The 139,984-nt window shown below is 52.7% G+C and overlaps 8 protein-coding genes and 1 non-coding gene across 13 annotated transcripts in view; 4 read left to right on the top strand and 5 right to left on the bottom strand.

Moving 5' to 3' along the window:
* LOC144938268 (neurobeachin-like protein 1) overlaps window positions 1-38,327 on the bottom strand; it is a 55,276-nt gene extending 16,949 nt beyond the window's left edge. For 2 of the 3 annotated variants that reach the window (XM_078866127.1, XM_078866129.1), the window contains exons 1-27: window positions 37,889-38,327; window positions 25,943-26,031; window positions 23,519-23,680; window positions 21,599-21,680; window positions 20,765-20,892; window positions 20,296-20,378; window positions 16,340-16,425; window positions 15,791-16,085; window positions 15,156-15,262; window positions 12,634-12,717; window positions 11,235-11,333; window positions 10,354-10,599; window positions 9,173-9,804; window positions 8,870-9,002; window positions 8,562-8,684; window positions 7,645-8,080; window positions 7,185-7,276; window positions 6,603-6,695; window positions 6,298-6,451; window positions 5,288-5,421; window positions 4,980-5,136; window positions 4,490-4,592; window positions 3,597-3,747; window positions 2,523-2,693; window positions 1,890-2,049; window positions 984-1,072; window positions 60-340 (exon numbers count right to left, since the gene is read on the bottom strand). In XM_078866127.1, the coding sequence (XP_078722253.1) occupies window positions 60-340; window positions 984-1,072; window positions 1,890-2,049; window positions 2,523-2,693; window positions 3,597-3,747; window positions 4,490-4,592; window positions 4,980-5,136; window positions 5,288-5,421; window positions 6,298-6,451; window positions 6,603-6,695; window positions 7,185-7,276; window positions 7,645-8,080; window positions 8,562-8,684; window positions 8,870-9,002; window positions 9,173-9,804; window positions 10,354-10,599; window positions 11,235-11,333; window positions 12,634-12,717; window positions 15,156-15,262; window positions 15,791-16,085; window positions 16,340-16,425; window positions 20,296-20,378; window positions 20,765-20,892; window positions 21,599-21,680; window positions 23,519-23,680; window positions 25,943-26,031; window positions 37,889-37,939 (4,421 nt within the window). In that variant the 5' untranslated portion in view covers window positions 37,940-38,327. The remainder of the gene's footprint in view (window positions 1-59; window positions 341-983; window positions 1,073-1,889; window positions 2,050-2,522; window positions 2,694-3,596; window positions 3,748-4,489; window positions 4,593-4,979; window positions 5,137-5,287; window positions 5,422-6,297; window positions 6,452-6,602; window positions 6,696-7,184; window positions 7,277-7,644; window positions 8,081-8,561; window positions 8,685-8,869; window positions 9,003-9,172; window positions 9,805-10,353; window positions 10,600-11,234; window positions 11,334-12,633; window positions 12,718-15,155; window positions 15,263-15,790; window positions 16,086-16,339; window positions 16,426-20,295; window positions 20,379-20,764; window positions 20,893-21,598; window positions 21,681-23,518; window positions 23,681-25,942; window positions 26,032-37,888) is intronic. The other variant, XM_078866128.1, reaches the window with a different exon arrangement.
* A 1,779-nt stretch (window positions 38,328-40,106) lies between these two features.
* On the top strand, window positions 40,107-45,623 carry CCDC12 (coiled-coil domain containing 12). Its single transcript, XM_078866126.1, has 7 exons — window positions 40,107-40,472; window positions 43,565-43,629; window positions 43,986-44,065; window positions 44,151-44,212; window positions 44,435-44,469; window positions 44,587-44,663; window positions 45,363-45,623. Exons 1-7 carry the CDS (start codon window positions 40,365-40,367, stop codon window positions 45,440-45,442), a joined length of 507 nt encoding a protein of 168 aa, XP_078722252.1. The 5' UTR covers window positions 40,107-40,364; the 3' UTR covers window positions 45,443-45,623.
* A 568-nt stretch (window positions 45,624-46,191) lies between these two features.
* On the bottom strand, window positions 46,192-54,001 carry CNTD1 (cyclin N-terminal domain containing 1). The gene is given in 7 exon segments (XM_078866124.1): window positions 46,192-46,400; window positions 46,403-46,512; window positions 47,806-47,959; window positions 49,612-49,777; window positions 51,143-51,320; window positions 52,486-52,561; window positions 53,845-54,001. Coding segments are annotated over 7 exon segments (1,050 nt in total).
* Window positions 54,002-55,325: 1,324 nt separating this feature from the next.
* On the top strand, window positions 55,326-86,691 carry DLEC1 (DLEC1 cilia and flagella associated protein). Its single transcript, XM_078866123.1, has 38 exons — window positions 55,326-55,409; window positions 56,011-56,105; window positions 57,852-57,992; window positions 58,609-58,741; window positions 59,190-59,300; window positions 59,856-60,058; window positions 60,547-60,734; window positions 61,333-61,417; window positions 61,538-61,625; window positions 62,253-62,426; window positions 62,842-62,978; window positions 64,145-64,237; window positions 65,028-65,118; window positions 65,598-65,760; window positions 66,411-66,615; window positions 67,304-67,374; window positions 68,368-68,530; window positions 69,194-69,287; window positions 70,497-70,627; window positions 71,086-71,354; window positions 72,188-72,341; window positions 73,566-73,676; window positions 74,521-74,675; window positions 75,118-75,303; window positions 76,795-76,874; window positions 77,727-77,878; window positions 78,307-78,419; window positions 78,709-78,779; window positions 79,293-79,516; window positions 80,174-80,293; window positions 80,895-81,017; window positions 81,217-81,311; window positions 81,654-81,738; window positions 82,143-82,358; window positions 83,154-83,267; window positions 84,235-84,394; window positions 84,785-84,887; window positions 85,858-86,691. Exons 2-38 carry the CDS (start codon window positions 56,019-56,021, stop codon window positions 85,979-85,981), a joined length of 5,013 nt encoding a protein of 1,670 aa, XP_078722249.1. The 5' UTR covers window positions 55,326-55,409; window positions 56,011-56,018; the 3' UTR covers window positions 85,982-86,691.
* Window positions 72,856-72,928, bottom strand: TRNAG-CCC (transfer RNA glycine (anticodon CCC)). Its single transcript has one exon. It is a non-coding gene; the product is annotated as a tRNA-Gly (tRNA).
* Window positions 86,692-88,186: 1,495 nt separating the features above from the next.
* SMARCAL1 (SNF2 related chromatin remodeling annealing helicase 1) lies at window positions 88,187-101,806 on the top strand. Its single transcript, XM_078866119.1, has 18 exons — window positions 88,187-88,564; window positions 90,504-91,216; window positions 91,584-91,797; window positions 91,916-91,966; window positions 92,455-92,763; window positions 93,259-93,309; window positions 93,821-94,004; window positions 94,584-94,734; window positions 95,159-95,320; window positions 95,731-95,796; window positions 96,177-96,317; window positions 96,889-97,110; window positions 97,634-97,704; window positions 98,510-98,612; window positions 98,960-99,142; window positions 99,291-99,391; window positions 99,700-99,793; window positions 100,408-101,806. The coding sequence occupies exons 2-18, from the start codon at window positions 90,545-90,547 to the stop codon at window positions 100,600-100,602; spliced, it is 2,970 nt and encodes a 989-aa protein (XP_078722245.1). The 5' UTR covers window positions 88,187-88,564; window positions 90,504-90,544; the 3' UTR covers window positions 100,603-101,806.
* A 631-nt stretch (window positions 101,807-102,437) lies between these two features.
* Window positions 102,438-110,803, bottom strand: ZNF622 (zinc finger protein 622). Of its 3 annotated transcripts, none has more exons than XM_078866122.1 (8): window positions 110,716-110,803; window positions 106,712-107,069; window positions 105,695-105,995; window positions 104,990-105,307; window positions 104,283-104,445; window positions 103,623-103,765; window positions 102,931-103,074; window positions 102,438-102,783 (listed from the first exon to the last, which is right to left on the bottom strand). In XM_078866122.1, exons 2-8 carry the CDS (start codon window positions 107,033-107,035, stop codon window positions 102,653-102,655), a joined length of 1,524 nt encoding a protein of 507 aa, XP_078722248.1. In that variant the 5' UTR covers window positions 107,036-107,069; window positions 110,716-110,803; the 3' UTR covers window positions 102,438-102,652. The 3 variants fall into 3 exon arrangements, with proteins under 3 accessions (XP_078722248.1, XP_078722247.1, XP_078722246.1); XM_078866121.1 differs by lacking the exon at window positions 110,716-110,803 and adding an exon at window positions 109,001-109,553 and having other exon boundaries at window positions 106,712-107,063; XM_078866120.1 differs by lacking the exon at window positions 110,716-110,803 and adding an exon at window positions 109,001-109,552.
* Window positions 110,804-110,974: 171 nt separating this feature from the next.
* RPL37A (ribosomal protein L37a) lies at window positions 110,975-114,060 on the top strand. Its single transcript, XM_078866118.1, has 4 exons — window positions 110,975-111,063; window positions 112,892-113,020; window positions 113,652-113,734; window positions 113,924-114,060. The coding sequence occupies exons 1-4, from the start codon at window positions 111,061-111,063 to the stop codon at window positions 113,985-113,987; spliced, it is 279 nt and encodes a 92-aa protein (XP_078722244.1). The 5' UTR covers window positions 110,975-111,060; the 3' UTR covers window positions 113,988-114,060.
* A 317-nt stretch (window positions 114,061-114,377) lies between these two features.
* Window positions 114,378-135,301, bottom strand: LOC144938113 (unconventional myosin-X-like). Its single transcript, XM_078865810.1, has 23 exons — window positions 135,196-135,301; window positions 131,758-131,938; window positions 131,216-131,513; window positions 130,095-130,219; window positions 128,892-129,681; window positions 128,194-128,311; window positions 127,587-127,854; window positions 127,234-127,329; window positions 126,472-126,565; window positions 126,018-126,073; window positions 125,475-125,617; window positions 124,547-124,882; window positions 124,290-124,447; window positions 123,631-123,754; window positions 122,816-123,131; window positions 122,417-122,627; window positions 121,498-121,637; window positions 120,966-121,128; window positions 119,872-120,103; window positions 118,925-119,106; window positions 118,161-118,565; window positions 117,564-117,755; window positions 114,378-116,794 (listed from the first exon to the last, which is right to left on the bottom strand). Exons 2-23 carry the CDS (start codon window positions 131,856-131,858, stop codon window positions 116,681-116,683), a joined length of 4,662 nt encoding a protein of 1,553 aa, XP_078721936.1. The 5' UTR covers window positions 131,859-131,938; window positions 135,196-135,301; the 3' UTR covers window positions 114,378-116,680.
* Between the last annotated feature and the right edge of the window lie 4,683 nt (window positions 135,302-139,984).

The following is a 139,984-nucleotide window of genomic DNA, read 5'->3' as shown; positions in this document are numbered from 1 at the left end:
CTCGCTCAACTACCCCTCCGTGTTCAATCATCATTTCCTGCCGTCTCCGAGCCTCTGACCTCTGTATGAACCACGTGCTGGACAGCGTGTCCTGTCGGCACAGCTTGGCCTTGTGGTGCCCTCGGGGCACCTTGTCCCCGTCCGCCCGGGTCGCGACCTCTCCCTCGGGGATTACAGCGACCCCCAGCGGCGGGGTGGCATCCGTGGGGCTGGCGGTGTCCCCGGCCTGGGCGTTGGGGTTGGACTCCCAGGCCAGGAGCCGGACGAGCGTGTCTTGCCAGCCCGTGCAGCGCGCAATCTGCTGGATGGCGTCGTGCGAGTTGTACACGAGGTCAAACACCTGCAGGGAGGAGCGGCGGTCGGGCGGGAGAGAGAATAAACATTCCGAGTCTCTGAAAATGCTCGGAAGGAAACCAATGACACGGGAAATAAAACACTCAAAAGTCTTTAGAGGTGGCCGGGTGACCGAGCGGTGCGAACGTAAGTCACACCCCGTTGATGTCACCAACACGGAAGGTGTCAAGGCGTCACAGGTTGCCGGGTGGCTCAGTGGTGAAAGGGCTGAGCTGGCACCGCTAAGTGGGTGGGTTCGAGTACGGGTTTTAGCCGCGTGCGATTCAAACGGGTTCTCAGGTGTGGTGAGTTAATGATCTCAGCCGGGCCACCAATGGTGGCACAAAATATCACATTACAATTGGTCCTGAACATCACTTAGCGAAAATTCCAGCTCTGAGAATTTGTGCACCATGATGCCAATTGCGCAATCGTGATAAATAGTTGTTAAAATAACAATAAATTAACTAAAACCCCGAGAGTTTTTGAGCACGACTGCTCTGCTTATTACATGGGCACACACAGAGTGGGTCACACGGCAAGCAGCAGGCGTTTGGTTCGAGCTGTGGATCGAGCCGTGGATCGAGAATCAGAGCAAAACCTTGGCTCTCCGGTCACCAGACCCCTTGCCAAGCCCAGCGCCGACTCACCTTCTTGCACACGGCATGCCTGACAGACAGGTCGGCCTTGCGGGAGAAGTGAACCACGGCCATGATGTCCTGGTAGTTGGGCGACGTGTCTGGGGTACAAGAAAGCACGTCACTCCTCGTCGGGCAAAAATTCAGCGGACACACGGGGGTCTAAACGACGCATCGATGTCATTCGCCACTCGATGTCGATTCTCAAAGCTCACGATGCCCTCTGCTGCCCACAACGTAGGCCCACAGCCTAAAGCAACCTGCTGTGCATGGTGATAATCCCGTCTGAGCACTACCCAAGCTCTGCTTAGCTTCTGAATAATTCAACTATTCTGATGAGATCGGACGCACGATGTGATTTCTCAAGGGCAAACTGCGGGTAAGGGGTTCATGCGAGTCTCAACGTTCACCCAAGAAGAGCGTTGCCCGCTGGAGAGGGGAGACACACCGACATTCGGCAATGTGACAAACATCCCAACACACGTGTTTTGAGACCGAGGCTTCTGTGAATAAATAAACAATTATTATGAACGATAATGATCTGTTTTGATGGAGGCCCTTTACACCGGGGCATCTCAGAGCCATTTCCATGTGACAAGTGACTTACTTTACATCTAAAACCTTTGAACGGGCACCCCTAGTTACAGCTGTCCCTGCGAACGGGATTAGTCGGTCAGTAGGGGGCAATTATTGCTTGGTGTGTGTAGTCCCAGTTCAGTAATTTGCAGACAATTTTTTTAATTTGGCAAAATTCAGACCTTGACGCCGGAACACAATGGCCAGCTCATTTCAAACAACGTCCAATGCTAAGCGGATGGCGCTTATTTTATCGTGAATCGGCAATGAGAAGGCTCGCATGCTCACTCTTGCACGCACACACGTACGCTCGCACACACGTACACACGCACGCAGACTCACCGGCGGTGACGATGATGAGCAGCATCCCTCGCACGACGGTGAGCGTGACGGGCACGTCGGCCTGCAGTGCCACCAGCCCCGCGAACAGCCCGTCCCGCAGACGCAACCGCTGCTTGCTCTTCTCCCCGATGCGCTCGCTGCGTAGCAGGCGCAGGAACAGCTGCAGAAACAAGGGTGCCACTCGCTCGTTAGCGGGCGCGAGCTTCAGAAGCAGAACTCCATTCTGTGCCCCCACACACACAAATACACCGGCCTATCGGCTTTCTGGAAAAATTCGAATAAAACAGCATTTGTATAAGCAAACAAACCCTGGATCGTGTTCTCTGGTGTGGGAAGGTGATGGTCTCAGCCCGGTCACCATCACTTTAAATTTGGTTTTGCAAGTAATTTCTGCTAAATTTACCACCTGCAGAGCAGGTGTTAAAGTGTTATTCTCCGCTGTTTGGCACCAGCGGTCACTTGAAGGGCACTCAGATGTAGCTCTGCGATATCCACAGGAGATTCGGACGGACGCTTCGTCTCGTGACGTGGTGCCGATTGTGCAATCGAGACAAAACTGGGGAGACAATCCAACAACAACAAGAGAGAGGGGCTGGTGGGAAGACGGCAAGGCGTGGCGTGGCGCAGACTCACGCGGAAGAGCTTCTCGCGCAGCACGTCCGAGTGCTTGCGCTGCAGTAGCAGCAGCGAGTAGAGGCCCTCACACTGCCCGGCCTCCGTGAGCAGCAGCACCAGCTGCTCGTAGCTGGGCGACGGGCCCTTGGAGCGCAGCAGTGCCAGCAGCATGTCCAGGCACGCGTTGATCTGCGGCGGCGCGCAAGTGAACATCACCGGGGTTCACTGGGCTGGCAGTGTACAGGGTGCATCAGGTGTTAGGTCTACGAGTCAAAATTTAGAGTGACCTCCTACTCAACTAAGCATCGAGGCGTTGCTCATCTCCGATTCAAAGCCCTGTGCGGGGGGTGGAAATTCCTCATTCCTATGGCGTGGGCGAATCTATCCATAGGACAACCACTGCTGTGCTTCCACACAAAGTGGTGCTCACTTCATGGATCCTGGAGGGATGATGGAGTGAGAGAGCCCCCAACCAGGATGTAACCTCGCAACTTATTGTGTGCCACTCACTTTACTGCTAAGTCAAGCGGCCGGTTATTCGTGTGTTTTTGTGTCTGTATAATACAACAAAAACAACTGCCGTTTATTTTATGCACATCGCGTAACAAACGTCTCAGAGCGCAGCATATTGCGCAGCCGAGGAGAGCCCCTGACGGTGCTCTAATGGCTAGCACCCTGGACTGGCAATGCAGGGGACGCCGGTTCAATCGATAGAACAATGGGGACACTTTATTAGATCCCACGCCGCCTGTGTCCACCCAGCAGTCTAAATGTTGGTCGATCAGCAGGTCGCACGAGGTGGGGTCAAGTGGGGGTATTCTAACTTATTTTAAGACGTCTTCACCAGTGTGGAAAACTCGGCCACATGACCTCTAGAGGGACTTTCCCGAGCTCCCTGGAGTGAAGACCCCTGTGCCAGCATTGGCTGAGCAGGATATTGCAGGGCTGCGCCTTTACCACTTACATACATACAGATTTGAAACCGTCGTATTTATCCCCGAGTGAGAGTGTCAACAAGGAAACAAACGATAAAATAGCGATGCCACAGCTGCACTGATAGATGATGAGAGTTGCCCGTGCCACCCGACCCACCTGCTCCTCTTCGCCAACAGAGGCCAGGAAGTTGATGATGCTCTGCACCTCGTCGCTCGACACCTCCTTGGTGATGTAGTACTTGATGAGGCCGAAGATGGCGGCTCGGATCACCCTGAGGTCGTCAGCGCACAGCTCCGACGAGCGGCTCCTGGGGAAAGGGGGGCGGGGGGTCAGAATCCACTCCACGTGCTCAACTACGGCCAGCAACCTCGAACCTTTAACCCAATCGTTTTCAACCTATTTGCTACGGCGGCCCTCAAACGGAATGGCGGCCCCCACGGCAATTCGCCCCCGTGCCCCCCGTCTCCAAACCCCAGCTCCTGGGCCCCCCATCCCCCAGGTTGTTACGGTCACAATACTCAGAGAGATTGCCTGTTCACGCCTCTCGTCAACGTGGTGTTGGTGAGCGATGCGTTCCACGTTATGTTTTTGTGTGTTTTGTCGTCGCGGACGAGGCGCCAATGCTGCCCGCATGCAGTCAACATTCCTCTGGGATCCACGCCGCAGGCTGCCTGGGGTTGAGAACCGCAGCTCGACTGAGCGAGGCGGTAAACTATTGATTTAAACTGAACTATTTTTATTTTACCAGCTAAGGCCCACTGAGCTATGTAGCTCCTTTTCAGAAGCGACCTGGCCACAGATTATAGCCCAAGTGGCTTATCACGTGGAACTGTATAGCCGCAACCAAATACTCTGAACGCGTGACGTTGATTCTAAATGTGGAGGAAAAAACCAGAGGATCCGGAGAAAAGTCCACGCGACCACGGGGAGAGAGACAAGCAAACTCCAAATATACAGGCGCCAGGGTCAGGATTGAACCCACAACCTTCTGTACATCAGGCGAGGTAGTTAACATCCTGCCATCATGGTCGCGCCAGGCACGCTCTCACCCGTAGTACGTGCGCACAACATCCAGCAGGAACTGCACGCCGTAGCGCCGTCGGAACTGCTTGTGGTTGTCCTTGATGATCGTCGACAGGTACTGGATGTGTCCTGCACACACCGAGCACACACACACACACAGAGGCGTCCCACTCAGCGAGCGCCAAATAAGCACGGCTGCTCGGTGCGCCAGGTGGTGGTGGTGGACAGCGGCGTGGCTGCCTTTGTCTCTCTCCCCGGTGGTGCCGACGTTGACCAACCCGCCCGTAAAGGCCGGTGCGAGATGGTATTTTGATCACGATAGAATACCATACGTAGAACCCCAATCCCAAAACAGTGGTGGCTTAACCCGACGGACAGTTTGGGTGATGTTGGCATCAACACCTTTGGCCATGATGACAACTTCACCTTGCTTCTGACCTCTGGGTTCAAATTGTATGGGGCCAAAGTCTTCCACGGTGGAAGTGGCGTGTGTCGATCGGTGAGCGACGCGCTCACCTATGCGCACGGGGAAGTCGGCCTGGCTCCACAGGCGGAAGTCGAAGAGCAGCGCTTGGTATGCCTGGTGCAGCAGCAGCGCGTTGCTATCGATGACCGCCTCCACCAGCAGCTGGCACGCGGTCAGCACGCTCGCGTCCATGTGACGCTTCCCGCTCTGCGGGGGAGCGGGTAGGTGGGGGGGAAAGAGGGAACGGGGGCGCGGGAGGAATCGGGGTTTAATTGCAGGTGCCTTCAAACCACGCCCGGCGGAGCTCCCCTCCCTACGGCTGAGGCGGCTTGCGCCACCACGCGCGTGCCCTCGGTACCTGCAAGATGAGAGCGCCGACCGTGGCCATGCCCTGGCTCTGCGCCAGCGACTCCTGATTGGCCGGGTGGTTCCGCACGAAGTTGCGCAGCAGCAGCAGGAAGCAGGCCACGTGGCTTCCCTCCAGTCGCGCCTCTGCAAGCGAGCGACGCGGCGGTTAGCGCGAGCGACGCGGCGGTTAGCGCGCGAGCGACGACGCGAGACGCTGAGCTCCTGCGTGGAGTGGAGCCGCGTTGACCGCTCACAGCCCTGTGATGCTCCACCAGGCCGTGCTCTGTCTTCGGGAGTTGTACACCGTCAGCGTCGTGGCGGAACAATTTAGATTCACCCTCATACTGACCTCTTAGCGGTCCTGAGCCTGTGATGGCAATTACACGTTCTTATGGTGGAGGCCAGCATTTTCCAAGAAACAATCACGACTGACTTAAAATTGACGAGGTGCTCATTATCATGACCCTCGTCATTATCAGCCATGATCTATCAACTGCTGGATGAAGGCCTCCCCAAATAATCACTAACTCTCTCACAGTCTCACAATGCAACGATCCATCTACTTACTCGACATGAGCAGATTTAACTGCTCCATATAATCGGGGGATGGTCTCTCGGGCATTTTCCCGACTTTGGCTGACACCGCATCATCAGTCTTGGCCATCAGCCACCTGTCCGAGCGACGTGCCCTGCCCAAGCCCACTTAACTTTTCCCAACATTTAAAGTGATGTCACTAACTTGCTTAAGTTCTCTAATCCATGTGTTCTTCTTCCCGGGGATCATTACGGCTGCAATTTAACTTCAAGACATTCCAATTGTTATGAGGCAATAATGCAAACGTGACAGTAACTTTCATAAGAGCAGCATAGAAATGCAACGTGCTCACAGATGGCTCAGGACTCGAAAGAGAAGATAATCTTCTCGCCGCGACTTTACCACCGGCGGGCCGACTGCGCCGCCACAGGACTGCCAGGCCAAGCTCTGCAGCCAACGTCAACGCTGCCAATACCAAAACTAACGAGTTTCTGTGGTCGTCGCGGGCTGACCGGAGGTGCGCGCGGGAGACGAGAAGGCGCCGCCGTCGTCCTGCTGCGCCGCGGGACACTCGGTGGACACGAGCTGCTCCAGCAGGGGCACGAGCACGGCCATGCCGCCCATGCAGTGGATCACGTCCTGCGCAAAACCAAAACGCACAGACGTCCGACGCTCTCCGTGTGCGCTTTGACGAGGGTTCCCGAGTGACGGCGGCGATCGGGCACTTCTCCGGGAGCTCTGGCAAGTGAAGGGCGACTAATGGGCGGGTAACGAACAAGTCGTCCATTACCTTGATGTCCCAGTTGACGACCGTCTGCCCGGTGAGTCGTCCGTCAAACAGGTGGCTGGGGGCGAGGTCCAGGCACAGCAGCTTTTGACACGCCTAGACGCACGAGCGCACACACACACACACACATGGTTAAACATCCCCGGTATAGCCTACAACAGTCCAATTAGTCAGCCCCTATTAAGGATGGCACAGCGTACGAGTAGATGGTGTGAGCAGCCCCATGCCTAGCCGCCTTTGTCTCCCCAGTGTACTCATTGGAGGCTGAGTCGGTCTAGGGGAGGCCCAGGACCGGTTCAAATAATCGTCACTGGTGTTGGCCGTGAGCGGCAATCGAATCGGGTCGCTGGGTTCATGGCGAAGCGCGCTAACTGCTACAACACCGCTCCCCACACACACAATCACACACATACAATCACACACACACAATCACACACACACAATCACACACACACAATCACACACACACACAATCACACACACACAATCACACACACACAATCACACACACACACAATCACACACACACAATCACACACACACAATCACACACACACACAATCACACACACACTCACACACGCACCTTGGGGGTGTAGTAGAGCAACATTTTGGCTGGGAGGTCGGTCAGCTCGGGGGCACACTCCGGAGGCTTGAATGGGAACAGGTTGTTTGGGCCTACAAACACACAAACAAAAGAATCCCCCATATAGCTGACCAGACTGGAGGGGTAAGTGTACACGCGCACACACAAGCACACAGAGACACAACAACAAGGACAGAGATCCCCCGTATAATCTTCACAGGCTGCTGGGACAAGTGCTGTTAGCGAGTAGCACCTATAAGGCTTGCAGCAGTATCAACCATGTCTACCGATCCACATCTGTAATAACTGCAACACCCACAAAAATGGCAATCATTGCAAACTCTGCAACGTTGCAAACACTGAAACGTTGCAAACACTGCAACATTGCAAACACTGCAATTGCTGCAATCACTAAATTCACTGCAAACTCAGCAATTGCTGCAAACTCGGCAAAACCCACCGGCCTGGTGCAGCGCCTTGACCTGCGGCGGCTGCAGGGCGTCGTGGAAGACGCTCACGGAGCCCAGCTGGCCCCGCAGCGACGTGGGCGAGCCCCACTCGCTGTCCTGCGTGCCGGCCGGGATGGTGCGCAGGCACGGCGCCGTGCCGGGCGCCAGCCTGGGCACGCCGGACGACGAGGACAGGCGCGGCAGGCCGGCTCCCGGGAAGGCCGAGGGCCGGGTGGGGCTGCCGTCCAGCACCGAGGAGCTGGACGCGGAGATGGGCGACGGGATGGCCGTCACGCCGTGCGATGATGGGGAGGTCGGGAAGGAGGAGGTGGAGGAAGTGGAGTGAGGCGGCGAGCCCGGGAAGAAGGACGTGGGCTCGGGGATCTGAGACGGCGTGGGCGTGATCGTGCGGTTGCCCGCCGAGCCGATGCAGCACGACGTGAACGCCTGGAAAAACAACGATGACAGCGTCATCATCATCGTCGTCGGACATTGCCAAATTCACTGCTGGATGAAACCTGGCGGGGTGGGTAGATTCCAAATTTCACAAACATCACAATGATTCTGGCACACAATGGCCTACTCTTGCGGTCGCGGTGTGCGCTCAAGCGCCACTGCTTTCCCTGCCCCGTCCAGCTAACGCTGGTGCAGAGAAGTGTGGCATTCAACTTGAGAGCAGTGAGATCTGGGCTAGATGAGGCTGCGTTGTTCTCCAGGTGTTTGGAGCGAGGCCCGGGTGCGGAGTCACCGGCACAGCCCGGCTCCTTGCGCAACGAAGCACCCTGTTACCAATGTCAACCGGCAAGCGGACGGGAAAACCCAAACACTCATGGCCTTCACACAGGCACTGAAGGAAAGAGAAAACTCACACAGAAAGAAGAACAGCCGCGTCTCTCGCTCCCGCCTCTCGCCATCGCTCCCGCCTCACCTCGCCCATTGGGGGGAACTTGAGAGGCGCCGTATCGCGCAGCTGCCCATTCACGTAGATGTTGACGATGCACTGGGAGAAGAGGGCGCGCCGGGCGGTGGTGTGCACCACGGCCACGCAGTGCTGCCGGCGCAGCGGGCGGACAGGGACGCACAGCGCACGGTCACTCACGGCACAAACACAAAGACCCCCCGTACAGCCTTGACAGACTGCTGGGGAAAGTGCTGTTAGCGAGCACCTGTGATACATCGCACACATATGTGGTGGAGTGGAGGCATGAAGGCAGGGAGGGAGGGAGGGAGGCGCACCCAGGCCGAGTCGTGGAAGCAGGTGTCGGGCAGGCTGACGGTGACGTACTCCTTCTTGGTGCACACGGCCACCACCAGCACGCCGGCGCCAGTCACGAATGCCTCGAAGCCCGTGCCGCTCGACGTGAAGAAGCTGCCATGGGGTGAGAGACATGGGGGGGTTGGGGGGGACACCGGGGAAGACGTGGCCTCTCTGCCACCAGGATTGGCGCGAGTAAGCGATCCCAGGGCTGCACACACGCACGACCACGCTGTGTCCGCGTGTCCGCGCCGTAGCGACCGACAGGTGCCGCGCCGTCCTACCTGTACAGCTGCTTCCGCTTGCCGCCAGCGAGGTGCGCCAGCCTCTGCTCGGTGGCGTCGAGGCAGAACCAGGCGTGGAAGCTAAACCCGCTGCCGGGCCAGCGCTGCACGGCGGGCACGGTGATGCCGGCCATGGCGTGCGTCAGGTCGAAGTAGTGCATGGCGCGCTCCACGCCGTCGCGCCGCGCCATGGCCGACAGCGCACGCGTCACCGTCCCGGTGAGCGGGTGCACCGCCGCCACTTCCGCGTTGAAACCGTCCGTGGAACTCCACCTCCTCTTCGCGCTCCCGTCGTCCGCTCGGCCGCCGTCGTTGTCGAGGTAATCGCCGCCGCCGACTGTGAGCACGGTGCCAAGGGCGGTGGCGGTGCCGACGTGCAGCCTCGTGCTCACGCCCACCGGCACCAGAGCCGGCGCCGGCAGAGCGTCGCTGGACGCCGCCGAGGAGGAGGTGGCGGCGTCGGGGGTGGGGACGTCCGACGAGAAGGCGGACTCCGTGGGGGAGGAGGCGTGGACGCGGAGAAGCCTGAAGAGGCAGAAGAGCTCCTTGGCTCGGATGGACTGGGAGCCCAGCGCCTCGAGGAGTCCGACGAGGCTCACGGCGCAGTCCATGTGCCGGACGGGGTCCACCATCTGCAGGGCAGCACCGCGGAGTTCACGCGCAGCATGCCCAGCGCGGGAACAGGCGTCAAGGTCTCTGACCCCGTTGATGAGGTCCTCTGCCCAATGGCAGGGCCTCTTGCTCGCAATCTTTATTCGCGCTCGCTTACCCAGCAAGGCTCTTTTTCCAGGAGGGTCCTGCCAAGTTGTCCTAGCAGGGGGCGATGTTGTTGCTGTGTGTTTTCCCGATCGAGTGATTTTGCAACTAATTTGTTCGCATTGCGCTACGAGGCCAATACCAGCTGCAAAGAGATGAGAGTAATTTGGAGAACCCGGAGGAAACCCACGCAGAACAGGGGGAGAGAGAACATACAAACTCCACGCAGAAAGGCACCCGAGTCGGGAATCGAACCCAGGGTTTTTTGCTGCGGGCCAAAACTGTCACCACTGCGCCGCCACCCTGCCACCCCACGAGCACCTCCAGTGTCTGTGCGACACAGAACCGACGCAGGGAACTGAATGCGTTTAGGGGTGCGCAACGGCGGCACGCACGCAGGCATGGGAGGGAGGCAGCAGCGGCACCTGCAGGGAGTCCAGGATGCAGGACATCATGCCGGCGTTGACGCAGACGGTGCGGCTTGGACGGTCGGCGCAGCACAGCTGGTGCAGCGCGGCGGCCAAGTAGGAGCGGGCGGACAGCGATTCCAGCGTGGGCAGCCAGCGCACCAGCATCAGCAGCGCCTGCACGTTGGCCACGCCGCCGCCGCCGCCGCCCCCGTACATGCGAGAGGCGCCGCTCAGCGCCTGCCTGTGGTCTCCCTCCACCGCCTGCGACCGAATACGCGCGCACAGAGGCAGAGATCCCCCGTGTCGCCTTAAGCAGACTGTTTGGGGAAAAGTGCCTTTAGAGAGTGCCGAAGAAGGCCGGCACGGCGCACGAGGGGGTGGGTGTGGCCAGCGCCACGCCCGGCCGCGTTTGTTTCCCAAGTGCTGATGTTTACACACCACACCAGGTACTCTTATCAGAATCAGAATCCTTATTTAAACTGGAGAATCTAAGGAGCTATGAAGCTCTTTTCACAGTAGGGGTGGGTCAGCAAGTTACATATAAGGCCGAGTCGACCCAAGGGAGGGCATTGCACCAGTTCAGATAATCGTCACCGATTTTACCTGTGGCCGGGAATTGAACCCAGGTGGCCATGTTCACAGGGCGGTGCGCTAACCACTTCACCACCGAGTCAGTTCTGAATCGCTGCAGTCTTGCTGGTCCCTCGGGCAAAGACAAGGGTCCTCTTCCAGGATTGTTCCGGACTCGCTCCACGGTTCCTCCGAACGGCGAGCCGAGGGGACCAGGCGCGTCCACGCCAGGTCATCCGTCCGCCGGACGAGAAATATATCTCGTCGCCATCACGAGAGTCACGTCAGATTCCCAAAAAGGAATGGCGCAGGAGGTGACCCCTCACCATGTCCAGCAGCTCGTACAGCAGCGCAAGCGACGGCTGTCCCAGGGACTGCAGCAGGTCGAACAGGTGGTTGTAGCCGATCCGCTCCTTGAACACCTCCTGTGGAGGCAGCGGCAACAACGATGATGCGGGTGTGGTGGTGGCGTGGGAACGATGACACGGGGTTTTGAAAAGTATCCCAAAACCCAGTCGATATAAGGTTGAGGAATTTTCATTTATTATTCGCTGGAATGCCACAGCCAGCCTCAAAACGATTAATGCACGTATTGGAAATACAAAAACGCAAACTCACAATCGAACACCGAGCCCTCCCACGGTGACTGTTACCCATGGTGGCAGGGCGTGCCGGAAAGTGCTGCCCACTACTTATGGACCAGAGGTCACTTGAATGGTTCCGAGAGGTAACTCCGCGAGATCCGCTTCGGCTGACCGTTCACTAACAAGAAGGGTCGCGCCGCTCTGCGAGAATTACGAATAATATTTTGACACAACACCGACAGTGTAGTCGTGACAAAACGACAACATCGTTCTACAAGCATCAACAATAACAACCGACTGTCATGCCAGCAGTGCGATGGAAGCAACAGAACGTAGAGTTTCACAGAAAGTTCGCCCAGCCACGCGGCAGCGGGCAGGCAGCCCAACAGATAATCGTTTGCGAGACAGCTGAACAGTATCACGTTACATTTACACGAGAAAAAAATGGTAACGGAGATACTGAGCAAACAGTCTCATAAGACGCCATCGACGCTAACGGATGCAGGCTCGGCCACACTCCACACACCCACCAAGACACAACTCTGCAATGGGCGATCTCACACAGGTTTGGGAATGCAGCAACAATAATTGCTGTCGTGTCCTCCTACACTGCTGCGACTACGCTCCTCACACCCTTGTGGACAGTGCTGGCCCTAAAGTCCATTGAAGGTTACACGGGGGACCTTTGTCTTTGTGGTGCTTGCTCACGGCACTTTCCACAAAAAGTGGTGTCAAGATCGCCCTCTGTGGGGGAGGCTCATGAAGGACGCTCCTGGGCGGTTGGAGGCAGTCGTGCTCCAGCAACGAAAGAGGGTGGAGGAGCGATGTTCACGTCATCTAAGCGAGTTAAACTATAACACCTGGGGGCCTAACCTGTAAACTCTTGCTCGTGATCCTTTGACACATCGCACAACAGTCTCAAAGTACATGAAGCCTGGCACAAACGGCACGACGGCACCGCCGCCAAGAAGTGGCAGTTGTTGTGGTTGTCGTACGAGAGAGTCTATGGGTGTGTCTCTCATTGTACAGCTAGCCTAGCACGTTCGCACTTCTGAGTGAAGTTCACAGCAGCTATCGTTGCTGTGTGTGCCCGCCCCCCCGCCCTACCGTGTGTGTTTCCAGCAACGTATGGGTGGCTCACCTTGGCAGCGGGCGAGGTGTGCATCACGCACGTCAGCACGCGGATGGTGAGTACCGTCAGGGCGTCCGTACGCTTGCCTGGGCCCTGCGCAGGCATCAGCAGGTGGCGCACGAAGGCACACAAATACACGCACACACACGGGAACACATGCAACACACGCACGCAGACACGCACGCACACACACGCGCGCTTAACAGACACACACATGCACACACACACACACGTGCAGCAGCGTACACTACAATCAGAAACGTGTCATGCGCAGAACAACGATGTCAACAAGCTGCATCTAATTTGTTTGAAAAGAAAGATTAGACCACCCAGGCTGAGGTTCTGTACACACCACGGATTAACACGGCAGCTCAGGAATTCACCGTTAAACTATGGCACAAGTCGTAACAATTGTCACTGTGTTAGTGGCTCTAAATAGTTCTTGTACTTTCTGACAATCGTGCACTAAACGTGCTGCGGTGTTTGAGCATAGCTGAAAACACGTCGCTCGCCGGGCGACATCGCGGCATCGCTTGGCAATGAACGCTTAAAAAGAGGCGTGGACAAGGTTTGGTTGGTAGAGGCTCAAAAATGTAAAATCGTCACGGGTCCACCCAAGCGTGCCTTTGGGGCCCGATGGCCAGAGACGCCGGCCGTGGTGTGTACGAGCCCTCGACGTCGCCTCCTCCGCACGCGTTCAATTTCAATCGATTGGATGAAAAAACCACACAGAGCAGACTCGATGCATCGCAAAACTCGTAGCTGGGAAATTTGCTCAGTAACCAACGGAACTGAGATTAACAGACCGGCGCGTGGTTTCTGAAAATGTTTGTCGACTGCAAAAGAAAATAACCCCGCAACACCGTTGTTAAACGTACAGCCTCATGCAAATCAAACTGAATCTGATACAAATACCGGCCAGTCTGCATGATTTCAGCCAAAGACTGGCGGTGGTTTAATCTTCGTGACCAGCCACCAGATTCTAATGGCCACTGTGGCTGAAACCAAGAAAAACAAAGCCAAAGGAGTAAGCATTTCACGTAACATGTTTAAAAGTCTGTTAATATGTGTGGTGATCGTAACAACCAGTTGTATAACACGTCACGTGCAGGAAGAACGTAACCGTATGGGGTCGAGGGTTAGGCTACGTCTGACCTCTTGACCCGGGACAGTGGGCTGACCCACAGACTTTCTCGGTGAGTTTCATGGTTCCAGTTGGTGTCATGGAGACTCGATTACAACCATTTCACCCTTCACCTGATTCACAGCTCGAGCCCACGCAGACTTTCCAGAGCATATCAGATTTGCGTGCATCGATTTACACACGTCAAGATTTATTCAAATCGGTCATGTCGACAACACAAAAACGCATGCAAAAAACAAAAATACAAACGCTACCGCTAGAGAGACAGACAAAAAGAGCCCTTCCACCAGGATGGGTCGCGATGGAGGGGGAAGAGGGGGGGAGGCTTTTGGGAAAGGAGGGGGGGGGTTTCCCAGGGTAGGGGGGGGGCGAAGCGTGATCAAGCGAGAGGAGGCACCGGCACACCCAGAGAAGCACAGGGGGCAGCAGGCTCTGGACAGAGTTCAGAGGTCACCCCGACGCTCGCAGGGAGGCGAGTACCTGCTCCAACTGCAATTTGCTGTTGGCAAGCTCTTTCTCGCTCTTGCCTGGCGCTTTGGCTCTAGCGCTCAACAAGAGCTGTCGGGGCAGACGACACGGGGCAACACACGGACGTGAGCTCGTGAGGACAGAGGGACGGTAGTTGGGGGAGCAAGGGGTGGGGGTGTGGGGGCCAGGGGGTGCGCAGGGGGACACAGGGTCAGCCCAAACCCCGCCACGTCGCATCCTCCACGACGGATGGAATATCGGCGCGAGCCCTGCATAAAACGCAACCAAGGAAGCGATGGGGACATCCCGTCGTCTGCGATGCACGAGTCCGATTCACGGGGGTGCGTTTGAGACGTACATCTAACGCGCGTGCACTTCCACTGTGGTCTTTACACACTGAAGAGTGTGCGGCGGTGTTTATTACCGGGATCTCTACATATCCGAGCGTGGCATCCGCACGTGCCAATGGAGGTCTCGGGCCTTGGCTCTCTCCAGCGCTGCCGAGCTCACAAGCTAAACGATATCACCCTGCTTTTGTGGCCTTGCCGTGCGGTACCCACACGTCAAGCTTGACCACACTGTCCCGCTTTGCCGAGTCACGATGCGTCATGCTGCGTCATGCCGTGCGACGACGCCGTGCGATGACGCCGTGCGACGACGCCGTGCGACGACGCCGTGCGATGACGCCGTAGTACGCGCGGAGCCTCGCTGCGCACGATGCACACGCCACGTTAGACGTGTGCGCCGTGAGGAACCCTGCTGTAACGTACCTGTGTCGTGCTAGACCATGTCACGCTGTGTTGTGCCATGCCACTCCGTGCCTAGTTGTGCTGTGTCACGCAATACGGGGCCTGGCCGCGTGCCCCGTGCCGGGCCTTGCCGTGGCGCGCCGCGTCACGCGCCGCTACGTGCCGCACACCTTGCTGTTGTGGAGTAGCCGTGTGAGGTGCTCGAAGCAGTTGCTGTTGAGGAAGCTGGCCTGCAGCACAGGCCGGTCCGAGCAGGCTAACATTTCCGGGATGGATCCTGCGCAATAACACAATGTCAAGAGCCATTGTCGTCGACAATATTATTGTCATCGTCATCATCAGCCATGGCCAATCCACTGCTGGATGAAAGCCTCTCCAAGTCACCACCATCCTTCATCGTCCTGCGATGCAATGATCCACCCGGCTCCTGCACATGCGCCGATCTCATCGCTCCGTCTCCTCTGTGCAACATGACCACCTCAAGAGACGATTTAAATCGCCGAGTTGAACATTTTAAAGTTGAGAGTTGGGGTCATGATGGGGGGTGCTCGTATATGCACCGAGGCATTGGTTGCTCATGACCTGTTTACAGCCCTGAGCCAGTGGTACAAATTCCACATTTATATGGTGGCGGCGAGTCTCGCCATAGGATAACCACTGGTTACCTCTTCACAGAATATTGTTTATTTGAAGGGACAATGGGCTGAGTCAAGCCCCTACCCCCCACTCTCCCGCTCAGCCACCCGGCCGGGATAACCGCAGACGACGCAGGCAGTCAAGACCCGTCACGGAGCACGGCACTCACTCAGCATGTGCATCTGCAGCTCCACCAACCCATCGTTCCACGCGAGGGACCCGGGCGTCGTGACGCCCTCGGCGTTCAGCACCTTGAAGTACCCATCCAGCACGGAGGCCACCTCCACCTGCCGCTGGTCCGGGCTGCCCGTGTGCAGCGCCTGCACCATTTCCGTCAGGCACTTGAGGGTGAGGCCGAGACGCCCTCGGGCCACGGACCCCGAGGACCCCGCCATGGCTGGATCAACCAGGAGCCGCATGAGGACCTCCAGGGTGGCCGGGGAGATCGCCTGCAGTGCGTTGCGCTGAGAGAACAATCGATCGCGTCGGTGGTCGTTACAAGGAAGAAAAATAGTGAACACGCATGGATTTTGTAATGCTCTCCAACACGCGTTTGTCTGCAGAATATCTAACCAGCAATAATCACATTGACTTCCAAGCCACGCAAGCGAGACGATGTCACACGCGCGGGTGGTTTGAAAGTGTTGACAAAGATGATCGCAAATCTCAGTGCAGTCAGGCGGAGTAATCTCGAGGGCGGCAACGGTGGGAATCTCACCTGGTTGCCCGCGATGACGGCCCCGAAGAGGTGCAGCAGTTGGTCCGTCAGCTTGCCAGGCAGGTGCGTGTACTCCTGGAAACATTCTGACACCCGCAGACGACGCACGGTGATGCACGCGGCGCTCGTGGGGGCCAAAGCGGCCCAACCCCGCCAAGCACGGTGGGACTCTCGTCTCAGCTGGGCATGCAACGAGTGCGTGAATCAATGCACGACAGCGTACATGAAGTGGCAGCAGCAGCAGCGCTTGCTGCTGTTGGATCTGATGGGAGGGTAGAGAGTATTGGTGAGGTGTTGTGGCGCGATCGGCTTTGGCCAATGGTGCTCTCTGCGGGAGTGAGACAATATTGTGCGGGTAATAAGTTTAATTTATTTTTATATGTATCATTCGATGCATGTATTGTGTGATTAAGGACTTTAAAATCGATTAATTATTTGACCGAGGGCTTCTGCGAGTCTCGTTCTCACAACCCCAAACCTTCTATTTAAATGGCAAATTTATGTACTGTGGTCCGATTCAACACAGTACATAAAATCCGTGATCTGGTACCGTCTGTAAAAGATGTGGTTCCAGACATACAGTACCCTGGTGTCTACAAACTAAGTTGGCTATCATGAGAGATTCGTTCATGAGGCGATCCACATATACAAACACAGAGACAATTTTAACCGAGAAGATGGATTCTGGCTTAGCAATCATTGGAAGGACGTAATAAACCATTTCGATACACATTAGGGTGGGTAGAATAATACAAAGTGTTATATTAAAATGTATAAGGCATAGGGTGGTTTATAGCAATACAGTATATAATTTAATGTTGGGTTTATCTATGGCAGTATATAGTACGGTATATGCTCGTGTGATGTAAGAGAATAAAGTTTATATGGAAGCATATTATATAATTTTTACGACGTAGAATTGTAATGTATTACTTGCTGTTAGTAACTCAGCTTATTGTAGAGTATAGTAAGTATACTGATGGTGCTATGCAGTTTATACTTTAGTTTTTTATGTAGTTTATACTTTAGTTTTCTACGTGGTTGTTTAGTAACTGCAGCTACATATCATTAACATTCCTTTCCTTTGTTAATGCTACTCCCTGCACCCCCCCTTGGTGCTGCTGATCCTGCATAATGCATGGGCATAATATGACTTTGAAACCCCCCCGCCCACCTCCTACGCATTTCCCATGAATATGCAAAATTCCTCTTCATATGCACATTCTTTTTGTTAAGGCGCTCTTCCACCTCCAACCCAGTTTATATATAAGCTCCTAGCTTGGTAGTGTCTCATTCTTCACCTGAAGACGGCTGCTTGCGTTGTAGCCGAAACGTCGTGAGAATTATTTCATTTTATTATGTTTTATTTTTATTATTTTATTACTTCCCTTCTACGTGACTTCACCGAAAGAACCAAGAAGACACATGCATGCTGACAAAGACAATGGAAGCATGGAGAGCCGCACGCTTGGAATAATGCTGAGAGACAGGTGAGCACATGGCTTAAGGAACATGTCCAAGTAAGAGACATTACATTGCCTGAAGAAAGTGATCGGGCATGGGCAGGACACGTCGCAAGGGGAGATGATGGCCGGTGGTCGAGACTAACATAGCAGTGGCATCCCAAGGAGGGAACACGCTTGAGAAGACATCTACTGCAGCAATGAAGCGATGAAATGAGCTTGTGTGGAGGTGCTAGACGGATCATAACGTTACCGGACCGTGAGAGATTGTGACGGCTTGGAGGCCCCTTCATCCAACAGTGGACAGGTCATGGCCTATGATGATGATTAATGTTCGGTAAAACACAAAAACTAGCCCTGTGGTGTGGCATTAGGAGAAGGCACCTTACATCTGGCTCATTCTCCTCCCTCTGAACCTGACAGAGTGGATACAGCAATGCAGGCACAATGCCCTCCATTCATTCTGCTCAAAACCGTGAAAGTCAATGTCTCGGTTAATGTGATAATTTCACTGAGAAATAAACACTGAAGAGGAAACGTCTGCTCTTGGCTGGGCTACAGTGCCGGGAAAAGATTGCGTTGCAGACCACCTCAAAAACCACTTCCTGTGGAGTCCGAGTGCTGGAACAACAGCGTCAGCAGCGGTCGCGATGCATCTACAAACGTGCCCTGCGCACCAAACACGACCACTCTAAAACCCCATCGCACCACAATTCCTTACAAACATTCTGTGGATTTTGCTTTCTGTAAACAGGAGCGAGCGCACGCATTTTTGCTTCAGCCTGCGAGGAACAGAGAGGAAGGGTTCTCATCCCTTCCGGCTCCCCGGCTCACAGCGCGACCTCAACACCGCAATGCTGCGTCACGGTGCTGGGGGCCTGCAGACCACGGACCGCCGCCCCCCACACCCTCCCACGCCGCCCCTGTCTGTGCGGCCGAGCTCGTAAACCGCCCGCCGCAGAAACAACGCGGATGAACGCGGGGCGAACTCACCCCTCCTGGACAGCGCCGGCCGTGAGAGACCTGCGCCCTGCTTGTTTACAGGCTCGGCACAGGGAAGGCTGTAACGACGACTCGTCTGCGGTGGAGGCATCGACCTAAATAGGCGCCGTCTGCGTCAACGAGCTCTTAAAACCGATCCCAGCTACAGAAACAATGCGGGCCAGCCCCTCCGCCTGTGCCCATGGGCCCTGGGGGAATTGTGCATTTTGCTTGTTTACAGGCTTCGGCTTAGGGGCGTTGTAACATCTCGTCAGCCGAGCCCTCTAACTAAACAGCTGGCAGCTCCTGCAGAATTAAGTTCAGTTGCCCAAGAAGCTCCCAGCACAGAGCTATGAGTCTCCCGCTGGAGCGATCCGGCTGTTCTCTCAGAAGAGTTCAGCCCCCCCCCCCACCGAGTTCCCCCCGGGCACATCAGCGGTTTCGTCGGTTGTGGCCATACCGCGCTTGGGTTGGCATGCGCTGACGCACGCACGCACGCGAGAGATGGGCGACTCACACGCGTGGGCACGACGCGACACTAAACCCACGCACGGTTCTATTTCGGTGAGAAACACTTGTCAGTTCATCGCTGGTGTGGAGTGAACTCGTGGATGCCTATGTAATTGTTCACAACAGGGCTGAAACGCAGCACGTACGACCACGTGAACGTGTCGAGGATTTAAAGAGACAGCGTTGGATCATCGCACGTGTGGGGTGGCTTTGCTGCTCTGAGGCATGACACAGAGGACAAGCGGAGGAAAGGCAAGTACCACCAAGATCATTCCTGGCATTTATGCCCTTTTAAAAAAGCATATATTTAGCATTATTTTAACACGTTTGTTTAAATTAGAATCCACTCAGAGCTGCAAGTCACAGGGACGGGTGGCGGGGGGGCGATACCGCTCTTGTCTCCGGCACCGCAACGGCTATTTGCAATCCTTTGCAACACGACACATTTGCATGTTGCGACATTTACCAATAACCTTCCGTCATTTCGCGTAACCCCTAATTGCGCAGGACGGACCAGGGCAGCAACTGTGCCAAGCCTCTCCCTGGATCCGAGTCACTCATGAATGCGACACGAGGTTGATTTTCACACGGAAGGCTGCTTATTCAATGTTGTCATTTGTGTATCCAGAAAAGCAACATTGAGTCTCCTGAATCTTATTCAGTAGCTTCAGGAAGGTTTGGTAATTTACAGAATGAAAAGCTTGCTTTTTGTACAAATAAAGCGATGATGATGAAGATGATGGCAAGAATTGATAATAATAATATTATTATAATAATGGGGGAAGAATTGATAACTTACAAAGTCAGAAAATTACGTGCTCATGTAATAGCACAATGGAAAGAAAGTATATTCTTTGGTTCTTTCGGTAAAGTCACGTAGCTATACAATTGACTCTCACTACGACCGAGCAATGCCAATCATGTCCCGCAATATCATCTGATTGTAGCGAGAGGCCGAGTCATCTGCACGTGCCCCTCGAGCTTGCGCGCGCGCTGACTCACGGTAGAAGAATGGCACGAACTCGTTGATTAACGGCGCCGCCTTGAACCTCTGCCTGCTCCGCTCCATCGCGGAGACCGCGTCGCTGAGAACGCGCAAAGACAACAAGACAAAGGAAGAAGATCGCCCCGTGTAGCCTATAACAGACTGTTGGGCCAAGTGCTGTTATAGCGAGCACCTACAAAGTCCAACACGGCACACGAGGTGGTGGATGGCCAAAACAATGCCCGGCAGCCTTTGTCTCCCCAGTGGTGATGTTCACTCACAGCACCAGGTACTCATCTAAGGCTCAGTAGGTCTAGGAGAAGCCCAGAATCGGTTCAAATATTAGTCACCAGTATTGGCCGTTAGCGGGAGTCGAACTCGGTCCGCCGGGCGCATAGTGCGGTATGCAAAGTGTGACAATCCCAGATACGCACACAGACACGAGCGAACAAAACAAGACGGGCGCACGGAGCGATGGGGCCTCACCCAGCGACGCGTCGAGCCCAGTTCTGGTAGGGGTCGTAGAGGCGCTGGCAGAAGTGCAGCGAGTGGAGAGCAAACGTCTCGAGGGACAGCTCCCCGCTCACCTCCCGCTGCTTCGTCTGCTCCTTCGACTGAGGGACCACACACAGAGACAGAAATCACCCGCATCATCATCGTTATAATTGTTCTTACTTTGGTTTACTCAGCAAAGCCTCCATGAGTCTCGAGTGCCTTTTGTCAGGGGGGTCCTGCCAAGTTCACAGTAGGGGTCGACGTTTCTATCCGTAATTCCAATAGAGGTACTGATTTTACTCACTAGAGTGAGAAGATGGGCCAAATTCAGGTCTCCCTCTAAAGAGAGACTTTTTTAAAAAGTCAGCCCACTGCTGGATAAGGGCCTTCACAAGCCACGGGAATCATGGGATTAATTTGACCATACTTCACCACGATCCGATAATCCGTAGGGTAATTGATTACTTTATAACCTCACACAAAGACAAAGATCCCCCGTATAGCCTTAACAGACTGTTGGGGCAAGTGCTGTTAGCGAGTAGCTATAAAGGCCGGCACGGCACGGCACGCGAGGGGGTTGGTGGCCAACACCACGCCCGGCCGCCTTTTTCTCCCCAATGGCGGTGTTTACACATCGCACCAGGTATTCATTTGAGGCAGAGTCGACCTAGGGGAGGCCCAGGACCGGTTCAAATAATGACCGTGAGCAGGAATCGAACCCGGGCCGCTCGGTTCGTAGCGCAGAGCGCTAACCGCTACACCACCGCTCCCCATTTCTAACCTCACACAACACGTGCGCACGCACGCACGCACGCACCCCCTTACCTGCTGGATGCACATGGTTGCCAGGGTGATGACATGGCTGGTGTAGGAACAGGCTCCAATATCTTCTACATTCTGAACATTCCTGTGGGTGGGTAGAAGAGAGATTAAAAAAACGCACAACTCAACACGTGTAAGTTTGTGTGTTTGTATTTCTATAGGACTCAGACTTGAATTTTTACGAAAAAAGTTCAAACACATTGTGAAGACAAACGGTGGCATTGTTCATCATGGAGACATCAGAATGATGTCTGTCAAATATCTCACGAAACAAAACTTTTGCCAAGATGCCAATCTATTTTTTTAATTACACTTGTTTACCCAGGATAGCCTCACCGAGTCCCATGACTCTTTTTTCAAGAGGGTCCTGCCAAGTTTTCGTAGTAAGGGGCGATGACTGCCATGTAGATTACTATTGAGTAATTTTTTCAAATTTGGCAAATTTTGACTGTGACGCCGGCGTGCGATGGCCTACTTTTGCGAACGACATCAGGGGATCTTTGACGTCCATCGTGGAGCAGACGACGCATAGAGTTATTTTGATTATTCCCGCAGTGAGAACCAGGGAGGTCACTGGATTGAGAGCGACACTCTAAATACTGCCCACTGACCCATCTTTATTTGGCACTAAATAAAACAGTAATCGTCAGTCATTATCTATCCACTGCTTGGTGAAGACTCCCCCAAATTGTCACCATCTCTCACAGTTCTGCGATTTAACTCGCCAATGGCGGAGCCAGGATTTTCAGGTCGGGGGGGGCAACTCCTCCAGCAATAAAAAATGATAGAGGAGTTGTTAGTTTGTAAAGACTTGTTTTTTATTCGACGCTTGTGCGGCGATGGCGCAGCCATCGATCGAGGGTTGAATTCGAACCGCGTTGTGTGATCGGCATCGCGCTCGCTGAAGGTGAATGCCTTCAGGGAAGTCGTGTACTGAAAACGCAACTGCGCACAATTCTGTGAGTCACTTATAACTGCTTTGCCGTTACTTATTGGCAATTATGGACTCAGACTATTGTCCAATCATCTCATATAGTCCCTGGAACATAATAATATGCTACACAGTGGCTCCGCCAGTGTAACTAGCCATCTGGCTCCGGCACACGAGCGGATTTCACTGCTCCGTCTCCACAGTGCACGTCTTCCTGGTCGCGCTCCCTCCATTGGCAGGCCTTCCATCGTTAGTCCCGACCACCGACCCTCAAGCGAATTATTTATATATATGTATACATCTATTTATTTTCCGATCGAGAAAAGCCTCGCCGAGTCACCAGGCTTTTTTCCCAAGAGGCCCTGTATTGGAATGCTTCTTTAATGAGCGTTCGTTTTGCACAGTTCGGGAACCGAAGCGTGGTCAACGAGCTGTATGCAGCACAGCTCAGACCGCCGCACCACAACGCCCCTCATTACCCATTCACAGAACGGCGCAGGAATGAGGAATCTCTGGGCTTTATCTCAAATGGAAATGTCAAACACCCACACCTGTCTTTCTCGTCCGGCCGCCTCCGAGGTTTCTCTTTATCAACGCGATCGGCAACCGTGCACCGCGTCCACGTCGCCCCAACACTCCCATCCCTCCTCCCCCGCTGCCTCCTCCAAATCCTCTCCTAGATCGAGCAGCAAGATTTCATTTACCGTGGTCAGGTCCACCTTTGACATGCCACTGCCTGCCTCAATCACTCTACTGCCCTCCACACACTCCCCTGCTTCTTCCCTCTCTTGTAACTCCACTCCCCTCCACACACTGTTGTATCTCTCTGCGGCTATGCTACTCTATTGCCCCCCCTCTCTATAAAATAAATATGCCCACTGTTTCTGTACAGCATATCAACATGGGGGTCTCATTTAGAGGCCGTACGCCAATCCGTTTGGCGCTGTGCGATTGCGTGGCCGGCTGTGCCGTGCCACGTGAGTCACAGAGACCTGCACAGGGCGATGAGGGCCTTGATGATGAGCAGCGCCAGTGACAGGTGCTCGTCATCCAGGCACACGGACAGCTTGTGCACGCACTGCACCAGCTGCTGGCTCGACACCTGCAGGAAGCTGGCAGGCAGCACCGAGAGGTCGGGGGGCCGTGGGTCCCCCCTGCACAGCGACCGACAAACAAGGACAAAGAGCACCCGTATCGCCTTTAGCAGACCGACTCGCACGGTTGGCTACGGACGGTGTTCAAGAAGTTAAAATTATATTTACGTAAATGCTGTTAGCGAGCGCCTGTTAAGGTTAGAGCGGCACACGATGGGGTGGGTGACCAGCACCACGCCCAGCTGCCTTTGTCTCCCCAGTGCTGATGTTTATACACTGCCCTAGGTGCTCATTACAAGGCTGAACTGACCTCGGGGAAGGCCCCAGGACTGGTGCAGCTATCACTTGCCACTGATGTTAGTCGCGGCTGGGAATCGAACTCATGTAACCTGATTAGGAGCACAGAGTGCTAACCAGTACCTAACCACACATTCACACATAATTGCGTGTATCTGTGTAGACAACAGAGCCAGCACTGTTTGATAGCGCGTAATACAAATCCTGGCATGGAAAGAAATGCCGCATGACATTTATGAGCGAAATGCTAATGTAATTGCTTCCGAATCACACTTTACATCTCATTGTATTACATATCTTACTTGTAATCGTAAGCTAAATCTTACATTGCACTTATGTTATTAAAGTTCAGTTGTAATTCTTAACATTCAGACTCTTATTTGTTTGATCTTATTTGTTTGCATTGTATCGCTGTGTTCCACTTTAATAAACATTGCTTTTGTGCACCAGGTCTTCCTTGAAAGACCTTTAATTCCGAGTTCTTTGAGTTTTAATCGGCTCTCAGCTGCTTGTAAACCAAAGATGTCCATCTCCCTCTGTCTGTGGAAGTGTGGCCAGCAGCACACGTGGCCCAGCGTATGTTGTCTCACACATTACAAATCGGGAAATCATTTTAGTCCGAGTCGACCCAAGAGAGACCCCCGCCAGGCGCAGGTACCGAAGCGCAATAGTAGTGTGTCTACAGTACGGTTGAACCTGGAATATAAATTAATATTTTTGGTTTCAAGTCATGCATTCAATATCAGCCAAACAAATTTGTGATGACGCTGCTGCGTTTTCAGTGGTGCTCAAGCACAAATAACAACAACAACAACATTCAATACTTTTGTCAAGAACAGGACCCTAAACAGGAAAAATATACGGGGTACCTAAAAGTCAGGTCACATAGGGTTATAGTTCATTAATTTAAACAGATGTTCAAACTGACTTCCACTACCATTGATTCATGCATGAATTCTCTTTTGAATTGAATTTAAGACGTTTTTAAAATATTACAGCTGTGGAATCTTTGAACATTCAACAATTACGTGTTGTTCTAGGTCCTTGCTCGAGTTTTGTAAACAACCGATTTGAGGTGACCCCACGGGACGACGAGAAATAGACGTGGATAGTGATAGTAGATAAAATATGAACTTAAAGAATTAACAATTAAAATGTTTTAATTCCAGTATTAAAATTAATTAAATAACCACATGTCCTGACTTTGGGCCACCCTGTATAGGCACTGGGCCTTACGCTACAAAGACGAGAAATTGCATGACATCGTGTGCATTTTCCTCTTTTGGGAAATCTTATTGACGAACGTGTTAAGGGTTTTTTGCATCCATTATTAGAAGCAGTGACAGCATCTTGAGAATAAAGTCACGCTGACCCAAGTTGCATTTATTTTGCGACCGTGTCAGTGTGCACCACTTACACAGCGGATTATGTCATGAGTTGATAACATTTAGCGATAAGTTTAGGCCTTCGTGTACTTTTAACAATCCATTGTTCAACATGCATGCCCTCCCAACGCACACACATGATTATTTATGTACGCTCTCTCACGTATAACCTCACCGACTTCAATTGCAACAACTGTGGGGCTTAACTCAAAGTGTAGGCTTCTGGAGGGCAATAGGATGATCCAACTTTGGGTTAGGCCACGTGATAGCTTTACGTCAAAACTGTGGGGCTTACAAACTATGACGTAGCCTAGCTGCTCTCACCCTCAGGGGGTACGTGCTAACCAACACAAACCACACGCGAACATATATTGCGGCTCAATTGTTTTTAACCATTGCCATAACGACATGGAACTTAGTGACCCAAGAACCAATCATCCAAATGTAATAATTAAGTGTGTTTTGCTTACCCTAGCACAAAACAATGCAGCCCACTTTTAAAATATCCACCGTTTTTTATTGAATGGGCCTCACTCCCTCCCTCCACCACCCACTCTCCTACCTCCTCGGCTGCCCCTCTACACTCCCCACCAAACCCCCACTGACTCCCGCCCCCCACGCCCCCCATCCACTGACGTACCTCATGAGAATCACATCCTGGTCGAGCGTCGAGGCCTCGTGTGTCACCACGAAGATCTCCAGCCACTGGCGGAGGAAGGCGGGGTCCTTCTGTGGGAGCGGAGAGAGACCGAGCAGTGCCGTTTGTTGCTGGCCGCTTGGTGCTGCGAGTTTCTGGGCCTGTGCTCAGCGATCGTGGATTTATAAGCCATCAGCACCACTAACCACCTCCCTCCCACGGAGATTTCAACCCTTCGTCAATCCACCGCTGGATGAAGGCCTCCCCACGCAGCGTCGGTTCGCTCCATCATACTTCACCTCGCTGGTCAATGCAGGTCTGCTATGAAGGGCCTTTGTCTGAAATGTCACCGCTATTATATGTTGCCTCTGTAGGGCAATGTTATTGATGAACGTGTCACGTGTACGTTGTTTGTGCTTGTGCACCGCTGCCAATCCAGTATCACAAATTAGTTTTGTGCGGTGGTGACCAGGTGCAGCTCTGATATCACTCGCCTCTGATGTGAGCCATGGTCAGACATCAAACTCCTGACGCTCGGTTCAGAGAGCGCAGTGTGCTAGCTACTATGCCATCGTCCCATCCCCACATGCCCCCTTGTAATTAAATCGGTACGCAACTCAGCAGACGGGAATTTTTAGCATTCCTAATAGGAGGGATGACATTCCTTTACCCTGTCCTTTTTATTAGCATCGCCAAGTTAAAAACAAATCTTTACTCATAGAAGACTTCATGATTCCCAAAGGCCTTTCGTCAAGAGGGTCCTTGGTGCAGTTTATGGACCATTCCATGCAGAGTCTTTGCGTGTCTTTTCTGCACTACATTTAGGGTATTTAATTAAATGCTCACCTCTTTGAAGTAGAACTAATGAACAACATAGTGCTGTAAAGACAATTCTGACTTAATTTGTACCTTTCTTGTATTTCATCATAAGCCATTATCTATCCACCGCTGGATGATTGTTTCCCCACAGTCACCATCCCTCGCAGCATTGCAATGCCACGATATTAATAATAAATATTACACCGTCACTATTATTACTTCTATCACTTTGATCAAGTCACCCGGAATGTGCCCAATCTGGTCGGATCTCAGTGGTTAAGCAGAGCTGGGCCTGAGAAGCGATTGGATGGGCGACCACCACACGTGCAACAGCCAAGGGGCAGCGAGGCAAGCGCAGCAACAGCCATTGTTGTACTGTACTTCTACTCTCCCGCGGCGGTGCCACCTTTCCTTGACAAATCCAGATTAGCCGGTGCGGGGTGACCCAGGTCACGCTTGTAAATGAGACTCATCCCGGTCTCTTGAGTTCTCATCTGGTTCAACAAACCCAACGTGAAACTTGAACTCCCACGACCGCCAGCGAGTGAGGAGGCCCTCACCCAGCAGTGGCAGAGCCTGACGAGCACACACCGCATCCCTCGGCGCACCTGTCCCGCCAGCGGAACGTAAACAGCAACAACAAACACCCCCCAACGGCTGGAAAATCCCACCACCACATTGAATGTTACTATGGTCGTGTGGTCACCTAGTTTTTTTACGCCGTCCAAACATTTAAAATTGAGCTGAGTAATGAATACGTGGGGGTGGAGCGGTGGCGCTGCGGTCAGCGCACTATGCTACGAAGCCACGGCGGACGTCAGGGTGGCGAGTGATATCCGAACCGGCCCTCAGGAACCCTTCCTCATCAACCTCCATTGAAGTATTGCTAAACAACCCCCCCGTGATCATCTCGCAGAGCGCGCTCACCAACTGCGCCACCACTCCAACAAGCCAAAGATTCCCCCCCCCCCCCCCCCCCTGTATAGCCCAAACAGACTGTTGTTAGCGAGTACCTATGAACGGCAACACGCACACACATGTACACATGCAAATGCGCACGCACACACGGGCATGGAGTGTGATGCAAGGGAATGGAGCCGAAGCGGGCAGGGCGGTGTCACGATGGTAATCCTGTTTCTCAACGCCCCCCCCCCCCCCGGGTCCCAGGGCTGGGTGGCGGTGCTGCCCAGCTCACCGTCGAAACCACCGCGACACAAAGCGACGTCAACCAGTTGGGGCCCTTTCACAAACAATAAGAGTTCACGTTAGTGGAGGAGCGAGTCGACAACTCAAATTGCGCCATTAATGCTAACGACCTACGCAGGGCTATTTTTTTATACCTCTCTGGCAGTTGAAAGAACGCATTGGAATTTTTATCGTTTGTGTTAAATATATATTTGTGATAGGTAATTTTGCATTTTAATTACAATGCACCAGAGGTGTTTTTGTGCTTGGGAGTGTGCCCGATCTCGCGGGCTGAGCAGGGTGGAACTTGGACAACGTCGCTGCGGGGCTCCATGGTCAGCATCAGAGGACAGTGCAGAAAAAAACATCCACTGTTGTACTGTACTACGATTCAGAATATCTCCCCCCCCACCCGCCTTCACCAACCGGCACTCGCCAGCATGGCGAAGTATGGTCAAACAACCCCCACGACCCGCACGTGCAGCATACTCGAGTACCTACTTTGTCACTATTCTGTTGTTGCGTATGGCAGCGATATGTTCAGGAGTTCTGCTAGCCACGACGAAAGGGCATCAGGAGAGAGTTCGTGTGGCTTTGCTATTCCTCCTCCGCTGAAGGAGTGCAGACTACAGCGGTGATCACCAATGTCAACTTGTGCAATGCGATGTCTTAATCACCACGTGTGGCGTAGGGTGGGTGGGGGTGGCACTCGTCCAGCGGTGGAGTGACAAAAAAACCATAGCAGCACGCACGTACGCAGCACGCACGTACACATCGCGTCCTCGCAACTTAGACACCGCGGCGGATTTAAAGGGCCTTGCACGGCAATGCTCAGCGACACGGCCAATCGGCCAGCTGCCCCCTCGGCGAGCTTGGCCGCGGGAAGGCGTGCGACTCGAGTGGCTCGTTGCCTGGCAATCTCGTCGAGTGGTGGTGCCTGCTGCGACGAGCAGGGGAAGGTGGGCATCGTGAATGTGTGGGTGGGTCGGGGGAGGAGGGCGGCAGCCTGAGTTTGATTGGGGGGGGTAACGAAGTAGGTAAGTAGGTGGGTCGGTGGGGGGCTGGGCACGTGAGCGAGCCACCTGACCTCTCGCCCCCCCCCTCCCCCCTTTGGAGAGACAAGCGGACGACGCGGGGTCATTAAACATTAACTGGCGGAGGAACGCGTCCACGTGTGTCAGCCGGCTCCCTTCCCCGCACTTAGGTGGCTCTCTCACTCCTCGTGCACGCACACGCTGGGTGGACACAATGCTGCTGCTTCACAGAGGGCTAAGCCGCCTTTACCCTTGCCAATTGAGACTAATCCCTGCACTCCATGGAGAAGGAGGAGGCATTTGCAGCAAACTGCCCCAGAGTATTATAGCGACGGCTAAGGGTCAGCAGTACGGGCTTAACTATTGCACTGTAATGGACAACTATTACCGACTTGCAATTGTAGCCCGGGAAGAGCGGTGGCACAGTGGTTGGCACACTGTGCTATGAACCCTGGGGACCCCCAGATTCATCACCAACCTGTATTGATCAACAAGGTGAAGTATGGTCAAACAACCCCCGTGACTGACACGTGGGAGGGCCGCCATCCAGCAGCTAAGCAGAGGTTCCTCAAGACGTCGCCGTGTCACTGTCGTGCGACGAGCATCTCACGCAGCGACTGTCCCAGCAATCACGTGGCAACTGCCGCAAAACTTTGGCCTTTTTGCGCGCAAGGAAAACAACGCAAACATTCCCCGGTGCGCGCACCTTGACGCACAATGAACTACCGCAGCAATGCCGCCCCTCTCCTAACGATGCCAGCCGTTTGAGAGCAGAGTGGAAGAACCGAGGAAGGACGCCACCGGCGTCGCGTCGTCAGCGTTCACCCGACTGGCACCGCGGCATTCACCCGGCGACGGTCGCCGCCCGCTCGTCGCGCGTGCCCCACGTGCGTCGCGAGCGACGCCACGGTGGGCAAAGTCCGGCCGGGCAGCAGCTGCTGCTGCTGCGGTGTGCGCGCAGCAGCCAGCAGCCAGCAGCAGTTCGAGTGACTGCGGCAAGGAAGGGAGAGGAGCATTGTAAGGCGCCACACTCGGCACCTGCCTGTCTGGTATTGACAAGAGAGCAGCAGGATATTACATACCCTAAAGCTGATGTGCACGCTTGCCCCTACGGTGTTCATATTCCCTAGCACTGACGGGCACGGGTTTGCAATGCCGAGCCAATGCCATCTAAGGTTGCTTAGCGGTAGAGCGAGCAGCTTTCAATTTGAAACGTGCGTTCAAATCCTGGTTGGGGGTTGACTCAGCCCATTAACCCTACAGGGTCGATAAAATACACACCGCTTTGTGGGGAAGCCAACAGTATTTGGCCTATTATTTGGGTCTTTCGGTAAAGAAAATAACAAATAATAAAAGACGACGACGTTTCGATCACAACATCGCTTGGGTCAGATCGGTAAACAGGAGATGGCCACCGATGCCTCAATGCTCACTCGAGCAGGAAGTCACTAACTTTGAGCGTTGATTAGGATGTCCCTCCCGACAGCTCGACATTGTATGTGTACAGCCCTTTGTCATGTATGTTGAACTGCTGTCGCACTGAACATAGCCAACCGTGCTCATCGGAAGAACAAACTAAACAAAAAACAAGCAGTTCTACAGCAATGACGTTCATCTATGTTTGTTGTTAATTTGCTGGGAAACACCTCTGATTTTAGAGACGTTTTAAGGAGAGTCCTGCATTGGGATAGATGTCCTCTTCCTTTTAAAGGGGTGTTATGGCTTCGTCAGACAACTACACGGAGAAACCCCACCAAGCACTCAAAGTTCTGCACAGATAGGTTCATGAACCCACTTTCTGAAATGCCAGCCCCTGGCTACTTCGCAGTCCAGCTGGTTTGCAGGAGGGGTCGGTGGGGGGTTGGAAATCCACGTCACCTTCCCAACCCTCTGACCACTGACTTGGGTCAATCTTAATTCTGTAGCACACACACACTCTCCCAGGGCTCAATAACGCCGCTGATGTTTGCTTTACCTGGAGGCAGACAAGACACGCCTTAGTTGACTTAGTAGTTCAAAATAGCCCTTTCATTAACCACGTGGTCATACAGAGCATGCCCTCCCTGACACACCATTGCGATGTTTACGCTCGGCCCTTGTGTGTAAATACCTGCGGGGAGAAACACTTAAAACAAAAGAAGGGGCAGGGCACTCTCGCACAAAACGGTGCCACTTTGCTCGGCCCAATGCTTCCCAGAACGTTTGATGCTCTCGGATGCAAACGCACTCAAAACATGTTGTTGCATTGGCTCTCATTTTGCCTTAATCGATTTAGCTATGACCGGGCTGCTCTGGAATGGCATTTAATGGATTACGAAGGCTGTAGTACAGTGCCCGGAATTTTTGTTTTCACCTAACCAAGGCAGTCTGAAAATGGACTTTGGTAGCATGTGAGCCACAGGGCCGCAGAGACAGCTGCTTACTTAACGCGTGACAATGCTCAGTAAGCCGAGTCACCTTTTAACTCGCGGCGAAAATCCGAATGGGGACCCTCGGTCCTTTTACGACGCCGGGGTAAAACAAGTTTCGTGTATTTACACCAAAGCGGCACGCGGCACGGTCACACGGGAGCTGCCCATTTATAGTGCACACGAGCACTGCCATCGGCACCCAGGACGGCGCAAAGTACGAAATGTGCGCGTTCACAGCACGGCAGCAAACAGAGCAAGGAGAGCCCAGCGAGGGGCCACGACTTCCTTCCCCACCACCACCACCACGTCCTGGGCTGGGACGCCCACGAGAAGGCCCCGCGCGGCCCCTGCGAGCACCTCAAGAGGGTGAGGGGGTGGGTGTTAGAGAGTGTGGATACGCCCGATAAGGAGGCAGCTTCGCCACAGCCTCGTATCGCGCTCCGCACACCCGCTCGACCGGTTCCGGCAGCCAGCGAGCGCCAGGGACACTGGCTTGTCTATGGGCGCAAACGCGGCACGATCGAAATGCCCGCTGTGAAAAAGCCGAGCGGCGGTCTCTGACCGCGCGCGGGTCGCCTGCCGGTCCACCGCTGGGGCCTGCGGGATTATTGTAAGAATTACAAGCGCCCGTGCAGCTGCGCGCACTTAGGAAGACGTTTTCAGAGAAGGACGTTTCATACACACGCACACGCTCAGCACGAGGACTGTTTGGAAAAATAGTTTGCATTATAAACAATCCTGGTTCCACAGTGTCCCCGTGGGAATGTTAATAACATTACAAGGGCACCAACATCTACCCCGAACATCTCGGCCCCTTCATTGTGCCCTTTCAGGCTATATCCTCTCAATGTAAATGGAATATGCCCTAAGGTCACGCAGACCACATCCTTCATGGAAAGTACCGAATGCAAGTGCACAAACAAGGTAAAGGGAGTTGATCGTCCGTGATAAAGGCTGACTGTAAGCATCACGCATGGTAAGGGCAGGAGAGAGGGCAGCATCGCGGAATGGGAGGACGCGGGTCAAGTGCCATCGACTCCATCGCCGGGCGTGTTCATTTGTGGCCCATTGCGCGGAGATTGTCGTTAGGCAAAACAACTGGACGTCTGACGGGGAGGCTGTGGGACACACCAGGTGGTTTGCACTGGATCTTCGCGCAGATGCGAGACGTGTGGAAGACATCCGCCAAACATTTACCAAAGACAGCCCGTGCCCCGCATCAACCCACCAACACACGGGAAGGCACCTACTGCCCACGTGAGTTGTCGATATACAGGCCCTTATCAAACTACCAGCGGATAAAGGCCTCCCCCCCCCCCCATGCCGTGACTGCCACCGAGGATCGTTTGAGCATACTTTCCCACGATGGTCAGTATGACTTGGTGAAGTTTGGCCGACGGCCATAGATATAAATTTCTACCCATGTGAGCCGTGGTCAGGCATCATACTCGGGATCACTGCCGTAACTTTGGCGCAGTGCGCTAACCGCTGCGGCACCACTCCCCCGTGCACCATGCGTAGAATTGTTAAAAACAATGCAAGGTAACGATTCCGACTCGAAGGGGAAAAAGCCAAATGTCGGAGCCAGGCAGCCTTCCTCAGGAATGTCCATTCCTTCCTGAGGAAGAGCCATTGGCCCAAACTCACACCACTATGAGCTGAAATTTATTGTCGGAGTGCATAAGCACACAACACAATCATTCGTAGAAAGAGGCAAGTGCTTCACAATCAATTCTCCTCGTGCCTTTGTACAATCATGCCACCGATTTGATATTCGCCCTCATAGATCTTAAGACAAAGTTCCCCTATAAAGACACAAAGGCTGATTGGGCAAGTACTGTCAATACGACTACGCCCGGCCACTTTTGTCTCCCAAGTGGCGATGTGTACACATCGCACCAGGCACTCATTTAAGGCTGAGTCAACCTAGGAGGGGCCCGGGAGGGGTTTAAATATTCGTCATTGATGTTGGTCATGAGCGGTAATCGAAAGTTACACACATCGCACTAAACTGGTGTGGCCGTGCGTTCGTGGGAATGGTGCGCATGGCAGTTGACAGCTCCCAAGCAGGGCAGGGCTTCACACAGTCCATCTTTCAACAACACCCAGAGTCATCCTGCCCAAGCGCAAACTCGTCATCCCACTGGCGAGCGTTTGGTCGACGTGAAGAGAAGGCCTGTGGGCCAGCCTCCAGACATGGAACCACTCACTGAAACGCAGCCCTTTTGTCGTGCGGGTCGTGGCAATTTTGCGACCACACTTCACAATACTGGCTCGGGCTGGCTGGTGAAGGCAGAGAACATAGACGTTGGGAGTATTGTGCAGTATAACAATGGATTTTCATATTCTATGATTCTTTCGGTAAAGTCACGTAGATAGAAAAAGTATAACAATAAAATAATAAAAATAAAGTCAATAAAAAATTAGAATATAGGCCAAGGTCGGTAAAGAAAAATAGATTTGTATTTGCCGACCTTGGCCTATGACATCCTGTTTAGAGCCTGTTGGTCGACCGAGTAAGCAATATCCACGCTGTAGCCTGCTAGCACTCTTTCTCTTGGACACTCTCACACATATTGTCTCATACTCACTCTTAGACACACTCACACTCTCGCTCTCTCACACAGACACTCTTACACACTCTCTTACAAACACTTTCTCTCACACATACCTTCCGACAATTTTCTCTCACACACACTCTTACATGCACACTCTCACGCGCATACACACAGACTAATACACACTCTCAGAATCTGACACATCACATTCACTCCTCACCCACGCGCACACCCCGTGGTGCTGTATACAGCAGTCTGCACGCTTCAGGGTCAAACTTGCCCAGGTGGGGGTCGCCCTAAACCGGGCCTGGACGGCCAGGCCGAGCCGCCTCCGGCACCCGGTGTTGACAAAACACGGCCGGCTGAGCCACACTCACAGCGGAGCAAGGACGCCCATCCAACAGAGCCACCTAGCCCACACGACGCACACGTGATGAGTAAGACATGGGGCATTGCACAACTAACAACGGTGACGTCAGAGGCATTGCAAGACTTGCAACAGGTGCCTAAGTAAAGAAGCGTCGAAACAATGACTGCATTTACATGGTTTGCCGATAGCCAAATCATCCGGATTGCATCCCACCTCGTTAGATCTCAAGCTAAGCAGGTTTGAGCCTGGAAGGTGACTTGGCCAGGTTGCCATAGGCTGCTCCGGGGCTGTGATAACGGCCCTCATACAGCAGTGGATTGACAAAAGTGCTTGGCATGTGCATATTTTATCTAGACAATAGAATACTCTACTTCTGGATTTGAAGCTTTCGTGACTGCAAGGATTCATACTCTTAGGTTTTTTCGGTAAAGTCACGTAGGTAAAAAAAAAATAATACAAATAATAGAAATAATAATAGAAATAAAATATTCACAAAAAATATTTTTTATTGTGGATAAAATATTTCTATTATTATTTCTATTCTTTTTATTTTTTACCTACGTGACTTTACCAAAAAAACCTAAGAGTAAGAATACTCTACTGTTGAACCGTAGTTTTCAAATTATCCATAATCTCCACACTTCTCAATTATTCACATTTATATTCTTTGTGTCTTTCGGTAAAGTCGTGTCGATAGGTTAAAAAAAATAACAAAAAACTACGACGTTTTGATCGCAACACAAGCGGTCGTACCTTTACCGAAAGACCCAAAGAATATGAATTCCTGCAGTCACGAAAGCTTTAAGTCAAGATTTTATTCACATTTACCTAATTTTAATGGAGAAATATTAGTGAACTTGAAAAAGGCTTGGTGTATACTAAAGAGCGGCTACCCCTGGCTCAGAGCAAGCAGCGAGCAGGTTGCGGCCAGTACAAGTCTGGAAATGTTTGCTGCCAGTAAGTAAATATTGACGAACAATTGTCGAACAATACACAACATTGGCGCCGTGTCTCTGTGCTCACCTGGGCACCTACACAGGGCTCCACCTGTTGTTCGGCTTCGACACCCGAGTCACTTGCATAGCCAAGGGCCCCGGACCTTTCAGCCCAATGTCGGTTCACGCAGCAGGAGTTCACTGCTAACGTACCGACGACCCCATAGGGTAAACTGCTGAATGGGGGTCTCAGCACACGCCGTGCGGGCCGTGCGGGGTTACGTGAGCATACTTTACCAAGCTGGTCATTATGGATTGGTAGAGGCAAGGAGCATAGACGTGGTGACATAGTACAGTACGATGTTTTTGCGGCACTGCCTGTTGCTCCAACAACCACCACCACCAAGTAGCCCGATGACAACCTGTTTGTGCATGGCGGTCACCCTTTCCCCGACAACTATCCAGGCTCAACTTTGCTTGGCTTCCGAAATACGACAGGCTGTTAATACCGGCCTCGTGGAGAGCGCGTTACGGTAAGACCTGAGTCGCCTGGACCTGTACCCCAAACGTCACCTGCAGTTGGGACCCAGGGCCGTCATGTGTGGAAGCAACTCGAGAGCCCAAGCGGTCATCTGAAAAGTGGAAACTCCAGGGGGTGGGGGGGGTCACCTACAATTGAGACTTCAGTTGACCAATTGAGGTAGTAAAACAAAATGAATGCAAGGTTTATCCGAAGGCCAGACCCCAGAAGTCATGTCCAGCCAACAACTCCGTGAGGTCACTTTGGACAATACTTGTGAACCCGGCAAAATGCATCTATCATTTAGATTTGTATAAAATTAACCCAGGGGTTATCATCCCCCAGGGGCCACCTGGAGACAAGACGAATGGGGCGAGTTAGGGTGAAGAAGAAATGGAGATTACGTGGAGGTCGAGACCCAAAGGTTCCTTCTAGGGCTCTCCCACCTTGGTGAGAAGGCAGCAGCTCCTGTTCTGAGAAATCTGTCAGTCTTCACGGGACATTAAAGTCCCGATTGTTGCAAATCCCGTAATTACAATAATTACTCAGCACTCTAGACAATGCCTTCACAAATAGCCGAGACCCACAGTGGCCACATACAGACCAGGCAGCACGGGAGTCGGCTGCTTGTCAGGAGCTCTGTCACACTGGAGTCGAGTCTCCCCCCAGGGGTCAAATATTGGAGTCGGTCGCGACCACAAGGCCGAGCCTCGAACAGGTAGCAAACAGGAGTCGCTCACCTGCCGCTCACCTGCGGCTCACCTGTGCCGGGCAAGGTGATGGGGCGAGGGGTGACGGGAAAGGTAAATGGATAGACGTGGTGACGGGCTAGAGGATGTTAAGTTTGTCCTCCCTCGTGAAGCCGAACCGAACGTCAACCAACGCGAGCGGCGTCCAGGATGTTTCTCTTTCGCAGCGAGGCACGGAACCCGGAAAAGCGAACTAACTTCTCGCTGCTTCTCCACCCACGAATCTATCCTCGCTCCTCCTGCTACTTTCTCTCTCGCGTCTCTACCAGATTCTCCTCCTGCTGCTGCTTCAGCCTGTTGCATCTCTCCCTCTGTCAACTGTTGTTCCCCCCGGGCTTGTTACTGCTTCAAGCGACTCGTGGCAGCTTCGGCCACTTCCATCGCCTCGGCCGCGCCGCTTCCCTGTGGCCGCCGCGCCGCTTCCCTGTGGCCGCCGCGCGTCCTTCAGGCCGCCGCCGCAACTCCGCGCGCCTCCTCCTCCTCCTGCTACTGCTCCTGCTGTTACTGCTGCTGTCACCGCTGTCACTGCTCCTGCTGCTGTCACTGCTGCTGCTGTTACTACTGCTGCTGCTGTTACTACTACTGCTGCTGTCACTGCCACTGCTGGTGCCGCTGCTGCTACTGCTGCCACTGCTGCTGTTGCTGCCGCTGCTGCCGCTGCTGCCACTACTGCTGTTGCTGCTGTTGCTGCCACTGATGCCGCTGCTGCCACTGCTGCTGCTGTTACTGCTGTCTGCTCCTGCTCCTGCTGCTGCTGCCACTGCTGCTGCTGCCAGTGCGGTGTCTGCACCAGCGATGCTCCTTGGCGGCTTCTCGTGCCGGCGGCTTCTGCCGCTTGTTAACGAATCGGGCGAACCGCGAGGACGACTCCACAACTCACGCAGCCAGCCGGGCGGGCGGGCGGGGAGACGGCGCCGCGGGAGGGTGTGAAGGGGTGAGGAGGTGAAGAAGAGGTGGAGGTGAAGAGGTGGAGGGGTTGAGGCTGAGGTGAGGAGGTGGAGGTGAGGAGGTGGAGGTAAAGAGGTGAAGGGGTGGAGGCGAGGAGGAGGTGAAGAGGTGGTGAAGAGGTGAGGAGGTGAGAAGGTGGAGGTGAGGAGGTGAGAAGGTGGAGGTGATGAGGTGATGAGGTGGAGGTGAGGAGGTGGAGAGTTGTGTTTGTAAACTCCGTGAAGTGGCGGTGAGGTGGTGAAGAGGTGGAGGTGTGGAAGTGCAGTGTGAACAAGTGGTGAACAAGTGGAGGAAGTGGAGGTGAAGACGATGTAAAGTTGTGTTGGAGACTCTGTGAAGTGGCGGTGAAGAAGAAGGAGCAGTAGGAGTAGGAGGCCTGTGTTGACGCGTCCTCTTCCTGGCTGCTGGCTGCACGCTCACCTTGGTGAAGTACAGCATCCACAGCTCGTAGAGTCGCTCCTGTGAGGCCATCACGGCCGCCGCCGCCGCCGCCACTCGCCGCGCCGCTCACGGCCGCGATGGCATCGACTTCATCATCGACTTCATCATCATCGTCGTCTTCGTCGCCACCACGGCTCGGGCGGGGGCCACGGCGGCGAAGACAGCCGAGGAAGTTGACGATGATGACCGCGGCTTCTGCTCGTGTGTCGGCGGGTACAGCCCAAGCTCAGCACCGCCTCCTCCCGCCTCCTGCCTCCTCCCGCCTCCTGCCTCCTCCTGCTGCCGCCGCTTCTGGCGCCACCAACTCCCGCACTCTGCCCCCCCCACCGCCCGCGCCGGGGACGATTCATATTCCCTAGCGCAGACCCGCATATCCAACTCAAGGGGATTACATTCCCTACCATGCATCCGCATATCCGACTTGGGCGTTCTACATACCGTAGTTCGGACAAGCATACCCGTCCCAACGGGTTTATATAGCATAGTTCGGATAAGCATATCCGTCTTGAGGGTTTACATAGCTTCGTTCGAATAAGTAAACCCAATGAGCTTTTAACCCCAAGTGCTGATTTTACTGGTAGGAACCTCCTGGTTACACCAGCCCACAGGGGATTATTGTGTCCGTCGTGCAGGGAGGGGCTGGGTGGGGAGGGTGGGGAGGGGCTGGGTCGGGAGGGTGGGGAGGGGTGGGGCTGGGTGGGTGGGGGTGGGGCTGGGTGGGGAGGGGAGGGGCTGGTCACCCCGTGGTGCCCTTATAAAACTCAACGTTGAACCTACTCACGCCGGCTTGTGCCCGCCCTCACAGTCGGGCATATTTGCGGAATACACCACGCCGCCGTTGACCCTGGCCATTGACCGAGCAACCCAACGTTCCTACCAGCTCCCTCCGCAGGAATGTGTTAATATCTGAATCATGTTGCGTATATTTACTAATACTAGCAAGGATATCTGCCTTAATGGCTTTACATTATGTAATACTAATACGCATAATGCCCCAATAGTTGTATTGTATTTCAGTGAATTTTCATGGCATTATTCATGTAAGAATATCCGATTAAGTTGGTTCTCATAACATGATTTTGATTCGCATATCCGTACACATTCTCTCACAACGTTATGTTATCGAGTTCTGATAGGCAACCCCTTACCAATGGCTTTAAATTCTCACGTTGGTCTCTGGAACTTTTGTTTCTTACCTCTGATATGTACGACTCTTCCGAGAAAGTTTTTATACATCGACGAATAATAATGACGGATCTTAACAAATTTATTATTTCAGCCATTGATCTTATCAAGTGTACGATTTATTTTATCTTCGACCTTGGGTTCTTGTCAAATGTATGATTTCTAAACTACCAGCACCGGGAGTACATTGGTATCAATATTTAACAGCATCTGACTCTGGTACTTGTCGAGTGTATGATATCCAAGACCGTCCGATCTGGGTACTTGTCGAGTGTATGATATGTAAAAACGTCCGACCTGCATACTAATCTTGTGTAGGATATTGAAAAGCGCCCGACCTGGGTACTTGTCGAGTGTATGATTTGTAAAGAGCACCCGACCCGGGGCGTGACTGGTACCGACGTCACCGCCCCACGCGCGTGGCCGAGTGACGTCATCGTCTGCCGTGCTCAATCCACTGCTCGATAGCGACACGCCAAGCTGCCGCCGCAACCTCCTCTAACTACCCTGCGTACTTATATCCTCGGTGGGCGTGTAATGTCCATGTTGCAATGAGGATGTTTAATTGAGAAATCCGGAGTGCCAAGACTTATCTTTTTATCTGAAGGGCCCTACGCGGGGTGTTTTGGAACTTAATAGCCCCTTTTGCCTATCCACTGCTGGATGAATGCCACTGCACACAATATCGGACATTTGGTTATTACCATAAAGAACTTAGCCTCGCTGTGTCAGTTGTATTAGTGAAGGCATTTGTATAGAAATCGAACACGGGTCGCTGGATTAGTATCGCAGTGCGCGAACCGCTGTGCCACCGCCCCACTGAAGTGAACAACCCCAGTAATAGATAACAAGAACAAGCTGCCGTAAAACTATACTGCAGTAGCTCGTGTGTTAACTATTTTCATCGCCACCGTGTTTGGCGCTCGTTACGGCCGCAAGTCGAGCGCGCTTCTGGCAACTTTTTCCGCGTAGGCCGCGTTGCTAGGCGACGCCAGCTGATAGCGCGCGCTCCCCATTGGTGGAGCGCGCGGTCACGTGGTCACGTGGCTCCATCCACGGCCTCCTCTCAGCCGAAGCGGCGCGGCGGCGGTCCCAACATCCTCGTTACAATTCTCTCTTTTCGCGCGTTTATAACCAAGCGATAGAAACTCGCACGCGTGAGTGTCATCTAAAGTCGGTTGTTCGCGTCGTAAAGAGCGGGGGGCTGTTGTGGGGGCGAGCTCTGAACGCGGGAACAGGTCACGCCGCTGGGTCGCCACGTGTGGCAGGGATGGCGGCGGCAGCAGCTGGTGGTGGTGGCGGTGGCGGCAAGAATCTCCAGGAGAACGCGCTGCAGAGGAAGGAGCGGCTCAAGGCTCTGAGGAGCAAGCAGCTGCAGGTGCAACTTCCATCGCTCCCATCACCTCGTGGCCCCGCAGCAGTCGGCTGTAGAGGTCTCCAGCTGAGCGGTGGTCCATGTTTTCGGCAGGGCCTGCGCTGGGCGGGGGTCGGGTTGGGCCGTGTCCCTTTGGCCCTGCCAAGTTCGCTCTCTATAGTGGCGAATCACTGCTATTGCTATACTGGACAAATGGGATCTAACGTTAGCGTAATAATAAAATAACACCAAAGAAATATTAAATACTCACAAACACAACAGTCGGCAGTTGCAGAACATGCTTGCCAACAAGTAAAGCCGACGTGTTAAATTAAGGACACTCAATTGATTTTGATAACGTTGAAGTGTTGTGTAAAACTAATTATCACTGGCAGAAACTAATTCGAGAATCAGTTTAAATTTAGAGAAATACAAATAAATGTAACCGCTCTGAGAGCGACAGGCTTAGTGTGGCCTGGAATCGTATTAAGTAATACACCATACAAATGTATTCCTTATAAAGGAAACACTTATTAACTGTGAAAATAATCTTATATAATTACAATAAACGCCCCCTCTGATTTCTACACCTGATGGGTTCACAGTGATTTCGTCATCTTGCTCTATTTAAGACCGAAAGCTGGTGGATTGCTTCACTATTCTGGCAAATCGCCCGATGATACTGGATGTAATTACAAGCGAAACGTCGTACTACTCCAATTGTAAATGTTGTGGATTTACTCCAACACACTGCTGGGCTAAAGTAGTAACTAATTGGCGTGTTTACGTGACAAACCTTACTGGCTGTATCGGGTGGTGGAGGGTTACGACACATACGCGATCTAACCCAAAAATTTTTTTTATTATGAACACTGTTATTGATGGCCCCACACACACACACCAGCTATATTGCCCACCACCCTCCTCCATTGGCCCTGGTGCAGATGCACCACCTGCACATTCGATAGCTACGCCACTCGATTTTGTTTTAAGACTTTATAAGCTATTGGTCTGTGTTGTAAGTCTGGGTTTCTGTGCCATTCTTTAGCTATATACGCCAATCTATGTGTTGCTGAAACATTATTTGGATCATGTCCACCTAATGGAGTTAACTGTACTTGGGCAGTTCCGCTGTTTTATAATCCAGTCCCTCCAGAAAAACGCGGAGTTTTTTGGTGATTGTTGCGGGCAAAAATCGTTGATTATGCGGCACGTTTTCTTAAAAAATGCGATGGAATATGCGGGATATTTATGCAATTTTATGCGATTAAATTGCGGGAACTTGCAAAAATTGCGGGAACTTGCAAAAACTGCGGTTTGATGAAAAAGAGAAAAAAAAGTGATTCCCCCAACACCCTATTCACTAGGCTACTACTTTAATGTAAAGAGTCATTTCTTATTACTTCCTATGATAAGCAAGCATCAGAGGTGGGACAAAGTCATTGTTATGCAAGTCCAAGTCGAGTCGCAAGTCATCAAATTCATGACTCGAGTCTGACTCGAGTCCAAGTCACATGACTCGAGTCCACACCTCTGGCAAGCATACTACATCACAGAAAGTGCTGGGAATATTTAAGTTCTCATCTTGTTTTATTTCAGACCTTAACAAACAGATGGCTCAAACTTACAAAACATTGAGTCGAACAAGTTCTGTAGCTTTACAAAATGAATATGCTACAACTTCTGTAAAAATGAATAAATAAAATATTAAAAAATAAAATGTGTGCTTCCTGTTTTACAGAGGTAGCTATACAAAACAGACATCTTCTGTTAAAATAAGTGTTTTCAGTGCACAGTAACGTAAGCAATACAGTAACAGTACAGTCTTACAGTAATGTAAATTTACATACTACTAACAAAAAAGTGCAATCTTACAACTGTAAAGTTGCATAAACTCTTCATCATGGTTTCATTGGCATCGCGGGGTTTGCAGCTTTTCAATGATGTCGCGTAATGAGTGATGTCACTTCATAACGTTCCCATGGCAACAGGGGAAATGGCTGCGCTTGTGTGAAGTAAACGCAACATTTTTCAACTTTCTGCTAAGATATATGTGACTTTTTGCAACGAAAATGCGGGGATTATGAAATCATGCAAGCCCGCATATTTTGCGCGCGGAAATCTGCAATTTATGCGGCGAAAGTGCGGCGTATTTGAAAAAACGCGCCCCCCGCATAAATATGCGGACTTTGGCTGATTTTGCGTGGAATCTTGCGATCGCATAATCGCGTTTTTCTGGAGGGACTGATAATCGAACAATAAGAATAAGGTGGCCAGGTGGCTCAGATGGCAGAGCTCTGAGCTGGCACCACCGACAATCAGGGTTTAGTTCCAGGCAGCCTCCTGTGATTCATCCGGGTTCTCAAGTGTAATGAGTTAGTTGATTTTCTCAGCCCCTTTACCAATGATCGCACGTAATAAAACAACGTGCTGTTTTTGCACTTGTCTTTGAGAATTAAAAATGTATCTTTGACTGCCACGCGACGGTTACATATTACTCTTGAGCGGTAGGGCGGTTTGGGAAAGCGCTTCCCCCCGCACTGTGTGGACCAGAGGTCACTTTTGAAGGTAAAGCATCTCGGTTCCGTACTGTAATATCCGATTTCGTCGGCTTGTAAATGTGTACATGTTATGCCCACCGGTTGCAACGCATAACGATTAATAGCAGTATTCATGTTCAGAGCTGTAGTGTCATTCACAGCACTTTTAAAATGAACGAGATGTGTTGTTTAATGACATTGAGATGGATTAGACGATGGCTTGGCTTGACAGAGAGGTGGTGACCAAGTTATATAATTGACGCAAGTGGCCTGTTTTTATGGATTTATAACGAATAAACAAAGTTCTGATTTACTTAAATGTAACAATGATAGGCTGATAAATGGTGGTACTACTATACACACATACCCTTATATCCAGGTGAGATTCCTTGGAGAGAAAAAATATTTTTACAAAAGAGATCTGAGATGCAAATCAGTAGTGTCCAACAATAGTGGTACTACTATACACACATACCCTTATATCTAGGTGAGATTCCTTGGAGGAAAAAAATATTTTTACAATGATCTGGGATACAAATAAGTATGGTCCAACAATGCATGCATGTGTGTGTGAAGGCCAAAGGACAGGAGGAAGGAGAGCCCGGCGAGAAGAGGTTTGCCGAAGAGGAAACTAAACACAAGTAGGTGGCCGTGCAGTCATACTCAATAGGGATAGCACAGCAGGACATTGCATAAACATATATTGTACTTTACCATGCTTATACGTCTATGCTATCCGTTTTCACCAACTCGCACTGACTGTCATGAGGTGTAGTCAAGTAATCCTCATGACCCGCACAATGTGAGGAGGCCCTCATCCAGCAGTATATTGACAGAAGGGCTGTACATGTACCAACTGTGTATGTCCTGTGGAATGTATAATCACTGTGAATTCATGTGTCATAATATTAATGTGGATATACTTGCAAATATCCACATCATAAATATCACCTTTCAATCATTAATTTCTTTTCTTTTTTATTCATATTTATTTCAGAGAATTAAAACTTCGCAACTATACTCCAGAAGATACAGAGCTGAAAATGCGTCAGCAGCCTCAGGCCAAACCAGCATCAGGTAAGCAGTGTCTCGGATGTTTTGCAGCATATGTTTCTTCCTGTAAACACGATCCCTTTGTGAAACATTCACTGTTATTTTTCAGTTGATGAAAAAGTCCAAGATCAGCTGGAAGCTGGAAAGCCTCAACCAATCATCGAGGAAGTGGTATGGCAGATTAACCATCTTCTTGTTTACCACTCCTTATGTTTTAGACTTTGCCTTGCGTGTATCGCTTCCATGAACTTTCTATGTATTGTAAAATGAAATGTGTAATTTGTCTGGTTGCATGTGTGACTTATATTTGTAACCGCAAAACTAAATTGTAAATCTCTTTGTATAAGCTAAATAATTATAAACAAGTCTTAAGAAAAGTGTATTTTTTGGTAGGATTTGGCCAACCTTGCTCCCAGAAAACCGGACTGGTAAGTAAAGTACCTTTTACCTTCACTTTTTACATTGCAATCAAAGGTATATATTTTTTTTTATAATATAACGTGGCATATGTGACCTGGATCTAATTGGATATTTGTGCTGCTCAGGGACTTGAAGAGAGATGTTGCCAAGAAGATGGAGAAGCTCGAAAAGCGAACACAGAGGGCCATCGCTGAGCTCATCCGTAGGTCAACAGTGATGACATTGTCAACATTAATCATTTCATCCATAATACAGGTTTTTTTTGGGTTAGATCGCGTGTACAGCCTTTTCTCAGTCTACTGCTGGATGAGGGCCTCGCCCACACCTTGTTATTCATTGGTCTTAATCGATCATACCTTTCGATTTAAAGTTTTCGTGACTGTCGGGGAGACAGCGTCTGAATGGATTCAGACGCTGTCTCCCCGACAGACCTGGTCTTCACCTGAGGACGGCTGCTTGCGTTGTGGCCGAAACGTCGTGAGAATTATTTTATGTTTTATGTTTATTATTTTATTACTTCCCTTCTACGTGACTTTACCGAAAGAACCAAGAAGATGATCATACCTTGCCACTCTGTTCAGTGAAGCTTTTTGAAGGCAGGATGCATAGTTGCAGGGGGAATACTAGTACATTCCAATGTATTTTTCTGGACTGCCCTGGGCTACCAACAACATAGCCCCGCAGTGCCCTGTAACACCTGTGTGCATTGTGGTTGCCCATAAAAGCACTGTTTAGGCTCAACCACGCTTCTGAGATCCGATGAGGTTGAGCATGTTCAGACTGGTTTTTTCATCGGTGTGGCATTATACAAATTAGCTTTAACGCCTTACCTTCCTCAACAACGTTGTGCATGGAATATCCTGCATATTAATCAGTTTTTTGTCTTGTTCTCTACCACCAGGAGATCGATTGAGGGGACATGAGGAGGAGCTGGCCATGGGTGTTGAAACAGCCACAGGGAATAATTATGACTCAGACTGAGGTGATCAGTGTTAGTTTCCCTTCAAGTACACACAAACGGTGCTTGTCTGTGCAGTATCTTTGCGTGTTTTCACAAGGAATGTACAATAAGTGCTCGTGGGAATGTTAAAACGATAGAATTTTTCACATTTTCCTGTATATATTTTTATTGCTTTTAATAAATACACATGTGGCGGATATACCCAATGGCATTGTCGCATTTAGTGAAGGAATTTTAAACCTCTTAACATGAAAATATCAACAATGAAAAAACAATGGAAGACATTAATGATGAAAACCGGCCTGGTGGCTCAACAGTAGAGTAAGCTGCTCCCAATCATAAAAAGTGCAAGTTCATTACTGATTGAGGATTGACTCAGCTCATCATCCCTCCAGCGTCACTAAAATTAGTACCACTTTGTGGGAAAGTCAACAGTGGTTGTCCTCTGTAAATTCGGCCCTGTCATAGGAATGAGGAATTTCCAATTCTGGCTTGGAGCTCTAAACAGGAGATGAGCACTGCCTCTGCTTATTTGAGCAATAAATCACTGAGTAATGGAACAAATTGGTTCATATGCAGGTGCTAGATGTATTAATATATTTCAGACACATGAGAGGTGGTGGTGGCTTGGAGAGGTGTCCATCTTGCAGTGAATTTGACCATGGTCCGTGGTCATGATGAAGTCTTAAAAATAACAAATATTGCATTGAGAGTGACACACTCGCGCTTCAGACAATGTGAGCCAGTCGGCGAAGATCTGCATCCCCCGTTACAGGTCTTTGAATGCGCGGATTAATTTTGTGCCCCGTCCTCCATCTTCCACACGCACTGAACCAGCACCTTCGCAAAGTTGCTCACGTCCTGCTCCGGAATGCAGGTTGTTCTGCACGCCTGCTCCATCACCTGTTGTGTGCGGAAAAACATTATGAACATGTCTGGCGCTTTCTCCGTTCTGTATCACAACCACGGCATGTTTTTGAGTGGGTTTAATACCTTCTGGCAGATCGGGTAGCAGCAAAAGTATGCAGCAGCCGAGATCACGGAGACCGCCAGCAGCATGAAGTCTCCTTCCACTCTCCAGAAGTTTTCTCTGAATGGAAATGCCAGTTTAGTCTCATTAGGGGTGCCAGCAATGGTTGCCAGTTGTATAGAATAAATATTCGGCATATGGATTGCTTCTTGCACTACTAATATTACCACTAATGTTGATCTGACTTTATTATATTACTATTAATACAATTAACACCGCTGATACTATGGCTTAATACTGGTAGGAACCTCCTGGTTACACCAGCCCACAGGGTATTGTGTCCGTCGTGCAGGGAGGGGCTGGATGGGGAGGGGCTGGGTGGGAGATGGGAGGGGTGGGGCTGGGTGGGGAGGGGCTGGTCACCCCGTGGTGCCCTTATAAAACTCAACGTTTAACCTACTCACGCCGGCTTGTTCCCACCCTCAGTCGGGCATATTTGTGGAATACACCACGCCGCCGTTGACCCTGGCCATTGACCAAGCAACCCAACGTTCCTATCAGCTCCCTCCGCAGGAATGTGTTTACAACTGGGTTGGTGACCTGAATTTTTTTTTCAGCAATGGGCACACCATTGGTCGTAGTGCAGTACTTAAAAAAACACATCTGGCCCGGCCCTCAGCTCCCTGGGTTGCGCATGGGCAGTTGGGCAAACTACTGTGGAATTAAAAAGGGATTGAGACGCACTCAAGTAAGAGTTTGGCCTACATGTATTATACAGTAACACGTAGGTTCGTGTGTGTACAAGTTTTAACATGCGAGAAGTGATAGCGAGTTCATGTTGCATATCACCTTGTGAAGAATGTATTCTGTACGCGATGAACTAATTCTGCTCACGTAAACGCAGGTTATCGGTATCCTGCACGCTTACTTTTATCTACATACCCACGTGTGTATCACGGAGATGTGTGTGAATACATTAACATGCCAAATATTCTAAAACAATTACCACTGCTGGTACAAATTTAGTCGAGAACATGGTTTGAACCGCACATGGTAATTAAACTTTGATTATTCTATTAACATTTTTCATACCACTTTGCCTGGTCTCATCACACTTGGATGGGTGACCACCATGCACAAGAGGTGTTTGATTACTGTGGAGACTGTATTGTCAGCTGAGGACAGGAGCAAAATGCATTGTATTGCAGTGCTTCAAAGTCTGCTCCTTGCCTTCAACCAGCACTGACCCCCGCAATCACGCAGTGGAATCACAAGAGCTGTACATGTACAACTATTTGGTGTTTTTCTTATGTAGTCTTTTTAAACCAAGCTCTGGAAATACATTGTAAAAATATCAGATTAATCTGCTAATGGGGAAAGCCACAATGTGTACAAGACGAGTACAAACAAGACCTGTATGTCACATCACTTGGGTCCAACACATCCCCGGTAGAAGTGGCTCGGAGCAGGTAGTCGTACACGGCGGTTCGTATGAGGTAAACCATATCCAGCACCTTCAGGCTGATGCTGTGCAGAGTCTTCACAGGCAAGGTGGGGTCGTTGTGCCCTGCCAATGGCATCACTCAATGAGCTGTGATCTGGGCGATGTTTGCATTAAATCATGCTAAACCCGAGGCTTAGGTCCTCGGTTCGCTGACATCCTGAAACCCAACGCCTCCACTCTTCACGATCCTGTGCCATCAGCAGGAGCCCTTCCCAAATAACCCCAACATGCTATGTCCCCAGTCTCGATCAAGCTCCTCATTGGTCGTCTTCCCTTTCATCTCCAAATTTCTGATGTCAATAGAAGGCTCGTTTCGATATTCTTTGCGGTGGCATGCGGCAAATGTGTCCCAGCCATATTATATCGCGGTGTTTTCTGATGATGGATATTAACCATTGGTTTGTTGACGGAATACTTTAATATCAAGCATTTTTATGAAATGTGTAGGATGTCTCGGGCATCTGTGATGAGCTGATTCTAACTTTGCATTATTCGCTGTTATTGGCCAAGCCGCACTGGTGTTTTTATCAGAGGGATATTATTACTTGCGATATATTTTGACAGGTGCTCGCAGTTGGCATGCAAACGTGACTGATCCTACATTCTTACAGCAGGTATGCAAATACAGTACAGTTGTGTACCTGCGTTGTAGTGTAAAAAGCACCTTTTCCCTCTTGCCAGTGGCCTCAAAATGCTTCACTCTTGTTTTAGTTAATTATTATACGACTGCCCCACAACACTTTCCAAGGAATCTGTGCCTTTGAGTCGCTTTTTGTTGAGAAATAAAGATTCTGATATACGTCCACCAGTTCAATGTAAGCAATTCACAGGGTCACACCAATATATCATACATATGTACATGAACTTCATAACCAGGTGAAAGGCGATATACTAAAGTGTATTATGTAAGGCACGCCTTGGGTGTAATTCAAGCATATGTAGTACTGTACAAACATTTCAGTGCACAAATATTGTATGTAAAAAACGTAACTTCGAAAGGTTACTCAGGAAAATATGAATAAAATGAAAGAATTTCAATCACGTTAAGCTATGCATCATCGTCCACTTCTGAATGAAGGCCTCTCCAAGCTGTTACAATCTCTTTGTCCTGCAGTGTGACAATACATCTATATCCTGCACATGGTCTGGTTTCATCTCACCAGAGTGGATGTCCTCTCAGGCATGTTCTCTTCATTGGCTACTGCTGGTTTATGACTGAGTCTCAATCACCAGCCATCATCCCTTCTCGTGACGGCTCCTGTCTTAGCCGACTTATTTTTCTAAGCAGTCAATGTCATTAATTTGAGTGTATTCTCTAATCTATGTGTTTCTCTATGAAATCTTCAGATTTAAATTTTTTACGTCAAAATTCTACGTTTCTGCTGCATGTCATAGCAGATAATAATGCTTACCTGTCTATCTAAAACTGGCCAGTGGCTCAGCGATAAAATCATGGTTTGGGGTTTATTCAGCCCATTAAGCCTCCTGGGTGGATAACATTTCTACCACTGTGTGAGCAAGTCAACAATGATTGTCCTGTATAAGAGACTGGCTCCTGCCATAAGAACAAGGAAGCTCCACCAATGACGCGCTTGTAATCAGAATATGATCACTGTCTCACTGCTCATTTGGGTGGAAATCACTTAAAATGTATTAATGCATATAATTTACATTGCAAATGTTAAGTATACAGAGCTGCTCATACACATGCTTACCCAGGACCGCGATGATCATGTCCACGTGTGTGAGTGGTGAGGCAGGGTTGATGTAATAATTGAGCGTTTTCAACACGGCCATCTCAGAGGAAAGGATTTTATCCAAGTCAATGATGGACCCAGACATCGCCTGGATCAGCATTTGGGCAGACTTTAGCGTCACCATCTACACAAACACCCACACGAAACTTATTACAATTTTCCCAGTGTTATCCCAGTTGTGCGGTCAAAATGGTAAAATAACACACAGCGTCTACCGAAAGAGAACGCACACTGATGCCTATCTGAATGCAGATTCGCATCATCACCCAGCACAGAAATCCTCTCTAATCAAGACGCTCATACATCGGGCAAAAACAGTCAGATGGTGAAAGTCTAAGGAAAGAGATTAAACATGCCAAAGAAGCACTACGACTGAATGGCTACAATAATGCTCAAATTAACAGAGCATTAAATGTCAAACCAAGCCCCGAACAACAATACTGCTGAAATTGATCAGATTATCAAAACAATTAAAATACCATATATCTCGGCAGTTACTGATACATTAGCCAGTGTTTTGCAAAAGCTAAACAATAAAGTGAGATTTGGTACAGTACATAAAATTCAAAAACTAGTGTCCTGTACTAAAGATGAATTACCGAAGTTATCAACAGAAGGTGTATATCGGATCAATTGCTTACGCGGTAAATTCTATATTGGACAGACGGGACGTAACATTAGCGTAAGACTAAAAGAACACCAAAGGAACATTACATTATCTCAAACACAGCTGTCAGTAGTGGCAGAGCATGCTTGCCAACAAGGACATTCAATTGAATTTGATAACGTTGAAAAACTAATTATTACTGGTCAAGACTAATTAGAGAATCAATCGAAATTGAGAATACAAATAATTTCAACCGCTGTGATAGCTACAGACTCAGCGCAGCCTGGAAGCGTATTATTAAGTAATACACAATACATATTGCAATTCACATTTTTTGGTTCCTTCAGTAAAATCACGTAGATATAAATAATAATAAAAACCACGACATTTTGATCGCAACACAAGCGGTCCTCATCTGGAATCTAACCAAAAACCTGTATTATGAATAGGTTGAAGCCACCAAAGGCACATCCGATTAGCACAGTTCAACATACATACGGATGACCCGTTACATCTCAAAAGCTAAGTAGGCTAAGCTTGTACAATATTTGGATGTGAGAGAAGCATGCATTACAGGTGTTATAGGCTGCTGGAAAACGTGGCCAGCAGAGGTAATTGCAACATTAATTGTACTCCAATTATATGCTCCACATCTGTATGTTTAACTTATTTCGTATAGTACATCGCCAACCGTGCTAATCGGAGGTGCGGTGAGATCTATGCTTTACACATTCACCAATCTATACCGACTAGCATGGCATGAAGTATGATCAAATAAACCCCATGATCAGCACGGTGTGGGAATGCCCTCATCCAGCAATAGATTACCAAGGGCTGCACAAGTACACATAGCCATTGGAGGGCTCGGGGTCACTCTTGCACCTTGTAGTGAGCCATCTGCTTGCTGGCAATCTGCACACATGACACCATGCGCAGCAGCAGCAGCAACTCGCTCTTCAGGTCTGGAAGCCGAGCCTCCCAGTTAATTTCGTCAGAACTTCCCGCCGCTTTCTCCTTCAGCCACTCGTCGCACTGTACCTTGGTCTGCTGTAGTATGTACCTGTAAAGTCAAGGTTTATTTAACCAAGTGAGAACTCAAGAGACCAAAATAGTCTCATTTACAAGTGAACTTGGGCACCTAAAGAAAAAAAACAAATGTACAGCAATGAAGCAAACAAATTAGGGCAAAAACTGTCACGATACATGGACATATTTGGAAGACAAATCAATATTAAATGATATGGTACTTTCCAAGTAGCATAATCAAGTTACAGAAACAAACAGATATAGGGTGGCAGTTGTGCTAATATGTAAATAGACAAGCACTGGCATGGGGGCGGAGAGGGGGCACAATTGAATACTGTCTAGATCAGGGGTCGGCAACCTACGGCTCCGGAGCCGCATGCGGCTCTTTACGAGCTGCTTCTTGACGATGAGTACGTATGTACTCAGATGCATTGCGGCTCTTGAAATACTGAATTTTGTACCGAATTGGAAAGAAATGGCTCTTCTTGTTATTTTGGTTGCCGACCCCTGGTCTAGATAATGCTATATTCAATTTACCACTTTTTTGGGAAGTCATTTACAGCCCCGTCAATCCACTGCTCAATGAAGGTATCCAGGCCGTCAGTTGTGGGGATTGTTTGAACCATATTTCATCACGCTGGTCAATGCGAGTTGGTAAAGGTGTAGGGGGCACAACTGGTTCACATATCACCACTAATCTTAACCATGGTCAGCAACCAAACTATGTCGCCAGGTTCATAGTGCAGTGCGCTAACCAGTGCCACACCGCTCCACCCCAGGAAATCGTCCGTAGTTGTCAAATGGAGACACTTCCTCCCCCCCCCCACGTTAGAAATCTGGAATTTCCACCACCTCGGTGTGAATAGAGATTAACACCACCCTATGCTTGCTTGGGCAGGAAGAAACTAACAGGATGTAAGCACAACTGCTTAGTTTTTGCAGTGTAGTTCTGTTGTTCTTTCGTGTTGTGCTGTATGGCGTGACGTCTGATGTTTCGCATCACTTGCAAGGAGATTTTTCAGGAAATTGAGCCGCTGTCTGCCTCGACTATGAACATCGGCCGTAGTACCGAACACACGGTACGACCCGAAAACGCATCGGAGAGATGTAAACGCACCCACGTCTTTTGACGTGTGGGACTTCCTCCTGCTGAGGAAGTGATGCTGATAACTTTAGTGGTAGGAATACTATACAGGTACCTGTCAAACAGCTCCACTGCCAGGTACTTGACGGAGATGTGCAGCTGCAATTTCTCACAGATGAGAAAGATGGCCTCTGCAGTCAAAAAACAAGATGCGCAGTGTGAGTCGTGTTAAGTTTGCTTGCTGATGTTATTGCTTCTATTGTTGCCAACCTAAATGGAATGAGCGATTTCAGTGAATGGCTATTTAGTATTTACTCCCTCTATGCGTCTGATGTCCAAGAACACACAGGTGCATCCCGTGGTTTGATGGAGTAGAGTAAACATGGTGGGACACATCAGGACACATCATCATCGGCCATGATCTATCATTCTATCCACTGCAGATTGAAGACCTCCATAAGCCATCAGCTGTTGGGTTGGACTTAATCCAGCGGTGGATTGATCATGGCTGATGACGGACAAGGATATGTCTGTGAATATTTTCTCGAACTAAAAAATTAAATCTAAATTGAGCAACAAAAAAATGCATGTGAAGTCCGATTCCAACACGAACATTTTCTTTTTGAGATTGACATACACTACTGCAGTGTTAATGATGGGGTGTTTGGCTAATTTGTTAGAGTTCAAGATGTCATGGCCCAAAGCCCTTTGATTTGTAATCCTCTATACGATGGGGGGGAACTCTTTAGTGTCTTGGGTAATGGGCTAACGCAGCCCACGAGGCTTTAATCTTCGGCAAACTTCACTCCAAGTTTGGTAGTCAAACCCAGCATTCACCGAAACAATCGTTAGCGACGTCGATACGAGCAAAACAAGTCAACAAGCTGACATTATATCACCCTCATAGATCTCGCCCTCGATATATAAAGTATTTTTGTTTACAATTCCTCTCAGAAAGCCTTTCTGGAAGTGCACAATTTTATCAACACTGGTTCAATACAAGCAAGTCCAGGTCTTATAGTTGGCGGTAAGGGTGAACAACACTTGTTATATCTAGACATGAAGGAGATACATAGTATGCTTGTTTATTCCATCATCATAACGCAGTGCTTTAACCACCAACGTGGAGGCATCAGTAATGACGGCCCCTGTCAATCTACTGCCGGATTGTCTCAAGGCACACGGGGATTTAGACGAAACCAGGTGGGCAGATTGTGTGAAGTGTAACTGGGGTCTTTGTACCTCATGAATCCCAAGTAAGGTTGGGTCCCTCACGGAAATTCACGACCACCGTGCTCATGTTAATGGACCAAATTACGGGAAAGGTAAAGAATGACGGCTGCACATGCACACACAACTACGTGAGGTATTTGGTGGCAGCAATTAGGAAACGACATTTATCCGCAATATAAAATGCACGTTGATGTATGTTGTTAGTGGCGGTGTGGCCGAAAATTATGAACATGTGGCTGACCGGCCACTGTTTCCCGCCCGAAGGCCCCTTCACACGGTTCCCGCGGCCGGCTGGGTTGCCACGTCTCAATGGCCAGGGAGTTGAGCATCTCCTCCAGCATTGCCGGGGTCACACCGCCAAACACCGTCTCGCCCGGCAGCGTCTGTGCGTGCGCCATGGCCCGTAGCTCGCGGCGTTGGACTCGAAGCCGACGGCGTCTCCACAGTTCGTGATCGCCTCAGCGGCGCGCGCCCTCACGCCGTCACTCGGCGGAGTTTTCCCGCCAAATCGGTGGCGGTTGGCGGGCTGTTGGCGGGTGCGCGCGCTCATTGGTTCCACGCGTTCCCGCCTCCTAAACGACGGCGGCGGGGACGCGCGCGAGCTCTGATTGGCCGAGCCGCACGTGCGCGCGCGCGGGCGCCGCTGGACGCCCTCGCCTGACCCTCAACGCCTTCGTCAATTTCACCGTTGAGCCCCTTCACAGGAAAGCAAAATTAATATTTGGAGTTAACACGTAGGCTTTCATAACATAGGTTATTTATAAATGTGTCGTAACCCTCCACCACCCGACACGGCCAAACAGTAAAAATGTGTCACGTTTTTCAAAGGACAAAATAATTCACTTCTGATTGTTTGGCCGTGTCGGGTGTTGGAGGGTTACGACACATTTATAAACAACGCGATCTGACCCAAAAACCTATATTATGAATAATATTGGTCGCGAAAGCCTACGTGTTACGTATTTTTCTTATTATTTCCCTTCTACATGACATTACCGAAAGAACCAGAAATATGAATCTCTGCAGTCACGAAAGCTTTAGATCAAAATTTAAGACAATACTTGTTTGTGAAGAGGTGAAGGTTTATTGTGAACGGCTGAAATATGCCTTTGGGGCCGTCCATAAATGACGTCACGCGATTTTGGACGATTTTTGACCCCCCGCCCCCTAGTCACACGGCGTCACAAAAAGTCAGACCCCCCCTCTCAAATATGACGTCACAAAGCTCTGCCCCCCCCCCCCAAATACCATATTTACATTTTGAAAATGAAACATGCTATTGTCATTGTAGTGCGTATTTAATGTGGCGCTGCACTCTGATGTTGTAGGAGAAAGCATTTATTAAAAAGTCTATTTAATTAAGTAGAACGTGTTGTCTATATTTATTTAAAGTTGCGCATTTTGATGTGACGTCACATTTCTCACCCCCCCCCCCCCTCGGTGCGTTACGTCATTTATGGACGGCCCCTAGGTGCCCCCGTAATTCCCGTACCCACTAACCCCCCTCCCCATCCCTATTCACCGTAAGCTACCCTCGTACCATGCATAACCCTTGTAAAGCACCTTGGACAAAGGCGCTTTATAAATAGACGATAACAAATAATAAATTCAAATCAAGATCGATAACTAATAGACTGACGAGTGGAATTTATTTGATCGATTCAGCTACACCCCCACGCCGCACGGGCCACGTGACCCGCGTCGCCATGGACACGAGGACGCGGGCAGTCGCCGGTGTCAACACGAGAGAGGCCTCGCGGCTTCGCGTCAAATCTCTCAACAGCTGCGACCGCTGCACGTAACAAGGCGAGCCACCGACATTATTCTTATTAGCGCGATAGGCGGCGAGTGCTGATCCTTCTCTGCTGACTGTAGGCCTTAACGCGGACGGGAGCTCACAAACGTGAATGAAACGCGTTCGGGAGAGCGTCCACCGTGGAGGTCACGATCAACCGTGGTCAATCCACTGCTGGATGATGGCCTCGCCATGTCGCGCCGGTTGTTGGGGGGTTGTTTGACCCTACTTGACGCTGGCCAGTGCAGGTCGGTGAAGAGGGAGGGGAGTTGTCCTGAGCCGGTTCAGATATCACTCAACACTGACGTTAACTGCGGCTAAAAGCGGGTTCGACCTGGTGGATAATAAATATAATTCTGTGCATGGGACTCCCAACGTGGTATGTCAGCTACCTTACAGCTGGACACCGCATCCCACTTGCTGTGCTGATGATGTCTCGCAACACACGACGGTGATCTCGGTCCGAGTCACAATGCCCACTGGCGCGTCGCTCACTGGGAATGAACCTCGTGTGTGCCGCCAAGCCTCACAGCGCACACGGTGCCCTCTGTTGTCAGCTGTCATAACAACACGTGCGCCTGTCTGGAATGTGTCCCTCGTGTGGAGGAGTAGGCAAGAGCATGGCTGACGTTGTAGAGGAGTCTGCGAATCCAGCCTCCCTTGAGCCGTCCCTTGCCAAGGCGAAACCCAGTGTCATCTCTAACCAGGTGGGGAAAGGGTTCCCAATCACTCGTCGCTCTTGAGAAGCGGTGACATTTAGACACTGTGATTATTCACACATTTTGTATGTTCAATATGTATTTCTTGATGATTGTTCTCGCATGAGTCATCCCATCATCACAGTCAATTTGATGCATGTAAGCACGTTTTTTTTCATGATACTGCATTGCAGTGGCACACAAGCCCAAATAGAACCTCAACACATTCATCAACAACGCTGCCCTAAAAAGAAGTTTACTGTATATACATAATAGTCATGTTTATACGTATCTAGTTAATAAAGCCTGGCTTCGCCAGCCAAAAGTTTTCAATAAATATAATAATTAACTTCATGTGGTTTTTAACAAAAAATGTTCTACAATCAGACACTCACAACTACTCCAAAAAGTTGTATTTTTCCGCAAAAAAGATTGTTGACCACTTGATTCAACTTATGTTTAAAGACGTACCCATCGGAAAATGCTCAATTTAAATATTCCGTTATTTTATTTTTTAAAAGTACAAATTAATTAACTTAATACTCTATGAGTGGAAGCTCCAATCTTTTACCATTTTCGAATTATTCAGATTTGAACATCATAAAATCCGTATTTTATCATTCAAAACCATTTGAATTGGAAATATCTCAAAAACAGTCAAATATATAACAATGGTTTCGCTTTGATTTTATCAAACGAAAAAAAACGGAATCTAATATTTCGAACGGTTTCTGAACGACACGCACAAACATGTTTATGGGGCACTTAAAATCGAGATTTGGGGGCCTTAAAATTTAAATTCTCATATTTTCCTGCTGTTTGTGTCCTAAAAGCTACCTTTGTACCAAATTTCAGCTTTCTACCTTGTTGGGAAGTACCATCAAGGTTTTTGAGACATACAGATTAAGCTATTTATTCATATTGATAGGTAACGTTTTGGATACTGGCTCTACTTCTCTCTCAATAGCACTTCTCTCTGCAGAAGAGCTATTTCACAAAATGTCCAAAATTTGCAGCTCTTTGTAAATCCAGTGATGGATAAAGGTTTTGTTGAACTGTGTCCATCATGGAGGTTGTTTGACCATACTTCATCACGTTGGTCAATGCTGGTTAGTGATAGCAGGTCGACGACTTCATAGCACAGTGCGCTAACCACTGCACCACCACTCCCCTACCTTAATTACACAGATTTAAAATGTTAAATCTTTGAAAAAGATGCAACTCATAAAACACACTTCAGTAACTTTTATTTCTTCACTTGCCGACATTTTCCATGCAGTAATATAAGGGAATATGCATTACTGAAACTCCACACTCATATCTAACAGACACACATACGCGAGGTGTCCATCTATACATTAAACGCTTGGTGTTGTGTTTTTTCTTTAACCCGTTTCTGCTCATTTCATCATGGGTAAGTTCTCAGATTATCATAACATTGCCTTTGGCGGCAGGGTGGCGCAGTGGTAACACTTGTGCCTCACAGAAATACATTCCTGAGTTCAATTCCTGACTTGGGTGTCTTACTGTGGACAGTTGGTGTGTTCTCCCCATATTATGTATGGGTTTCCTCGGGGTCCTCTGGGTTCCTCCCATCGCCAATAAAAGCATGCAATGTAACTAGCGTTGGCCCAACATCTTATTGCAGGAGGACTCTCCTAAAATAGTCTTTGGATTCAGTGTGATGGTGAGCCGTTTACATATCTGTTTTTGGTAATGATAATGAGCGTCTGTGTCCTTGTTTTCCATGCACAGGACATCTCGCACATCCTGACAGGAATTTTCGGGGGACTCTATTCAGCCGAGGTGATTGGCCGGGACATGGCGGCCAGTCTGGACCGCTCTGCTGGTGGCCCAAAGCCCTATCATCAGCGCTATGTGCAAAAGCTCCGCAAGGCAAGCACGACGGGTGTTTTTTTATGTTATATGTGGTAATGTTTATCCAGCAGGACATGGAGACAACAGCAGTAGTGTACTTCAACAGTATTTAGTGATAATTCGTTGGCAGTGGTGCACAAGCCAAAATAATAATAAACTCAACACATTCATCAACAACAGTATCTTTAAAATAATAATGATAATATATAATACGTGACATTTTGGGCAATGGCCTTTCTTCACAGCACATACATTTGTAGAATCAAATTTATGGTCATGTTTTGTTTTTATTGTGCAGTAATTTTTTATCATGCTCAGAACCCGGTTTATTCACAGGCAGCTGCCTAGATTGAAACCCATGATCTCAGCAGCACCAACTCAGCGCTCTACCCTCACAATCACCTGGTGACATCTTTGGTTGTTTTGATCATTGATACTGCTGTAATTTATTTTGTGGATTATCAAAAAATCTTTGGGAATTAATTCTGTGGGCAAAGCTTTCTCAACCATTGGGTTGCATGTACCGCACACTTACTCCGATGTGGGCAGCACTCATCCACTGCAATTAGGGCTGTCCGTCTGTAGCATGATGGTGTGGGTGTGTATGTGTGCGTATGTGTGTGTGCGCGTGCAGTTGCGCGAGCAGTACAAGCAGCGCATGGATGAGGCGGATGTGCTGGAGAGGCATGTGATCGAGGCTAGGGCCCGCGCCGCAGCCGATCAGGAGGTGGCTGAGAGCCACGACAGCACTGGGGGCCTTATTCCTGGTACATACACGCACAGACCACATACGCACACAGTGACAAAATACACAGATCTTCCTGCAACAGTACAGACTGCTGGGGCAAGTGCTGTTAGGAGGCATCTATTAAGGCCGGCACAGCACATGAGGAGGCGGTGTAACCAGCACCATGCCTGGCCACATTTGTATCCCTGGTATTGATGTTTACACATCACGCTGGGTACTCGTTCAGCTTAGCTTCCGAGATCTGACATGGTCGGGCACTTTCTGGATGATTTGGTTCTAGGCCCTGTGGCAATTATATTACATAACTGTCGATTAAACTCAATGAATAGACGTAACATCTTCATGGGACATAAGTTAATTTTGTGGACTTTTTTGTAGTCTTGAATTTTTTCACCTCTGTGCACCACTGTAAACGAGCACTTGTTCCCATTGTGCCCCCCCCCCCTCCACGATGTGATGTGTGACAGCGCCAGCTCGCCTCCGCTATTGCGCCGACAGTGATCTGCTGAGGAAGCACAAGCTGATCAGCCCTGCGGACTACCATGTGGAGCCTGCACCACTCACAAGGGCCCCCAGAGGTGAAGGTTCTACTCAGGGCGTTTCGGTAGCTTTGAAACACCTGTTGTAGTTGTGATCTCCCTTCCAGTTACTATCCAGTCTCAAGCCTGCTTAGCTTCCGATATTTGATGGGATCGGGTACAATCTCGGTGACTTGGTCATAGCCTGATCAGCTGTGACAATTATTGATTTCAAGGCCAGACTAAAAGTATTTATTTTCTCTTCTGTTTTGATTCACTTCGTTGAATTTTCTCAGAGCCATCCATGCTGAATATGGCGCATTATAAATCTTGGATTGATTGATAGGCAGCTCGACGTGTATTAAAATTTGTATTTTATAAGTCACAAATATTACACTTAATAGCTATGTAGAGGGCTTCATTTCAACTGGTTCTGTTGGGGTAATGACCCAAAGCATGTTTCTGTAACTGGGGCACCACATATACCTCTCACGATTATTGTGGCTAATATGCCATGTTCCACTTACCGGATCTACAAGCGACCCGGAATGGATTCAGTGAGAACTTAAGCGCTGGCTTTGTAACACATCTCATACCACTGACATGTTGCTGCAGCCCGTGCAACACCACACTTCATGGCAGAGACTGTGGCGTTCAGCAAGCGCGTGTCCAACAGCCCCGTGGACGGGGTTTACTCTGAGGACACCACCCCTCGTCAGAAGCCTGCAGCCATCGCCCAGTCTCTATCAGAGCAAAGCCTCACCACGCTGTCGTCTGAGACCGAAGGGAGGCGCAGGCCACAGAAACCTCGCAGTAAGGTGAAAAAGAACACGACATTTTCTCTACACATTTAGACCGGTTTCATCCTTGTTTGAAATCATCACGGCAGTATGGCCATCATTGCTTCCTGTTGTCTTGTGCTTCAGAGGAATTGACATAGATAAATAAGCCTTTTCTGATCACTGTGGGACAGTTTGGCACTACCTAAAGGCAGAAATTAGTTTTTCATCATTGAGAGAGAGTGATAGAATTGGTTGAAAGTTAATCTATGTTTTAGGTATCTGATTGCTAAATGTTGTTGTGGGAATTGTTTTTCAACTTGCTGGTGAGCTAAAACAATTATAATTACGGTGTTAAATGCTTATACAGGTAACAATTTCATTTGATAGTCTCTGTCGGGTGGTGAAGAGTCTTCACAAAAATTTGGCCAGATAAATATGTAGCCGAACCCAAATATCAATTACGAATCTCTATATTATTAATTTATGATCTTCCTACCTTCTGCTTTGCCTCCTTGGCATTCTAGAGTCAGTGGCTTGGCGAGGTGGGTAAGAGGCAGCAGGGCTCGCAGGCTGTGGAGCGGGAGCAGGAGAGACAGAAGCCAGAAGCAGCCAGACGAACGGGGCCACAGAACTTCCTCCTGAACCCACGCCACCTCCCACCCGAGGACTCCCGCTCCGGCCGCTCCCTCATCGCCCAACGCCACCAGAGCAGGTGACGTCAGCCATGGTACATCTCTAAATGATGATTACGTTGATTATGCCGATTGGATTGCCTCCTTCTGCTCCCTCCACTGGCTTCCCATTGCCAACAGGGTCAACTGCAAGCGCCTCTACACTTTCTTGTTCACCGTATCTTTCTTTGCTCGTGTCACCATGCAGCACAGCTCGTGGTACCCAGTGTGACCCACAACCTCCTCTCTAAACCTTGGTCTGGGACCGTCAATGCCGGGCGATGTTTCTCCGTGGCAGCCCCCTCCCTTTGGAACGCCATCCCTGTGCACACTTGCAAGTCAACCTACACCTCCTTTCAGGAGACACTTAAAGACCCACCTCCCATCGTCTCGCTTTTGATTGACACCGAGCTTGGCTCCAACCTCAGAGTTAGTCATATACGTCCGTGAAATATTGTGCGTGTTGTACATTTTCTTTTTATGTGTTCATGCAGATGAGAATGATTACTTTTATAAATACTGTTAAATTTTTAAATGCTATGGTATTCTCAGTTTACCATACGGCCTCACAGGCCTATCAACTTCTTCATGGGTTAAAGACATTTTAATTCATTTTGCACCATTCTCTTTTTGCTGCAGTTCTCCAGAGAACTTGGTGCCACTGTTCATTGCCAATCCTCCCGTCGTCCTCTTCACTGACTTTGTTGTTGGGCAGATGTACGAGGTGAGTCCAGTGCAGTCATGCACACAACCTCCCGTGGGAGATGATTGCCAACACGGGCTGAATTCGAAGTTGATGCAAGATGTTTTAGTTTTTTTCTGTAAACGTCGTCTTGTGTTCCAGACTACGGTGGAGTTGCGTAACGTGACATCCGTGAGCCGACACCTACGCGTCTTGCCTCCGTCTACGCCCTATTTCTCCATCGGGCTTGGTGAGCTTCGTGCAAGTGTGGCTGTGGGTGAGCTGGCTGGCTGGTGCAGAGGTCAGAGCCCTGAGGTTTGAATTCCGGCAGCCACCTGGGATTAAACCGGGTTTTCAGAGTTGATGATTTTCACGAATGACGACACGACAAAAAAGAACATGAAATTTCTACTCCACTTTGTTTGGCAAAATTTTAACCCTAAAAATTACAAATATCCATTTTGCTGTGGTGTGATGAACATTACTCTGCGTGCCAGGGTAGGGGAAAGTACTGTCTCCTACTGTGTGGACCAGAGGTGGAAGGGATCTCAAAAGCAGTTCTGTAATATTCACTTCCGTGAACCGTTCTCTTGTGAACCACAAAAGGGCTGCACTGCTCTGTGAGACATGCAAGTCGGATATTTTGTCTCTTGACGCAACGTCAAAAGCAGAAAAAAGACAAAAAATAAAAAGTAAGTGTGTATAGGTCAACAAGGAAAAAACATTAGTGTCAGTCAAATTTGTAGTCACCGCGCAGAACTGTTGGTGTATACCTACTCCACAGTCGCAGTATTTTGTTGCTTTACATGTGCTGGGTGTGGGTGTACATATGGGCTTGCGCGTGTGTGTGTGGTGTGTGCACGTGTGGACAACATAGGGCGGTTCCCAAGTGAGTCTGGCTGCGTGGCCCCGGGCATGAGCTGCAGCTACAGCGTGCGCTTCGCCCCAGACTCGCTCGCCGACGTGGACGACTTTCTGCTGGTGGAAACGCAGGCGGAGCACACGCTGCTCGTGCCCATACAGGCTCGCCGCCCGCCGCCAATACTCACCCGTACGTCGCCAGCGCACGTCCACAGAGTGCGCCATTGCATATTTGCCAACCCTAGAAGTTTTGGGGAAGTCAAGTTAATTTATTTTTGGTTAACACATGGCACCTTTCTGGTACAAATCTGCCACCCAAAGCGCTATTACATCATTCAACAACATAAAAATAAACAATTCTGTACAGAAGTCATTGACTGCAATCGGTGAGCGCTGATCGATTTGTATTTATTCAACGGAGGCAGCCGACATTAGTGTGCGATTGCCCTATTCAATTCTGAACATTCCCGCAGTAGTGTGTGGTGAAAAGTTGAGATAAGAAATGCTGAACACCCAGCCAAACCCAGAAAATCACACTCGTGTACCTGTTTTCCACGTCGTAATTGGACTATGCCGTTTCACCTGTTGACTCTCGCTCCGCCCAGTGCCGCCCGTGCTCAACGTGGGGCCGTGTCTGGTGGGGGGAGGCAAGGTCGTTGAGTTCCTGTGCCACAACGCTGGGCCAGGGGGCGGGCGCTTCTGCGTTATGCCGCGCCACCGCTGGCCTGCAACCAACTTCAGGGTGACCTTTGCATAGCAGGCAAACCCGTCGTACATCAACGCCATCCATGCTTGACATACTGTAGGTTTTATTTTAGCACTCCACCTTTATGGCATTTATTTGATACATTCCTTCGTAGGTTCTTTATTACATTTTTTCAGCCCTTCATCAATATAATGCTGCATGAAGGCATCCCTGCTTACCTGGCTATAAATAAATGTCATCTAACTTTGTGTGTGTATGCACATATCCGTATGTCTTTATGAGGTACCTTTTTACATGGGGTTTAACCTATGCTGGTGTTGAATGCAGGAACATATTATCAACTCAGACAATGCCGAAACACACATTTATTAGCTTTTTTTTAAAGATGACATGGTTGCAAGTGATATTATAGTAAAAAATATTAAATATTTGTGTAGCATGTGAAAAAGCCAAGCAAATGCTGGTCTCTCTCACATGTGAAATTTGCATTATTATAATTTATACGTTATCATTATTTATACGTTATCATTATCATAATTTATAAGTTTTTGCCTTGATGTGCCCATATGCCATCCCGCGCACAAAGGGGCCGTCCATAAATGACGTCACGCACCTGGGGGGGTTAGACATTTGTGACGAAGTGTGACGAAGGGGGGGGTGTTTGAGAAATGTGACGTCACATAAAAATGCACAACTTTAAATAAATATGGACAACACGTTCTACTTAATTAAATAGACTTTTTAATAAATGTTTTCTCTTACAACATCAGAGTGCAGCGCCACATTAAATACGCACTACAATGACAATAGTTAAAGCGATTTGAAGCATGTTTTTTTTTTTTGGGGGAGGGGGGCAGCTTTGTGACGTCATATTTGAGGGGGGGGTCTGACTTTTTGTGACGCCGTGTGACTAGGGAGCGGGGTCAATAATCGTCCAAAATCGCGTGACGTCATTTATGGACGGCCCCAAAGGCATATTTCAGCCGTTCACAATAAACCTTCACCTCTTCACAAACAAGTATTGTCTTCCTTCTTTCCACAAACAAGTCCCCAGTATTAATGTGAATAGGAGAGTATTTCCTGCACTTATTTTGGAACAATATGAAATATATTATTTTTTAGCTCGTGCTTCCAGCATTGTGGGTGCATCAGAGAATGTCATGAGATGGAGAGGAATGCTGCATTGTGTTGCTGTCTCCCAGTCGGTGGTCAGTGTGGGGGCGGTGTCCCTTCCCCCGTTTGAAGTCCAACCCGTCTTCTTTGAGCTACTACCTGGGGAGGCCACCATCCTGGAGGCAAGAACTCACTGCAAACAGCACGTGTACATCTATGAAGACTCTGCTTCTCCTTGCTTGTGTTAGTCCCACTCTACGTGGGCTCTGCCTTCCTGCTCCTCTTTCTCCACTCCTTCCTGTCTTGAACCATCGTGTTCATGTCCACTACCCAGGCCTTCACATTTTAGATCACAACTTCTAACCACCTCTTTTTAGGCCTGGCGCTCGGTCTTTGCTCTGATGCTGCCATGTTCATTACCTTTTCTCCAATGTGGTTATTCTCTTCATGTGACACGTGCCCCTAGCCACCTGAGTCAACTTTCAGCTTGCCTGAGATGGGCAACTCCACTCTTGCCTTCTTCCTCCTCTCTTCAATTCTGAGCTGATCCAATCTGCGATCGCAGGGAACCACCATACCTTCCTAATGTCTGTGTTACACAACATGTGCTCCTCTCTGTTTTTCTTTATCGTCTCACATTTAGACCCGTAAGTCAATACTGGTTACGCTAGAAATAATAAATAATAATAGTTTTATTGTTAAAGCTTGCTGGTGCGTGTGCCGGTGTTGACATTAAACAGTGAGTAGTCATTTTGACTTAAAGCTTTCGTGATTGCAGGAATTCATATTCTTTGGGTCTTTCGGTAAAGTCACGTAGATAGGTTGAAAGAAAATAACAAAAAACTACGACATTCCAATCACAACACCACATCCAAAGAATAAGTGAGTAGTAATGTATGCCAGGGCCTAGTTCTCTGTCCCATTGTAGAGCGAATGGGTGCTGACTTTCACTCACCTTTTCTTGTTGTTCAGGTCACCTTCAGCCCCACGACCCTGGGCACATTCACGCAGGAATTCACCGTGGTGTGCGACAACTGTCAGGTCAAACACTTCACTATCGCAGGTACCTGCGACAAATACGGCACTAAAACTAGGGCTCAACATCTTTGTTTTTTCTTGTCATCATCACCATTATCAAACCGTGATCAAAAGTTGAAGGTGCAAGAGGAAGGCCTCTCCAAGCTATGACCATCGCTCATGCTCCTGAAATGCAACAATCCATCGAGCTCCTGCACATGATGTGGTTTTATCACTGCAGCTCGACAGGGGCGTCCTTGTGGGCGTGTTCCTCCTTTGTTCACTATCATGAGTCTCAACCACCGGCCATAATAACAACAATAATAATGCTATTTGTAATGCGTGCAATATTTCAGACATAAATGACCATAACCCTGAGGTGCGGAGCCAAGCTCACATTTCTCAGCTGTCAATAATATATCTTGCATTTGCGTTCGTTCTCTAGTTCACATGTTTCTCTTTCTGCCCGTTATGCGGTTGTTCACTCCTGCGATCACCTGACCGTGACTGCCCCTGTGTGTGCAGGCGAGGGCCAGGTGGCTGGGGTTCAGCTGACGTGGGTGGAGGGAGGCGCTGCCGAGCCAGCGCTGGGGGAGCTCACGGACGCGATGGCGCACGTCCTGCTCCGCTTGGGCCCCCTGCACCCGTTCGGCAGCGCCAGCAAGCAGATCGTCGTGCAGAGCACTGCGTAAGGGACAGCCACATAGTTAGGCATGTGAATAATCGCTCCCCAGTGATTCGATGAATTGTCTCACATTTCCCTGTCTGGATTACCCCGGTTGACCATCTATCCACTTTTGGTTTTTAATATATGTGAAGCATCTTGAGAATCGATAACATTTTTACGTTAAAAAGTTAACATTTTTATTGTCAACATTACAGGTTGTAGTATGATGAATTAATTTGTCTCATTGGCCGTCTCGTTTGTTTTTATAGTTTGTTCTGCTCCTTTGCTCGGTTTGCTTTCTCCATTGGCATAAATGCAATGCTATCATATAATTTTCATACACTCTTTTTGAATTATTTCTCACACATCAGATTCAATACATGTACCATGAATGTCCTACTCATCCATGAATAAACCATTTTCTTTAGTTGTTCATCAAGCATCATGATTGAAGAAGGGCCCTTGCTCAAAACGAGATCCTATCACAGTACCGAATATATGCTTGCGCAAAGCAACCACTGCATTCCCTTAAAATAATTTGTTAAATTCAGCTTGTTTCGTAACTGGTTGGGTCTTGCCGGTCAACGTAAACACATTTCTAGAGCTATTTGAACCGCGTTCGTTGTTTTTCATGTCGGCACGCTCCTTCCACGCCCGGCGTGTTGGCGCAGTGACGTGGGCCTGCCCTTCTCGTGGCGGGTGGTGAAGCCGAACCTGCGAGCACCGGCGAGCCCCGACGATGCGGTTGGCGCGGTTGAGCCGGCCGAGCTGGAGTACCACCTGCACGCCCACTCGGGCTTCTCCGTCAGCCCCGAGCACGGGACACTGGAGCCGCACGGGCAGCACACTTTCACCATCTCCTTTGGCCCCACTAAGGTGACGAGTTCAGATCGTGGCAATGTTCTGCTCGTGCGATAGGTCAGCTTGTAATACGTGTTTAATTGCTCGTCATCGCGCGCCTAAAGTCTGAACATTCATGCGACCGCATGTTTGGCTCTCTTCTTATTATTTTTTTTGTTCAAAGTAGATGTCATAAACGGGTATTTTTTTGGCCAGTAGTGGTTTTAGCAGCCTTAGTTCTGAATGTTACATGGCATGCCTTGACATGACTAGACCCACTCTTAAAAAGGTAGTATTAGCTCTTACTTGGGAATGAAATAATGTTGTTTGTGTGCACTTTGTCCACAGGATGACACAGTGGTAAGAACCCGGTTTGAGTCCCGACTTGGGCACCTGTCTGTATTTTGTTTGAATTTTCTCCCCCTGTTTTGCATGGGTTTTCTCTGAGTTCTCCGGTTTCATTGCAAAGCCACAAAAACACACACTATCAATGGTGTTGGACAAACATCCCAATTCTGAAAAGTGACCTGCAAATTTTTCTCCATACGGCAACATTGTCCCCTTACTGCAACAACTTGGTAGGACTATCTCTTCATGGGCAAGGAAGTGTGATAATACGTGCTCTGGGTGGTGTGCACGCATGTGTATGTGTGCACTGGGTGTGTTTACTGGGTGCGTGTGAATACTCAGCGTGTGTACACTGGGTGTGTGTGTGTGCAAACAGCCCAAGCGATATCACAGCGTTCTGCACCTGGTGCTGAGTGACGTGCCCGAGATACCCACTACACAACAACCGTGAGCGGACGTGGTTCATGTGCACGAGCATCTCACGAACAAGCGATTTCCATCATACGCATTGTGACTGTGACCTATTCCATCTGAACTTAATGTATACTTAATAACAAATATACCACATTGCTTACAATACGTTGTTTTATTTTCATATGGTGAAACAAGCTCCCTTCATTTATTAATTGTGTTATTTTTACGGGAAATTCCATCAACAACTAGCATACCTTATAAGAGCTGGCAATGAGCCATGTTGCTTTGAAGCATGTACATCACATACTGTATGTAAGTATGTTGAACTTCTTTTGCACCGTACGTAGCCAACAAAATGTGTGTTTAAAATAAAACAATAAATATATGACATTAAAGATGATCGTGGTGATCCAAGCAAGCTCTATCCAAACAAGACCCGGCTTAGCTTCCGAGTTTTGTTGATATCGGTGCTCTGCATATGATTTGGTGCGGGGCGATGTGGCGAACAGCAGAAGACTGTGCAGACAAATCCATTGTTGTACCGTACTCTTACGCTCCCATGTCTGTTCTGCCTGCCTTTACCAATCCCCATTGACCAGCGTGGCGAAGTATGGTCAAATAACCCACACGAGCCACACAGCTCAGGGAAGCCCTCATCCAGCAGTGGATTGAAACAAGGGCTATACCCGCATATGTCCAAAGATAATAGTGACATACAGTAATTAGAATTGTGATATACTGTACACTACTGTATAATAATGGCTGCAAACCCACTGAGGTGCAGTCTGCTAAGAATAGAAAATGTGTTGCTTAATGATGAGATACATGCCCAGGGCTTAAATTCTGACTTAATATTTTCGCGGGTCGCTGACACACACGAGTATTTGGCACCTGACTAGAAGCCACAGCCAAAGTGAGACAAATAATGTATGTTGTGTGCCGAGTTGATAAATACTTTCCAGATCACCCACCGCGGACAGAGCCGGCTGAAAGGAAGCCCTGTTGGTGTCGTTTCTCAAACTGCAGGTCGACAGTCCATGCTGCCCAGGGTCAGGGTGTCACTGATGTCATCGTTCTGGAGGTGGAGGTCAAAGGTGAATCGGAGCCCTTCCGAGTGCTGCTCGAGCCCCCTGCAGTCTGCCTGCCTGGGGACGTGTACGTGGGCCACCCCACTTACCGCCCATTCCAGGTGTCAATGACAGTCACAGAATCTCAACACACTCGGCCCCCGGAATGAAAAAATAGACGTCTTTTGCGATGTTTTGACAGAGATATACTGATTTATGGCAGTGTGATTGATGAATGTGTTGCATTTTTGTTGTTTGTGCTTGGGCAACATTTCCAACACGGTATCACAAATTATTAGTTTGTTATTCAGAGTAACGACGTTTGGCTCGAGTGCACTTGAGTGGTGGCCACAAGGAAGGTCGCTTATGTGAAGTGGGAAATGTAGTGTTTTGATTCAGCAGCTGTTAATATGAAGTGGGAAGTGTAAGTGGTTGATGTAATGCTCAAGTGGTGTTAGTCTGTTATCACTGAGGATGTGGTGCATGGTGAGGAGTGTGTGAGTATAATTGTCAGTGCTAGGTGAGTGGTGAGTATGTATGTTAGACTTCTTTCGCACCGTACATAGCCAACTGTGCTAATCGGAGGTGCGTAGTGTCTGGTGATTGGTGAGTTAGTGAGTGATAGGTATCAAGTGAGTGGTGAGGGATGTGTGCTGTGTGGTGGGTGTCTGCTCAGAGTGTCTGGTGAGTATAAGTCTGAGGCACAGAGCGTTGCCAGCAACGCTAGCACGTGACAATGTTTAACGGCACTCATCGATCGCGTTCGTGTGGGTGTTCTTGCGCAGCTTAGGAACGTGAGCGCAGCGACCATGAGGTTCCACTGGGACCAGATGATGGAACCGCACCAGGTGGAGGTGAAGCCCTCAGAGGGAGAAGTTGGTGAGACTTTGGAACGTGACTTTGTGAACTCTGTACCCCCAGCCATCCGTACTCTTGACTCCCTGTCCCTAGTTTTAGTTCACGCTCGAGACCTACCTTCATTTCCTCTGCCTCTATAAAAACAACGATGCCCACTGCTTCTGCTCACAAACTTGCCCACAGTGTCTTGAGACACGCTTGCATTTAGATGCTTTGTAAATACAAATTGTGTAGTCTTAGTAGTGGTCGTGCGCTAGCTGGAGTCTTATTCTTTGTTTTTTTCGGTAGATAGAAAATAAAAATAAAGTGAATTAAAAAACACTAATGTAGACTGTAGCCTGGTTCTAAATCGGAGTGAGTGTACTGGCAGTCTATAATGTAGATTGTAGCCTGGTTCTTAACCTCAGTGAGTGTACTGGCAGTCTATAATGTAGATTGTAGCCTCGTTCTTAACCTCGGTGAGTGTACTGGCAGTCTATAATGTAGACTGTAGCCTGGTTTTTAAGCTGGTGTGCGTATTGGCAGTATATGATGTTGACTGTAGCAATGGTTATTCAATGGAGTGAGCATACTGGCAGTTTATAATGTAGACTCTAGCCTGGTACTAACCTGAATAAAATAAAATTGAAAAAATAAAAAAAATAAACCCACGACGTTTCGGTCGCAACACAAGCGGTCGTCATCAGGAAAAAGGGGGTTAGCCTCTAAAGGCAAACAGTTTATGAAGGTTTCGAGATGGGCGTAGCCCAAGTGTGTCAGCAGCATGGGCGGGGCAGTTAATGTTAATGTAGGAAACAACTAAGCAGTTAGTGGGTGTCCACCAAAAGGGCCTCCAGGCAATCATTGCACCTTGCTCCACACACCCACATTGCTGACGGTGGAGGTTGACAAGAAAACACAAATCAAGTAATCACTCAAAGTGGTCATGACTTGGCTGAGTTTATAACCATCATCACGGTTGAAATTGTATCTGTATATATGGATGGCTTCATGAACGAATCTTTGTTGATAGCCAGTCGGCTTGAAAAGTACCATCGTCTTAGAGAAATCAATTTCGTGTGAGCCAGCCGCATTAAAATAGTGATTGGCCACGGCAGAAGTATTGGTCCTACCGTGTTTCAAATCATCCTTATGCTCACGAACACGGTCCAAGCTGGAGTCTTGTATCGGCTGGCATGCGGTATTGTTGTTTTGTCACGCGTACGCGGTTCTGTGCCTTGTGACCGACAGAGGCGGGAGGCAGCGTGTGCTGTGAGGTGTGCGTGGTGGGCAAAGCCCCCGGGAGGCTGGCACATGCCCTCATCTGCCACATTAAGCACCAGCAGGAGCCAATTGCCCTTCACATACAGGCCACGTTCAAGGTACGTGTGCTGCCATCCACGCTGACTTGTTTCCAATTTATTTTTTATTTAATATTCAAATCCGGTGACCTAAGGTCTACGCCGGGCTATATCTAACATCAGTCGTGAGTGATAGCTGAACACAGTCCTGGGCCAGCCTTCTCAATTCACCAGCCCACACTGAGCAGCCAGCATGGTGATGTACGGTCAAACAACCCCCATGACCAACATGGCTTGTGGAGGCTTTCATCCAGCAATGGATTTACAAAAGGCTGTACATTTTTATCATTGTTATTATTTTTACAACTGATGAATTCTATAAAATGTTTTTCGTTGTTTACTATTCGCTCTCGCAAAGTAGTCGCGGGTCATTACTTTTGTAGTACGATTGAAGTGCAATGTCTGCGATTGTTTGTTTTTACAAACGATTCCAACCGCGCGTCCTAATCATCACTGCTTCAACCGCCGCTCTGGCCCAGGGCCCCGAGCTGCTGGTGGAGACACCCACACTGGACCTCGGCTTGGTGCGCCTCGGAGACAGCGCGGAGGCCAGGCTGCGCTTGCGCAACCCAGGCCAGGTGCCCGTGCGTTGGCGGCTGGCGGCGGCGCCCGCGGGGCTGGTGGCGGCGCCCGGCTGCGGAGAACTGGCGCCGCGTGCCCGCAGCGAGGCCGTCCTGACGTTCCGGCCGGAGCGCTGCCTCACGCTGCAGGCGCACATGGAGCTGCAGGTGGAAGGAGGGGAGAGCAGGTGGGTGGGTGAATGTGCGGAGCTGGAAGGAGTGATAATTACAAGGACCTGACAGTTATCAGTTACATGTAGGTTTGTCAGTGACATGCATTACTGCTGTGTTTCATTCACAATTTTGTTTACCTTTTTTTGTCATACCCGCTGCCAATAGGCAACTTCTTGAGAAAATGTCTTCTGTTTAACGTCTGTGAATGTGAGGCCTATATAATAAAATCACCCTGAATGTGCCCAATTTTTTTTCCAAATCTCGTACGCTAAGCAAGGTTAATAAAAAAAATACTTTCATTTTATATAGCGTCATTCATGCCAATAGCATCTCACAATGCTGGATGTGCTGGAGTTGGTGACCACGATGCACACAAAGGTTTCCTTCCATAGGGCTGCACAGCTATGTGATGAGCAGTAGAGAGCAGTGCAGAACAATCCATTGTACTGTACCATGTTCCCATTGCTTTGCTACTCACCCTCTCCAAACCGCAATGACCAGCATGGTGAAGCATTGTGAAATAACCCCTAAAACCCACACGGTGTCGGGAGTCGGTCATCCAGCAGTGGATTAACAGAGGACATACACGTACTTCTGCCACTGGCCATCTTCGTGAGAAATCCTCCTCTGTGTAATGCCTGTGTGCGCTTGGCTGTTTAATTCCTGCCACATGCGCACGTGATTACACCTCCGATTATCACGGTTGGCTACGTACGGTGTGGAAGAAGTTCAACATACATACATTGCCGAGCATTGGTCACGCAGAACTGGGATGCAAAGATCTTCATGAGTTACGTGTCGTGTGTTCCTGTGCCTTGCTTGTGTGCTTGTGTGTGTGCGTGTGAAGGCCGGTGATGCTATGTGCAGAGGTGCAGAGCCCTCGCGTGTGCTTGCTCAACTCCGGCCTGCAGCTGAGTGAGGTGTACCTGGGCGTCGTGGTCACTGAGACGGTCTCCCTGCTCAACCAGACGCTGCTTGCCACCACCTACAGCTGGGGACAGGTGTGTGCAGTGGTAGCACTTCTAGTGATATCATCATCATCATTACTGTCATGTTTCTTCTTCAGTTCCGTTTTGTCACCTTCCACTGCCTCTTGTCCAGACCCAGTGTTGTTGGCTTGAATTTGAAGTGCGTAATTCAAATCTTGTTATGATTGACCACACCTTGTGGATGCATCTCATGAGCTCATAATATTCACAGCATCGCACAAAGTTTCATTTTGAATCTTATCAGAACTCTGATGTCATAATGTTATACAGGATACAGCCTTAAATGCATTATAAGGCAATTTGGATTTCTGAAGCATTTCAATGTATGATGACATGGCCCAGCTGTGCCACGTTTGCCGCTCGTTGCAGTCGTTTGTGGTTTGATTCGGGCAGGCTGCCCTGGTTATCACTGCGGATGTATGAACCATAAAACAAGTAAACCCGTAAAAACAAAGTTTTTCACTATAAATCCTTTATATGCATGGCAGCGAACTTAATATAAAGGATTAAAAAATATATTCGCCTGTGGAGGACGCGGGGATCGATCCCGCGACCTTTGGCATGGGAAGCAAAGGCGCTACCAACTGCGCTACTCCGCCACGGCCTGTGGAGGGGTTACGCTCTGGGCTCTTATACTGTGACGTTCAGCCAAAGCGATGAATGAGTTATATTTGAATATATGTAAAATATTTTTTTTTTGCCTAAAAAGTGTAAAATTTTGGGAATTTTTTTTCACGAACATGAATTGTCTGTCACAACGAGTCTGTGTGGAAAATGTCAGCTCGATTGGATCACGGGAAGTGGGTTAAAAAACGAGCGAAAGATTTGCACGGTCCTATGCAAGCAAGCAAGCACGCAAGCAAGCAAGCACGCAAGCAAGCAAGCACGCAAGCAAGCAAGCAAGCGAACTTAATATAAAGGATTTAATAAGAGCTGTCTGCTTCACAGTGGATGTTAAAGACCCCGTGACGTGATTTAAAAGAAGGCCATTGTGTGGCGGTGTCATGGTCCAAATTTGCCAAATTCAAATAATTATCTGCAAATTACTCAATTGGGATTACACATAGCAACATCGTCTTCTACTGTGAAACTACTGCAGACTATGTTTGTGAATCGTAGCGTCATAAACAGGGGCAGGTAATCGACAGCACGGATAGCTGGAGGAAGGGAGTTATTAAGTGAATGTGTCATGTTTAGCGAAGGTGACGTAACGTGTGTGTCGTGTTGCGGTGGCAGCTGTGTGGGCCCCAGGCTCAGAGCTGCAGTGTCAGGGCCACTCCAGCCAGCGGCTCCATCGGCCCACGGGAGAAGGTGGACGTCTCTGTGGAGTTTACGGCACTCACCATGGTACGGCAAAGCACTTCCAGCCAGGGCTGGCCCTTCACCATCAAGTATTCCTTTGTCTACCCAAGTTCACTCTCCCTCGTGGTATATCGCTGTTACGGTGGCCCCCACATGTTGGCTGTCACGTCAGATCGACGATGACTGCCTGTGAGAAGGTTAATTATGATATCCGTGTGCCTTCATGTGGTTCTGGCGAGCAATGCGGGCAGCACAGAAGTAACCGCAGACCTTGCACATGAACACTGAAGAGGCAGTCCCGGGCCACGTGTCGTGCACCTTACATGCTGCTCTCAGCAGCTGCTGTCGCACTTCGGCTCTCAAATAGTTCCACGCCATCGTGAAGCGCGGAATGCCAAAGGGCTCTAAAAACTTTTTGCGATATTGTATATTTAGTACTATTTCTAGAGCATCGCACTGAATGGGACTTTGTGTATGGGGTGCGTCTGTTGGTGAGACGTGACACGCGGGGTGGTCATGGGCTTCAGAATGGCACAGTGATAACACTTGTGCCTCGTCGAGCAAGGAGGGCCTGGGTTCGATTCTGGACTCGGGCACCTTTCTGTGAGGAGTTTTTGTGATCTCTCCCTGTTCTGCACGGGTTTCTTCCGGGTTCTCCTGTTTCCTTCTATAGCCAATAAAACACATTGTAACTGGTATTGGCCATTTATCCAAATGATCAAAAACGATCTGCAAATTACTCATTTGGGATTACACGCAGCAGCAACATCGACCTCCACTGGGCTAACTTGGCGTGACCCTCCTGAAGTAGAGTCTTTAGACTCAGTGAGGCTTGCCTGCGTAAACAAGCATAGTAGTAGCAACGCTCCAGCATTGGGCTCCTCTGCAGGACGAGCTCCGTGACCTGGTGCTGCCCTGCTCGGTGGCCGGGATGGACGAGCCGCTACTGCTGCTTGTGCAGGCCCGGGCACAGGGCCTCCACGTCACTTTCTCCACGCCGGGGTCCGGCGCCTCCGCTCCAAACGCTGCCACCGGTATTTCCAGGTAGGCCGCGGAGTGGCGTGCCAGGCTACGTGACGAGCAGCAGAGGGCGGTGCCGAAGTGCATTGTCTAACTGTACTATGCTGAGCTGGGAAAGTCGCCAAGAAGATGTGCACCTGATATAATAATGACAGACACGCACAGCCCTCTTATCCATCCACTGCGGACGAGCGCCTCCTCGTGCCTTGCGGATCATGGGGATTATTTGACCGTGCTTTGCCACGCTTGTCAGTGCAGGTTAGTGAAGGTGGGGAGCATAGATGTGGGAGCATTGAAGTGCGGCACCGGTAGGAATATGTGTACATACATATCCATGGTACATGCCTTGTCAATCCACTGATGAATGAGGGTCTCCCTATGCCGTGGAGATCATGGGGGTTATTTCACCATACTTCACCATGCTGGTAAGCGTGTTGTTTGTGCGACGTGTCTCTTGTTGCGTCAGCGTGCAGATACCGTCAGAGGAGCTGCTGCTCGATTTTGGCTCGGAGGTGAGGCTCGGTGATTTTGTCACAAGGACGCTGGTCATGACCAACCAGACAGCCATCGAGGCTGCGTTCAACGTGCGGGTTGAATACTTCAGTGGGGCTCCTCCCCCGACTCCGTCCGGCCTCGCCGCGCGCTGCACGCGGTGATGAGCTCGCACCGCCGGTGTCCGCACCACATTCTCGCACGCGCACCCCGACCTCATTACGTGTAACACGCGGTGACGCACGCACACCACTCTCCGTCCATCCATCTACCCGTGCCAGCTCCAGGTGTGGAGGTCGACAGTCAACATGTGCCAGCACTTCCTCTCAGCACAAGCTTTGCTGATGTTCCCCATGCTGAGCTGAGTCCACTTCTCAATATCATCCCACCACCACCACGTCCACCTTTGTCTTCCTTTTGTCCTTCTGTCCTCGATTTTCCCAAGGAAGTGGGGGGGGGGGGGTTGGCAATAGGGCTTCATGTGAGCCGAGCAGCACATGTCCACAGTATGTCATCTCTCTGACTACATCCAACATTACAGCACATACCCTTTGACAGACATGCAGTCCCACCACGGCTGAAACGATAACGCGAGCGTTCACGGCACACGTACAAAACCACGCAGTTGTTGCAGGGGGTTATATTCGCATCATGTACACTTGTTAAACATGTGTAAGTCGTTTCTATCTACTCTACTTTGTCATAAAGAGACGTAAATAGTGCGCCTGGGTGAATACCAAGACACGCTCCCCTCTCTGATTGTGTCTCGCTTCTCCCACATCTTCGTTGTTTCTCTGAATTCCGATCACGACTGTACACATGTGTATCTAGCCATGCCACCCATATTTATAGCCCTGCAACTTCCCCTTACCTTACTTTGCTATGTGCCCTGGGCAGGTTAACGTGGTATTGACAGACTAATGCAACATGTTTTGGAAGCAAGGCAAAATTAGGTTTTCATTTTGAACCTGTTTGTTTATTGCACCACCTCAATGAATAAAATGTAGCTACGACATTCTGGTGAGGTGGCATGGTGGGAGAGTGTGCGGCACGGAATTCAGAATATTTATTTTTACTGGAGGAATCCGGTGAGCTATAAAGCAATTTTTCTGGATGGGGGCCAATTCATTCCAACATGTTCCCCAGGGGAACTAAATGAATTTCGGTTTGTGGGGAAACAAACAGTAGTTGTCCTATGGACAGACCCGCCACTTCCATAGGATTGTGGCATTTCTACCACTGGCATACAGGAGATGAGCATTGCTTCGAGAGCATGGGAGCCACTGTGACTGGTGGACGTGTGACCTCATCAAAAAAGCGCAGTGCTCAGACTCCATGGTACAGTCATACCCAGATCTACGTCTCCCCCTTTTACGACATTTCACAAATACGTCGTCACCGTATTAATGCCGATACCCGATTTGCGTCGCCTCAACCCACGCTTACGTCGCCTACAGCATCGTCATTTCTCGTTATCCGTCGCCTCTCAGCCTTCGCTTCCACCAACTACCCTGTAAATTGCTTTGATTGGCGTCGTTTCGATATTCGTCATCGCACCTTTCAGGAACGCGTCCCCGACGTGAACCGGGGTATGACTGTGTTTAGAATGAAGTGCTATTTTAACGTAGATGTGTTTGTCCCACATCAATAGAATGGACAGCAGTCTTCTTCTGACAAAAGCCCTCAACAAGGCGAGCGTGGCTCGAAAGCCCCCCAGCAAACGGCAGGCAGGTGAGCCCCCCAGTCTCTCCGGCGCTGTATTAATCATCCACAGATACTCCACGGAGGTGCCTGTCGCAAGGTTAAAATGTTTCATGAAGTACATTAGTTTGTGTATTTGATGTTTTTAGCGCAGTAATTTCAATTTATAAACAGCTGTAACTTTTACAGACCTTCAGCAATCCACTGCTTCCGGTCACAGGAGTCGTCGTGTAACCATACTTCACCACGCTGGTCGGTGTGGGTTGCCGGGGGGGGGGGGGGGGTGCTGGTTCAGATTCCACTCACCACTGATGTTGACCGGGGCTGGGAATCACAAGTCAAACAGCTCGGTTGCACTCATAGAGGCATAGTTTTATGCTATGGGCGCAATATAAATTCAAATATCATGGTATTATACTGGTAGGAACCTCCTGGTTACACCAGCCCACAGGGGATTATTGTGTCCGTCGTGTAGGGAGGGGCTGGGTGGGGAGGGGAGGGTGGGGAGGGGCTGGGTGGGGAGGGGCTGGGTGGGGAGGGGATATTGGGGAGGGGCTGGGTGGGGAGGGTAGGGAGGGGCTGGGTGGGGAGGGTGGGGCTGGGTGGGGGGTGGGAGGGGTGGGGCTGGGTGGGGAGGGGCTGGTCACCCCGTGGTACCCTTATAAAACTCAACATTTAACCTCCTCACAGTCGGGCATATTTGCGGAATACACCACGCCGTTGACCCTGGCCATTGACCGAGCAACCCAACGTTCCTACCAGCTCCCTCCGCAGGAATGTGTTATTATCGGTCCATATTCAAGTGCGCGGGCCACTGCGCCATCATGAAACCAGCTGTACAAACCCACGTGTTGGAACGACAATGTGCTTCTTGCTTCCCAGAGGTGAGAGAGGCTGCACTGCTGGCGGGGAGGGGAGCTGCCTTTACGTGCGAGCCAAGCGCTGGCACGCTGGGCGCCTTCTCTCGCCAAGAGGTGGCCGTCATGGCGGTCAGCGACATGTGGGGGCACTACCGCGACCGGCTGCTCTGTCAGGTCACCGCCTACAATTCCACAACTCCACTCTCGCCCTGCCTTGGCCTGCTCTGGGGAGCCAGTGCAAATCTCTCCGGTGGCTACGACGATGGTTTGCACTGATGGGGCGCGAAGGTTACGAACGATGCTGCTGGTAATGGGTGGAGCAGCGGTAACACTTGCGCTTCGATTTCTGACTCGGGTGTGTGCCCTGCATGGATTTCCTTCCATGGCTAAAATCACACAGGATGTGTCTGCTGGTGTTGGCCAAACATCCCACTGCTGAAATGTTACTCTTTTGGGATTCACACAGCAACATCGCTCCCTATGGAAAAAAACTTGGTAGGACCTTCCTGAAAAAGAGTCTTGAAACGCAATGAGCCTTCACTGGGTAAACAACCGCAGTAGTAGTAATACCACTGACAGTATAATGAATGGAACGCTGACAGGTCGGGGACCTGAAGCCTGTGGAGGTCCCAGTGAGGATGTCGGTGCATGGATGCCCTCTGCACCTGCAGTTGACTGGGCTTCTCAAGGACCCCAGCACACGCCCCATCGTCAGGTGTGACTCCCGCTTTGTCCCACAGCACAACACACAGACGCACTCTGTCGCTGTGGCCAAAATAGAGGGCTTCATGGGGGAACGGGGGAGGGGGGCAAGGGGGGGGAGCTTGAAGAGATGGATGTGCAGGATTGCAGATTGGGAAAACAGGTATTTTAAAAATTCAGGTAAGATGGTTACACAGTATGCTACCCGTGGTTTACAGATGATGTCAATATTTCCTGCACATGAAGTCAATGAGCTGTGACTGGGGTGCGGTGGTGGTGCTTTGTGATTCTGTGTTTGGCAGGTTTGGGACACATGTTTCAGGAGGGGACACGGTCTCGCGCTCGCTGAGGATCAACAACACCAGTCCTTTTGGTAGGAATTCATATGAATGTTGACTTAGCAATACACAGACTCAGAACCCTATTTGTGAGTGTGTTAAAATTGATGGTACTTCGTCGTGGAGTTGCATTTAAACATAATTGGCCCACCCTGATTTGGGCTCAGAGTTTAACCTATGCGAACACATAATTTCCAACATTATTGTGGTACGTTTATGCAATCACTACATGTTTGTATTACTTTTATAGGGTGGGGTAGTGGTGCAGTGGTGAGATACCTAAGTTCAGTTCAAAGCCACTGCTCACATTTGTGGTGAGTGACACTGACCGGTCCTAGGCCCCCACTTTGCCAACCCGCACTGACCAGTGTGGTGAAGTATGGTCAAGCAACTGACGCAGTGTGAGGAGACGTTCATCCAGCAATGGGTTGACAAAGGGCTGAAAATTTTATTTTATTTTTATTTAAATGTATCAAGCGCTGTGCTAGCAATGTGCCTTGACCGAGCCTGCGTACCATGGGGCATAATCGCGTCTGTCTGTGGTGCAGCTGTACGTGTGGACTGGGAGTCGTACAACGTGGAGAGCCAGGACGGGCGCCTGCTGGACCTGCTGCTGTGCTACGGGCAGCCCTTCCCTCTGAGGGACGCCGACGGCAATGAGCTGCTCGCCACGGAGGCCGCCGTGCCCAGCGAGCGCCGTGGGCCCATGCCTTGGGTGGAGAGGTTCACTCTCGACGAGGAGGACGACATCTCTGTCCCAAGCAGCCCAGAGGTTCGGCGCTGCCACGTACCCGACGCGGGACGCATGAACTATCTACGAATATTATATATCCGTCATCAAGCAGTCGTGCTCTAGCCACTGCTGGCTGTTGGCGCCACGGGTTCATGTCGCTGCTGCGCGTCAGCTGATTTTTTCGCTCAGTCTCAGCGATGGACATTCTCCTTCGGGCCTGTTCCCTCATTTGGCTGACATTCCATTGCCAGGCTTCTCCACTAGCCATTACTCCTCGTGATGGGGCCTACCCATGGCCGCTTACTGATTTTAAGTCAAAATAATATCTGTAGTTTGCATTTGTTCCCCGATTCGTGTGTTCCATCTTCTGTTTCTCAAAGTGTAATACCCAGCATGCATCTCTCCACGCTTTTTTTGCATCCTTTTCCGATTTTTGTTCCATGGTCTTTATCACACAGTCCTTGTGTCCAGTCTAGGGTCGCAGTAGATCATATGCACCGATTGAAAGCATTCTGCCTCAGTCACATGTCTATTTTGCCTTGGTTTATTTCAATACGGATTGTATGTATGTTGAACTTCTTTCGCACCGTACGTAGCCAACCGTGCGTGCGCAAACATGAGCAATACCTTACATAAGGGCCAGCGGTAAACAGGCCGAGACCCACGTGGCTCACCGTGGGTGTTATCACCTCGCAGAGTTTGGAGAAGGACGTGGTGGAGGGTGCGCCTGCGCGTCGTGACATCATCAAGGTCCGCCTGCGGGAACACGAGGGGATGGAATCCGACTTCCCGTACTGCATCACTCCAAGCCAGATGGTAGGGGATACGTGGTCCATTGCCTCCCGGCGTGCCACATAAACCACCTACCAAGCAAACTGTGTGTTAACGTGTAACATGACTGGGAGGGGAAAGCGATACAGTAAGATGAGGAGCTCTCTCCTTCTGTATGTAAAACCTCGTGCGGTTTGTAAAAATAATGAGTACTTCCACATCTTCCAAGATGTTTGGCCAGAGTGGAAGAGTAGGCCAAATATCCCCTATAAGGGGTCTCTAGAACTTCACCTTGATCAAGGCAAGAAAGTCTCAATGAGCCTCAAGACTTCGTCAGGATTTTGCTGGTATGTGCTGTTTGGCCAAATTTCCCTTTTTTGGCAGAGCTTTGTATGCGGTAGGAATTTGGAGTACCCAGGAAAACGCACCACACGTGTGCGGGGATAACACTGAAAAAAATCTACGTGGTCACGGACCCACTTGTTGTACTGCCTTCTTCTGGCCACCCTGCAGCCAAGCGGGTTTTGAAGTTTCTCCAATCGACATTACGAGATACACCAACTCTTTGCTTCCCAAGCGCTCGATCGTAGGTGTGCATCACTATTCCCTGCACCGCCGTGCGTGCGGTCGGTCCGCGTGTGCCCAGGTGGTGCCGGCGCGGGGCCACGCCACCGTAGGCGTGTCGTTCACGCCGCTGCTCCTGACAGACATCGAATCGCGTGCCGAGTGTGCCGGCTTCGTGCTCGGGTACCTGAGCCTCGACCAGCAGGTGGGCACTTTCTCTCTTGACCCTTGAACCCGCATGGCCCCCGATCACTAATTGCACACTTTCAATCCCATAATGCACCTCAGAGTAGGGTGACTGTGGAAATACAAAATTACCCACAAAGACAATGCAGGGGAGTTACATTTTATTCCCAGAGGGGAACTTCTGTTGTGTCATTGTTGATGTTGTGCGTCTGCTCCAGGATGTGGTGTGCGTCCCAGAGAAGGTGGACCGACCACATGGATACGAGGTGCCACCTCTTCGTGTGGACCTACAGGCTTTCGTCAGACAGGCAATGTTCGTCACGCATATGAATGTTCCACAGAGAAGTTTTCCACATAGACACGGAAAACCTTTCCCTCGTTCCTGCAATGTTTCCCACTCACGTGGGCTCTGCCGTCCTGGTCCCCTTTCTAGACTCATTCCTCTCCTGGGCCATCATCTCAACCTCCACTCGGCAATCCGGCCTCACCGCTACTCACCGCTTCCTTCTAGGCCTGGCTCTCGGTCTCTGTCCTGGTGCTTCCATGTTCATCACTCTCCTTCCTCTCTTCTCCTTACGACACGTCGTGTCAGCAATCCGAGGTCCGTGCTCGAGTACATTTCGGCACGTGTGTGTCCGTGCTTTCCCTGTGCCAGGCTGACTGTGCAGATGGACGTGGACGAAGGGGACAGGGGACTCAAGTTCCACGCTGAGGCCAGCGACCTCATTAAAGACGGAAAGGTGTGTCTCACTCTGTCAATAAAAATTACATACATTTTAATCAGAACAAATACAATTAAACATTGCCTGTGCTCAAACCACCTGCACTGCACTCGTTCTCATCAGATCTCGGAAGGGAAACAGGGTTGAACCTGGTTGGGCGACCACCTTGCAAAGCAGGTGTTTTAGGTTTGCAATGCTGTTATGGATAGTGCAGCAAAATCAAGTGTTCTGTACTTTTATCCGCCCTTGTCTATGCTCCCCGCTTTCACCAATCAGCACTGACCAAAATAAATATCACATGCACATTAAACGTTCGACAGACTGCAGTAGGCTTATGGTTGTACATGCCGGAAACCTTTTCAGCAACCCGTTTGGTTTACGCGTAGCTGAAATATTACGAGCGCGGGTCCATGTCCACGCAGGTGGAGATGGAGAGTGTGCAGACCCAGCGGATGGCGCTGCGCAATGAGGTGGGAGCGGCACTCAGCTTCCGCCTACAGACGTCGGGCAACTTCGCGCTGCTGCAGCCCGCGCTGCCCGGCCAACAGAGCCACGCCGCCCGGCCGCAGCACACCACGCCCAGCGACGGCGGGGAGTCTGCCGACACCATCACTCTGATGCCTCAACACAGCCTCCAGGTTAGACGGTGGGGCAAGGCAGGGCTGACCGACCGTTGAATACAGAGGGAATAGTGGCGTAGCATGATTGGCATTGGCCCTGGTACATGGAATGAATTGGGGTCCCCTGTTCACCTTCCCCCTTTCTTTGTAGCCCAACGCATGGGCCCCTCCGGCCTGTGGGCCCCTACGGTCTGTGGGCCCCAGTGCAGTTGCACCACCTGCACACTCGATCCCGACGCCACTGAGAGGGAATCTATATGAGACGGCAAGACACTTGGCTGTAGATTGGCTGGGAGGGGACTGGCAAAGTAGCGGACAACGTATGACCTCAGAAATGAGTGTAGCTTAATATTGGAGTTGCTGCCTGTCTTGATTTTCCGAGTACAACCTCTTTCCTGGGTCCTTAAAAGTCTCGGATTTTGCCAGTTGCGTAATAGTACACTACTAAATCAAGACAGTGAATCTTCTGGTATTGTGAGATAAGAGAAGTAGAATGTATCATGAGATAGATCACGAGATACATTCTACTATGTCCTATTTTTTCGTGCCTCAGAGTTGGCAACCCTGGTTAATAAGCCAAGATGAAGTTCTGACCACTTGACAGCAGGCCTGGGTCCAGCTACTCTCGGATGGAGAGGGGGCCCGTAGCGCTGTAGCGTGGGGGGCCACCATGACAGCGATTCAGCATTCAGCAGAGTGAATGTGGGTGGGGGGCCATCGGTACGTTTGGTGGTGCGGGGCCCGCCCCGGCACCCCCTTGCACCGGCCCTGCTAGGCAGGCGTGCGCTCAGGGAGTTGTCCGTGCCGCTACAGGTGGAGGTTGGGTTCCAGCTGTCGCCCGAGCTGCTGGAGGAGAGGCGCGGCGGAGACCTCACGCTACACGTGCAAGGACAGCTCACTGTCCACTACAGCAACCGCACCCAACAGGTCTGTCTGTCCGGGAAGCATGGGCAGCCCGCGGTGAGAAAACGAACGTTTGGGTTGGTTGTATCCACTCGCAAGACGAGCGAGAGTGATCGTTTTATCACTGCGAGCGAGCGCACAAAACAGCGGTAAAGGTGTGGCCCTGTAATTGCTTGCTCACGCCACTGATGGTGGAAGGGCGTTTTACAAGAGCGAACTTAGAGGGTATTTTGTCTACTCTTCAGTGTTGACCAGACGTGTTGGAAGACGTGGGCGTGCCCACGTATTGCTTAACCACACACAACTGTAAGAGTCCCTTGCAGCGACAGAGAATTAGAAAAACAGCTGTGTGCCCGATTATGTGGCTAAGATGCTTCCAGAAACGGATAAATATTGTTTCAGGCTGTTTTAAAGTGGTAGGTCTCTTGTGACCACGGGCTATACAGTATAAGTAAAATGTATTTATATTTACAAACCAAGAAACTCTCACTGAATCTCAATCATCTGCTAGGTTTCTCAGTAAGGGGCAATGTTTCTTTGTGTTTTCCATACAAATAATAAATATAGGAGGTGGCATGGCCTAGGAGCCACACATTCGCCGCTTGTTAAAACGGTTAAAATCCGGCAGCTGCCCTAATTAATGCTGCGGGTGTAATAACCATAATAATAATACCACGCGCCATCGACGTTAAAGATCTCCTGACATCATTCGCAAGAGTAGGCAACTCTTTTGCCGCCATCAGGGTCCAAATTTACTGCATTCGAAAATTATCTTCAATTTAATCATCCGGGATTATACATACCATCCATTGCCCCCTACTGGCAGACTAATGCCCCGTGATACCACTCTTGCAAATTCGGGTGTTCTGGTCTCTTGAGTTCTCACCTGGTTAAACAAAATAAACTTGAAACCCAAACTGTGAAATTATGTCAGATGCCGTGGGTTCGTTCGCCCCGTTGTCTATGCGTAAGGCCCCTCTCCTCTCCGCAGAGCGTCCCTCTAGAAGCGTTTGTCTACATGCCTTGCCTGGAGCTGCGCGTGCCAGAAGGAGCCCTTCACTTTGGGCCGTGTCTCGTCGGCCAACGGCGCGCCCGCCTCGCCACCATCGTGAACCGTGGCTCGGCACGCGGCCACTGGTCTGCGCACGTCCGTAAGTCGCCGTTGACGACCGGAGCGACTTGTTTGGCGAGTTATGTGCGACTCTGCTGCCAAAATCATCACCGCCGTAAACAAGATGTAGCGTCCCAGCGGCGCGATAGCAAAACGTGTCAAGTGATAAAATCAAACGCACAGCATCATGTTGTGCTGTGCACTCGCGCCGCCCTTAATGTCAGGGTTTTGGAGTCATTTCAAAAGCAATCTTAAGTCTGGTTTTCATATGGCAACTGTGGTGGATGGTTGGCAGCCTGTGGTTTCATACCAATACCCTGTGTCATAAACATTCAAGGATTTAAGAATGTGACTTGTGAGTGGAGTGCGGGCGTGCCAGCGTGTGCGTGTTTACGTTTGTATTTGTGTGTTGCTTGTGTGTGTTTGCCAGAGAGCGAGTCCGGCGAGGAAAATGGGTCTTTTGAGGTCTCGCCTCGGAACGGCACCCTTGCACCTCACGGCTCCACGCAGCTGCACGTCTCCTTCACAGCACGGTGACGCACTCGCTTTCACACTGGCGGACTGTTGAAACCATTACGCTCTACTGCATCAACTGAGGCTTTGTAGCTACGGGGAATAGTTCAGAACGCTCAAGCCGCGCGCATTTGGCATATTTCTCACGCTCTTATGGAGACAGTGACAATCCGCACGCATTTCCCGAAGGCGACAATCACTACTTAGTAAATAGCGAAATTTGGCGTTACAATTTGATTAGTGAAGCAATTAATTCGTCCATTGCGGTGCATGTGGAATAAATAGTACGAGAGGTGAAAGTGATAAAAATAAAAAAATGATAATTGTATAATCTTGGATGATCAAAGCAATATTATAAGTCATAGAGTCCAAGGAACATGATGTTTATTACTTCCAACTTCAACCTGTTCGGTTCGCACTTGCCAGCCTTTTAACTGCATCTCGCGCTGAAACTCGCAGATCTCTCGCCCCCTGCCGGCCAGACGAATACATTAATCGTGTCCTGAATTAGTGAATGGGGGAGTCGTTTTACGAGCACTCGAGCATATAAAAGACTCCCTGTGTAGTTTTAGGTAAACAAACGTCCTGTTTCACAAAGGATGACCTAGTGCCTTGAATATTAAGTGAAAATTGGGATTGTGTCCCAGATTAAAAATGTCTGGCTTACACGCTTGACTCATGATATGTGTAAAGGACGGTGATCTGTGTGTATGTTGAACTTCTTTCGCACCGTATGTAGCCAACCGTGCTAGTCGGAGGTGCGGTCTAGCCTCAGTAGTGGGCAAGGTTGGCAGTGGAGTCGTCTTGGCCTATGAGCAGTGAGCGGGGCCAACGACCACACGAGCGCTGTAGCTCGCTGTGCAGGCAGGGAAAGTGATTGCACGGGCGTGACGACCGAAGACGTGTCCCGGTTGAGCCTCCCAGATTTGTTCTCGCCTTATGTAAAGTATTGTGTCGATGTAAACACGTGGTTGTGTGTGCACGGTACAGGAAGCCCGCGGAGAGTCACGCAGAGCTGTGTGTCCTCGGCCTTCTGGGAGAACAACCGCCCAGCATCGGCCTGTCTGGGAGCGGCTCCTTCGATGGCAAACACGAGGCCCTGAGGAACACTTGAGAGGCCAAAGCTCAGGGACAGAGGGCACGGGTGCTGGGGACCCATCGGTGCCGTCCTCTGGGTTACGAGAAAATAGTAAAGAGCTGGGAAGTAGTGGTACAGTGGCTAGCGTGCTGTGCTGCACTATGAACCCGGTGACCTGAGTTGATTTTCGGTCACGGCTAACAACAGTGGCAATGATGTCTGAATTAGTCATTTACCAACTCGCACTGAACAGTATAGTAAAACAATCCTCATGAAGATGCGGAATGGGAAAATCCTTCATCCAGCAGTTGATTTACAGAGGGCTGAATGCCTGCTCAAAGGGTAGTGATGTCAATCCGCTGCTGGATGAAGACCTCTCCAGGCCGTGTTGGTGTTGGGGGTTGTTTGACTATGCTTCACCACGCTGGTCAGTGGGACCTGTTCAGATATCACTCGCTCCCGATAGAATTTAACTTGGGGAAACTTGTTTCATCGTGAAGTGCGCTAACCATTGTGCCGCCACTCTCCGGCATGAATCCCATAATCAGAAAAACACGAAAAGTCCACATTCTTCACGGTGGAAGGACAAAAAGTTTATATAATCACATAGTGCCGACATGAATGAGCGAACAGCATTCATTATTGTTTTGTTTATTTTGTTTCAAATAAAGCCACAGTGTACATTAATGAAATGAGTCTGTCATGTATTTATCAACACTGGTTGTACATAGAGAGCCGCTGTGAATAAGGAGACAGGATAACAAGCATTAGGATCGTGAATAAACGCAGTCACTTGACAATCTCGTTATTGGTCTTGATGTGATGTATGCTTAACGTGTGGTTCTGTGCGCAAGTGATGGCTCAGAAGTTCACGGCCCTCTGTCAGTCCACTGCTGGATGAAGGCCTCCCCACGCCGTGGTGGTCACGGGTAGCTTGACCAGAGTGCACCACGCGGGTTGGTGACAGCTGCCCAGCAGCGTTCAGATATTTATTATTAGTGACTGTGAACAGGTCTGTTGAGGAGACAGAGTCTGAAATGACTCTGTCTCCTCAACAGACCTGTTCTCCACCTGAGGACGGCTGCTTGCGTTGTGGCCGAAGCGTCGTGAGAATTATTTTTATTATTTTATTATTTCCATTCTACGTGACTTTACCGAAAGAACCAAGAAGATGAATCCCTGCAGTCACGAAAGCTTTAAATCGAAATATTAGTGACTTGCTCAGCTTTGATTGTTGGTGTAACTTGCTGACCACGTGGCCCTCCTGGACGTCTGTGAAAAAGAGCTTCATAGCTCATCGGATTCCTCCTGCAGTCGAAACAAAGATTCTGATCCTGAGTGTCACCCGTAGCGAGGAATGGGAACGAACATTGCGCCACCACTTCATCCATAAGGAGTATTATTCAAACACAAAGTGAGTCATACTCTTTGTTTTTTTCGGTAAAGTCACGTAGGTAAAAAATGAAATAAATAAAAAATGAAAACTAAATTGTCGTGTTCATTTTATTTTTTACCTACAACTAAATTGTTGTTTTCATTTTCGCCTACGTGACTTTACCGAAAAAACCAAAGAGTATGGATCCTTGCAGTCACGAAAGCTTCAAATCTAGAACAAAGTGAGTCGTCACTGACACAATGAAAACGGTTACATTATACCAGAGGTGGGACAAAGTCATTGTTATGCAAGTCACAAGTAAGTCTCAAGTCTTTGCTCTCGAGTCCCGAGTCAAGTCGAGTCAAAGATGAGGCAAGTCCAAGTCGAGTCTGAAGTCATCAAAATCATGACTCGAGTCTGACTCGAGTCCAAGTCGCATGACTCGAGTCCACACCTCTGCATTATACAGTATGTATTATCATACAGTGACTTATACTGGCGCATTGTTTAGACTGCTCCGATTAGCACGGTTGGCTACGAACGATAAAAAAAGAACAAGTTCAACATAACTGGACTTCTGCGAGAAAAAGATTTATAGCTCATCGGATTCCTCCACTATAAATATTCAATTTCGATTTAAAGCTTTCGTGACTGCAGGGATTCATCTTCTGTTTTTTTCGGTAAAGTCATGTAAAAGGTAAATAATAAAATAATAAAACATAATAAAATAAAATTCTCACGACGTTTCGTATAAATATTCAGATTCTGCAGAGCGACGCCACGCCGATGAATGACATGACAATTACGAAATGCGAAACACGCGCGCGATGTGGGCTCGTGAGCTGCCGTAGTCCCGTATTGCGCGGGAGAAGCGGTCCTAGCTCCCAATCGGCTCCTGCAGCTTCGGCTGCTGCTGCACCTTCTGCACCTCCTGTTGCTCCTGCAGCTCACGCAGCTCGCCACGCTTCAACTGCTGCTGCAACTGCTGCTGCTCATATTGATTCTGCTGCACTCTCGCCAGGAGTCCCTGCCACTCTTCCACCGCAGCTGCCTCCACTTGCAGTTGCTTCTGCTGCCACGGCTGTAGCCCCATTCGGCTGTCATCACGCCCTGCTGCTGCTGCTTCTCCTGCTGCTTCTCCTGTTGCTGTTGCTGATTCTGGTAGCGACCCCGGGGGGGGCACCGTGGATCGAGAAGGCCTGGACGCTCCGAGGGGAGCGGAGAGGTCGCGGCCACCTGCAGTGGTGAGTGACACGGGCCGAGCGAGACGGCAGAATGAGTAGACTCGGGCGGTGTTTACGCGCCGTGGTATCGTCGTGTTGTGATGATGTTTGCGGGGTCGTCGTTTCCCGTGAACTTCACTCGTTGAGTGCCCCAGCCGTGGTTGGAGACTCGGTCTGTCGTCTGCTGTGACCATTCACCGAGAGTCCGGTCTCATCCGCGCTGTTGGGTTCAACCACCACGCTGTAGGTCGCAACAACAATAACAACAATCGCCGTTCGCAACAGAGTGGCGGTGACGCCGCCACGGCGTGTGTGCCAGGCTAGGTGCACCTTGAGGCCGCGTGAAGTATCGACCGCTGGCAGCAGGTCATGGGACAGACCCAGGTACCATGGGTTGACCGACTGAGACGACTGGCAGATGCACCACCTGTGCTCTTCACTGTGCCAGCTTGCCGTGTTTTATCTGCCCGGCGCTCCGCACGTTGTTGTGAGCGTCGCTTCTCTGACCTCCGCTGTTGCTGGAGGGTGACTGCCTCCAGCTGCCCAGCAGCAGCAGCGTCCTTCACGAGCCTCCTGCACAGAGGCCGATCTTGACACCGCTGGGTTACCGGTCATTGGCAAATCCACTCAGCTCCACATCCTCCTGTGTCGCATCAACTCCAGTGCCGCGCCCGTTTAGCAACACACCAACTCACAACACACTCACCAACTCACAACACACTCACAAACTCACAACACACTCACCCACTCACAACACACTCACCCACTCACAACACACTCACCTACTCACAGCACATTCCACCTACTCACAACACACTCACCTACTCGGCCACAAAAGACAAAGATCCCCCGTATAGCCTTTAATATACAATTTGGACAAGTGCTGTTGGCGAGCACCTTTCAAGGCCGGCACACACAAGGGTGTTGTTGGGTGGCCAGCACCACCCCCGACCGCCTTTGTCTCTCCAGCGCTGATGTGTATCATACCTGTCAACCCATACAGTTTACCCCGTATTATTGTACTCATTACAACTCCGATCGTGCTGTTTGTTTCTGGTCGATCGACGTTTTTGGGCCTACTCGCAAGAAAGGGGTGGTCACGTGCACGGGCCCCGCAGTGGCCGCATGCGGCGTGCCAAACGGTGACTGCCAGCATTTTGGTCGCGCTAATCGGGTTCTAGAAGGGTATATCATTGAACTAGCAACACTGCTGATATGAGCACGCTCAATCACTTTTGTCACTGCTAGTGGCCAGTGACAGACGTGTCTTAAGAATGCGGTGACTGAGCGAGCTATGTATGTTAACTTGTGGCCTGATCAAGGTATTGTAAGTCCTATTCAGCCCTCGATAAGGAAATGAATCCCCACTCATGGTATAGTGCTCGCGTCCACCCTTCATTTTTCCCGCGGCGTGGAAAAGAGGAAGCCCCAGAGACCGGCCTGCCTGGCCCCCGCGGCCCAGCCCCTCGTGGTTGGGGGCCGGAGTTGTGGAGCCGAGTTCCCGTCACGCTTGTTCCAGGAAGGACGAGGCAGAAATCAGTTTAATAGGGCCCAAACCATCCACTCCAATTCCTGGCAGCTGCAAACATCATTGACGAGTGATACATCTGAACCGGTCCTGGGCCCCCTCCTTTACCGACCTGCATTGACCATAACGCTAACCCCATCTGGATACCTAATGGACAATGGAAAATCAGATGGAGCGGTGAGATTGGTTCGTGTGCAAGGGTAGATTCTTGTGTCGTGGGAGCGTGAACTATCGCGGCAACTTGGGGACACCCTCTAGCAGTGGATTGATTACGGATGATGATGATGATAATGGCGTCATATGTTATATGTACGTGAATGTTTATATGGGTCCCCTCGACCAGATGTATTTTACCACTGCATAATATAATTCATCTTTAAAAACAGAGAGCACGACCAGTTCTGATACTCCCTTATCCTGTCGCCCTTGCAGTCTGGCAAACGTCCATCCCCTGCGGCAGCTGAAGCTTTGCGATGGTGCCCACGGGAATCACGGAGGAGCAGAAGCGGAGGATGGAGGAGAACCGGAGGAAGGCGCTGGCCAAGCGTGCCGAGAGGCTGGCGGCCGCGGGGCTGGGGCCCCCGCAGGCCGCCTCGGGAGGTCCACGGGCTAGCCAGGGAGGCCAAACAGGCCAGGGTCTGGTTGGCACCACGGGACGAGTTTTGGAGGTTCGCGCCAACCAAGGTGTGAACGGGAATCCGGCTCAACCGCCATTGAACGTGGGGGGCTCGGTGGGGGGCTCCTTGGGGGGCTCGGTGGGGGGCTCCTTGGGGGGCTCGGTGGGAGTCTCGGTGGGGGTCTCAGTGGGTGGTTCAGCGGCAGCAGAGCGGTGTGGTCAAAGCGGGCCACACGAGTCACCAGGGAGCAATCCACAACTGCTGCCGGGACAGGGTACGGGAGGGTTTCTCCCTCCGTCTGACGTCGCCAAACTCTGGAGCAACATCAACTCGGTGAAGAGCGGCGTGAGCCCGATGGGCACCGCCGCTGCCGTCACCACTGGTAGCGCCGCGCCGGGTGAAGCGACGTTCGGGAAAAAGAAAACGTTTCAGACGCCGCCCCTGCTGGACAGGAAGTCGCTGCAATGTCCGGCGGACAACGGTGCGGCGTCTACGCCAGCGACACGCTTTTATTCCGCGAGCAATGCGGTGAGTTCCGTCGGGAAGCGCATCCGCGACACAATGCGCGTTAGTTAACTGCGTGGCGCACATCGATGTCTATTTTTGGAGGGGACCCCTAAAAATGTAAACGTACGGAAAATCGTACTTCCAAAGCTCAAACACTGCATAGCATGCAAAGCAATGCTGACAGCAGAGGGCAGTGCAACAAAGTCCATTGTTGTACTGTACTTATATACTCCTACATCTTTACATTACTGCCTTCATACCAACCCCATGACCCGCATGGCGTGGGGAAGCCCTCATCCAGCAGTGGATTGACAGTGAAAGTACATGCCCGTGCGGCTGGCGAGCGTGCGGGCGAGCGTAACGAGGTTGTGTGCGCGTGTCGTGGCAGCGCCCCGGCGGCGAGCCCCGCGTGCCCAGCGCGCCGGCTGTAACTCCCCCGGTGTCGGAGCCGCTGGGGGGCGGAGGGAGTGGCAGCGGACCGCAGCGCCGCAACGTCGTGCGAGGCCGCTGCCTGGAGCTTCCCAACAATCGTTTCAAGATTGAGGTCGGCTACAAGTCCGAGCTCATCGCCCTGTTTAAGCGAGTGCCCAGCCGCCTCTACGGTGAGTGTGCACGGGGTAAGCCCTGTTGAGTTATATGTATCCCGATTCTGCTTGGTAGTAATAATCGTAACACTGTTCTTGACTCTGACCTATGGCCATTGACCTTCTGTTTCTGCAGACCTAGAAGGGAAGACGTGGAGCTTCCTGCTGGAAGACCACGACAGCCTCAGTCAGTGTGGACCGCTCACGTTCCGCACGACACTCACAAGCGCTGAGCTCACTTCCTCGTCCCGTTCTCACTCCGCTCTACAGACGAGTGTTTCTCAGCTCCTGTCCTCTGCGATGCACTGTCTTTCCATCATAACCAATCTCTTCTAATCATATACAAATATAACCACTATACCACTGCACGCATCTGATGGTAGGTCATCACGCAATAGCGTGCCGTGGCGGTGGCTTGCGAGATAACGCAACAATATTTGGGAAAACGTCTCGCCTCTGTTACGTGTGCCGCTGGACGGGAGGTAATCGCATCATGAGCCGCGTCATGCAGGGTGTGGCTTTTAAGGGGGTTTTCTGCCTTCGGGAGGCAAGGGTGCAGGGGCGGCCGCCAGTTTTAGAGGAACCTGGGTAATTAATTACAGAAAATAATTGTTTCCTACTAGTTTCATTCAATTCATAAAATTAATTGACATTGATTTCTCGTTCACCGCACAGTGTCGGCAGCGCAGCACATCCCGGGCGTGGAGATCTGCCCGCTGGAGGGGCGCGAGTGCCCAGGGCTCCAGCAGCAGCAGCCGGATGGCACCCCAACGGGTGGCGGAGGTGGGCCCAGCAGGGGCCTCGGGTTGCCCCGCACGGCCAGCACCATCATGCTCGTGGGACACGGCTGGAAGAAGCCTCCCAGCATGGCGGTGACGGCGCGCGGGCGCTGCGTGCTGGTGGGGCGCTCGCGCTTCGAGGTGGACGTCACGTACCACGCCGAGGCCATTGGCATCTTCAAGCAGATCGAGTCGCGCAGCTACGGTGAGTGCCGGTGCGCGGCGTGTTTTCGCCGAGGGAGCGTGAGGAAATATTTGAAGTAGTTGAAAAAAATTATTGGTGTCGTGTCACGTGACAAAGAATCCATCCCGATTTTTTTGCAGTGCTAGAGAATAGCCCTTGGAAGTGGATATCACAGAGCTACCTCTGAGAATCATTCAAGTGATTTCTGTTCCACACAATCGAGAGCGGCACTTTCCACTCGCTCTGTCATGAGAGTATTTTTTGTCGCATGGTGGTCAAAACTGATGTTTGTTTTTAGGCACAATTTAGCGCAGAACCAAATTTCATTTGATAGATGAAGAATGGCTGGAAATCTCATTTATTTTCTGGGTTACTGCGAGTTCAGATGCTCCAGGCCGTGCGGCCCTGGAGGCTGGTGTATAGTTACGGTGTTGGCCGGTGACACGCAGCTTGCACTCCCAACACTCCTGACTCCTGCGTTTGTGTTTTCACTCGTCTGTCTCGTGAAACTGTCAGATGCTGTCACGCGGAAGTGGAACTTCCTCTTGGAGGACTACTGCGAGCTGAGTGAGTCATCGCACACACAGAACAGGTTCATTCGGATTGCAGTTCACTTGGCCTACCCTGACAAAGTCACCCGGTCTCGTCAGATCTCGGAAGCCAGTCTGGGTTGAGCCTGGATAGCGCCTGGCTGGGTGACCACCAAGCACAGCAGCTCGATGCAGGCTGTGGGGCAATGTTGATGGGCACGTGTGTACGGCTGTGTGCAGGTGTGTGCAGCGCTAGTGTCGTGGTTATTGCACTTCCCTGTTTCCTGAGTTTGTTTCTCTGCCATGGCTAACATCGTTGGCGAGTCCTCGGCCTGTCCTCGTACCCGGTGCGTCGTATAAAGCATCAGGACTGGGATGACAAAGGCGGGCCAGGCCGGGCGTGGCAATAGAAGCCACACTGTCTCCTTGTGTGCCGTGCGATGCCTTACATAATTAGCGCTCGCTAACAGCACTTGCCCCGACATTATGTTAAACGCTAGAAGGGGGGAATCTGTATCATTATGAATGTGTGTGCGTGCTTACGGCAGTGCCGCAGCTGTGCCGCTGTGCCGGATTGGAGGTGGAGCCCCTGCCGGAGGCGCTGGTGCGCACGTTCCTGCCGCAGTTTGAGCGCAGCCGGGCGAGTCGCGAGCCTTTCCGGGACATCGACCTCACCGCGGTGGGGGAGACCCTCACGGGCAGCCTCATGCCCTTCCAGCAGGAGGGGGTCAAGTGAGCTCCCCCCCCCCCCCAGGCCCTGTGCGAGTGATGTGGTCCCAGCGTTTAGATTAAACAAAAATAAATCCAACATCCGTCCAAGGGGCCATCCATAAATGACGTCACGCGATTTTAGACAATTTTTGACCCCCCTCCCCCCCTCGTCACAAATGTCTGACCCCCCCCCCCAGGTGCGTGACGTCATTTATGGACGGCTCCCAAGCTGTAAAGGAAAATTCAGATCCAATTTTTCTTTGTTTTCAAATGTGATGTCACAGGAAGTGTCGTCATGTCCATGGCATGCGTGTTTGTGTATCTGTGTATTTGGCACAGTAGGGAGCCACAGGTGGTGCATCTGCCAGTCATCTCGGTTAATCCTTAACACTTGGGTCTGTCCCGTTGACACATAACGTGATAGCCTCAAAGTGCACCAAGCCTGGCACAACGGTTGTTGTGACTTCACGGACACTTAGTGGCGATTGCCAACTTTTGTTATTGTCTGCATGTTGTGTATATGTCGTTGTGTGTCGGTGTGTAGATTAGTACGGAAGTGTGCGTGTGTCTGTGTGTGTATATCTGTGTGTGTGTGTGCAGCTTCGCCATAGCTCAGGAGGGCCGAGTGTTGATTGCCGATGACATGGGTCTGGGCAAGACCATCCAGGCGATCTGTGTGGCCGCCTTCTACCGGGCCGAGTGGCCACTGCTCGTGGTGGCCCCCTCCTCCGTCCGCTTCACCTGGGCAGAGGTACGCCCTGTGAAGCACCCCCCCCCATCCCCAGCCCGGCATAGCCTGTAACTTTAGCATTGGCGATACAAAGGTGGCCTGGAATGGCACTGGCCACACCACCCCCTCTAGTGCCATTCCAGCCCTAAATGTGTGCTTGCTAGCAGCACCAGCCCAACGGTCTATCTGAGTCTACACGAGGGATGTGTGATCCGTGTGGTCCATTTGAGTTTTTGGACTTGGCCACATGGAAGTTTTAAAGTTCTTGTAATTAACCCTCCACCACCTGACAATATTTTCCACGTTTACCAAGGTATTATTTACACCCGGCCAATGTGTTTGATCGTTGATCAAATTCTGACCAACGAAGCTCCTCCTCACCGATGGCTTGAGACTCTGGAGGAGGTTGTTTGTTACTCTCTCGCGTGCGTGCGTGCGTGCGCAGGCGTTCCGGCGGTGGCTGCCTTGGTTAGACCCCCAGCAGATAAACGTGGTGGTGACCGGCCGCGACAACCCCAACTCGGGGCTGGTGAACATCATCAGCTACGACCTGCTGAGCAGGATCCAGGGCAAGCTGGAGGAGAAGGGCTTCGCCGTCATCATCGCCGTGAGTCCTCGCCACGCCCCCCCCCCATCCCCCCCTTTCTCCCCCGGGCCGGGGACCTGTGAATCTGCCTGGCGACGTGCCTGTCGCTCACCGCTGCCCGAATCCTCCATCCGCACAGTTGGCGTCTCGCTCTCCCTGCATTCCTGTGACCACTCACGGTTTGCGGTCACGATTCAGTGGTCTAACCGGCTTGACGTCGTCCCACACGATGTAGACTCTGCGGTGATTGTGGGCTTTATCATTAAACTATTTAACTATCAGTCGCAAGACCGGTAGGCAGCCCATCCTGTGGACAGGGTGAGATGACGCCTGACCCTTGTCGGACATTCACCACTCAACCCGACTCGCCCGATGCCGCCGGAGACGAATAACCGACCCGGCTGCTGCGCCCTGCTCTTGCCGCCTCCCAGGACGAGTCCCACTTCCTGAAGAACGTGAAGACCATCCGCTGTAAAGCCGCCTTGCCCCTGCTCAAGGTGAGGCTCCTCTCCCGGTGCCGCGGGGGCCACGGACGCTCCCGAGCACAAACCACAAAGCGCCTCTGCCATTCTCGTTGGGTGGCCAGGATAAAACAAAAACTATTGCAAATTTTAGGGGTAAAAAATTCCCCTCTCGTAGTTAGATGTTGTACACGGTCCGTTTGAGGTGGTGGTAGCGCATCGCAGTTTGGTTCCGGCTCGATACGACGAATAGCCGGTGGAACAACCACCCGTGCCGTCAGAGCGCCTCGCCGGCCCGGCTCGGATGTGCCAGTGGGGAAAGGGGTGTTTGTCTTGCTGTGCGTGCGTGTGCACGTGTGTGTGTGTGTGTGTGCACGTGTGTGTGTGCGTGCGTGTGTGTGCGTGCGTGAGCGCAGAAGGCGCGGCGCGTGCTGCTGCTGTCCGGCACCCCGGCCATGTCGCGCCCCGCCGAGCTCTACACGCAGGTGGCGGCCGTGCAGCCGCAAATCTTCCCCAAATTCCACGAGTTTGCGCTGCGCTACTGCAACGCCAAGCAGGTGGGCGCGGGTGGCACAGCGACCGCCATCGCACTTGATACGCGCGATGGATTTTCTTTTGCCGGCGCGACACACCTTCCGTCTCGAGCGGTTCTCCAACTCGGGTTGAGGGTGTTCGTGCGTCGGCTCTGTAGTCGTCGGTGGGCATTGACGGCAACGCGATGTGAACGAGCCTGTAGTGAAGCTGACGGGGTGTGAACGAGCCCGCGCTGCGGTCGCGCTGCTGTGAATAATTTGCCCCTTTTGGACACCGGCGAATGCCCCCGTCGGCTTCCGCACTGTTAAATACTCCCAAAGACAAACGGATGTTGTCAAGCGTACATGTGATGCCGAGCTTGTTGTATTATTAACTTCGCACGCAGGTTTTCACAGTGATTATTATGATTGATTCATAATAATTTTTGGGTGAGGCCACGTATCGATCTGGATATAAATTTACCTCGTAAGACCCTCCACCACCCAACACGACCAAATTGATGCGTTTGGTTGCGACCGAAAACGATAATTGGCGTGCGATTAAAAACGCTCGCACGCGTCACAGTAGAATGTGTTTAAACGTCGTCATTCTCAGATGCCGTGGGGCTGGGACTACACGGGCTCGTCGAACATGGCGGAGCTGCGCCTGCTGCTGGAGGAGACGGTGATGATCCGGCGCCTCAAGGCCGACGTGCTGAGCCAGCTGCCGGCCAAGCAGCGCAAGATGGTGGTGGTGGCCCCCGGCGTCATCGACGCCAAGGCCAAAGCGGCGCTGGCCGCTGCCGCCAAGGCCATGGACAGGGCCGGGAAGCAGTCGGTGAGTTGTCGGGGGGATCTAGCGAACTCGCTGGGGTCGAGAGGTCACCTCGCCGATCTCTCCCCGACTCGGAGACCTTTTCCCCGCGATGTCATCGCAGATCGTGTCCTCTTTGGTGTCGCGGAACTCTTGCAGATCGGTGCGACTCTCAGCGTGAAAGAATAGCCCACAGAAGCGGAGATCACAGAGTTACCTCTGAGATACCTTCCAGTGATGTCTGGTCAACACAGTAAGGCGCAGCACTTGCCAACCTGCCCCACCACAGGAGAGTAATGTCTGTCACATGACAGTCACAATTGATATTGTTCATTCTCAGAGCTGGAATGTAGCCAAAGCAAGTGAAAACTAAATGTCACGTGATACATATTTCTTATAGCGCCGTCGTTGGTGACCGACTGCGCTGACACTGTCGGCTCACCACACTTGAGAATCCTGTTTAAATCGCAGGAGGTGAGCGGTGTCAGCTGAGTACTCTGCTACCCTCTGAGCGACCCGGTCGCGTGCGGTCCCGTGCCCTTTGCAGAAAACCCAGGAGAAGGAGGCGCTCATGCTGTTCTTCAGCAAGACGGCCGAAGCGAAAGTCTCTGCCATTGTGTGAGTACGCAGCGGCGATACGATCGTCAACTGTGAACGCGTTAACGCTAATAATAATCACGAGAATAGCCACTAAATAAAAAACCTTTAATGACAGGTTTTTGGTGTCGTGCGGTGTCAAGTCAAGTAAATTTTACTTGGCAACTTTCTGGCACAAGTCTGCTACACAAGACCGCAGTGTTTTGGCCCTTGGGCCTTCCTGGTATAAAGTTGCTGCTGTTCCTTGATTAAGGATGCTGGATTTGCTACCCAGAGGTCACCACTTCAATTTGTTCACCCCCGCCCACTTACCGCCATGTCTGCCCGGCGGTGTAAATGGGTTCACCGGTCAGCCAATCGACATGTCACGTGCGGTGGGTAAATATTGGTTCTCTTCCGGCGACGTCTGGTCAGCGTGGAAGAGTAGGCCAAATACTTTTGCGAGGGGCTCTGTAGAGGTTCCTTGAGAGTTGGCTCTCTTGCCAGCAGTGGGTGTGAGCAGGCAATTGCAGGGATGCCTGCGCAGCGCGACTCACGACCTCTTGATACCAAGATCCAGGATGGTCATGTCTATGCGCCGCTTCTCGGTGGCAGCCCCAACAGTCTGGAGCGCTATCCCTCTGCACATTCGCAGCATCACCTCAATCGCCTCCTTCAAGAGAAACTTAAAAACGCACCTCTACAATCACGCTTTCGAGCGACTCTGAGCTTGGCTCCGCGCCTCTGAGTTGCGGCCATTACGTCTGCAAATTTGCGCGCGTTACAAATTGAACTATTATTATGCACCTCCACTCGTTTTTCCCCCCCACCATCGTCACGGCGTCAGGGAGTACGTGAGCGATCTGCTGGAGAGCGGGCGAGCAAAGTTCCTGGTGTTTGCTCACCACCGCGTGGTGCTCGACGCGCTCTCCGCACACCTCGGCAAGAAGGTAGCCGCGCCACCCCGGAGCTCGGTCGACGTTCAACGCTTATTCTACTTCAATTCATTCTTTTTCCGGGATTTTTTCCCAATGCTGTGGGGGTTTTTCTGGTACCTTTTTCCCTCCGCTGCTTCCTGTTCTGGGCCACGTCCCAGCCCACCGTTCCTAACCGCCTCTATGAAGGCCCGGCTCTTGATCTCCACGCCGATGGCGCTCCCGCGCTATTCGTGACCTGGAGGCCGCCGTATCCGCGGACGGTCCCCGCTCGCTCGCGTGCACGCGCGCGCATCTTTGTTGCCGATCGTGCACCGATCGCGTCGTGACGCCGGCCTCCCTCCCGCTCCTCCGTGCGCCAGGGCGTGGGCCACATTCGCATCGACGGCAGCACCGCCTCGGCCGAGCGGCAAGCGCTGTGCGAACGCTTCCAGCGCGACGACGCCATCAAGGTGGCCGTGCTCTCCATCACGGCCGCCAACATGGGCATCACGCTCTCCGCCGCCGACCTCGTCGTGTTTTCCGAGCTCTTCTGGAACCCTGGGGTAGGTGGATCACGTGGGTGAGGGCGGCTGCGACGGTGATGACAGCTGCGACGGCGATGACGACGGCGATGACGACGGCACATGCGTCTGCGGCTCTGTGGTTGGTTGGATCGCTGGATGATTGTGGGTTGTCTCTAATGCGCTGCAGGTGTTGATCCAAGCGGAGGACCGCGTGCATCGCATCGGGCAGCTGTGCTGCGTGAACGTGCACTACCTGGTGGCACGCGGAACCTCCGACGACTACCTGTGGTGGGCACCGCGCGCCCCCAGCCACCCTCCTTAGCTCACAATCTCCCTCGGAGCACCACCTTTCAAAAATAGACTTAAGTGTATAAAGGTTTTATATCTATATTATGGCTCGATAGACATGACCAGGGGCCAGTGGATTTTAAATGCTTGTGGGGAGGTCATTATCCAGCAGTGGATTGACACAAGGGCTGTGCACGTAAGCAGCGAGCCACGGCGTCGTCTGTGTATCTATGAATGTTGAACTTCTTTCACACTGTACCTAGACAACCGTGCTAATTGGAGGCCTGTGTGTCCATGTGCGCGTGAAGGCCGATTGTGCAGGAGAAGCTGCGGATCTTGGGCGAGGCCGGGCTCTGTGGCGACAGCTTCAAGAACACGCAGTCCACAGCCTACTCTGTGAAGGTGCCGCTGCCGCCACCACCCCCCCTCCCACGCGGTGTTAAGTGCTCGTTAACGCTGGCGAAGATGATCCAGTATGAATTTATCTTTCGTGTAAAGTTGCGTTGCTCTCGGGGACTTAACCCGAATTGAAAACCGGTAAAATTAAGAGAATAGGTTTTCCCTTTTTTTCTGGTAACAAAACAGATGTTGAGATGTTAAAACACCAAACTGAAACCTTTTACAAGGAATCATGTCTGCATTAACCACAATACTTGTGGTCAGAATGCAAACAAAAAACACTGATAATATATGTATTGTCTTTGAAACTGATTGGTCCACACCAGAGACAGCTTTCTTTGGAGCCTAGTCTCAAAAGGTGTTAGACCAGAGGACGCCAAAAGGCGTACAGCACAAAGACAACACCACTATCAGAGTAATGAGAGCTCGGGGTATTCTCATATTTTGGTACTGGCAAAGGAGGTCCCATGATACGGTCAAATTAATTAGGTGTTGCCCGAAACTCAGCGAACGTCTCTGCGACCGGACGTCCACAAGTAAGCATTTCAATTGCATGCAACCAAGTTGCACGTGACCAATGGCCCGGGCGCTGACCCGCCTTGACGTTCTCCTTCAAGGACCCCAAGCAGCAGTCGATCATGGAGCTGCTGTGGCTGTGCGGGGACGAGCCCGACGACGCCGCCTTGGCTGCCGCCATGGACGACCACGCCAAGGACGGGGGCTGCACGGCAACCGATGCCATGGCGACAGCCAGCACGTCAGAGAGCCCCAGCAAGAAAAGGAAAATCGAAGACTGGTTTCAGAAAAAGTAACAAAGTATTCAAAAGGTTGAAAGCCTAAGTTTTAAATGCGTTTGTTTTGTACAGGTTGCTGTTTGTGTTTATTTGTATATTTGCAGTGGTGTGTGTTGAAGCATTACATGTTTGAATCTTCTCCATTCATAATGTTAATGTATATATTTTTGTATTATTTGTGATTTTAGTCAATTACTTCCTCCCATCTGGCAGCAGCACAGCCACCTGCCCAGCTCGAGTGCGGTTTTCCGGGTTGGGCCGCGTGTTGAGCGTTTCGTCGCCATGCACTTTTGCCGTGAATCTCCCACCTGCCAGTGGCTGCGAGAACTCGCGTGTAACATAGTGTTGCCATCATTCAACCAGTACAGGGACCTGGCACTTGCACATCGAGCCGTGACCAAGATAAAAGCCTTTTCCACGGAGAGTTCATGTGGAACTATCCCGGGCTGGCTGCATTGCGACCGACTCCACAAGACCAGGTGTGACCCTCTAATCCTGCCGCCACTGCCGGGTGTAAGAGGTACATTTCCCATTAACCCCTTCACAGCTGATCCAGTCTCGTCTCGGCGACGATGCCGTCCTGTGGCTTTTGTTTGTCGGTCACACACACACACACACGTTTGTCTGCTGCTGCCTAGTGACATCTGTAAAAGACACTGCACGTAGTACGGACTACCATCACATGCCCCAATCATTGTTACCAAAAAAACGGACCCATTTCACAGAATTAAGCGGCTGGCTACAGTGACGTGAAGTTGAAAAAAGGCATGGCTCTGAAAATGTGTGAACCTCCACGGCCGTACTGTTAGTCAAGGCTGCTCTGGCTCGGCCTAGAAAGCGGCTCGGCTGTTTCCCAAGATGCATGGAGGCCTCGGCCACGGCTCAAACTCCGCTCATGGAAATCCTCAGCACGGCCGGGACAATGCTCAGAGCTGGCTCATGTTCAGCGTGGATTTGAGCCACGGCTCGCTTGAGCCCAGGGCCGGAGCCAAGCCGTGACTAAGAATACGTGCCGCAGCACCTCCAGAGAAAGAGGAAAACCTCCACGGGGAATGTGCAAGGATTTTAATCGATGGCCGGTACACGGGCTGCGTGTGTCCACACGGAGGCGAGTACCCCGGCCGTGGTGGTACTTGGCTGTGCGACACACTCGCTCATCTCCCACCGCACGATGCGACCGACACAAGGCGCATGGAACAACCCACGACTTTCCAACATGCTTGGCCACAAGCCGACGATACTAAACATAATATATAATTACCATTATCCTTGTCGTAATTACAACCCGACGGCTGTTTCTAAACGTACCGTTGTATCGGGATTATCCTTGTCGGTTGAATCTTTCTTGTTTTCTTTTGTGAATAGCTATTTATTAAACGAGTGCTTTGAAAACATGTTTTGCGGAGTAATTGGTGATGTGGCATCAACAAGCTCACAGTCCACGTGATTATTCGGTGCGCAACTTTGCAGGTGGCTCAGTGGTTGAGGGAGCACGACTCATGGATTGGAACGCAGCGAGGTTCTAATCTTGGTTGGGGGTCGACTCAACCCATCATGCTGCTGGTATTGGTCAAATTGGTATCACTGTCGGAAAGTCAACGGTAGTTGTCCTATGGATAGACTCACTCCCGCTAGATGAATGTGGAATTTCCACCACCGACTCAAAGCTGTAAATAGAGGAGCAAAAAAACCCACTGACTTCTGAAGTCTCAGCGTGTGCTTTAGAAGCATTCTCGATTCTAAAGTTGATTCAGAAAAAGCTTATGTTCAGTGAAATTCAGTTTCATTTCTTTAAATGATTCTTTATTCCTACTAGACTTGCTGCAAAGCATAAAACACGAAAACTGCGAAGCTGAATTACAATGTTTATGGAAAATGATATCGCGATAATCGTCAAATCATGAGATTTGATAACAGTATCGTATCGTGGAAAATTATATCATGGCAACCCTACTTTCCAACTGCACAACACAGTATCTGGTTCGACCAATCAACCAAACTCCGTGACCCGTGACCTTGCGACCTCCATCGTCGTCCCTCTCCGCCGCCGCTGTCCGAGCTCCGTTCATCAGATCGGCACTTGCGAGCGGAAGTGGTGCTGCAGCATGTTGCCGCGCATGCCCATCTTCATGGCCCACTTGGCCTTGTGGCGCTGCAGGAAGCGCATGTCTCGCTGGCGCCGCATTGCAGCCTCCCCGCCTGCGGGAGATCGTAAGCGACGGAAGTTAGCGGGATTAGTGGATTTTACCAGAGTTCTTTTTTTTTAAATCCCAATCGTGCTATGGCCATTATTAACGTTTCCCAGCCCCCCCCCCCTTCCCGGCTGCACCCCCCCCCCATCCGTACCGGCGTTGCCGTTCCATCCGAGCATGCGGTACTGCTGCATGACGCGGCCCAGCAGACGGCCGCTCCTGTGCACCACCACGGCCTGCCCCGGCGCAAACCGCTGGCGGTAGTACACCAGAAGGGAGCGGTGGCCCACTTTCACTCCTGTGACGTGGGCAAGGGGGACCGGGGGCGGCAGAGGTTTGACCAAAGATGAAGGGCGGGCGACGAAACGACACAACCTGCTAACTGATGTCTTTGCTGAACCAGAGCTCGAAGGCATTAAGGCAGCACTTGGGATGCGACAACGACGACGCGAGTGGATTTCCAAAGTTGCGCCGACGGTTTGAGCGGCAGGACGGTGCAGTGGTAACATTTGTTCAAGCAGGGCCTGCGTACGATTCCTGAATCGGGTGCCTTTCTCCGTGAGGTTTGTGAATTCTCCCCCCTGTTCTGCGTATGATTTCCCAGTTTCCCCAGTCTCCTAACATGGATAAAAATACATAAATCGCAACTGGTATTTGCCAAACATTCCAATGCTAAAAAAATTACTTGCAAATTACTCCAAATGGGATTACACACAGCAGCACATCGCCCCCACCTACTGCGAACACTTGGCAGGACCCTATTGAAAAAAAGTCTTGGGATTTTACAATGAGGCTATCCTAGTTAAACAGGCGTAGTGGTAGTAGTGGCAGTAGCAGTAATCATACCTGAGGGCAGCTGCAGCTCCATGGTGGTCTCGTCGTACTCCACGAGCTGCTTATCCCCCAGCCTGCTGCTGTCCTCCTCGTCGTTGTCCTCGTCCTCACCGTCCACGTCGCGCCCTCCCACCCGGAACTCCGTGTAGCTCGGCCTGGACAAACGATCGCAACCCCAAACATCACCCTCGGATCACCTGATCGGGATCACGCGCAACAGCAGTGGCAGCAGCAACCGTCGCCCGCTACCAGCAAGACCGATATGCGATTGCAGGCGATGTTGCCGAGTACACCTGCCGCACAAGGAAAGCTGCCACTGGGGGTGCCCTTTCAAAAATTTCGGGACGTGATGAAAGTCGCTTAGCGCGTGTAAAGCTCTCCGAAAGGCGCCCCCTCGGTGTATTTGCACTCAAACACAGATCGCTGCCGCACAGCCCGTCAATGTGACGCAGCCTCCTGACGGTAACGTCAGGTGGCGAATGCGAGGGAACCTCGTGGACACGGGAAGGTGTTAGAGCAACTTTCGTCCTTGTGAGGCAGCCTCTCGTACGTTGAACTTCTTTCGCACTGTACGTAGCCAACCGCGCGAATATGAGGTGCGGGGGAAGGTCAAACAACACAAAACGCAGTTTTAAAGAAATGGGAATTCGACAAGAGGCTGCCCCCGTTTACCGGAAGTCGTAGAAATCTGCGAACTCGAGGGCGGCGTCGCCGTCCGTGAAGAGCTTGCAGTGGCCCTTGTCGCGCATGTGCTTCTGCACGGCGTCCAGCGAGTAGAACGAGCGGCCCTTCTCGTTGCACCACAGGCACACGTTTCCCGCGCCAACCTTCTCCCCTGCAGCAGCAACGGCACCAGCATCAGAAACAGGCACAGCAACAGAAGCATTGTCAGTCTATGAATACACGTTTGTGGACTAATAAATGTACATCGCTTTTGTCAACCCACGGCAGAAGGCCTCCCCCGTGGCATGGGAGGTTGCCTCACTATACTGCACCACGTTAGTCGGTGCACGTTGTAGGTAGGAAACAAGATATCGTGGTACAGTAGTGTAATGGATTTGCTGCACTGCCCACACCACCCAGTCGACCTGTCCTTTGTGGATGGTGGTCACCCATTCAAGCACTATCCAGACTGATACCTGCTTCGCTGATGAGGTCAGTCACATTGCTGGTTATTTGGTGACAGGCAGTAAAATGTAAAGGAGAATAAAAAAAATTAAGCATTTTGTGACAACTGGCCACGTGATTATTTTTGTTGCCGATTTATTAATTTTGTTGTCTGCCAGCAAGTGCCGGCTTGTCTGCTGAAGACGCACGGGCACACGCGGCGCTCGCACAGATAGTGCCGCCAGGCCCCTCGCGCCGGGAGCAAGACCCACCGAGGTAACGCATGAGCCCCGGAAGGTCGACCAGGAACTGCACGTCGGGGATGAAGAAGCCGTGCTCGCGGGACATGTGCGCCAGGCTGCGCGCGTGCGTGCGCGAGCGCTGCGGGCAGAAGAAGCAGCGGTTGTGCGGCAGCGTCCCCGCCATGGCCGGCTGCCCGTCGGCCGACAACACGGCGCCCTCCGCACCCTCCGTCGTCGCTCCCAACTCCATGTCAACTGCGCCCTCCTCCTCCTCGTCGTCCTCGTCGTCTTCTTCTTCCCAGTCATCATCGTCGTCATCTTTGTCGGTGCCCAGGTCTTCCCACTCATCTGTAGCGGGGTGAGACGTAACGAACAAAAGGTTCAAGTGGTGTCCTGCTCAGTGGAGAGTCGGGATGGGAGCATTCGCCTCCCGCTTACCGCACCGCGTCGGTGGTGGGAATGCCGCGTTCCTACGGCGGGAGCGAGGTCATTTCTACGACGACCACGGTTTATGTCTGACAAAGCCGGTACTCGTTTTATCGACCCCAGAGATGACTTGGGATATTAACTCGCAACCTTCCAATTTGTGAACAGCATGCTCTATCCACTGCTCCACGTAGCAGTAAGGTAGTTAACCAGGCGAGGTAGTTAACATCTCGCCACCGTGCCGCCGTGATAATCGGACGACGCAGCTCCGACCGTGTCCCTTACAACGTAGTGCGAGCGACGTCTTACCGTTGTCTGCCGTCTCCTGCCCGGCCTGCGCCGCTGTCGGCACCTTGCCATCCTTGCTGCGCTCCTGTGCCTCTCGCTGCTCCAGCCACATGAGGCGCGGTGGCCGCGGTGGCCGGGATGGGGCCTGCGCCCCTGCCGTGCTGTCGGCTTCCTTGGCGGGCTCGCTCCGACGGGCCAGGCTCGGGGATTTGTGCGGCGAGGCCTTGAACACGGCCTGCTGGATGGCGGCGTTCATCTCGTCTTTGCTGAGCGGCTGTATCTCCAGGCCCTTCTCGACGTTCTTCTTGTTCATGCGCTCTACCTGCACAGGCAGGCACGCGCGGGATTTTGTGAGTGCTGGAACAACACCTCTGTGCGGTCATTTAAATCAGAACGATGGCAATAATCCCTTCAATGGTAGTTGTGTGATATCCGGTTCTATTGACTTCTCAAATACGAAGCGTCGCACTACTCTGCAACATTGGAATTATATGTTTAACGGTTGGACATTGGCAGGACATTCAGGTTGTATTATGGGTAAAAAAAGAAAATGTAAAAAAAAACACTTGATCCAACAAACAGCTCTTGTACAAACATGGATTCATGTGAAGTGGGGAGGGATCGTTGTTGAGTGAAGAATCTGGAAATGGTGTGAATCTGGGATTTATCTATAATTTTTTAAAACTATAAACTATTTTTATTTTACCAGGTAAGGCCGACTGAGCTATATAGCTCTTTTTCAGAAGCTACCTGGCCACAAAAGATAGCTCAACGAAGTGACGTGGAAATTTATCGCGGCCAAATACTCTAAATGTGGAGGGAAAAACGGGAGGACCCGGAGAAAAATCCACGCAACCACGGGGAGAGAGACATGCAAGAGACTCCAAATATACAGCAGGCGTCAGGGTCGGGATGGAACCCACGACCTGCATACTCGGCACATTGGTTAAGATCTCGCGACCGTGATCGCCACGGCAGCTGGAGGGCACCGGCGAGGGGCGTCTCGCCCAAAGCTTCCTTCACTTGCGCACGCCGTACCTCGTCGTGGGCAGCCTGCGCCGCGTCGCGTTGCCGTGCCTCGGCCTGCAAGTGGCGGTGGGAGCGCAGGTGGTTGTCGTACGCGTTGTGCGAGGCGAAGCCCTTGCCGCACGTGGCGCACGGCTGATGCACGACGGCGCCGGGAACCTGCGCCGCGGCTCGCTGCGCCAGCACGCGCTCCGCGAAGCTCTCGGCCGTCACGGGCGGCATCTGCGCCACCTTGCGCTTGAGGTTGTAGCGGTGCCAGTCCGTCTTGTAGTGGGCGCGCTGGAGGTCGGCGCAGGTGAAGGCCACGCGGCAGGACATGCACGTGAAGGCAGACATGGCGGCGTGGCACTTGGGACGGCGGGTTCTGCTCCTTCGGCCCAGAGAACGTCAACAGCACGGCTCTGTTAGTAATGGCAACGTGACTGACTGTGTGGACCAAAGCTTATTCAAAGGGATCTCAGAAGTAGTTCTGTGGTATCCACCACTCCCGTGAAAAATGAAGGTTTACATCATCGTTAATTATACTGCTCTCATGCAGTACAGCAAGGCGCTGAAGCAAAGGAAATTTGAGATAACTCAGGAAGTGATTGCAGACAAGGTTAAAAAATACAACACAACTACATTTAAACATTACACTGCACTGGAATGAATTTGAATGGATACTTTTGATGCCAATAGCACAGTAATGATGACTTGTTGGGAAAGATAAAAAAAAAAATTTGTAAAGAAGAACGAATAATAGCGGGATGTAGATCAGGTCATTCAGAGGAGACTATCAATCATACGAGAATGTGAATCTTAGGCAAATATGCATCACACCAGAATGTCCATAACAGCTGAACATCATACTCTTTGGTTCTTTCGGTAAAGTCACGTAGTTAGAAATAAAATACATCAAATCACGACGTTTCGATCGCCACACAAGCGGTCGTCATCAGGCAAAAGTTTGTGTTGCGCCCGAAACGTCGTGATTTATTTTATTTCTACCTACGTGACTTTGCCGAAAGAACCATAGAGTATAGATTCCTGCAGTCACGAAAGCTTCAACTCAAGCTGAACATCAACCGTAAGTTTGTCAATCACAGCTGAATGTCAATCACGAAGATGAATCGCAAGCAAATGTTCGCAGCATGAAAGTGCCAATCTCTGGCAAACGTCAATGCCATCTCATGTCGCGGGGGATAGCGATCTCGTTAAACAGCGGCAAGGTGCAAGAGGGCAGTGAATCACGGCGACGCCACTCGCCATCGACAGCGGCAATGACCCTCAGCCCCGTGAGACTCCTGAGCGCATTGAAGTTGCTCAACTTCAAGTCGTCGTGGAATTCGGCCACATCGCGACGAATTAACTCTCCTGGGGGGGGGGGGGGAGTGTGAAGACTCGGGGCAAGGCTTCCAAATGATAAAGTGATAATTTCACTTTGGTAACAGAGTTTATGTGCAGCTTGTTATTTATTTTACACCCCCGCCCACCCTGCTCAGCCGAGCCGCTACCTATCTCGAAAAAGTCGAGGGGTTCTCCAGGAGCCGGCCCTGTACAACTTTGTGTGTTCTGGCCCGTGGGATGAGGTCTCCTCTAGAACAACTCCTGGGCCATCACAGACAGAGTCGAGCCGAGGCTTTACAGCCAACAACGAGTCTCCCAAACCTCTCGCCTGCTCCACCACCTCCTGAGGGGACACGTGGGATTACGGAGCCCTACGGACGTGGCCCACCACCAGGCCTGGACCACCACTCACTCTCGTGTCCCCTATACAGCGGCCGTTTTCTCTAGAGCCCACTCACGACTCCACTGTTGTAGACCCTCACCCGTTACCCCCCCCCCCCCCATTCTTCACCACGTTACCACCCCCCCATTCCTCACCACGTTACCCCCCCATTCCTCACCACGTTACCCCCCCCCCCCCCCATTCCTCACCACGTTACCCCCCCCATTCCTCACCACGTTACCACCCCCCCATTCTTCACCACGTTACCCCCCCCATTCCTCACCACGTTACCACCCCCCCATTCTTCACCACGTTACCCCCCCCCCCATTCCTCACCACGTTACCACCCCCCCATGCCTCACCACGTTACCTCCCCCCCCATTCCTCACCACGTTACCCCCCCCATTCCTCACCACGTTACCCCCCCCATTCCTCACCACGTTACCCCCCCCCCCCATTCCTCACCACGTTACCCCCCCCCCCCCATTCCTCACCACGTTACCCCCCCCCCCCCATTCCTCACCACGTTACTCCCCCTTCTCACCACGTTACCCTCTCATCCATCACCACGTTACCCCCCCCCCATTCCTCACCCGGCTCCTCTTCACTCCACGCGGCGCCTCTGCGGGAGACGTTCACCACCAGCACCACCAGCTACTGCTGCACCACCAGCACCACCACCACCAGCACCAGCTGCTGCTGCTTCTCTAAGTCGTCGTCCCCACGACGACCCAAGCGCTGCTCAAGTTGTCGGCTAGGAGAGCCACTGAGTGGAGTCTACTCGACCGAGACGGATGGGAGAGGGAGATGAGAGAGATATGAGACGGAGTGATTGGAGAGAGATGAGAGGGAGAGATGGGAGCGCGATGGGAGAGAGAGGGGGGAGAGATTGGAGAGGGAGCGATGAGAGATGAGGCAGCGATGGGAGAAAGTTGAGAGCGATGTGAGGGAGCGATGGGAGAGAGACGTGAGTTGAGGCAGCGATGTGAGAGAGAGATGGAAGAGGCAGCGCTGTGAGAGCGATGAGAGAGAGATGGGAGCGCTATGAGAGAGCGCTGTGAGGGCGATGAGAGAGAGATGGGAGCGCTATGAGAGAGCGCTGTGAGAGCGATGAGAGAGAGATGGGAGCGCTATGAGAGAGCGCTGTGAGGGCGATGAGAGAGAGATGGGAGCGCTATGAGAGAGCGCTGTGAGGGCGATGAGAGAGAGATGGGAGCGCTATGAGAGAGCGCTGTGAGGGCGATGAGAGAGAGATGGGAGCGCTATGAGAGAGCGCTGTGAGGGCGATGAGAGAGAGATGGGAGCGCTATGAGAGAGCGCTGTGAGGGCGATGAGAGAGAGATGGGAGCGCTATGAGAGAGCGCTGTGAGGGCGATGAGAGAGAGATGGGAGCGCTATGAGAGAGCGCTGTGAGGGCGATGAGAGAGAGATGGGAGCGCTATGAGAGAGCGCTGTGAGGGCGATGAGAGAGAGATGGGAGCGCTATGAGAGAGAGATGGGAGCGCTATGAGAGAGCGCTGTGAGGGCGATGAGAGAGAGATGGGAGCGCTATGAGAGAGCGCTGTGAGGGCGATGAGAGAGAGATGGGAGCGCTATGAGAGAGCGCTGTGAGGGCGATGAGAGAGAGATGGGAGCGCTATGAGAGAGCGCTGTGAGGGCGATGAGAGAGAGATGGGAGCGCTATGAGAGAGCGCTGTGAGAGCGATGAGAGAGAGATGGGAGCGCTATGAGAGAGCGCTGTGAGGGCGATGAGAGAGAGATGGGAGCGCTATGAGAGAGCGCTGTGAGGGCGATGAGAGAGAGATGGGAGCGCTATGAGAGAGCGCTGTGAGGGCGATGAGAGAGAGATGGGAGCGCTATGAGAGAGCGCTGTGAGGGCGATGAGAGAGAGATGGGAGCGCTATGAGAGAGCGCTGTGAGGGCGATGAGAGAGAGATGGGAGCGCTATGAGAGAGCGCTGTGAGGGCGATGAGAGAGAGATGGGAGCGCTATGAGAGAGCGCTGTGAGGGCGATGAGAGAGAGATGGGAGCGCTATGAGAGAGCGCTGTGAGGCAGCGCGCCGCTTGAGGTGGTGACGCAGCGCCACTGTGGCCGGGTCGCAGCCGCACGAGTCCGCGAGCTCAAATCCCTACTGCACATGGCGCCAGCCGGCCCCGCTGGCCAATCCGGTACGGCGATCGGGGGCACGTGGTGTGACTGCGGACCAATCGCTTCGCGCGAGCGCTTGGCTTCGGTGCGCACGCGCTGGGGTTTCTAAACCGCGATGACGTCATCCACTACACGCTGCTGCGTTCTCTCTGGCCTTACCTCTGTGTGCAGTGAAGGGCCTTTGCTCGAAACGTCGCCTATTATATGGTTGCTTTTAGGTCTCCGTGTTATTGACGAATGTACCGCGTGTTATTGTTTTTTGTGCACCACTGCCAACGCGGAATCTCAAAAGTATTTGTTACGTTGGAGCTGGAGCACACTTTGATGAGGTCATCACGTTTGAGCTCGCGTGATGACGTCGGCACGTGAATAATATTGCCACGCGTGATGACGTCATCTTGCGATACACCAGCGGCCGAGCTTGCGTGATGACGTCACGGGGTAGGAGCCCCTAGTCGCGCATGCGCAGTGAGGACCCCCTTCTTTCCGCCACAGCCGCCCGCCATGGTAGGTTTCTACGTCCGCGGCCATCCGAGGCTTCGCGATCCGCGTTCATCCTCGGCCATGGAGCTCTCCTCGCGGGAACTCGCGTGCTCGGAATGTCGCCGCCGCCTTGTTTCGCGACTGTGTGCAGCTATTTATTGTCGGAGTGTCTTGGTTTTAGCGACATCGGTGTTGGCTTAGATGCGAGGGCGGTAGGCCCCCTGGGTTCGCGGCCATTGGACGTCAACTTGTTGAGGCCTCGCCTGTGGTTCAATGGACGCGTTGATAAATAGTTATACTGCTTATAGTTACACGATGTTTAGTTACCGATTACGTTCCGCGATGTGTTATTCATTGGTGCGAGTTTTATATGTGCGTTGTTTTCGCCGTGGTCTCTCCACTGTGGGATGAAAGCAGTCCGCCTCTTAACGACCCTGCGATTAATCGCCTGTTTGTGTTGCGCGGTGAAACGATCGATGGTGACGGACGCCTTCGCCGGGTTGCGAGTGAGGCTTAGACGGCCACGGTGTCGATTTATGTCCTAGTTGTACGAGAATGTATTCAACCCGCCAGCCCCTGAGCTCGCAAGTAGCCGGTTTGGCTGCAGGCCGCACCGCAAGTGGCGATGGCGTCTTAAGAAACCGCGTGTCCAGCAGCTCTGGGCAGAAAGCGCCATACGCATCATAGAGGCCGCGGGACTCCGTTGGGGATCGATGCAGTAGTTACACTACCCTTGTACCGTGGTGCTCGTGATGCTTCGACACCTTCCAACTTGGCGTGGGGGAGTAGCAGCACAAGACGTGCGTGTTGGCGCGATCATGTCCTCGTCCAGCAGTGGATTTACCCAAGGACTGTGCGCTTCCTAAACCTGCCTAGAGAGTCGCCGTAGGTCTCCCTTCAAAAAGATTCCTCGCTGGGTCCTTGATTGGAACTATGTGCACATGGCTCACCACATGCGATCAGGAATCTGAATAATATATTTAACGTTTTTTGCGCGGATTTAAATAATTTTCTCTTGTGTCGACAATGTTTCATCGCCATAATACAGGTCGTTTTAGGTTAGATCGCGTAAATATATAAGTGTGTCGTTAAACCCGCCACCACCCGACACAGCCGATTAGTAAGGTTTGTCACGTAAACAGAACATGGCAATTCGTTACTAGTACAGCACAAATCTGGCTGTCGCCTGATGAAGCTAGTTGTAATTACTAGCGAAACGTCGTACTCTGATTGTAAATGTTGTGACTTGGCTCTCCAACACACCGGTGTGCTGTACTAGTCTATTACACTATACACTACACTATGCACTAGTGCTGTACTAGTGACGAATTGGCACGTTCTGTTTCCGTGACAACCCTTACTAGTTGGCTGTGGCGGGTTTTAACGACACGTTTATATATTTACGCGATCTAACCAAAAAAACCCTCTTATGGATGATATTGGTCGCGAAAGCCTGTGTTAAACTGAATGTTTAATCTGCAATGCAGTAAATTGCCGATGTGTGGGGTATTCCAACCCACCAGACCTTAATGTTTACTGTTGTACGTAAACCGTTTTGGTGGTGTGGTTCGTTAGAAAACGATCCTTTAGCCTTTGTCTACTGCGACGTATTCGATTTGCCTAACATCTTCGTGCTGAAAGCGTGCCATAGGTAATTGTAGACTTATGGGTGGCAATTGTTCTTATAACCCATTCAAGGGCGAGTAAAGTATAAACTTGAATATTGTTTTGTTTGTGAAGTTTGTCGTAATGTGACCTTGGTGCGAATCATCTGGGTGGATATAGAACGCTGCGTGTTCAGGCAAAATAACGTAATGTGTGCTCTTTTCCTTCGGCTCGCTTTCTCCGTTAGGCAAAGCGCACGAAGAAGGTTGGCATTGTGGGCAAGTATGGCACGCGGTACGGCGCGTCCCTGCGTAAGATGGTGAAGAAAATCGAGATCAGCCAGCACGCCAAGTACACGTGCTCCTTCTGCGGCAAGGTGAGGGGCGCCAACCCGCGTGGCAATCGGGGCACGGCTGGGCAATATCCGGTGGCTTTTTAACGCTCGGGCTGGTTGGATCAAGTAGTGAGTGCCAGCCTGCAAAGGTCAAGATTGCAATTGGGTGGTGGTCGTCACCTGCAATGGTTGCCTCAACAGGTTTTTTTTGCGAATAAAATTGGGCCTGGACTACTGTCCTTGCAGTGGCAGGGCAGACAAAGCAGTCTCGGATACGACTGTCTCGACCCTTAAACCGACCACAACTACAATAACAGGTCATCGGCTAATAAGGCAAGACTTGAAAGGACCGATAGAAAGTTAAACGTCGTACCCCAAGGAGTGGCTGTCTGGGTAAATGGGATATGGCTTCTTTCAATTACAATTTCAGACTTTACACGTGACTAACCCAGGGTTTGTAGTCCCAGTGTACACCGATCACTGTTCATTAAACACTCTTCTAGACATTTTCATTTGCTAGATAGAACTCCCATCGCTTCCTCTGCCCTACCAATTTGCCGTGGTTGCTCATGATAAATGCACGACCAGTGAAGATTGTTGTTAACTGTGTGCCCTGACCGGTGGTTTTCGCTGACTGTACCTGTGGTGCTTGTGCTGTCCTTGTGAAATCCAGACCAAGATGAAGAGGAGGGCGGTGGGCATCTGGCACTGCGGCTCGTGCATGAAGACCGTGGCGGGAGGTGCATGGACCTACAAGTAAGTCTTGCACGCTATGTTGATCCAAAGCCCTAAGATGCTTACCATTCTTTGTCGTTTTCTGTAAGTTAGCCATATTTTCAAAGATAATTATTTTGAAAATGACCAAGGTGTGTATTATTAGGATAGATTTAGACATGTTTATTGCGATGTCACCTAATGTGTGTAACTGCCCGTTCCTTCCTCCAGCACGACCTCGGCCGTCACGGTGAGGTCTGCCATCCGCCGCCTGCGTGAGCTGAAGGACCAGTGAGGGATCTTCCCACACTACTCACACCACCATCCACGTACACCAGGGAGATCACAATAAAGTGTATATGAACCAGCGTCAGTGCCTGTGCGTGTTTTGTTCTGTGCAGTGTGCTCTTCATTTCTGCATCATTGCTCGCAAATTACCGAATTGGGAATTGGCAAAGCAACATTGCTGCCTCCCCCCCTCCCCTCCTTACACGGCTAATGCCCCTTGGTGACCAGTGATGCTGCGTTCATTCACCTGGTGCCACTTGGGTGAGCTGGTGCAAGGCATCTCAAGATGTACTGCATCAGAGTTGTATTAAGTGTTGAGGACATTGGTAATGAGCAAGTATTTTAAACATCACAAACCAACACGTTTCGATTTTATAGTTTTGTTTAATAAAGTTAACGTGCAAAATCCACCAACCTCTCGGCAACCTTTGTGTATTTAAATGGTAAGCCACAAATGAGCACAATATGCATGTAAAAATACTTTGTGCTTGGAAAAATATCAAACTTTCTACACTTTGTGTTAAACATGGCTTTAGTTATGGGATGTTGTCCTTGTGATTTGATTCATTTATTTCCTTTGCGGCACTTGTCCAAATTTAGTGGTTGCAGTGTTCCTAGAAACCAATCACCAACAACTTTAGTGGAATATCAAATGTGCAACTCGGTACATATGCCGTGTCATTCACAAATCGTTACCACCGTCGTATACCACACCAATAGTATGGGAAGATCCCCATTCCCTGCTGATAACATTTACAAATCTGTACCATTCACACAATTTTTCTTACTGTGTCCATATTTACACTATTTACAATCCATTTGCCAGTGCAAGAGATTTTAACATGGTGTGGCTTTTCGCACCAATTTATATTCGAGTTTGAAGAAAAATCCATGCATAGACCTCGACTTCCCAATATTTCCTTCGGAATCTGTAAAACGTAAGTAAACGTCCCAGGTTACACTTGGACGTGTAATGCATTTTGATTTGTGCTCTGCAGCCCAGGTATCTACTGCCCTTGCGCTATCAGACCTGCAGCTTCATCCCATGAGGCCTGCCACTTTGGAATGGCCCATGTGATTTATGTCACTGCAAGCACTATCCATGTCTGCTTCGGAACCGATCTAACGGGAAAGCAGGCATCGCATTCGTGTGGTAAAGTTCAGCATTACTTATTTTTCACGTTCTTGGGTAAAAGTAAGGTGTGTTAAATACGTGGCACGTCGGAGGCATTGAAAGCCCTATTTGGCCCTTGGTAAGAACAATATTGCTTACCCCCTCTCGTCTACAGTAGAAACATCTCAACTTGAGTGTTCAATACAGCTCAACTCGTTCATGAATTAACTTTATTAACAATGCGAAGTGCTTTGTTTTAAACCCTAGATTTACTGCACACCACTTTTACACAATGGCTTTAACACTGCAAAGGCGAGCACCTCCGTGTATCAGTCGCCGCCTACGCTCTATACACGCTCAACGCGGCGGTGCGTCGTTTGGGGAGTTTTCTAAGCGCGCAAACGGCGAACATTGATGGGAAAGTGTGGGGACACAGCCAGGTGAGGTGGCGACTCGGGACTGCAGATCGCGAGACGAGCGCGAGTACCGATCGCCCTTAATACTTTGCGCGGCAGCGAGCTCACGACGTTTTTGAGTTCAGATTTGTGTGGTTGCATGGAACGAGACCCGTGGTCGTTTGTGGAGCGTTAAAAAACGGCGGTGATCAAACCAGCAGGGGTCGCAACTCGGCGATTAAACATTGCCGAGTGTTTGCATTGAGCGCGGTGCGAGGTCTGTGTCCATGCCACAGCGTGTGGTGGTGGTGGGGGCTTGGAGCCGTTCCAAACCCACGGGACCTCTTGTGCTTGTTGAGACTTGACGCCAAAGTTCCCCGGCCGGTTTTTGTTTTGATCAGCGGCGAGGGCGTGATGGGTTCGCCCCCTCTGTAATGTCAGGATTATTTCACGTCAGCGATGTTGGCAGTTGTGCCCGTGAAAATAACATGTTTTTGCTCAACAGTAACGTGAGACTCCCACGCAGTGACACCGGAGAGGTACACGTGGGCCACAGAAATGGGACCTTTAGATCAATGAAATAAATCTGCTTAAATTAGGTACGGAGGATCCGTGCGATAATGCTTTGTTGTAAACCACTTGTCAATGGTAAGATGCAAACATCTTGCAACAACTTGGAAGTTGATTGGCGTCGCTTCAAGTCCTTTCATGGCATGTGCTGCAATTACCTTATATTTGACTTCATTTAAAAACTCATCAATTCCATTTTCTGTCATTCCTTGCGTCCCATTCAAAAACACAATGCCCTCATGTTGGGCAGACATGGAATAAAAACATCACCCATGTGCCAAGCAGGCAAAGTTCAATTACTCGATGAGTCCGGTTGCATGGAAACAGCTGGGGGGTGGGGGAGTCGCCTCTGTCCTTACACGTGCCGCTGGATGGGAGGTCCTGGGAGGGTCTTTGTGACGTCAATGGCATAGCTGCGTCGTGCTGACCGTGGCTCTTCGGGCGTTCTCCTTCGTAGGAGATGCACAAGATTCCTTTGACGGCTGACGTTTTTTTACGGCCAGAGTAATCGACCACAAGGAAACGTTGAGCGATTTTGGTGGATCGGTCGACCGTGATCGCAGCTCTTCATAGTTACGTTGGGGAGATGACGCTTCCTCCCGTGCTCAAATCCCGACGCCCTCAGGGACAGGCGCTGCTCCAGCTGCCCTGGCTGCTGCACAGCGAGCGCTGCACATGGTGCCGCCGCACCAGGCGCGCCACGTACACCTTCATGAGCTTGGCGATCTCCACCACCTGCAGCAGAGAGACGAGTGCTCGGTTGACGCATTTGTGCGTGCGGCATTTTCTGTCGCCCTACAGCAACCAACCCCTTAATGTCACCTGCACCTCCCATGAGCACAGCTAAGTGCATACGACAAGAGTGACGGTGCAGTGACTTTTCTCCGGTGCTGTGGTGCACCTGACATTAACATTTAGGATGCGTGGCATGCGCCTCCGAGACACTTGGCCAGGAGGGGAGATTTTAGTTTGGTTGTGTCTTTCGTAATCCCTGGTGGTTTGGTTACAGAGCTCACATGCTCACCAGGTTTTGAGCCTACATAGCAATTGGATGGGGGACCACCACGCACAAACGGGTTATAGGCTGCACCCATTTTTGAATGCTTATGCACTGGGTTACATTTTTACATTCATAAAAATCTCAAACGGTCTCTGGCGTGGAAGGGTCAGGCAGTCGTGCCATCAAGAAATGTGTTTGTAAAATGACCTTTCTGCAACGGATCCACGTACCACTTGCTTTGAACCACTGCTCTAGGGGCCGTCGAGAGCTCCTCGTAGAGGCCCTTCCGCCAGCAGTGGCGTGAGCAGGCAATTGCAGGGCTACACCTTTACTTTCTAACTCAATTTCTTGGGTGAATAAATGCTATCAATTACATAAGCAGCCACAACATTTTGATGGGTAGAGGTCAACTGCCCCTTTGGTTCCCCACCTGGGCGGGCCTCTGGTGAGCGATGCGCGAATGTTTTTTTCCGTCACGGCCTGGCCCGACAGTGCCGCCCTCACCTGCGCGGTGCGGAAGGCAAGCGTGCGGCTGCGCGTGGCCACGCGGTACACGCCGGCCTCGGGAGAACCGAACGCCAACACGTGCTCGTACGGGATGGTCTCGATGGGCACGGCGTCTCCGCGGCAGTACACGTTGAGCGCGCGTGCGCCCACGCCCAGCCACAGCTCGTGCGGGAACCCGCCCTCAACGCACTGCGAGACGAGAGGACGCGACGCGCACACGGGTAACGTGACGACGCGCCGCGACGTCGAGTTACATCGCGACTTCAGTGCGTTTCAGAAAACTGAGACAGCCGTAGTAGCGACATAGTGGCCCGTGGGCCCCGGTGCAGTTGCACCGCCTGCACACTTCACAGCTACACTTGAGAAGCTATGGAGCGTGTAGCGTCGCTCCTCCATACACCGAGCCACCAAACAACATTCCCTTCCAGCAACACGCCCTACTCAAGCCCACTTTGCTTCACGTTCGGAACGACGTCTCCAACTAACGTGCTCATATTCTTGACCGTCCACGCTTCTTTGCGCACATTTGTCACGTTTGTTAAATTCACCCCAACGCGCAAATCGGTCTGCGTCGCTCGACGCCACGTGACTCGCCTCGACATCGAAGACCGTGGAGCCGTATCCGGGCCACTCGCGCACCAGCGCCATGTACCGCACCATGGCCTGCTCCTGCCCCACACCCTGCAGGCGCAGCCACGCGCTCGCGATGCCGGCGCGCGCCGCAGCCAGCGCCTCGGGGAGCGCCGCCAGCTCCTCGCCGCCGGGTCCGCACGGCCCCACGACCCCGCTGAACGACGAGGTTCTGCTGTCCCCCCCAGAGCTGTGGGCGAGCAAGAGGCAAGGAAAGTTCGACGTGAGCGTCCGCGTACGACGGTGCGCGGGCAGTCTCGTGGCCGTGGTGGCAACGATCAGACGGTCATTGAGACGACGAGCTTCTTGAGTTCGCATCGGAGGCAATGATGATGCGTCATTTATGGAAACGTGTTTTTGCAATAAAGACTTGATGATGACCGGTCAGTTGTGCCGACAAGTTGCTTTTTCAGGGAAGTTCTCGCGATGATGAAGACCGGTCAGTCAGTGAGAGGACAAGTTTTGAACTGACGATGACATTGGAATGTGCAAAAGCTGTGAGATGCAGTATTTTTATGGCGATTTCAATTGCGTTGACCATGACTTGTGGGCCAGCGATAACACCGACCGAAGGATGAATTTAACATTGAAAGTTCGGGCGCGGTGGAGTGTGGAATGGTGGGGATGTGGGCTGCTTGCGGTTGAGCGCAGCGTTGTCAATACGGCGTGGTTGCACGTGACGCGGTGGGCTTGGGCAGGACACGTCGCTAGACGGGACAACGGTGCACGCACATGGATCCATCCGGGCACGAGCCGGCATCGGGAGGCTTGGATCGACGGAGCAAGGAGCGGAGCAATGAGCGGCGCACGGCGCTTCCCAGGAGGCCCTGCGGTCGGCGCTCTCCCGACACCAGCGAGGAGGCCGAGGAGGCCACGGAGGAGCCCGGCCCTCGCGACGAGGCATCGGCTCCTGGGGGAGGGGGATGTGTCGCCGCAGCGGGTGACGCCACGCGGCAAGTTTGCAGAGAGAGACGCCAGCATGGTGGCAGCGCTAGCCATGAGCAAGCAAAGCGAATGCTGTTGGTGCAGTCGATTGTGACCGTGCTGAGCCCCATTTAATCGCGGGCGGCCGAAATCTGGGTTCAGAGCCAAGATCTGAGTGGTGCCAGCTCAGCACGGTGAACTCCGAGCCACCCGGCTACCTCAGACTTGAACATTCATCCTAATCCCTGTGTGCAGCTGCTGGGGCTACGGACACTTAAGTCCTGGAGTTGCAACTCCATTTCAGTGCTGTCTGGCGAGTAGGTGCGAAGAGCGATCCAGAACATGAGACTAAAATCAACTGGTAAAAATATCTCGTGATGTCATCTAGAAAACAACGTTAAGCGATTTCCTATTCAAATTAGCATAGTGGCATTGTTTACAGCCCTGGGCCGTTAGTGGAAATTCCCCGTTCTGATGATGGGTTAAGTCTATAGAAAAACTACCGTTGACTTTTTCACAAAGTGGTACTCATTTATTGACCCGGAGAGATGATGGCCGAGTCAACCCCCAACCAGGATTACGAACTTGGCGGGCGACCCTCACTCTACCGCTGTGGCCACCTTGCCACGGGGGCAAGGTGGGAAGGGGCGGCCATTGCCCCTCTCAAACGGTGGTCGCCGCGGTAACAACGAGAGCAGTGCCCTTCGTGCTGCCGGTGCCGCGACAATTTGCGTCGGCGCGCCGCCCTTACCGGCGCTCGCCTCCTCGGCGCGCGCGGCCCACGGGCGCTGGGCGGCCAGGCGGGCCCGGAGCCGTCCCACGGGGTACACGGCGTGCACGTTGGCCGGGTGGAGCGCGTCCGGCAGGGCCCCCTGCGGCCCGGCCTGCAGGTCGCCGTGCTCGTACTGCAGGCGCAGCGCCGCCAGCTGCCAGAGCGCCGCGTCGCGCAGCGGCAGCGAGCCCTGCACCGCGCTCTCGTGCGCCTGGGCGACGCAACGACAACAAACGCGCCGCTTGCTTTCATCGGAACGCATCTCGGGCCAAATTTGACTAAATAAATTTTTTCAAAAGTGTTCTGCCCTCGGTCTCGCACGCGAGAGGGCCACACAACACACCAGCATTTCGTGCTACTCCATCAACGTATTGTCTAGAGCCAGACAATTATTTTCCAGTAGCATTCCAATAAGCTAGCAAACTGGACTGGTTTTGACATTCTGACTCTCAACAGCAGTCAGGCCTGTTACAAAAAAACTACATTTTGCTGACGAGGCTCAGAATACCAAAGCCGGCCGAGTGTTTCCTTAAGCAAACGCTGTTTGACAACACCGTCTGGCTACGCAGGCGTAGCCCAAGCAGGGCATCCCGCAAGGTGCCACAGTCCACAGCAGCCATCCCAGGTTAGCGCTCACGAGCTCTCAAAAATACCTCACCGAGTCCTACATGGAAGTGGATTACACCCCCGCACTATCCCTGTTATCAGATGGAACCCCCCCCCCCCCCATTCTCTGTGCTCCCCAGTGGCGTGAACCGCGGGATTGCGTCTGTACGAGCGTGCGCGTGTGTGTGTGCGAGTGTGTCTGCGAGTGTGCGCACACACGTGTGTGAGTGCGCACGACTCGGCCTCAAACGAGAACCTGGTGCGGCGTGTAAACATCGCCACTGGGGAGACAATGGCACCGGGCGTGGTGCTGGCCACCCACCCAATCGTGTGCCGTTCCGGTCTTCATAGGTGCTCGCTAACAGCACTTGCCCCAACAGTCTGTTCAGGCTATACGGGTGATATGTCTTTTGTGTGCATGTGCGAGTGTGTGCGCACGGGTCCGTGCGTGCGAGTGCGCGTCTCACGTGCTCGAACATGAAGACGAACTCGACGCTGTCGGGAGCCACGCGGTCGGGGTCCAGGAAGCAGTAGATGCGGAAGCACAGACGCCACGGCACCACCTCCTCGCCCCCACTGCTCCCATCGGCACCGTCGCCGCTGCCGGGCGGACTGCTGCCGGTGCCGGTGCTGCGGGGATGCCAGCGCCGGTTACGCATCCCGGTGACCGCCACGGAGGCAACGTCCGACGACTCAACCACCTCGCATGCAACCAGTACGTGGCCTCGACAAATACAGCCACCACGTGGGCGACCCCGCATCACCAGCCTCCATTAAACCAACCATTATCGATAACAACCACATCACACGCAAGCACAGACAACAGGAAAACGGAGAGGCCAAGGCACACGGAGACGCACGCACTGTGGATCACGTTTAAAATGTATACAGACTCCCTCCACGACCACCGTGATTACGATGACGGTGATTACGATGATGACGACGGTGATTACGATGACGGTGATTACGATGCAACTGTGGGTGCCGGTGCCGCCTGACCTGTCGAAAGAGGCGAGCACGTCGGCCACCAGCGTGTGTCCCTCGATGGCGCGCCCCTCGTCCGCCCCGCGCTGCGCGAACAGCGCGAACACGTTGCGCGTGTCCTCCATGGCGAGGCCGCTCAGCAGCTTGTCCACCACCTGCACGCGGCGCCACGCCGGCACGCACAGCGCCTCAAGCCGCCCGTCTCGTCGTCATCGTCGCCTGGGCCTCCCCTGGGACTCGCGAGCGATTGGGAACGCTGCGATTTGATCGCGGAAATTTTTTGTAGCATTCACGGCCGAAGTGCGGGAGAGAAACGATGATCCGTGGAGAGGTCTCGGAACGAGGTGCGGATATTTCCCCTCGACCCCACCCCCACCCCGACAGACCGCGAGGCTTTGTTTGAATGGAAGGAAGCGCCCAATTCAATGCGTTTTCCAGCCAAGTCCACAGTTTCGTGGAGTCCATTTCAATTAGTGAGTCCCGTGACCACTGTGACCTCTTTGCCAAACTCGTAGCCCTGGGACTCGCTGGGCCTCGGTCGCTTCGTCCCCCCGTGCTCGGCCGCGTCACAGCGCAGCCGTGCTGTGGTGCTGCCCCCCCCTTCCCTCTCTCCTCCCCCGTGTCCCTCCTGAGAGTTACATTTAGATGCTGTGTACAATCAAATGAGGGCAGCCTGCACTGGGGTGTTTGCCAAATCCCTTTTTCGGACGCATTCTGTGCACGAGAACATCGGGGGAGCTTCCCTGAGAAAGGCCACACGCACAAGGGGGTCCCCCGTGCAGGTGAGTGCACGGACCCCACTTGCTGTCCTGCAACCCTCCGGCCGCCTCGAGCCAAGCGAGTCTGGGAAGGGGGATCCCGCAGACGGATCTCCGCGCGATCCACCGACCCTCGCCCCAAAAGCGGCGCCGGGCGTGCGTTCCGCGTCTCTGACCTCGGCGGCCGTGGTGTGGCTGGTGACGGAGACGCGGCACCGCCCGCCGCCCTGGCAGTGCACGGTGACGCTCATCTCCGCGCCGGCGGCCACGGCGCGCAGCTCCTCCAGCGACGGCGCCGCGCAGTCGCGCCCCCGCGTGCGCCGCAGCGCGTCGAGCGCGAAGCCGGCGCAGCGCGCGACGGCGGCATCGCCGTGCCGGTCCCGCGCCCTGCGAGCGCGTGACGGAGACACGGCGGGGGTGGGGGGGGGCGCAAAGGTTGGAAACCGCTGACCGAGAGGATACGGCCTCGAAGGGTCTTGGTACAAGCCTTGTCGTAAAAAGGCCTTCAGGCATCGTGGCTTTTGGCCTCGTGGGTACCGGGCCTCGACTCCCAGGCTGTTGCACTGCACTCTCACCGCTTGAGATGGAAGCGCACGTATCGCAGGACGGGCGGGCTGGGCCGAATAGAGCAGCTCGCACAGGCGAGCAGCTCCCAGCACCGGCGCAGCTCCCCCGTCGTCGCCGCGTCGGCGGCGGCCTCGCGCCCACCCAGCGCCGTCTGCTTCACGAGCTGGCAGTAGGCCTCGTCCTGCAGGGGCCGCTGCGCCAGGCAGGCCCGCAGCACGGCCTGGTACGCCGGCAGGGGGTCGTCCAGCGCGCCCAGGCCCCGCACGATGTTGAACATGTGCACCGCGGCGTCCTGGATCGAGTCCGGGCTCGACCCTCCGGGCCCTGCGGTCCCGCGGGAGACAAGATCGTCCGTGTTCGTTACACTCCCTCGCGTGGCTTACGCCTCGAGGGGGAACCTCGCGCTGACCGGGGCGCCGCGGGGCGCCGATCGTGGAGCAGACGTGCGGCAGGCGCAGCAAACACGCCGTGACGTGCACACAGACAATTACACAACGCGCAGCAGGGTGCATGTTTATACGATGACAAATACAAGTGTGAGTGGACCACATGGGGGAGTCTTGTTTTACAGTGGATGTTTGTATCTCTTTGTGTGCGTGTACTTGCCCAAACAGCCTCACTCTGTAGTCCCCGTGCATCTCTGTGCATGTACATCTGTGTGTCTCTGTGTGTGTCCCTATGTGCCTGTCCCTGCATATACCTCCGTGTGTCTGTCTCTACGTGCGTCCGTCTCCGCATGTGTCTCTCTCTGCGTGTCTGTCTCTGCGTGTCTGTCTCTGCGTGTGTCTCTGTGTGTCTGTCTCCGCGTGCCGCGAGCCCTCACTCCGTAGGCCCGAGTCGCCATGCGGCAGCGGCAGGAGCGGCGAGCACAGCGCATGCCGCGAGTGGCGCAGGATGGGGTTCCGCGCGTACGTCTGCTCCACCGCCACGGCGTCCCCGCTCACCGCCTGCACCGCACCGACAAACGGAGACACCGCCGGCGCCTCGGTGAGGGGACGCCGGCTTCTCAAGCGGTGTCGCTGCACCAGAGCCCCCCTGGCTGGCGAATGAGTTGATTTTGTCGAACCAGTTGAGAACTCAAAAGAGACCAGGATGAAGTCTCGTTTGCGAGAGTGACCCGGGGCATTAGTCCGGCAGTCGAGGGCGATGATTGCTGATGCGGTTTTTAATCTCAGCGGAGTAATCGGCGGTGTAATATTTTTACTTGGGATAGCCGACGCGGGCACGCGATGGCTCACTCTTGTCGATGGCGTCACGGGATCTTTAACGTCCATCGTGAGTGAAGCGGCCGGCGTGTGGTTGCAGTCGTATTTAGTAAGGTTGTTACATGCGTAGTAATAACCAGGGCAGCTTCTGGATTAGAACCGCGAGCCTCCGCGACGAGCGGTGAACGTGCCACCGCTCGCTAGGCCGCGTCACCGTCGTGAATTTGAAACTCGCCGAATATAATTTTCTGGTGGCAGGCAAGGCCCACGTACACACCTCGATGTGCCGTAGGAGCCGGAGGGTCGGCGTGGTGCCGGGCGGCCTGGCCAGCACCACCGTGTGGATGGCCCCGGCCCAGCGGGAGGCCTCGGTGAGCAGCCCCGTGTAGAGCCGGTAGACGAGGCTGGAGCCGTGCACGCTCACCAGCCAGTAGCCTGTGCACACAAAGACAAAGACCCCCCGCGTGGCCTTCAACAAAACTTGGGGCAAGTGCTGTTCGCGAGTAGCGGCTGAAGAAGACGGCGGATCTTCACCTGCGCTGTCCTGCTGCCTCACGTGCGCCCGCTGCTGCTGCTGCTGCTGCTGCCTCTGCTGCTGCTGGCCCTGCTGCAGGCTGGGCTGCGTCACGGTGCACTGCCCGGTGAGGAGGAACGAGCTGATCTTGGCGGCGCCGCGCTCCGAGGTGCGGTAGACGTCGAGCGAGCTCTCGGTGAGCACCACCCAGCGCCGCTTGAGTGCGGCGGCGTCGCCGGCGGCGGGTGCCGGGGCGCTACCGGTGGCGGCGGCGGTAGCCCCGCGGAGACGCATGGAGCGACGGCGGGACGAGTGCTGTCTCGCGCTGGGGCTGGCCACCTCCATGTAGAGCCAGCCTGCGTGGGCGGGGGAGGGGGGGGCGAGGGAAGCGGGGGCGGGGGGGCGGGGGAGGGGGCGAGGGAGGGGGGGGGCAGGGGAGGGGGAGGGGTGCGAGTTGAGGCCACTCCACGAGGAAACGAAGACGCGGCACGGAGAGGGAGGAGAGAGCCACGCTCAGGGCCACGCGCTTAGCAGCGGCGTCTGTTGAGGCGAGCGATACCTGAACCGGTCCTGAACCTCACCGGGGTCAACTCAAGCCATAAATTAGCACACGGTGCGATGTGTGTACGCATCGGCACTGGGAAGACAAAGGCGGCCGGGCGTGGGTCTACCCACACGACCCCTTTTTGTTTGCCGTGCCGGCCTTAATAGGTGCTCGCGAAAAGAACTTGGCCCCAATGGCCAACTTTTTTTTTTGGGTCGTTGGAAGCTTGGAGTAGGCACGTGACTAGCAGCCACAGCGAGCGGTCTAATTGATACGGCACGCCGTGATGATCTATTTTCCAGGTTTCCGACCTGCCTGGAATTAAGCCGCGAGAGTTGAGGCTACGCGGTGGGAACCTTCGTCTGTGTCTGCGTGCGAGCGAGAGGTCGGCGGTTCGCCCACACCTCTGACGACGAACTCCTGGCCCTGCACGCGCGCGTCGCCCTTGCTGCGCTGCAGCAGCGACATCCAGGTGAGCGCTTCACGCGGCGACTCCGCGGAGAAGCGCAGCATCCGCCCGCCGCTCAGCACCGAGAACCGGCAAGCCCTGGTCGCCCGCATCGGCGACACGCAGGAGACACGCAGGAGACACGCAGGAGACAAACGGAGCGGTCACAATACTCTTTGAGTGGAGAAATGGCAACAGAGGCTCCCTGTCCCCGATCCCACCGGAGAACCTTCTGGGGATTAATCTCTGGCTTAGAGACATCGATCCACGTCAAGTCGGATCCACGCGTCTCAGAGCAGATGCGCCCACCACCACCACCGTCACAAGCGGCAGGTCAAAGAAATCCTGGCGTGAGATTGCGTAAATGCTGGCCAGACCATCGTAGAGACTCCCAGAAATTGTGCATGGTGCAGGCAACGAATCCGGTTTCTCACGGACGACCGATTGAGCGGGAAGAGGCGTTAGATGTAGAAGAGACGCCAGGTGTTTGTGCAGTCACCTTTCTGGATTTTCTGAAGCGCAGACCGCGTCGATCATCCCCACGTCCAACGTTTCCTGAGAGCAGGAAAACAACAACAACAACTCCTCAGATCAGGGTCGTGGGAAGGGATCGGGTCAGAAAGTTTAGAGGCGCGAGAACGTCGGCTCAGACGGCCAGGGAGACGCGTCACAAGAAGAAGAAGAGAGGAAAACCGCACGGGAAGAAGTCGATGGAGGATGACGCACCAGGGCAGCGAGCAGGAGGCCCGTCTAGAAAGAGGTGCTTCGAAGAGGTGAACCAGGATGTGAAGGACTGCTGAATGGATGTCGAGATGGCTCAGGACAGGATTGGGCCTGGATAGACCAAGACGGCGGAGCTGCGTGAGCGGGGAGGAGAGGAATCGGGGAGCTCTCCGCGTCTCCTTTCACTCGCGCGCCGCGACTGTCGTGCCGGCACGTGCCGCACCACTCACCACGGCGTTGTCGGGGTTGGCGAGCTCGTTACGCATCTCCCGCAGCTCGGCGAGCGACGCCGAGTGCACGCGGCTCAGCACGCTGAACCACTCGCTGTGCGCACACGGGCACACGGGTACACACACACACGGGTACACACACACACGGGTACGCACACACACACGGGTACACACACACGGATATACACACACATGGGTGCACACACACACACGGGTACACACACACACGGGTACACACGCACACGGGTACGCACACACACACAGGTACACACGCACACGGGTACGCACACACACACGGGCACACACATGGGTACACACACACGGATACACACACACACACGGGTACACACACACGGATACACACGCACACACACACGGGTGCACACACACACGGGTACACACGCACACATAGGATGAGAGTGAACGAGGGCACACACGTGCGGAGACAAATATCTGTCGTGCAGCGTCTTCAGGCTGTTGGAGCAAGTGCTGTCATCAGCCGATGAAGGCCGGCACTGCGCACAAGGGGGTGGTGGTTTAGCCGGCACCGCGCCGGCCTCCTCGTCTCGATTGATCTACGCTGACCTCGGGGAGGCCTGGGACCGGATCAGATGTCCGCCACTTGTGTTGGCCGCGACTGGGAATCGAACTCGTGTTGACGAGTCCGTGGTGCAGTGCGTGGACCTGGGTTCCAACCCAGCGCCTTGGCGGTGCCGGCTCAACTTTGCGATGTTGTCGTGGACTTTTCCCGAGGTCACTCACCTGGACTCCTCGGGGGAGTCGGCACGGAGGTGGTGAACGCGCTCCGGCAGCACCACGTCGATTCCGTTCTCGCTCTCCGGGTTGTCCACGATGGCTCTGCACACGCACACACACACACACACGCACACATGCACACACACGCGCACACGCACGCACACACACGCGCACACACGCGCACACACACACACGCACACACACACACGCACACAGCCAAGCGTCACAGTTGGCTGCTGGGCGCACGTCGTCAATGTTCCACGTGCGTACCGCTGCGAGCGAAGGTACCCCCCCTCCACCCGGACCTCACGGACAGACGGACGGGACAGACAGACAGGGCGAGGAATCCGCACTCGTACTTGGCCTTGAGGATCTCCAGGACGCCCCGCGGGCGCTGCTGCTTGTCGCTGTCGTAGCACAGCAGCGCGTCGCGCCGCAGCACGAACCAGCGGCGCTTCCAGACGGCGCCGCGAGCCCCGGGGGCCCTCGCGGCACCGCCGCCACCACCGCCGCCCTGCAGCTTGAGCAGCCAGCCGGCCTTGAGCGAGTCCTGCTTGGTGCGGAACCACATGAAGGTGTCGCCGCGGAGCACGCACCAGCGCCGCTTCCACAGCCCCATCGGCCCGCCTGCACAGTGGGACGGTGGCACGGGGTGGCACGCACAGACGTCTCTCATGGCCAACACCAGCGACGATTATCTAAACCGATACTGGGCCTCCCCTAGGTCGACTCGGCCTCTAATGAGCACCTGGTGCGGTGCGTAAAAACATCGGCGCTTGGGAGACAAAGGCGGGCGGGCGTGGTGCTGGCCACCCACCCCCCAATGTGCCGTGCCGGCCTTCACAGGTGCTACTCGCTGGCAGCACTTGCCCCAACGGTCCGTTAAGGCTACACGGGGGATCTTTGCCGCGTGCGTGGTGGCGGGCGTCGCGGAGTGGGGGTGTGGTGGGGTGGTGCGCCGCTCACTGCGCATGCTCAGGTGGCTCGAGTGGTAGGGCCGCACGCCGGCACCGCTCGTCACGCAGCCGCGGCGCGACGCCAGGATCTCGTCTTCGTCCGGGGCACCGTCCGAGTCCTCGAACAGCTGCACGCAAAGACAGAGATCCCCCGTGCAGCCTTCACGGACCGTCGGGGCAAGGGCACGTTCGAATGCAGGCACGGCGCGCGCGAGGCGGCGGTGCGGCCGGTACCGCACCCGGCCTCCTTAGGTCCCCCCGTGTTGACGTTTACACGTCACACCGGATACTCGTTTAAGACCGAGTCGCCCGAGGGGGAGGCCCAAGACCAGTTCAGATATTGGTGAGCGGGAATCGAACTCGGCCCGCCAGGTTCGCAGTACGCAAACCGATCGGTATTGGCCGTAGGAACGTCTCCCCGAGGTGGTCACCGTCGCTCACGGACTCGCGGTGCGACAATCCATCCGGTTCCTGCACACGAGCCGACACGATCGCTCCGGCCCCCCACAAACACAACCCCCTCTACCTACCTCCCGGGCGAGCGACGAGCCTCTTCAACCCTCCTCTGCACATGCTCTACGTTTTTGATGCGGAAGGAAGGAGGGCAGAGGACCCAAGAGGAGGACAGAGAATATTGCGGCCAGGAACCCGCCGAGCGCCAGACAAGAGCGGTGTTCTCCGCCGGAGCCGCCGCCGCCCGGCTCTCACCATCGCGGAGGGGATGTCGGTGGAGCCGTAGCCGAAGACGGAGCTGTTGTAGGTGCCCACCGAGTAGCGGAACTCGCGGTCGGGGGATAGGAGGCGGCGCCCCCGGCGCAGCGACACGGCCGCGTCGGCCCGCGCGCCGTGGCCCCCCTCCAGCGAGTCGCCGCGGCGCCAGCTCCACTCGTCGTCGCTGCGGTACGACAGCGCGTCCGGCGACGGCGCCGCCGCTGCCGCCGGCGGACCGCCCGCGGTGGCGGGGCGACGCGGCAGGAAGACGCGGGTGTAGCCGGGCCTCCGCAGCTCCTCGCCCAGGAACACGGCGTCGTCTTCATCGGCGCCGGCGTCGCCGCCATCGGCGCCGGCGTCGCCGCCATCGGCGCCGGTGTCGCCGCCGCCTTCGTGTCCGTGGGCGGATCGAGGCGGATGCAGTGGCGCCAACTGCCGCTGCTGAGAGCGAGCGGCCGGGGCGGACGGCGCTACGACGCTCTGTCCGTCGAGCGCCGTCGTGGCGGCGGATCCGACGTACCCTTCGCCGCTGGCGACGCCGTCGTCCGCGTCGGTCACGGCCGCCGCGTCTCTGTGCACCCACACGGGCGCCGCCGCGTCCGGGGAGCCGCGGCGTGCCGGCGGAAGAGGGGAAGGGTGGCCGGCGCCGACCAGACGGGCCCGACGGGTCCCGGCAGGCGGGGTCGCCGGCGCCAGACGGAGGCGCGCGTGCTCGCGGCGGCGCCGCACGGCGCGGAACCGGCGCTGGATGCGGACGGCGCTCGCTCGCAGCCACAGGAACCGACGTCTAGCAGGGGGGGGGGGGGGGGGGGCACGGCAGAGGCACGAGAGGCAGAGCTAGCGCCCAGATCTGGTGGGGACGCGTCCGGTGGTCGGAACAATGTGCGCCGATTCGGGGCTTCGTTTCAGCCGGTCCCGTCGGTGCCGGTGACCGCATGCGGCACGGACACGGGGCCTGTCCCGGCCAAACCGGGAGCCGTGGTGGCGACAGACGCTCGCAGGGCTGGACGCATCGCGACGAGGCGCCCCCCTCCTGCCCATCCGGCCGCAGTGCGGAATGTCCGTTGTGGGAGTGACGCGGGGGTGACGCGGGGGTGACGTGGGGGTGACGGGGGGTGACGTGGGGGTGACGGGGGGTGACGCAGGGGTGACGGGGGGTGACGGGGGGTGACGGGGGGTGACGGTGGAGTACGCAGGCACCTGGTGAGGTAGGCGAGGACGAAAGCGCGGATGATGGTGGCCGCCTCCTGCAGCCTCTCCTCCCGCACCACCCAGGGGCTGTCTGCCGAGCCCTGGCGCTGGGGCTGGGGCTGGCACGGGGGCACCTGTCCAGGCGAGAGGAATCCGAGCCAGGGGGTCAAACAGCGACAGCAGTGAGCGATGCGGTGGACGGCGTGTCGACGGCACGGCAAGCAGCGCGGCATCGGTGGGAGCGACGCTCGACTGCAAGCCAACGTGCTCGTCTCTTGACGTCGGGACGGCCTGTTCCCGTACTTCGACGGCAGTGGTGCATCAGGACAAACAACAACGAGCTGGCTTTACATGACGAGGCAAGGAGAGCCCACAGAGACCAGCTGCCTCAAGTCAGACCGGAGCTACTTTACGAGTGCTCAGCTCCTTGCCCAAAAGGGCGGCCCTCGACTCGCTGCTGCCAGCAGCTGGTGCCCGAGGCGAACTGATGTCATCGGCGCCCCCATCCCCAAACCCCAAGGGCTGAGATTTTGGTAAACTGGGAAATATTTAGCGACTATTTTCTGTTTAAGTTTTTTTGAACGTCATTTTTCAAACAGAGGCATAATTATTCGGTTTGTCCATCCGTCTGCCCAACCAACACATTCTGAGAAATGTTGAGAAATGTATTATAATTCATATTCCCTCTGTACACGCGTGGGAATTTAAATAATGGCATCTACATAATTTTATTTCAAATTTTTACTTGTATTTTCTTCTTCTTATTTGACGGCCCACTTAACTTGGCGCCCTAGGCGACCGCCGAGTTCGTCGATATGGACGGGCCGCCCCTGGGGCTCCCACCACGGGGTTTCTGCGATGGCTCCTCGCTCTGCTGGCCACTGTGGGCCGACCAAGGGGTGGGGGTCAGGGGTGGCCGGGAATCCAAAACGGCTCACCGAGATCATCGGAATCTAAATATTTAGATGTATTGGAGGAATCCGATGAGCTTTCACCATGTCACACAGTGCGCAACACCCTGGGTGGCGGCGATCCCTTTGGCGAGGCCTTCATCCAGCAGCGGATAGACGATGACGACGACGGCCGCGACGATGACATTTCTCTCAACGCGCACCAGCGAGCGGTCTTACCGAGCTGCCGCCACCGGGAAGGTCCCCGCTCCTCCGGTCCCCGCTCGCCACGCCGCCGGGCGGCCACGGCACGCCCGGCACGCCGAGGGCCTTCAGGCCGGCGGGGGGCGGCGCCCCGTTGGGCTGCCGGTGCCCGTCGCGCTGCTGCCCGTCGTTCCCTCCGTGCCGCCGGTCCGGCGGGCTCGGCAGGCGACGGTGGACGTGGCTTTGCCGCGGATCGTGCGGCCGACGAGAGCCGCGCGAGTCCCGGCTCCCGGCGTCGCGCGGGGCCACCTGGCACCCCATCAGCGCCTGGTACCTGCGGGGTGGGGGGGGGGGCGGGGGGGGGGTGCAGGACAGCGAGCGCAGAGGCCGCGTGACGGGCGCACTCGTCCCTCCAGCTTCTACTTGCGGGCACGACGAGGTGGACATCGGATGGGCTCGTGTGTGCGGGCGCCGGTTGGTTCGTGGAATCTCGGGACGGCGAAGGTTCGCGATGCAACATGGGGTGGCCTTCACCCAGCAGTGGATTGATGGTGATGATGATGATGACGATGACGTACCTGCTGTAGGGCTGGCAGGGTGGGGGGCCCTCTGGCCCCAGGGCGTGCGACACCATGGCCCCCCTCTCGGCGAGACCCGGCGTCACTCGCACGGCGAGCATCGCTCCGACTCGCAGGGCCTCATCTCTCCAGCCAGGGCGTCCACCGAGAGGTCCACTTAGTTGAGTATCCACCGATCGGGCTGTAAAGACAAAGATCCCCCGTGTAGCCTTAACCGACTGTTGGGGCAAGTGATGTTAGCGAGCACCTGTGAAGGTGGGGTGGGTGGCCAGCATCACGCCCGGCCCCCTTTGTTTCCCAAGTGGCGATGTTTACACATCGCACCAGATACTCATTTGAGGTTGAATCGACCTAGGGGAGGCCCGGGACCGATTCATATAATCGTCACCGGTGTTGGCCGTGAACGGGAATTGAACTCGGGTGGCCGGGTTCGTAGCGCACCGCGCTACCGCTGTTAAGACATGCACACACGCACCCACACACACGCACACACGCACATGCACGCACACGCACGCAATGTCCCAGACTCCCCCCCCCCCCCCGAGTGTCGCCGCTGTCAACACCAACGACTTGGTCCCCATGAGCCACGAGAGTCGGAGAAGAGGAAACCACAGGACGTCCGAGCAAGCGAGCGTTGGCGCAGTTCAATGGACACGCGCATTGCACGATACGTCCTACCTGACGCGTCCTACTTGATGCCTCCTACCTGGTGCGTCCTACCTGCTCGATCATATAACTCACGTCCATTCTTGGGGCTCCAAGAATGTAGCCCCAGTGTCCCCTTGGGGAGGCGAGGTAAGAGATGGTGGTATGCGAGCTGGAATGTGAGGCATGGACGTGTGTGTGTGCGTCAGTGTGTGTGCGTCAGTGTGTGTGTCAGTGTGTGTGTGCGTCAGTGTGTGTGCGGGGAGCGGTAGTGTAGCGCGGTTAGCGTGCTGCGCTACGAACCTGGCGACCCGAGTTAGATTACCCGCTCACGGCCAACAAGTGACGATTATCTGAACCGGTCCTGGGCCTCCTCTAGGTCGACTCAGCCTCAAATGAGTATCTGGCGCGACGTGTAAACATCACCACTAGGGAGACAAAGGCGGTCGGGTGTGGTTCTGGCCACCCCTTCGTGTGCCGTGTCGGCTTTCATCGGTGCTCTCTCACAGCACTTGTCCCAGTGTGATGGTTCGTGCACTGCGATCAAAAAATCAAGTGATCCAAGTTCGATTCCGGGCCATGGGTTAACATCGGTAGCGACTACCTGGACCGGTCCTGGGCCTCTTCTCCACCTCCCTGAAGCGAGTGCCTGGGTGCGACGCGTCAACAACGGTGGTGGCGTCCCGGCCACACCGCCACCCATGTGGCCTGCATAGGTGCTACCTCCGCTCGCAGCACTTGCCCCGGCAGTGTGTGCAGGCTACCTGGGAGATATGTGTCTGTGTGGGCCCGTGCGCGCACAGTCGCCGTACACGATGCACAGATGATTCACGCTCCCCAAGTGCAGAAGAAGAAGAAGAACCGAACACGTCCGTGGAGCCAGGCGGCAGCGGGCTGACTGTAGGGTGCGCGACGGCTCAAATGTCAGAGCCCAAGTGACTGGAATAACCGCGACGTGGCCGATGCGCAAGCCACTCACGTCGTCATCCACCGCCTATTGCGAAACCCCACGCGTGTGCTCTGTCCCAGTAGGAGGAGGAGGCGGTTTGTAGAGAGAGGGGGGGGGGGAATTGGGGAACCTTTCCCGTCACTGCTTCATCAAATACAAACGAGACCCACACCCCGGCGGCAGCGGCGGCTCAGCGAGACCGCGGAATGCCGTCCGTCCCGCTGTTCCCGCACAGCCGGCACAAGCCACCCCACCACCACCACCCCCCCCACCACCACCACCCCACCACCACCACCACCACCCCGCATCATCATGCGAGACTTCGAGTCGCGAGCTGCTGCCACACGAGCACAGACTAATTGTGCGCCCCATGACGTCACACGCAGCCAGCGGCACGCGGGGCCCACGGGGTGCGCGCCAGGACACGCGGACACCGCGCGTGGGGCCTTCGCTGTGAGCGAGTGGCACCGACGAAGGCCGGGAAGGCACACGGGGTGGGGGGGGGGGGGGAGAGTGGGGGAGAGTGGGGGGAGAGTGGGGGGAGAGTGGGGGGGAGAGTGGGGGGAGAGTGGGGGGAGAGTGGGGGGAGAGTGGGGGGAGAGTGGGGGGAGGAGTGGGGGGGGAGAGTGGGGGGGAGAGTGGGGGGAGAGTGGGGGGAGAGTGGGGGGAGAGTGGGGGGAGAGTGGGGGGAGAGTGGGGGGAGAGTGGGGGGAGAGTGGGGGGGAGAGAGTGGGTGAGGGGGGCGGGCAGCACCACGCCCGCCCACCTTTGGCGATGTTTTACACACCGCACCCAGGTACTCATTTTGAGGCTGAGTCGACCTAGGGGAGGCCCAGGACCGGTTCAGATAATCGTCACCGGTGTTGGCCCTGAGCGGGATTCGAACTCGCCGGATTCGTAGCGCAGCGCGCGAACCACTGCACTTCAGCTCCACCCCGCAGAGGACGGGCACACACGCACGTTCACAGCCAGAATGGAGTATCCCACACCTGTGCACACACGTGCGCTTCAAGAAAATGAAACTTAAACAAACATGCAAAGCGATATCAACATCATAGTCTGTGCGTGTCTTGTTAATCCGACACTGCAGGCCCTTGGTGAGCGACCACACTCTTCCCCGTGGAACTCACCACCACTTTCCCGTGGAACTCACCACCACTCTCCCCATGGAACTCACCACCACTCCCCCCGTGGAAACTCACCACCACTCTCCCCATGGAACTCGCCACCACTCTCCCCATGGAACTCACCACCACTCTCCCCATGGAACTCACCACCACTTTCCCGTGGAACTCACCACCACTCCCCATGGAACTCACCACCACTCTCCCCATGGAACTCACCACCACTCTCCCCATGGAACTCACCACCACTTTCCCCGTGGAACTCACCACCACTCCCCATGGAACTCACCACCACTCTCCCCATGGAACTCCACCACCACTCCCCCCGTGGAACTCACCACCACTCTCCCCATGGAACTCACCACCACTCCCCCCGTGGAACTCACCACCACTCTCCCCATGGAACTCGCCACCACCACTCTCCCCGTGGAACTCACCACCACATTCCCGTGAAACTCACCACCACTCTCCCCATGGAACTCACCACCACTCACCCCGTGGAACTCACCACCACATTCCCGTGAAAGTCACCACCACTCTCCCCATGGAACTCACCACCACTCCCCCCGTGGAACTCACCACCACTCTCCCCATGGAACTCGCCACCACTCTCCCCATGGAACTCACCACCACTCTCCCCATGGAACTCACCACCACTTTCCCGTGGAACTCACCACCACTCCCCATGGAACTCACCACCACTCCCCCCATGGAACTCACCACCACTGCGCTCGCAGCTCGTTTTGCTGGCAGCACAGGGCCCAGAACGTCACGCGGCCAGCAACAAACAGCGCTGCGATCAACACCGTCAGGGATTGGAGTCACCAACACGTGTCTGGAACCGAGCGAGGTTGTTGTTGTTCTGAGACGAGCTTGGTGGGGGAGGGGAAGAGGCGATGACGATGATGACGACGATGCTGGGAGGTGAATTTACAAAGTGGAGCAGTGGGAGGGAGGAAGCGAAAAAATAAAGTGGTGTGACATACAGTGTGGGTGGGCGGGTGAGTGGGTAGGTGGGTGGGTGAGCGAGTGGGTGGATGATTACGTGAGTGAGTGGGTGAGTACGTGGGTGAGTACGTGGGTGAGTGAGCGGGTGAGTTAGGTGAGTGAGTGAGGTGAATGAGTTAAGCGAGTTGGTGGCTGAGTTAAGTGAGTAGGTGGGTTGGTGAGTGATTAGGTGAGTGAGTTAAGTGAGTGCGTTAGCGGGTGAGTGAGTGATTGGGTGAGTGGGCGAGTTGAGTCAGTGGGTGAGTTGAGTGAGTGGGTGAGTTGAGTGATTGGGTGAGTTGAGTGAGTGGGCGAGTTGAGTGATTGGGTGAGTTGAGTGAGTGGGTGAGTTGAGTGAGTGGGTGAGTTGAGTGAGTGGGTGAGTTGAGTGAGTGGGTGAGTTGAGTGAGTGGGTGAGTTGAGTGATTGGGTGAATTGAGTGAGTGGGTGAGTTGAGTGAGTGGGCGAGTGAGTTGTTGTGACCTGCAAGCGCTGTGGATGAGACGAAACTTTCTGGCTCTGCTGGACCGAGTCCTGACGTCGTTGTTTGCGACGTGAAGGATTTACAACTGCACTGTTCCATCTCTATAATTAAATATGAATGCGCGGCTCGACAGAAGCACCGCACACACCGCACGCCACTCGCTCCGCGGGGCCTCCAACACAAATTCACTTTCTTGACCAACAACGCTGAGACGCCCACGCTGCTGCTGCTGCCTTGGCTGCGCTGCAAGAACACAAATCGACGCAAACGTCCCGAACAAGTTGGGCGCTTGAAGTCGAGGATCATTTCTGCGTTGCCTGTGACCGCGTGGAAAAAATAAAACACCGGAAAAACCGGTTAAAACCGGTTTGCCGCATCGACAGAAATGTGCAGCAACGACGATGAACAAGTTCACTTCTTTAAAGTGAGAAGCGGAAGGGAGTTGCCCCGGTGGTGGCACGGTGAGCAGCGCACGCGGGGACTTGAGACCCAGAGCGCTCAGGTTCGATTCCATATCCCGACGACGTGGTTGTTGAAACATCGTGGGGAGAGAAGTCTTAAATCCCCCCCCTCCATCCCCACCCCCTCCATCCCCCTGCATCTCCCCCTCCTCCAGCCCCCCTCCATAGTCCATACCCCCCCCCCCTCCATATCCCCCCCTCCAATCTATCCCTCCACCCCCCTCCAATCGCCCCCCCCTCCTCTATCCCCCCCCCCCTCCATCCCTCCCCCTCCCTCCATCCCCTCCATATCCCCCCTCCATCCCACCCCCTCCAATCGCCCCCTCCCTCCACTCCCCCCTCCACCCCCTCCTCCACTCCCACCTCCTCCACCCCCCGCTCCATCCCCTCCTCCACCCCCCTCCACCACTCCCCCCCCTCCTCCACTCCCCCCCTCCTCCACCCCCTCCTCCACTCCCACCTCCTCCACTCCTCCGCCCCCTCCTCCACTCCCCCCCCTCTTTCACTTCCCTCCCCCTCCTCCACTTCCCCCACTCCTCCACCCCCCGTCTCTGCCCACAAAGGGCACACTTCACTGTGCAGGTCGCGTGCGGGGTGGGGGGTAAAGTGGGGGAGGCCCCCACCTCTTCCCACTTTTTCCCAACACAATTCGCTTCGTAACAAACACACCGGTTCCTCGCTTTGGGGACCGGTAGTCGATTGTTAAGACGGTTACCGGTTAAACAGGTTTACTGGGTTACCGGTGAACTGTTGAATGATCCGAGTCAACAGCAATGTCATGAAAGAAAATGTATAATAGATGTGACGTTTCGGGCAATAACCCTTTTTCTTAACACCCTGTCCAGCTAGAGAGGATCTTGTCCAGTCTCGCGTGGCGCACGAAGGCGTGGCGTGGTCAACACCATGCCCGGCCACCTTTGTCTCCCCACACCGCACCGGGTTCTCATTTGAGGCTGAGTTGACCTAGGGTAGGCCCACGAACGATTCTGAATAATCGTCACTGGTGTTGGCCGTGAGCGGAACTTGAACTCGGGACGCCGGGTTCGAAGCGCAGTGTAACGCTAACCACTATGCCACCGCTCCCCGGAACACACCAATAACACCACTCGCTGACGTTGACGTCACCACCGCGCTTGTGCCAGGCTAGGCGCACTCTGAGGCCACGTGACGTGTTGAAGGCTCGCTGCTGCCAGGAGGTCTCGGTACAGACCCCAGCAGGTGCCATGGGTTGGCCGACTGAGATGACCACTGGTAGATGCACCACCAGCTGTACCTCCCTACTGTGCCAGGCTAGGTGCAGGAGGAGGTCACGGGACAGACCCCAGCAGGTGCCATGGGTTGGCCGACTGAGATGACCACTGGTAGATGCACCACCAGCTGTACCCCCGACTGAACACGCGCGCAGATGCGTACGCACGCCGTGTCCGATGTGAGAATGGAAACCGGTTTTACCGCTCCTGCCTCCGCTAAAAGAGCGCAACAGCAGCAGCAGCGGCGCCGGGATGAACGGGAGCCCACGCGACCCTCGGGGTCAGATGGCACCCGGAGCGAGGGCGGCTCCGGTTTCCCCGTCGCCTCGGGCGGGCCGCGTGACACGGCGACGACTTGGAGAGACGCCGCGCGCGCGGCCTCGCACCTGGGAGCCGCGACAATGAGAGGCCGAGAGGCCTCGCGTCTGCAGCGGTGCCGCCGTTGCACCCCGGAGCGCAACGGCGTCGCTGTTGTTCGCAGAGCGAACAGAGGCGGAGTGGAACAAAGCAGCCTCGTTGGAGCACGCCAGGTGCGCGACCTCCGCGCCCGCTAACGGGGACAGCTTGCTACAGCACACACGTGGGCTGTGACTGGGGCTACTAGACGACTTACTACAACACACACGTGGGCTGTGACTGGGGCTACTAGACGACTTACTACAACACACACGTGGGCTCCTCACTCAGCTCACAAGACGACTCACTACAACACACACGTGGGCTGTGACTGGGGCTACTAGACGACTTACTACAACACACACGTGGGCTCCTCACTCAGCTCACAAGACGACTCACTACAACACACACGTGGGCTGTGACTGGGGCTACTAGACGACTTACTACAACACACACGTGGGCTCCTCACTCAGCTCACAAGACGACTCACTACAACACACACGTGGGCTGTGACTGGGGCTACTAGACGACTTACTACAACACACACGTGGGCTGTGACTGGGGCTACTAGACGACTTACTACAACACACACGTGGGCTGTCACTCAGCTCACTAGACGACTTACTACAACACACACGTGGGCTGTCACTCAGCCCACAAGACGACTTACTACAACACACACGTGGGCTGTCACTCAGCTCACTAGACGACTTACTACAACACACACGTGGGCTGTCACTCAGCTCACTAGACGACTTACTACAACACACACGTGGGCTGTCACTGAGGCTACTAGACGACTTACTACAACACACACGTGGGCTGTCACTCAGCTCACTAGACGACTTACTACAACACACACGTGGGCTGTCACTCAGCCCACAAGACGGCTTACTACAACACACACGTGGGCTGTCACTGACGCTACTAGACGACTTACTACAACACACACGTGGGCTGTCACTGAGGCTACTAGACGACTTACTACAACACACACGTGGGCTGTCACTCAGCTCACTAGACGACTTACCACAACACACACGTGGGCTGTCACTCAGCTCACAAGACGACTTACTACAACACACACGTGGGCTGTCACTGAGGCTACTAGACGACTTACTACAACACACACGTGGGCTGTCACTCAGCTCACTAGACGACTTACTACAACACACACGTGGGCTGTCACTCAGCCCACAAGACGACTTACTACAACACACACGTGGGCTGTCACTGAGGCTACTAGACGACTTACTACAACACACACGTGGGCTGTCACTCAGCTCACTAGACGACTTACTACAACACACACGTGGGCTGTCACTCAGCTCACAAGACGACTTACTACAACACACACGTGGGCTGTCACTGAGGCTACTAGACGACTTACTACAACACACACGTGGGCTGTCACTCAGCTCACTAGACGACTTACTACAACACACACGTGGGCTGTCACTCAGCTCACTAGACGACTCACTACAACACACACGTGGGCTGTCACTCAGCTCACAAGACGACGTACTACAACACACACGTGGGCTGTCACTCAGCTCACAAGACGACTTACTACAACACACACGTGGGCTGTCACTGAGGCTACTAGACGACTTACTACAACACACACGTGGGCTGTCACTCAGCTCACTAGACGACTTACTACAACACACACGTGGGCTGTCACTCAGCTCACTAGACGACTTACTACAACACACACGTGGGCTGTTACTCAGCTCACTAGACGACTCACTACAACACACACGTGGGCTGTCACTGAGGCCACTAGACGACTTACTACAACACACACGTGGGCTGTCACTCAGCTCACTAGACGACTTACTACAACACACATGTGGGCTGTCACTCAGCTCACTAGACGACTTACCACAACACACACGTGGGCTGTCACTCAGCTCACAAGACGACTTACT

The sequence above is a fragment of the Lampetra fluviatilis genome, chromosome 21, assembly GCF_964198595.1.
Source record: "Lampetra fluviatilis chromosome 21, kcLamFluv1.1, whole genome shotgun sequence".
Taxonomy (NCBI): Eukaryota; Metazoa; Chordata; class Hyperoartia; order Petromyzontiformes; family Petromyzontidae; genus Lampetra; species Lampetra fluviatilis.
The sequence above is the reverse complement of the archived record's forward strand: the minus strand, read 5'-3'. Positions and strand labels throughout refer to the sequence as shown.

Coding starts and splice junctions, on each gene's coding strand:
- CCDC12 (XM_078866126.1), top strand. CDS start 40,365: ATGGCGGCGGCAGCAGCTGGTGGTGGTGGCGGTGGCGGCAAGAATCTC. Junction 40,473..43,564: donor TGAGGAGCAAGCAGCTGCAG/GTGCAACTTCCA, acceptor GTGTGTGTGAAG/GCCAAAGGACAGGAGGAAGG. Junction 44,470..44,586: donor GCTCCCAGAAAACCGGACTG/GTAAGTAAAGTA, acceptor TGTGCTGCTCAG/GGACTTGAAGAGAGATGTTG.
- DLEC1 (XM_078866123.1), top strand. CDS start 56,019: ATGGCTGACGTTGTAGAGGAGTCTGCGAATCCAGCCTCCCTTGAGCCG. Junction 57,993..58,608: donor ATGTGCAAAAGCTCCGCAAG/GCAAGCACGACG, acceptor GTGCGCGTGCAG/TTGCGCGAGCAGTACAAGCA. Junction 73,677..74,520: donor AGTTTACGGCACTCACCATG/GTACGGCAAAGC, acceptor GCTCCTCTGCAG/GACGAGCTCCGTGACCTGGT.
- SMARCAL1 (XM_078866119.1), top strand. CDS start 90,545: ATGGTGCCCACGGGAATCACGGAGGAGCAGAAGCGGAGGATGGAGGAG. Junction 93,310..93,820: donor GGAGGACTACTGCGAGCTGA/GTGAGTCATCGC, acceptor TGCTTACGGCAG/TGCCGCAGCTGTGCCGCTGT. Junction 94,735..95,158: donor TCCGCTTCACCTGGGCAGAG/GTACGCCCTGTG, acceptor GTGCGTGCGCAG/GCGTTCCGGCGGTGGCTGCC.
- ZNF622 (XM_078866122.1), bottom strand. CDS start 107,035: ATGTCTGCCTTCACGTGCATGTCCTGCCGCGTGGCCTTCACCTGCGCC. Junction 105,996..106,711: donor CGCAGGCTGCCCACGACGAG/GTACGGCGTGCG, acceptor CTGCCTGTGCAG/GTAGAGCGCATGAACAAGAA. Junction 103,766..104,282: donor GCAGATTTCTACGACTTCCG/GTAAACGGGGGC, acceptor TCGTTTGTCCAG/GCCGAGCTACACGGAGTTCC.
- RPL37A (XM_078866118.1), top strand. Junction 113,021..113,651: donor CGTGCTCCTTCTGCGGCAAG/GTGAGGGGCGCC, acceptor TGTGAAATCCAG/ACCAAGATGAAGAGGAGGGC. Junction 113,735..113,923: donor GGAGGTGCATGGACCTACAA/GTAAGTCTTGCA, acceptor TCCTTCCTCCAG/CACGACCTCGGCCGTCACGG.
- LOC144938113 (XM_078865810.1), bottom strand. CDS start 131,858: ATGCTCGCCGTGCGAGTGACGCCGGGTCTCGCCGAGAGGGGGGCCATG. Junction 121,129..121,497: donor GTGCTCGCCTCTTTCGACAG/GTCAGGCGGCAC, acceptor GCATCCCCGCAG/CACCGGCACCGGCAGCAGTC. Junction 117,756..118,160: donor CCACGGTCTTCGATGTCGAG/GCGAGTCACGTG, acceptor CTCGTCTCGCAG/TGCGTTGAGGGCGGGTTCCC.